A 143396-nucleotide genomic window follows, 5' to 3' on the forward strand; every position below is an offset into this window, starting at 1 on the left:
CCACAAACCACGAATTGAATCAGGTTACTTTTCATGACTTGGTACATGAAGTTTAATTGACAAACTGTTTGTAATACCTGTACAGACAAGGTCATTCCCACTCCAAGTTCCATTTTCTGTACATCTTCTAACTGTTGAACCAGACGCTTCAGATCCTTCATTACAAGAAAACCTACACACTGTGTCATATAACATCTCTGTTGTATTACATTCCAGTAGCTCTCCATTGGTCGGTGGTGATAACGTTGGACACGTGACAGCTACATAAAAAATAGAGCGAGTGGGTACGTGATAGTTAACACAAAACAATCTGGCAAAATGGCCGCCTTGATCCGACTACAAATCTCTGGAATCACCGTCCGGTCTCTAACCTGGAAATGTGTTTTAATAAAGAACATCTGATGAAAAGAAAAGTTAAAAGAGTGGGAAAATTTCCATAAAGCGATGCTTTCTTGACAAGAAAAAACATGAACGTTCTTTTACGTCAAAAACAAGCTTACCTTCGCATCGAGGCTGCGTGCCGGTCCATGATCCACTATTGTTGCACCGTCTAATGTCTGAACCAATCAGACCGTAGCCTCGTTTACAAGCGAATTCACATGCGTCACCTGGCAACCGGGTGCATGCTGCCTTCATTCTTATTTTTGGAGCAAGTTGAAGGGGTTCACATAGGATTCCTTTTAAAATAATAACAAAATAAATGACAAAAAAATGAAGTACCATATGTCACGTTCACAACATCAAGACCCAAAGCTCTGTCAAGCCTTCTGGCCTCAGTATGATCGATAAGAATGTCAATTCTTACACAATGTAGTATTTCTACAATTCTTTTTCTACGTACTTTCACAAGAAAACTCTCCTCCGTTCCAAATTCCATTCTCTTGACATCTCCGTACGCTTGAACCACTGGCTTTGTACCCTTCAATACACGAGAACCTACAGACTGTGTCATACGGGTACTCTGTTGCATTCCCAGTGCAGCCATGTCGCACGCTATTGGACGGTGAAGGCAGTGCGGGACAAGTGACAACTAAATCAGAAAAATAGTAATTAAACAACATAACTGTTTGCGTTTTGTTTTGAGTTTAATGAAACAGTCCAAACAGGTTTCAAACTGGAATGTCGCAAAGCCAAAAGCACAGTACAATTACTCCCTTGACGCGAACCAAAAAAACACGCGCAAAAAGGCGCTTTTGTAGAGGCAAACACCAGTGAATTAAGAAACTTCTTTGAATAACACTAGTTTATTTTTGTTTTTGGCGCCTTACTGCCCAACGCGAGAACATTACAACATGTTATTGTGGGGAGTTTCAAGTAGTAATTTGCATTTTGCCTTTCTTGAACATCAACGGACCACGAGGTCGAAGCTGTCCTTGCTCAAAACGCCGTTTTTCTGAAAAAGAAATTGCGCCAGATTTTCGTGCAAGCGATATGTTCGAAGGGATAGTCGAAGCGAAGGCCACTTTTGAGCGATAGAAAACCCTTGGTGACTTTATGTTATTGTGGGGAGTTTCAAGTAGTAATTTGCATTTTGCCTTTCTTGAACATCAACGGACCACGAGGTCGAAGCTGTCCTTGCTCAAAACGCCGTTTTTCTGAAAAAGAAATTGCGCCAGATTTTCGTGCAAGCGATATGTTCGAAGGGATAGTCGAAGCGAAGGCCACTTTTGAGCGATAGAAAACCCTTGGTGACTTTAAGAAGAGGACCACATGTAAAAAATACCATGAATGTTAGCTAAAATATTTCAGTTGTGAATGAAGAAGAGAAAGGATTCTTGTGGAATACGATAAGAAGAAAAAGGTTGGTTGTTTTAGTTTACCTTCACATGTGGGTATTGTGTTGTTCCACATTCCAGGATGTTGGCTACCAGAGACAACGCAAGTCACTGCTGACGAGCCGTTCAAACGATAACCAATCGTACAAGAAAAGTTACATTTTGAGCCATAATTTTTGTTACAGCTGCTCATGCGCAGTGGACCGGCGGGATCTACCTTCAGCGATGTACAATTGATAACTGTTGGTGAAAATAATTCAGAATAAGTTAGTTAACAGTACAGGTAAAGCAAAAGCTATAACAATGGTTTTATATGAAAAAAGTTTTACAATCTTGCACAAAAGACCTACCTTTAAGGAAGATAATGGAATTTTATAGCCACAATAAAATAACAATGGGAAAACCTAGCCAGGGCAGCCCGCTCAACAATTTCCCCGCCAAGTGCTGACATCACACCACTCTGAACAAAATATGTTTTCCCAAGTTCGTCAACGCCAACACCCAAAGTGATAGTTGATTCCGCCTTCGGCCTCATCAACTACCTCAAAGAAATTGAGAGCTTAAAATCTAATTGTTCAATAATGAACAACACTGAATTACAAAAGTACCTACTTTGGCAGGTGAAATCTTGTCCACTCCAAGTTCCATTGTGTTGACATCTTCTTTCCTGAGAACCAGACCCTATATAGCCATTATTACACGAGAACTGACAGACTGTATCATTATACATTGTTGCATTTCCTGGGCATCCAATTCTTGTTCCATTGTACGGTGCAGGTAACGGTGGACACGTGATCACTACAAGATAAATCCCGAAAAATGAAACTAATTAAGGGAAGAACGTTACTTTTATGGGTTTTTTAAACTTATTTCATGTTATAGTTTTCCCTTATGTAAATTTCTTTTCAGAGGACGAAGTAGCACAACACTGTTCTTATGGTTTGGCTTTGTAAAGTCGATTAGAAAATATTCTGCCTTATGTGTAAACAAGCTTGATACTCCTGCATAGATAGAGTGCATTTGGTATCCGTTTTCGTTTGAAACGCACCTTATTCTTTGCCGTTGATCTTCCATCCACAAGTATCCGGTGAAAATAGTGCAGCAATCAATATGCAGCATTGATACACCCTGTCTATCAGTAGAGTACTACGCTTCCGGAGTGAGAAGCCCTAAAAAAGGCCGTTTTCTTTTTTGTGTGTGTGGACGGTGAAAAGGGAATCTTTTGAAAATGATGACATCAAAGTATCTGAACTTGCGCCGGATAAGAATGTTTGACTGCAATCTTTTCTTTAAGACTTAAAGTATAACTTATGTTATGACTTCATTTTAGTTAAACTTTTTAAGCTGTTCTTTTTTTTTCGGATACGACTTTTAAGTAGTAAAAAAATCAGTAGCCATAGGCATTTTTACTTCTTGTCTCGAAAATCGAAGCCTTTAAGAGGCTCCGACTGAGAATATGAAGAATCGTTGGACAGGCTGGGAAAATCGAAAATCTTGAAACTTTGCCTGAATAACACCTTTGCGGAACTATGTTCGAAAATATTATTCTCATCTTCTAGGAATTTGTGGTTTTCGAGAAATTAAGAAAAAACGAAAATAACGGTTTTTAGCTCATTAAATATGCCAAAAATATGCGTAAAAATGGCAAAGTTCTCGATATTCCTATAAGAGCAATTTTCAATGCCTTGAATTGAAATAAACTTAGAATAATAGCTTGACCTTTCTTCTTTCATGCAACAGAAACTTTCAATTTGTTCCGGCCATTTTGAGGTTTCCTTCGCCTTTTAAAATATTGCTTTATCAAGCACTTCGGGAAAGGGCAAAAATTGAGAAACTTTGGAGGCTGAAAAAGCACCTTGATATGTCCGATATCGAGTCAAAATAAACACTGTGCAAAAGCTCGATGTTTCTTCTATTACAATATCAAATAAAAAATCTGGGTACTCAAGATTCACACAAATAAGAAACGAAAGTTTACGACCTACTCGTGTCTAATTTGCATAAAGCTAATTTTTGAATTCGTCCTCCGCTAAGTGATCTGGTCCGCTAAATTTACATTTGGGAGCTATGATTTACATAAAGAAAGCAATTTTAAACTTTATTTGCTTTGGTTGACGTCTTATGTCGATACACTGGTTATATAGACGCGAAGAAAGAAAAAAAAAAACCAGTAAAATCATCGACTGAGCTACCCATTGCGTGACCTGCGTCACGTTATGAATTTTCTTGTCAATAATTGAATTAAAAAGATCGGAGGAAAGAGTTGTTTGTTAGGGCCCTTACATTTGAAATTTAAGGTTAAAGATTGAGATAATAATATCATTCACTTACCTGAAATTGGGAATGATTTGTATCTTTTATTTACTCGCGTAACTTACGACAAAAATATAAATCGTGTAGTTCTAATTAATTTGGAAGTTTACTTTTTTGTGAACATAAACGTACATAATTATTAAAACTATGATGAACATATATCGCTGTTAGCTTCCGTTCAGTTGTCATAAATGGAAATAAAATAGCAAAAGTTTCTCATCTTGTTTTAAAACAACAATATAAAAGGTTTCGATCGTGCAAAATCCATTCATTCATTCATTCAGATGTACATCACAAAATTAAATTAAAGAGACCGAACATGTACACAGCGACAGGTCCCGGCGCCAAGACATTTAACACAAACCACGAAATTATTCGGCTGAAATTTAAAAATAGAATGACCCTTTACAGTTGTGCCTCTCTTGTTGGTGGGGCTTGAAAGCCCAAGAAATCCAGAATTTGTCCAGTTTGTAAATTATCATGCAAAAGCAAACTTCAAATTTTGTTACATCTTGTATGACAGATACTGAAAGCATCGATAGTTGCCCGTGCAGGTAAGGTAAAATATATTTTTTTCTTTGAACCACATTTGTGTGTAGGTAACTGAATTAATACAAGCTTAACTATCCAATACCCTGGGATTTTTGTAGCGCAAGAATGCCAAGAACATACCGTTAAATTCCAGATATAAGCGTTGGGCTTCTACAACCTTGTAAGGTGGGCTTATAAGCAGAGAGGCTTATATCTGGGAGGACTTATAAGCGGAATCAAAAAAACGTTTCGAAACGAGCCACAGGAGTGTTGATCGAAATACCTTTTTTAGTTAAAAACGCATAATAAAGCAACATTCAGCCCTGTTTAGTACTGTCATCCGGCAGAGGGGGGCTTATATCCGGGGGGGGGGGGTTATAATTGGAGGTATTTTTTGTTTCCAGATAGATGGGCCTATAACCGGGGGGGTTATAAGCGGGAGGGCTTATAACCGGAATTTTACGGTATGACAGTTTGCCATAAATACAAGAACACGCTCGGTATTCGCTGGCGGACAGAAGAAGCACGATGTTCTATACCAATGGAAATTGCGGGCCATATTCCTTCTTTTACACGGGAGGATCGCGGAACAGCAAGCAATCCTGCTCTGTTTTACAAGAGACGGGTATGCTTGTTTCAGTTAGTTCACATAAGCATTAACTTTCTGTTACTTAATTTTGTTTTAAGCCCACAGTAACAACTTCCAAGAAAAAATTTGGTGAATAATAGCCTCATGATTACTATAGTATTTCCGAGACTTCTAAGTTTAAACACTTTTCTTTAATATTGTAAAAATCGCTTTTGGTTTTAAGTTATAAAATGACAGTTGACCTTACCCTACTAGCCTTCAGAACAAGCGGTGTTGGTGTTGCAAGGGATAAAAAACGTATGTGAACGCGCGAGCAGGCGAGTGCAAACACAAGAGCGCGCTCGCGATTGTAAAGTGGTACAGTTGTTTATCCGCTTGATCCTTCGCGCTGCGCTAAACCACTCGTTCTGTAGACTAACACCTCGCCGTAACAGGATTGCAAAGCAGGGGTGCTTGGTGTCTTTTCCACGATACCCCCAGGGTGAAATTCTAAAAGAAAACTTGTGGCCCGCAATTTCCCTTAGTATTTCTTAGTAGGTCTTCTTCTGAAGGCTAGTCGAAACACATGCGTCCTCCACCCCTTTAGCAACACTGTTTGTTCGGAAGGCTAACACATTGAACATACGTTTTATTTTTGACGTAAGTTACGCGATTAAATAAAATATATAAATCATTTCCAATTTCAGGTTGGTGAATGAAATTATGATTAGTCAATAGTTTTTAGCATTTTACCCGTTTCTTAGTTTATATATGGTAGGTTTATATTAATTTAAGTGTCCCCAATTAGCAGAGGGTGTTCCCCTTGCACTTTTTCGACATGTTAATAAAGTCTTTGATTGATTGATTGATTGATTGATTGATTGATTGATTGATTGATTGATTGATTGATTGATTGATTGATTGATTGATTGATTGATTGATAGTAGGAATGGATATAGTCAAATGGCATTTTATAAAAAAAAAAAAAGCGATGTTTACAATATCGAGGAAAAGTGTTAAAAGTTAATACCGGTCTTTCCTTATGTCGTTATGCTTATGTCATTATGTTCCAACTATGTCGTTATGTTAGGCGGTTGTTTACACTGGTGACATAAAACATCAACTTGAGGTGTTTTTTACATTTGCGTGACCTTGCCGTTATGCCGTTATGTCGCTAATGTGAACCAGGCCTTATAACTGAATTGATACAAGTTAAACTATCCCATGCCTTCGGATTTTTGAAGCGCTAGAATGCCAAGAAAACATGACAGTTTGCCCGAAATACAGGAACACCTCGGTATAAACTTTTAACACTTTTCCTCGATATTGTAAACATCGCTTTTGTTTTTTTTATAAAATGCCATTTGACTATATCCATTCCTACTATCAATCAATCAATCAATGAATCAATCAATCAAAGACTTTATTAACATGTCGAAAAAGTGCAAGGGGAAACACCCTCTGCTAATTGGGGACACTTAAATTAATATAAACCTACCATATATAAACTAAGAAACGGGTAAAATGCTAAAAACTATTGACTAATCATAATTTCATTCACCAACCTGAAATTGGAAATGATTTATATATTTTATTTAATCGCGTAACTTACGTCAAAAATAAAACGTATGTTCAATGTGTTAGCCTTCCGAACAAACAGTGTTGCTAAAGGGGTGGAGGACGCATGTGTTTCGACTAGCCTTCAGAAGAAGACCTACTAAGAAATACTAAGGGAAATTGCGGGCCACAAGTTTTCTTTTAGAATTTCACCCTGGGGGTATCGTGGAAAAGACACCAAGCACCCCTGCTTTGCAATCCTGTTACGGCGAGGTGTTAGTCTACAGAACGAGTGGTTTAGCGCAGCGCGAAGGATCAAGCGGATAAATAACTGTACCACTTTACAATCGCGTGCGCGCTCTTGTGTTTGCACTCGCCTGCTCGCGCGTTCACATACGTTTTTTATCCCTTGCAACACCAACACCGCTTGTTCTGAAGGCTAGTAGGGTAAGGTCAACTGTCATTTTATAACTTAAAACCAAAAGCGATTTTTACAATATTAAAGAAAAGTGTTTAAACTTAGAAGTCTCGGAAATACTATAGTAATCATGAGGCTATTATTCACCAAATTTTTTCTTGGAAGTTGTTACTGTGGGCTTAAAACAAAATTAAGTAACAGAAAGTTAATGCTTATGTGAACTAACTGAAACAAGCATACCCGTCTCTTGTAAAACAGAGCAGGATTGCTTGCTGTTCCGCGATCCTCCCGTGTAAAAGAAGGATTATGGCCCGCAATTTCCATTGGTATAGAACATCGTGCTTCTTCTGTCCGCCAGCGAATACCGAGCGTGTTCTTGTATTTATGGCAAACTGTCATACCGTAAAATTCCGGTTATAAGCCCTCCGCTTATAACTCCCCCCCCCCGGTTATAGGCCCATCTATCTGGAAACAAAAAATACCTCCAATTATAACCCCCCCCCCCGGATATAAGCCCCCCTCTGCCGGATGACAGTACTAAACAGGGCTAAATGTTGCTTTATTATGCGTTTTTAACTTAAAAAGGTATTTCGATCAACACTCCTGTGGCTCGTTTCGAAACGTTTTTTTTTGATTCCGCTTATAAGTCCTCCCAGATATAAGCCCCTCTGCTTATAAGCCCACCTTACAAGGTTGTAGAAGCCCAACGCTTATATCTGGAATTTTACGGTATGTTCTTGGCATTCTTGCGCTACAAAAATCCCAGGGTATTGGATAGTTAAGCTTGTATTAATTCAGTTACCTACACACAAATGTGGTTCAAAGAAAAAAATATATTTTACCTTACTTGCACGAGCAACTAAAGATGCTTTCAGTATCTGTCATACAAGATGTAACAAAATTTGAAGTTTGCTTTTGCATGGTAATTTACAAACTGGACAAATTCTGGATTTCTTGGGCTTTCAAGCCCACCAACAAGAGAGGCACAACTGTAAAGGGTCATTCTATTTTTAAATTTCAGCCGAATAATTTCGTGGTTTGTGTTAAATGTCTTGGCGCCGGGTCCTGTCGCTGTGTACATGTTCGGTCTCTTTAATTTAATTTTGTGATGTACATCTGAATGAATGAATGAATGGATTTTGCACGATCGAAACCTTTTATATTGTTGTTTTAAAACAAGATGAGAAACTTTTGCTATTTTATTTCCATTTATGACAACTGAACGGAAGCTAACAGCGATATATGTTCATCATAGTTTTAATAATTATGTACGTTTATGTTCACAAAAAAGTAAACTTCCAAATTAATTAGAACTACACGATTTATATTTTTGTCGTAAGTTACGCGAGTAAATAAAAGATACAAATCATTCCCAATTTCAGGTAAGTGAATGATATTATTATCTCAATCTTTAACCTTAAATTTCAAATGTAAGGGCCCTAACAAACAACTCTTTCCTCCGATCTTTTTAATTCAATTATTGACAAGAAAATTCATAACGTGACGCAGGTCACGCAATGGTCAGCTCAGTCGATGATTTTACTGGTTTTTTTTTTTCTTTCTTCGCGTCTATATAACCAGTGTATCGGCATAAGACGTCAACCAAAGCAAATAAAGTTTAAAATTGCTTTTTTGTGTAAATCATAGCTCCCAAATGTAAATTTAGCGGACCAGATCACTTAGCGGAGGACGAATTCAAAAATTAGCTTTATGCAAATTAGACACGAGTAGGTCGTAAACTTTCGTTTCTTATTTGTGTGAATCTTGAGTACCCAGATTTTTTATTTGATATTGTAATAGAAGAAACATCGAGCTTTTGCACAGTGTTTATTTTGACTCGATATCGGACATATCAAGGTGCTTTTTCGGCCTCCAAAGTTTCTCAATTTTTGCCCTTTCCCGAAGTGCTTGATAAAGCAATATTTTAAAAGGCGAAGGAAACCTCAAAATGGCCGGAACAAATTGAAAGTTTCTGTTGCATGAAAGAAGAAAGGTCAAGCTATTATTCTAAGTTTATTTCAATTCAAGGCATTGAAAATTGCTCTTATAGGAATATCGAGAACTTTGCCATTTTTACGCATATTTTTGGCATATTTAATGAGCTAAAAACCGTTATTTTCGTTTTTTCTTAATTTCTCGAAAACCACAAATTCCTAGAAGATGAGAATAATATTTTCGAACATAGTTCCGCAAAGGTGTTATTCAGGCAAAGTTTCAAGATTTTCGATTTTCCCAGCCTGTCCAACGATTCTTCATATTCTCAGTCGGAGCCTCTTAACAACTCAACATGAAAAAGGTCCACAAGCAAGACCGCGGGGGTTCTACGTTAGACAAGCAAGCAGAGGTCGTTGGTGGTAGTCATTTCTAGCCAAGCATTGATTTCAGACTAAAAGAGGGAGAAATTGAGACTGATGACTCAAGACCAGTCTAAAAAAAACGAATTCTTATAGACGGGGCCTAGTTGTAAAACCATATTGGACAGCAAAGAAGAAAAGGTTGTTACGAAAAACGTATTTTTTTACTGAAACGTATACACCAGATTTTCGTTTCACAATGTTTTGGAGAAATAGAGTCAATAATAAGTCCAATATCGAGCAAGAAATACGTTTTCTACCTTACAATTAAAGAACGCGAACTGTTGCGGCAAAAGTACAGCGATTTGCATCAATAATTAAACCCGGACACAAACAAAACTGACTGTTTCCAGCACCTAATCACTGCGATGAGTTATAAACTTAATTATCAAACCTTACTCCCTCAAGGTCAAGTGCCTGGCTCTGCATTCGGGAGGGGGCAGGTTTTTCCCCAAAGACGGTTTTTTTTTCCTCGGGTTTATTCTTGAGATATATTTCTTAAAAAATCGCAAATTTCAGCCTCGATATTGTTACAAACTGGGTGTAATTTATAGTTAATCAATCGATTCTCACTTGTTTTTGTTATTTTTATCTTAAGGCTGCTAGGACAGCGTTAAGCTTTCCAAAAGGTTCAGACATAAGGCTGCTTTTTGGCAAGCATTTTTCTGCTTGTTCATTTCGTTCTCTCGTACAGTGCAATGCTCACCATTGTGGTTCAGACAAGTGGCTGCCACTTTGTATACATTGCACTTTTGATTTCGTAATATCATCAGCCACGGGCTGCTGTTGTTTTCACCCTTTAACGCGAGCTTTGCCTTTTTTTTGTTGTGGGGCTTGTGCCACAGTTGTGTGGCTCGTGGCGTTTTTTGGCGCCCCACGTTTACATTATCGTTTAATCTGTTCAGATCTTCTATATTTTGTTATGACTTAGAGATAATTGATTTAATTAAAACTGCCACATGCGTGGCCAATTTTCTCCAAGTCATTTGTATTATTGAGTCCTAACCTTCTCAACCCTTCGAAGTATCTTATTCAAGCAAAGCTCGCGTCAAAGGTCGTTTATCCTAGGAACGTGCATCGATATAAAACCAAACATTATGTCTAGACATAATGTTGTTTATGTCGAGGCATGTTCATTTGATAACCCGTTGTGAGGTTCCGTACCAGGTGCGAAGATGAACCAATAACATTTTTGGGCGTAGTTTGCTATGTAAAAGCAGAAACAATCGCTTAATTCGTCCTTTTATTCCTCGCCATTGAAGTGTCGAGAGCTCAAGAAAATATTTCCCTCCACCACCCCTTATCGCCGACCAACGGGTTTTCCCTGCTATCAGCCGTTTTTCCGAATGTTTATTCATTTCTGTTCGTTTTATTGTTGTGGTGGCGTTTTTTGGCGCCCCACGTTTACATTATCGTTTAATCTGTTCAGATCTTCTATATTTTATTATGACTTAGAGATAATTGATTTAATTAAAACTGCCACATGCGTGGCCAATTTTCTCCAAGTCATTTTTATTATTGAGTCCTAACCTTCTCAACCCTTCGAAGTATCTTATTCAAGCAAAGCTCGCGTCAAAGGTCGTTTATCATAGGAACGTGCATCGATATAAAGGTTTTTCTAAATTAAACATGTGAGAATTTTTTTGGACATCGGAGATTGTCTGTAATAGAGAGGTAGCCGTATTAGGAAGTTGTCCGTAAAAAGAGGTTCGACTGTATATAGATGTTTCTTATATCGTCAAAAATAACAGATAATTATCGTTTCTTTCTAAAACAAGAGAAAAAAATTAAAGAGATCATTTGCGCAAACTCTGATTTGGGGGCTCTTTTCAAAGCGGTTGAACCGTTGCCACGGCGACTTCTATGACTTCGTGATCTCCCTTACGTTCTTTAACAGTTGTCTGTAAGCTTCGTTGTACTTAGTTTTCAATCTTTTATTATGTCGGAGACGTTACTGAAAGTACTGGAACTCTTTCGAGCCTCCTAAAGAGCGACTTTCACGAAAAACTAAGCATTATGTGGCAGAGATTGAAAAATCGATTTTCTCCTATTTTCATTAATTGCTTTTATGAGGATAAGAAACCTGATGTAGTTTCTCTGATGTAGTTTTCCCCTCAGAAGTATTTTAATTTCAAGCAAAAAAAAGAAAATCAGTTTTCGTGGACAGAGTCTAAAAATGGCTCACTTTTTAGCCCGAAACTCGCTATCGCAACTAGACTCTCCTTGGGTTCGCAAACAAAGTCGCAGGAGAAGTTTGGATGCTTTCTGTCAACAGAAAGCTATTTTTCTTTCTCTACAATAAAATTTCACGGCTTGATCAAAATTCTTCGAACTGAAATAATTCAAAAAATGTGGAATACTTTTCACGATAACAAAAAGTTGAATTTAATAGTAATTTTTCAATGAAATTATTCAACTGGTGGTATAACTCCATATTTCCTCAATCCTCGTTTAAACACGCATATCGATATTTATCTTAGACGTACCAGAGAATATACCATGGACCACAAATATGGTAGGTGTACGCGTGAGTGAGAATTGCCGGGGAGTTCAAATATTGCAATTCACTGGGTGATTTAATAAAACAAGAGTAAATTCCATTGCGCTTGTTAGACATGAGATAGTATAATAGCCAACTCGGCCCTATGTGCCTCGTTGGATATCTACTATTTCATATTAAACGTGCGTTTATGTAATAATTGTTAATAATTCATAAGACTGCGGCAGAATCGCAGAATCTGATTATTTCTGCTTCTCTGCTGTTAGGAAAACGCAAAGGCACAACATAAAAGATTGGCGCTTTTTCCTTAACAACCTCAAACTAATGTTCAGTGCATGGTGCTTGAACGAAACATTTTAAGAAGCAAAGCAACTTACCTCCACAGTACCGACGGTTACATCCAGGCGTCTTTGTTAACTCATACACGTAGAAAGCACCACAGTTCCTGACTTTAATGTTGTTACTCACATAACAGCAGCTGTCGTAATCGTGATAACAGACTTTACGAATCACCACACCTTCGTTAACTTTCGGGTGACTTCCATTTATCCAACCTGGAGCGTCAGTACCGCAGCGTCTCTTGGGAACACATTTGTCCGGCATCCGATCCCCAGCAGCCCCTTGGAAACGGTACCAACCCGTTACCAGGTCTCCATCGCACAAGTCGGCCAGCACTGTGTTTCCTTCAGTGCGGTCTGCTTCACTAAGCACTGTGTAGTTTTTGCACCCATCCGCTTAAAGTAAAAAACATACCAGTCAGTTACAAGGTTGTGAAGTCTGGCGTTCTACTGCTGACGTCTGGTCGCGTTTAAGTTCTTCGTAGGTTTGTTTGTCGTTAACAGGTGCGTCTATTTCATCATAGTAGTCAGCTTTTCCAAAACAACAGTAACACACCCTTTGTTGGCTGGTAGTAAAACATTGACTTGGTCGTTTTTCAGTCATTTCAGTGCTTGTTGGTGGTCTTTATTCAAATTGCCGTCAGGTACAGAGCCTGAATGTATCCTGGAAGAAATTCTGCACCTAATGTTATCCTTGACTGGCTCTGCTAACTTAAGAATCGCGCGTTGATCAGACAGAACCGCTTCAACACTGGATACAATAATTTCAGTCGTTTAGGCGTTACTGAGTGTTCCACACCGTCGTATCTGAGTCTCAGTTTTACCTAGAGGACGGGAAGAGATATTCCTGACCGACTTGTCGTTAGTTTTCTGTCGCTTTTTATCTTTGTTGCGTTGAAGTCACGTCGGTTTTCGTTTATGTCCATAACAGGGTCAGCTGTTTTTTCGTTGTCAAGTAAATCAGACGGTAACAGTTGCTCAAGTTTGTAAAGTTGTTGCTGTTGTTTGTTGTTGTAGTAGTTGAGTCCACCCTGAGAGACATTTATTAGCGCATTGACTTGTTTTCAAAGCCCATTGTGTGTCCAACAGCGACTTAGGTTGGCTGTAGGGTATCTCAGTCATCTTTTGTTGTGTTTAAGCTAGTTTCTTTTCGAATGCAACTCACCAGTGCCAGCGTTACCACAATACCGAGAACTGCAACAGGGCGGCTTATGTAGCTCATACACGTTATAGGAACTGCAGTTTTTTACTTTAATGTTGTTACTCCAATAGCAGCAGCTGTTGTAATCACTGTAACAGACTTTACGAGTCACAACACCCTCAGCGACTGTCGGATGCGCACCAGAAATCCAACCTGGATACGCAGTACCGCATCGTAATGCAAGGACACATTCGTCTGGCATCCGATCCCCGGCAGCTCCTTGAAAACGGTACCAACCCGTTACGAGATTATTATCGTTTAAGTTGGCCAGCTCTGTGTTTCCTTGAGCGCGGTCGGCTTCACTTAGCACTGTGTAGTTTTTGCACCCATCCACTTAAAGTGAAAGCATTCCAGTTAGCTACAGTGATGACAGTACTTACAGGTACTTACTGTAGGCAGGAGCCCATTATTAGTAATGGTCTCCTCGGCTGTAGGGTATATCAATCCCATCTCTCTTTGTGTTCAGGCTTGCCATTTCGGATTACTCTTCTTTTCTGTTTTCTTTTAGGGGCGGGCAAAACAGCAAGCAATGAGAAAAATGTCGCTCGTATTTATGTTAAACCTTCGAATAAGGGATTTATTATTCCACTATTTTTCCCACTAAGTTTGGGTCCGTATTCTGTAAGTTTGAACGTCCGTATTTTTGCCCTGTTCTACAGTGTAATAACGTGGTTTATACCATGCCATAGAAAATACAGCCAAGCAGAATACAGGAAAGCCGTTGTATATTCGACGGTATTCAACCCAACATTCCCATAGTGCGCTGCGACTGTATTCTCGACGAAATTTAGTAAGCGTATTTTCTATGGCATGGTATAAAATAGTTACACAACACTTTCTCGTGGTATACTATGGAATATCCCAGTTGTCACTTGTATTTTCTTGGCATACACACTCGCCTAAAGGCTCGTGTGTATACCGAGAAAATACAAGTGACTCGTGGGATATTCCATAGTATACCACTCGAAAGCGTTGCATAACTAGTATATACATGTATTTTACGCGTTCTTTTGCCCCAATATGGTAAAATGACGCAATACTGGAATAATAACATTCTTTATTGTGTCACTTCACTAAAGTTGTTTTATATTCCTCAGATTTCAAATACAACCTACCAGTGCCGGCGTTACCACAATATCGACAATTGCAGCAACGTGTCCTCTGTAACTGATACACGTAATACGAACTGCAGTTCTTCACTTTAATGTTGTTACTCTGTTGACAGCAGCTGAAGAAATTACTAAAACAGCCTTTACGCATCACAACACCTTCAGCGACTGTTGGGTGTCCACCAGAAAGCCAAACTGGGACGTGAGTACCGCAGCGAAACAAAAGAACACATTTTTCCGGCATCCGATCCCCGGCTTCTCCTTGGAAACGGTACCAACCCGTTTTGAGGGCCCCATCGCACAAGGTATTCCTCACTGCGTTTCCTTGAGCGCGGTCTGCTTCACTTAGCACTGTGTAGTTTTTACATCCATCCACTAAAAGTAAACACATACTAGTTATCTAGATTAATAACAAGATAACATTTCCTTCCTGTGGAGAGTCCCACTTTTTTTAGTTTAGGCTGGCCATTTCGTCTTTCATTTTTATTTTTTCTTTCAGACAATTTTAGATTTTTTCAGGTCTGCTTCACTAAGGTCTGTGCAACTTGTATCCATCCACTTTTTTATTACATCAGTTTTGAATATTTTGTTTAAGATCACTCAGATTTGGATGCAACTTACCTGCGGAGTTACCACAATACCGAAGTTTGCAACCAGGCGGCTTCTGTAACTCATACACGTAATATGAACTACAGTTTTTCACTTTAATGTTGTTACTCCATTCGCAGCAGCTGTTAGTATCACTATAACAGACTTTACGAGTTACCACACCTTCAGCGACTGTTGGGTGTGCGCCAGAAAGCCAACCCGGACGGGAAGTACCGCAGTGATTTTCAAAGACACATTGGTCTGGCATCCGATCCCCAGCAGCCCCTTGGAAACGGTACCAACCAGTTACCAGGTCCCCATCGCACAAGTTGGCAGGCACTGCGTTTCCTTCAGCGCGATCTGCTTCACTAAGCACTACGTAATTTGTGCACCCATCCACTAGAAGCAAGAGAAAATATTATTATCTCTTGCTAGAAGTTAAAACATACCAGTTTGCTATAGTTATTACAAAACTTGCATTTACTTATTGAAGCGTGTCTCATCCTCGCTGTGTTCAAGCTTGCAATTTTGGCTAACTGTTTCTATTTTTCTGTCAGACTCCCTAGGTTTAATTTACGGATCTCTTTCGTTAAAGACTGTGTGATGTTAAAATCAATCCACCTCCTTACGGTATCAATTTATTGTATTTTGTTTAAGTCACTCAGATTTCAAATGCAACTTACCAGCGCCAGCGTTCCCACAATATCGAAGTTTGCAACCAGGCGGCTTCTGTAACTCATACACGTAATATGAACTACAGTTTTTCACTTTAATGTTGTTACTCCATTGGCAGCAGTTGTAGTTATCACCATAACAGACTTTACGAGTCACCACACCTTCAGCGACTGACGGATGTACACCAGGAAGCCAGCCTGGATTTTCAGCACCGCAGCGATACATAAGAACGCATTTGTCCGGCATCCGATCCCCAGCAGCACCTTGGAAACGGTACCAACCCGCTACCAGGTTTCCATCGCAAAAAAGTTCTGCACTGCGTTCCCTTGAGCACGGTCTGCTTCACTTAGTACTGTATAATTTTTGCACTCATCCGCTAAAGTAAAAATAAACCAGTTAACTACAGTTGTTACAGAACTTACCTTTACTTTTAAAAAGTTCGACTTCCTTTCTGTTCCATTGTTTTGTCTCACATTTGTTTGTTTTTCAAGGCTTGCAATTTAAATTTTCCTTTCTTGTTAATTTTCTTACCTTCTTACCTTACCTTACCTTACCTTACCTTACCTTACCTTGCCCTACCTTCTTGTTTCCTGAAGCTCATTTTTTTACGTCGTCTATCCAAACATTGGCAGTTGTAACTTAGAATAGTGTCTTTTTTAAAAAATTTAACCAATTTATGTTTTGTGCAGTAGGATTTAAGAATAAACATGCATCTATTGACGAATGACAAAAACGGCGACACGTTCAGAGGGTTCACTAATGTAAGATACAGATATTTTGTGGATTAATTACTAATACGTAGCGTTCGCAAATTTTTCTATTTTTTATGTACAGGCACTTTTTAAGAAAGCGAACAAAACCTGAATAATGAAAGCAAGCAAAAATAGCTTAACCCTTTTCAGACAGGGCTTCTTTGGACCTTCTCTGACCGGGGGGACTTCAGAAGCCCCCCTAAGTAACTTCCAGAATATTTAAGCAATCATAATGAAACTTATAGGATATATAGTATGTTCGAACATCTTTCTTTTGGTATATTTCACGTGGGGTTATGACGTCACATCACTTGACAATTACATCATGATGTCAAAACAGCCGCCATCTTGGATCCGCCATCTTGGATTTCAAAATTTTTCCAAAATGTCAGAAAACCGCCCAAAATTACTGCAAAGTACACAAAATCAATAAAATTGTGCTTAAAAACCGTAAAAAGGTAAAAATAATTGCATTGAAGTTAATTTTCATTAAAAGAAACACGGAAATTACAAATTTGGGAAAACATGCCTATCAAAATGCCGTTCAGGCCATGGTGATGTCAAGTTCCTGACACAATATCCTATCCTACCAAATTATTCCCAGATAAATTTAAGATAAACTCAGAAAGTTTGGCAAGGTTTAGTTGAATCTTGAAAAAGTTATAAGCGTTCAAAGTCAGCGCGGGCCTAAAAGCCCCCCCCCCCCCCCGGTCTGAATAGGGTTAATGTTACCAACATTGTACTGCCAGCTACAAAGACAGTTAACATTTCGATATTTAGCCTTTTATCCGTTTTATCGCTAATACCGTCTGTAATGTTTTTTCGGCAATTTTTTTGCCGGGGGAACCCTGGAGTGGAAAAGCATCTCAAATAATGGGGAAGTAGGAATACTGCTTGACACTTAAAATGCTACAACAACCGGGATACGTATTGGCCTGGGTTACTCGTCTCCAATACAGACTTAACATCATTTTACCATTATATATTATCTATTACGATGGTTTTCTGTTTATCTAATCGACTTGACAACGTTCCAACCAAGGAAGTTTGTATTTATCAATGCGTTTGATAATTTACGATTTATGGCCGAGACACATTAGGCGACAAGTCGCAGCAACAGGCCTCTGCGACAAGTCGCTCTGTGTGTACTTCTTCCAAACAAGTTGCTGCAACAAGACGCTTGTTCGATGCACACGCAGCGAATTCATAGTAGCTTTAACCCCGGAGCGGGGGGGGGGCGCATATGAAGAGGGCAGGGATGCTCGTCGTCTTACTTAGGGTGTTCCTGGTAAAACGCCAAGGGCTGTAAATTAACGAAAAAATACCGTAGAATTCCGGTTATAAGCCCTGGGCTTATACAACTTCGTAAGGGTTTTTGGGTGGGCTTATAAGCGGAGGGGCTTATATTCGGGAGGGCTTTCGATTGTTTAAACCCTTTAATGTACATTAAACGTTTGAAGTTTTGCAAATATATTTTTTTAGCCTTTATTTATTTTGACAATACCTCAAAAATATTTTGGATGGCGTATCAATGATGAAGAACTTGGAAAATACCATCGCTTTTACTTGTCTCGTGTTATTCAAGTTGTTTAATTGCTTTTCTTCCAAACTAACCTTTTCTTTTAAAAGTATCATTGTTGTATTTTTTTAATTATCTTTACGTACATATTCAGTTGCATCAATCGTTATTCTACTTGCATTGTGGAAAACTGTAAGCGTGCAACAAATTATCGTGATTCAGTCTTCGTTTATCAAAGTTATCTTAAACAAATTAAACTCTTTGTCGTCGTTTAACAGGTGATTTCAATATAGGAATTTGTGACTTTTGCCAAGCTCTTAATAAAATAATACTTTCGCAAATTTAGAAACGTCGACAGTCGATGTAACCTTGTTTCTAATAGTGGTTTTGTTCTCAACTATTCAAGCTGACGTAAGCTGTAAGCTCCGCGTGACTGCCCCAAAGCTTTTTATAAGAAACCGCACATCATCTGTTGGTTGTTTGAATGAACTGAAGGTTCACTTGTTTAAGAAGCCGCTTTTATAGTGACATTATAGTGATGTTTGTTCATTCACATTTTTCACATCAAGGCGATTTTTTCTGCATTTAGATTTAGATTTATAGTATATTGTAATGTCTGTAGAATTTTGTTTTTTATCATTGATTGTTGTTATTTTCTAGAATATGCTAACGCGCTGAGTTCGGGAGACATCAAAGCAAGCTCAGTCGGTGTCGTATGTTCACTGACAAAAAATATAAAGTTCTTTGTAGCGAACCCAAGGTTTTGTTCCCACTTTCCTTGAAGGCGGAGACTAACTGGACATTACATATCACATTATAAAAAAAATATATTCAAGTAAAAATAAACAAGGTTGCGAGATCAAACAATGTTCATGAGAAAGCAAGCGTATCATGAACAATGTACTAGAATAACTGAATTGAATCTTTCTGAATTCATTAAATTTAAAGACCCCCGAATAATGACAGCAATGAATTGTACAAACTTAAATTGTAGCGATGGAGACAGCGGTGCTAACTAAAGTTAAGACCTAAAAACTACCACCATAGATAAAATCAAAAACGTTTAGCAGCCAAGTTAGATGCTCTGTTAGGACACAGAATCTTGAACATTCTTGACATTTTAGACGCTTCACTTATTCCTGCATAATTGTTCTGGTTTGTCATTTTTCAACACAGATTACGAAATAAGAAGAAATATATAATAAAAGGGATTTTATAAAGCTTACATTGTGTGTAAACATAATTTCCCTAGTTTAAAATAAAATTGTTGATCCAACGATTAGAGCAAATCGCCGAATGCATAACCAATCACTAAGCCATGGAAAATTCGATCGACTCTGTGAATAAACTAAAACTATAACATACCTTCGACAAGCCAAAGCGAGACACACAAAACAAGAAAGGCCTTCATCTGTCTCTTAACTCTTATGGGTAAAATCGTGCTAAGAACACAACGTTCGAACGGTGCTGCCAAATTGGAGTCACGCTCAAGCCGAGTTATTCTTGTGAAACGATTAAAGCGTGACGAATACAATAAAAAGGCGGTGTTTGTTTACTTGATTGTCAAATTTAACCAAACTAACTGTCCGTTCCGCCAACCCTAACCGAATTGTGCCGGGGATTACAACCCCTCACCCCCCCCCCCCCCCCAGTCTTCACTTAATATCTTTTTAATCCATCAAATATTTTTCGCGCGCGCGATTGGTTCAAACACGTCACGTGATGCAGCCAAACCTGACGAGTACCAGATATCTCTAAGTGATATTCCCCAGTTTTCGAATTTTGCAAATTGGGTTTGCACGTTAATCCTATTCAGACCGGGCTGTTTTGGATCTTTTCAGACCGAGGGGGGGAGATTCCGCCCCCCCTCCCACCCTCCTCGTAACTTCTAGATTATTTAAGCAATCACAATGAAACTTAGAGCATATATAGTATGTCCAAAACTCTATCTTGTGATACTTGTCACGTGGGATGATGACGTCACATCACGTGACAGTTACATCATGATGAAAACAGCCGCAATCTTGGATCAAAATTTTTCTAAAACGTCAGAAAACCGCCCAAAATTACTGAAAAGTACTCAAAACCCATAAAACAGTGCTATAAAACTCTAAAAAGGTGAAAATAATTGCATTAAGGTAAACTTTTCATTAAAAGGAACACAAAAATTACAAATTTGGAAAAACATGCCTGTCAAAATGCCGTTGCCATGGTAACGACAAAATCCCGACATAACAACCTTTCCTACCAAATTCTTTCCAGATAAATTTTAGATCAACTCGTTAAGTTTGGCAGCGTTCCCCCCCCCCCCCCGGTCTGGATAGGGTTAAGTTTTCATCCCGAGTAAACTGTTAAATTGTATAGAACTGGACATTTTTAATGAACAGACAAACGAAATGAATGACCTTCTGTTGAAGAATAATAAACACAATAACCTCCATTTGGCTTTACAAATATGCACCGATATTTTTCCTTGAACATTATCTGTTCCTCGAAGATTTGTTCGCTTATCGGAACACTGGTAATGTCCGCAGACAAATATCAGTGCACATTTTCACGCCAAATGGAGGTTATTGTTTATATTCATCATAGCCACAGCACAAGTGACCTTGCCTGAAGCGTCTACTCAAGCTGCGTCCCTTTGTTAGTCTGTCTTAAATGATTTAATAAATATACTTGCAACATGTCTTTCTCTAATTTTATATCCGATCAAGAAAGACCGGCCGGATCGCCAATACAAAGAAACGTCGCAAAGACACGCTAAAAAAAACGGTGCAAATGTCATATAATGTAGTCAGCTTAATATGCAACGAATTGTTCCAACATGTGGAATTGTTATTATATCGTCTCCTTCTTAGTCGATTCTTAGATTCATGGTCAGCTAACGAACATTGTGCACTTGCAGAGCCTCCTCCGTCAAAGGATGGTCTGTGGAGGTACTGTTTGCTTGCAATGTAGTGGATCTATAAGAGAGTAAGAACAGCAGACTCTAGTGGAGGACCTTTTCTGGCTGAAGACATCACATCCGTAGGTATCGAATCACGTGGAAAGAAGAAGCCGAGAAAGCTAAAGATGATGTAGGGTGATCCACGTCTTCCAACTGTTGTAGACGGAACAGTGTATCGTCGATATACTGGTAGCTCTATCGGCAGGAACAACGTCAGGGAAGGACTCCGCAGGAAATGACGCCTCGTTTCCCTAACTGAAGTATGGAATTCTGGAGACTTCTCCAAATCGTCGAGTTGAAAACTTCTGAAAAAGAAAAACATACAAACCATCGGTACAAACAACAACATGATGCATATACTAAAAGCAAAGAAAGAAACAACAAATGGCAGCATATTTTCCTGTTTAGTTTTCATAGCTTTTTTTATAGGCGTTAAGCTTACTTCTTATCATTTGCAGCACACAGTTTATTGTTGGAAGATTGCACCGCTGCCACTTACCTTTTTCCTCGCCTCGTATTGATATGATACGATTACCGTGGTAACATCTCCGATTGGCATCTTGCATTACTTACCACCAGGTGTTGCCATTTTCACTCCACGTGATCTGGAGTAGGAACTAACTGTAGACGTGTCTCCTTCGATGGAGCTGATTTATGTCACAGTAAGGTTGATGCTAGGTTAAGCTAAATGTCACTGCAAAATTATCTTTGAAATACAGTCAGTACATGCATCTTTACAGCTAAACACGGTAATATAGCGCACTGGTCACCTTGCACGTATAGATTGATGATTCTTTTGTAGAATGTGCATTGTAACCCTCACAATACCAATAAGAAAGTTTTTGCAAGAACAAGTCCACACATTTCTAGTAATCAAAACAGAGGGAGGCCTAGTACCAATCCATTGAAATAAACAATCTCATACCCACGACTTTCTTAGTAAGCAGAATTACTAACTGAATATGAACATCTATTAGTTGAAGCAATGCATCGACACAAAATTTGTCACAAACAGTTGTTACCTTTTAATATCAATGTCATTGATAAAACGAGGCAATAACAGTAAATTTAACGTTACTGTGTCTCATTTCGGAGAACACCGCGAAATAGAGATCCAGTGACGATTTATTATTTGAAGAGACGATCGTACATCGATTAGACATCTTTCTACGATCTAAAATCTATCGATTCATGCCTCTCTATGATGCAAAAGATCGACCGTGTAGCCACAAAGAATGATGCAACGATTTTAGATCGACTATCGCGATCTGAAATCGGGACAAAAGAGAAAATATATTGACGATCTTTTATCTATTAAATAATGATCCAAGATCATCAAACGGTATGAGGTGACTGGGTGTGTCAATTTATCAACGGTTCAAAGCCAGAAAAGTACTAGCAATCATCAATTATCGAAACGGAGACATCCCATTGACATACGAGTCATCAAAAATGTAAGTCCAGTAGTTATTTTGAAGGCATTAAATATCTCGTTACCTACCACAAACCACGAATTGAATCAGGTTACTTTTCATGACCAGGTACATGAAGTTTAATTGACAAACTGTTTGTAATACCTGTACAGACAAGGTAATATCGACATACGATTCGTCCAAAATGTAGAATGCACAGAAAATTTTTTTAAGGTCATAAAAGGATAAAAAAAATCCAAAAAAGCATCCATTATTTACCTTGCAGGCATCGGAAAATAACTTTATCTACCCATAACACTAGCAATAAATTAGGTTAATTTTCATGACCTGGTACATGAGGGTTATTGATAAACTGTAATACCTGTACAGACAAGGTCATTTCCACTCCAAGTTCCATTTTCTGTACATCTTCTAACTGTTGAACCAGACGCTTCTGATCCTTCCTTACAAGAAAACCTGCACACTGTGTCATATAACATCTCTGTTGTATTACATTCCAGTAGCTCTCCATTGGTCGGTGGTGATAACGTTGGACACGTGACGGCTACATAAAAAATAGAGCGAGTGGTTACGTGACAGTTAACACGAAACAATCTGGAAAAATGGCCGCCTTGATCCGGCTACAAATCTCTGGAATCACCGTCCGGTCTCTAACCTGGAAATGTGTTTTAATAAAGAACATCTGATAAAAAGAAAAGTTAAAGAGTGGGAAAATTTTCAAAAAGCGATGCTTTCTTGACAAAAAAAAACATTAACGTTCTTTTACGTCAAAAACAAGCTTACCTTCGCATCGAGGCTGCGTGCCGGTCCATGATCCATTACTGTTGCAGCGTCTTATGTCTGAACCAATCAGATCGTAGCCTCGTTTACAGGCGAATTCACATGCGTCACCTGGCAACCGGGTGCATGCTGCCTTCATTCTTATATTTGGAGCAAGTTGAAGGGGTTCACATAGGACTCCTTTTAAAATAATAACAAAATAAATAACAAAAAAATGAAGTACCATATGTCATGTTCACAACATCAAGCTAGACCCAAATCTCTGTCAAGCCTTCTGGCCTCAGTATGATCGATAAGAATGTCAAATCTTACACAATGTAGTATTTTTACAATTCTTTTTCTACGTACTTTCACAAGAAAACTCTCCTCCGCTCCATTGTCCATTCTCTTGACATCTTCGTACGCTTGAACCACTGACTTTATAGCCTTCAATACATGAGAACCTACAGACTGTGCTATACGGGTACTTTGTTGCATTCCCAGTGCAGCCATGTCGCACGCTGTCGGACGGTGAAGGCAGTGCTGGACAAGTGACAACTAAAAAACAAATATAGAATTAAACAACTTAACTGTTAGGCGTTTGAGTTTTAATAAAACTTGCTGGGAGTAATCAGTTAGAGAGGTATTTCTAGCTGGACTGTCGAAAAGCCGAAGGAAATTAAAGTAATCACGTCCGTTACCAATCAGAACACGGCAAAATAACGCAAAAACGGATACACCAACAATTATAGTACATTTCATAAAGGTTCTTTTCAAAGGGCAAATCCAGTGAATTGAAAACTGAACTTCTTTGAAGTAATATATCAAACACGAGCGACAGTATTTCATCGGAATATCCAAACACCGAGAAGAGAGTTGAAAATACGACGCGCAGCGGAGTATTTTTGACGAAATTCGAGTGTTTGCTGACTGACTAAAGAACATTCCAACCTGTTACGCGTGGAGAGGTGTGAAATGTTTGCATTGTGAGCGTTTTATCTTGTAATTTGCATTTTGTCATTCTCAATACAAAATCAATGGACCACGAGGTCGAAGTTTTGACCAGTTTTCCTCTCGCAAAACACCGTTTAATAGAAAAGATTTGCGCCAGATTTTCGTTCACGTGATATGTTTGGAGATGTCGGCAAAAAGACCACTTTTGAGCGAGAGAATACCCTTGGTGACCTTAAAATTAGGACGGCAAGTGGTAGGTAACCCTGAATGATAGCAGAAACATTTCATTTGTAAATAACAGAGAAAAAGAGAAGAGGAAGGATTCCTTTCGAATACGGTAGGAAGAAAAAAACTTCTTCTCTTTATGACCGTGCTTTAAAATAAAACGGCATTTGCAGCGTTTAGAGGGAATACAAAGAAGATTAATTAAAATTCTGATTGATTATTCGGCTTTGCTTGAGCAACTCAGTAGGGATTTAGTATACGAGCTGTTTAGGTTCTGCTTACTCATACGTAGCATTTGACAGAACGCTGTACAGGGGATCGAACAGTATATATCGCATTATGTTAAAGATCGTACTTTGGCAAGTGAAATTTTGTCCACTCCAAGTTCCATTGTGCTGACATCTTCTTACTTGAGAACCAGACCCTATGTAGCCATTATTACACGAGAACTGACACACTGTATCATAATACATTGTTGCATTCCCTGAGCATCCAAGCCTTGTTCCATTGGACGGTGCAGGAAACTTTTGACACGTGATCACTTCAATGTAAAACCAAAACAAAGTCATAACATTAGAAATCCCAGTTACTAAAAACAAAACATAATTGACCTAAAAAGAATAACGGCTAAATGTTCGGTAAAGAGACATAAATAACATTTCAGCTAACATCGAAAGCCGTTTTCCATGTAATAACACTGTCTTAACTTGAATTCTTCCTGTTTCCGGCCTCAAGAGTCCTCGTGGGCCCAAGTAGGATAAGTAAGTAACTTGAATTCTTCCTGTTTACCTTCACATGTGGGTATTGTGTTGTTCCACACTCCAGGTTGTTGGTTTCCAGTGGCAACGCACGTGACTGATGACGAGCCATTTAAACGATAACCAATCGCACAAGAAAAGTTACATTCTGCTCCATAATGATTATCACAACTGCTCATGCGCAGTGGACTGCTTGGATCAACTGTCAGCGACGTGCAGTTGATAACTGTTGGTGGAAATAATTTAATAAATAAATAATACAAGACAAAAATTACAACAACAGGTTTTCTGTAAAGGAAATAGTTTCTGTCTTTGCAAGCCGGGCACGTATCCTTTGTAACAGATATTGGCAAACTTACAAGCGACAGTAGCACCTGCTTTCAAAAACTATAAGCGCTTTCCATTCGATCAAAAATTCTGGTTTGAGTTTCCAGAAAATTCCAGTGGCAAATGGCGTTTTCCAACTTTTCCGGTTGACTGCACATAAGGCAAAACAAAATTTGCATATGATCAGGTAGTGCGTCCAATATGGAAATTTCTACGGTTCATTAAAATAATGCACTGCGGCCGGTTTCCTGCACATATAACTCGATATTTTTGCAAATAAAAAGCATTCTGAGCACTGAAAATAAACGCCATGAATGACATCGTGGCCACAAATACAGGGACCTTTAAAAAGGCACACTACAAGCAACAAAAACGTCGCCAACCCAAAAAGTTTAATGAGCAAAACAATGGCGTAGCCTACACGCGCGTTATAAATATTTGTACATTTCTTTGCTGCCGCCTGCAAATCATCAACGAAAAACAACCGAGTTTACCTGAATTTTTTTGTTTGGAGTTTCAAGAATGCTTCCTTAACACATGTAACTGCTTTCAGCTGTACAAATCGCTAAATTTTCTGCCGAAGGAACTTAGGCTGAGTGTAAAATGGTAGCTTTTTCCAAAATTTCCGGAAAAGAGGACAACATCGCAAGGTAGACCCAAATTTTCGAAAACAATTTTCGGGAACTTTCACTTCCATTTGATTTTGCTTCTGGAATTTCCGGGGTTTTCAGTTGAATGGTTCCGTTTCGGAAAGTCAACATTTTCCGGATTTTCTGGAAACTTTCCCGGAAAATTTCTGTACCATTCGTCCTTGTTCCGAAATTTCCGGAATTTTTGGTCGAATGGAAAGCGCCCTATGCTTCCCCAAGGTCGTTAAGGCATGCCAGGGGTGTTTAGTTTTCTCCGTCAGAAAAAAAAAAACCAGTAAATTACATTTTAGATTTCACACGAATCGAAAAATCTCTTTATGCAAGCTCACGTCAATTACAAGAATTGAAAGAACGCTTTACAGAGTGTTGAAGTGTTACAAATCGTACTTTGGCAAGTAAAATCTTGTCCACTCCAGGTTCCATTGTGTTGGCATCTTCTTACTTGAGAACCAGACCCAATATAGTCATTATTACACGAGAACTGGCAGCTTGTATTATAATACATTGTTGCATTCCCTGGGCATCCGAGTCTTGTTCCATTGGACGGTGCAGGTAACGTTGGACACGTGATCGCTACAATGTAAATCCAACGCCATAACATTAGATATCCCTGTTACTAAGTACAAAAGTAATGACCTAAAAATGAATAAAAGGCTTAATATTCAGTTGCTAAGTGATATAAACAATATTCCAGCTATCATTGAAAGCCGTTTTTCCGTGAAATTACATTGTTTGAACTTGACGTTTTTCCATTTTACCTCTACATGTGGGTACTGTGTTGTTCCACACTCCAGAATTTTGGTTACCAGGGGCAACGCACGTGACAGCTGACGAGCCATTCAAACGATAACCAATCGTACAAGAAAAGTTACATTTTGCTCCATATTGATTATCACAACTGCTTATGCGCAGTGGACCTGCGGGATCTACCGTCAGCGACGTACAATTGATAACTGTTGGTAAAAATAATTCAGAGTAAGTCAACAGTAGAAATACAGGTAGAGCAATAACTCTAACAATTTTTTATATCCTTGCACAAAAGACCTTTCCTTTAAGGTAGAAACTGGTATTTCATAGCCACAGTGAAATAACATTGGGGAAACCTAACCAGGGCAGCGCGCTTAACAATATTCCCACCAAATGATGATATCACACCACGCTGCACAAAATATGCTTTCCCAAGTTCGTCAAGGCAAACACCCAAAGTGATACTATCACCTCATAGAAATATTGAGAGCTCAAAATCTAATTGTTCAATGATGAATTAAAATTAATTAATGAATTAGATCAGAAAAGATCGTACTTTGGCAAGTGAAATCTTGTCCACTCCAAGTTCCATTGTGTTGACATCTTCTTGCTTGAGAACCAGACCCTATATAGCCATTATTACACGAGAACTGACAGGTTGTATTATAATACATTGTTGCATTCCCTGGGCATCCAAGTCTTGTTCCTTTTGACGGTGCAGGTAACGCTGGACACGTGATCACTGAAATGTAAAACCAAAAAAGCATAAAATAAAAATAAATTATGACCTTAAAGGGCGTAGAGACATAAATATCATTTTAAAAAAAAACGTGTTTAAGTTGTGAACTTTCCAGTTTACCTTCGCATGTGGGTATTGTGTTGTTCCATATCCCAAGATGTTGGTTACCAGGGGCAACGCACGTGACTGTTGATGAGCCGTTCAAACGATTACCAATCGTACAAGAAAAGTTACATTTTGAGCCATAATGATTATCACAACTGCTCATGCGCAGTGGACCTCCTGGATCTACTTTCAGCGACGTGCAATTGATGACTGTTGGTAAAAATAATTTAGATTGGTAGAATTCTACCAGTATACAATGTAAATGCAACAATCTAATTGGTTGAGTGATCAGTCATTGTCTGTATTTTAATTTACGTAAGGCCTACTCTGGGACCCAAAATCGCCCAAAGTCTCCCAAAATCGCCTAAAGTCGCCCAAAGTCGCCTAAAGTCGCTTTAAGTATAGATATTTTCTGTACCAATGCTTTATGGTGTACCAGGATGAATTCCCATGTACATGTATACAACAACTGTACTTAGGTCGGTCACCTCAAAGGTCACCTAAAATTGCCTAAAGTCGCTCAAAATCGCCCAAAAAGTCTCCCAAAATCGCCTAAAGTCGCTTAAAGTATAGATATTTTCTGTAACAATGCTTTATGGTGTACCAGGATGATTCCCATGTACATGTATACAACAACTGTACTTAGGTCGGTCACCTCAAAGGTCACCTAAAATTGCCTAAAGTCGCTCAAAATCGCCCAAAGTCGCCTAAAGTCGCCCAAAATCGCCTTAAAGCCCCCGTAATTTTGGACAAAATGAGCTAAAATCGCCTAAAGTCGCCTTAAGTCGCCCAAAGTTACGGCGACTTTGGGTCCCAGAGTAGGCCTTACGTACTGCATCTTAAGTTTTTTTTTATAGTTCACATAAACGTTGTTGTTGTTGTTATTGTTGTCGAGCTACTAATATACCATCACCCGTTAGTGTAAGTGGTCGCGCGAGCTATGAATGTCCAGGATTACATTATAGTTTTATAATACAAAAATAATTAGAAACCGTTCAGTTGGACATACATTAGTGACAACTTTACTAAAACAATTGGATAATTCGCTATTAATTTCTTTAAGAAACTGTATCACAGATTTAAGCTTAATTTAGGAATGGGGAATGACCATCAAATTCGTTGAAATATTAAAATAACCTCTTACAACAGTGAAGAAACATTTTAATAACACAGAAAATACGAAAGAAGGTACGGATGGCCAAACGCGACGAAGATTGAAACAGATTGCGATAATATTATGCGTTATTTAAATATTGTTGGGCTGACAGATTTCAAAGTTAATATTGTTTTCTTGTAACTTTAAATCATAACGCTCGGAAGACACATTTGGTTGCAATGAAGCTTTGGTTTTGTCATTTAGATCCATAGAAGTGATTTCTTTGCATAGCGTGTATTTGGAAAAACTTAATCAAATAAACTTAACTCAGCCATGACACAGTTCGGCCTCAAGCCACATCAACAATCACCTCACAGAAATCTAGAGCTCAAGTAATGAACAGTACTGGACTCAAAAAGAAGAATCTACTTTAGTTGCGCATCCACGCTTGAAACAAATTTTGAAACGTTGCAAATCAAGCCGATTTGCAGCTATCGCAAAGATTTAGTAACGTACTTTGGCAAGTAAAATCTTTTCCACTCCAAGTTCCATTGTGTTGACATCTTCTTGCTTGAGAACCAGACCCTATATAGCCATTATTACACGAGAACTGACAGGTTGTATTATAATACATTGTTGCATTCCCTGGGCATCCAAGCCTTGTTCCATTGGACGATGCAGGCAACGCCGGACACGTGATCGCTACAATGTAAACCCAAAACAAAGTCATAACATTAGAAATCCCAGTAACTAAGTACAAAATAATATTGATCTAAAAAGAATCAAGGCTAAATGTTCGGTGTAGAGACATAAATAACATTTCAGCTAACATTGGAAGATGTTTTCCATGTAATAGCATTGTCTTAACTTGAAATCTTCCTGTTTACCTTCACATGTGGGTATTGTGTTATTCCACACTCCAGGATGTTGGTTACCAGGGGCAACGCACGTGACTGATGACGAGCCATTTAAACGATGACCAATCGTACAAGAAAAGTTACACTTTGAGCCATAATGATTGCTACAGCTGCTCATGCGCAATGGACCGCTTGGATCTACTGTCAGCGACGTGCAATTAATAACTGTTGGTGGAAATAATTTAATAAATAAATAATACAAGACAAAAATTACAACAACAGGTTTTCTGTAAAGGAAATGATTTCTGTCTTTGCTTGCGGCACATATGCTCTGTAACAGATATTGGCAAATCATATCCAAATTGCACGTTAGGGCAAACTTATAAACGACAGTAGCACCTGCTTCGAAGACTATGCTTTCCCAAGATCGTTAAGGCATGCTAGGTGTGCTTAGTTTTCTTCGTCAAAAAAACACTAAATTACATTTTAGATTTCACACGAATCGAAAAATCTCTTAACGTTCTGTCATGTCAATAACAAGAATTGAAAAAACGCTTTACAGGGTGTTACAGTGTTAAAGATCGTACTTTGGCAAGTGAAATTTTGTCCACTCCAAGTTCCATTGTGTTGACATCTCCTAATTTGAGAACCAGACCCTATATAGGCATTATTACACGAGAACTGGCAGGTTGTATTAAAATACATTGTTGCATTCTCTGGGCACCCAAGTTTCGTTCCATTGGACGGTGCAGGTAACGCTGGGCACGTGATCACTACAATGTAAAACCAAAAAAGCTTAACATAAAAATTAACATTTATAGAAATTGTGATCATAAAATAAGAAACGGCTAATTGTTTGTTGTAGAGGCATAAATAGTATTTTAGCTATCTCTGACTGATCTTTAACTTTCCAACTCAGTTTACCTTCACATGTGGGTATTGTGTTGTTCCACACTCCAGGATGTTGGTTACCAGGGGCAACGCACGTGACTGTTGACGAGCCGTTCAAACGATAACCAATGGTACAAGAAAAGTTACATTTTGACCCATAATGATTATCACAACTGCTCATGCGCAATGGACCTCCTGGATTCACCATCAGTGATGTGCAGTTGATAACTGTTGGTGAAAAAAACACAGAGTTAATGAACAGTAATAGTAAGGCAAAAAATATGACAACGGTTTTCTGTGTAAAAAAATATTTATTCTTGCTCATAAGGCACAATCCTTGTGACAGATATTTGTAAATCATACAACAACAACATTAATAGTTGGGTCAAACTAGCAAGGGCAGAGAATATTTTTACCAAATTTCGTCTTCTCATGTCAAACTCGTCATTGCAAGCTTTGGGCGTTTTAATTTCTCCGTCAGCGGAAACTACCCTACATAAACATCATGATGAAAGCTTTGAGAAAGGAAATCCAATTTCCATTGGGTTGACATCTTCTTACTTGAGAACCAGACCCTATTAAGTCGATTCGCCAAATTTCAATGTTTGGGGCAAACTTAAAAGCGACAAAAGCAACATCTTGAAAAACTATGCTTTCCCATGTTTGACCAGGCATGGTAGGGGTGTTAAGTTTTCTCCGTTAAGAAAAAGCACTAAATTACAATTTAGATTTCACACTTATCGAAAAATCTGTTAAAGTACTGTCGCCATATTGTAAGAATTGAAATACCGTCGTTAAAGTGTGTTAAAGTATTAAAGATCGTACTTTGGCAAGTGAATTCTTGTCCACTCCAAGTTCCATTGTGTTGACATCTTCTTTTTTGAGAACCAGATCCTATATAGCCATTATTACACGAGAACTGACAGACTGTATCATAATACATTGTTGCATTCCCTGGGCATCCAAGTCTTGTTCCATTGGACGGTGCAGGTAACGCTGGACACGTGTTCACTACAGTTTGAAGTGACAAAAAATATTAAGAAGACGATAATAATATATTTTCAAGATACAGTACTTTATTGTTGTTAAGTGAACAAGTGATTTTACGCTGGGTGTAATTTGACACAGAGTGTGACTTGACGTGGCGTGTGATATTGGCGTGGAAAGTGACTGGACATGGCGCTTTATTTGGCACGGTAATTGCCATAACGCGGCACGTGATTTGGCGTGGTAACGTGACACTAAATATCGCCGCTTGTCAGACAGTTGTATTTCATCTAATTTTAAGCGAAAAGAGCTTAAAGAAGCTGGTTACCTTGCTTTTTTGAGCATATAAAAGGTAATAGTATATAATCGGAGTGTGGTGATTAAGGTGGCCCGAACCTATTTATTTACGTGATGGTTGCATTTTTGAATCGCGCTTTTTAGCAGGAAAGATTTCACCGATTTCTTCGAAATTTTGCGTCCTAAATGAAAAATGTTCGAATTTACGGAAAACCATTGCGCTGTCTGCATTTGCCGTAGGTTTCTAATTACTCACGATCTTTTTGATAAGGTTTTAGGGATCATTATCCTTGCGGATGACCGACAGTTTGGTTTCACTGCTCCGCTATTTGTGCGTCAGTTGACATGAATGCATTAGCGTAGCATTTTTAGATAAAATTTTACCAGTATTTTGTGCAGCGAATTGCATGGTCAGGATTGTCATGAAACTTCCTGATACAAAACTTGAGAGCTCTGAGGCTTATTTGCTAAAGTTTAGGAGAAATCTGTCGTCGGGTTTTTATTGACATTTTTGGTAAAAACTAGATTTTAAAAAATATGTTCAAATCTCAAAAGATTTTATTCCGACTAAAAATCGAATGCAATTTTCCGAACATTTTTCATTCAGGACGCAAAAATTCGAAGAAATCGGTGAAATCTTTCCTGCCAAAAAGCGCGATTCAAAAATGCAACTATCACGTAAATAAATAGGTTCGGGCCACCTTAAACGGTTTTTTAAAGTGCATCTTTACAAGGTAAATACGCACAATGTAGTTCGTTATTTTACAGCATGATTAATAATTCTGTAAGGGATGGACCGTTATTTTCCTGGATGGGGGGGGGGGGGGGGGGGTGTAAAATTTCTCTCTGCAAACACCTGGGTTTTTTTTAACTTATGCGCCTCAGCAAACAGTTTTTTCAAAATACAAACATTTTTTAAAAACATACCGTGTTTGCAAGTAATTTATTTTCGTCTTTTAGGTCCAGCAGACGTTTTTTTTTTTTCAATATTTTTACCTCTCCCCCCCCCCCCCCCCCAGTAAAATAATGGTCCGTCCCTTAGCTTGGCCGACAGTTCCCGCCGGAAAGGTTGAAAGTTTCTCAATCTGATTACTGTGCAAATAAGCGAGCTTTGTTGTTACTGTGTGTGTGATCCTTCGTCGCCATTTTCTGTTTCCTAACTTTGTTTACTCGACTAGCGGGGTACAATAGAGCGACCTTGGATTACAAAGGACAGGCAATTCAAGGAACCAATCAAATCTTAAAGCAAATAACTGTTCCTTGCTTGAAACGCGGGAAAACGCGAAGGAGCGAGTCACGATTGGTTTTGGTTTTACTTCTGATTGGTAGAGAAGGTGGCGCGAGTTTTTAAAACCAATTACTAAGCATAGTATTGAAAAAGCAAAGCAAATGCGAATTAGGCCCCGTCCACATTAACCCGGGTAAATTTGAAAACGGAGAAATTTGAAAACGCCGTGTAAAGTGTTTTCCGTCCATATTAACCCGGGTAAATTTTAAAACGATACGCTTCATCGCACGTTGAGTTACAACGCACACACAGAACTAATGCAAAGCCAATTAAATCTTTTGTTTTGATTTCAACACATGACTATTTGACGTCAGCGTTTTCAAAAAGTCCCGGTTTCGCCCGTTTACGCCATCCACACTACACCACCTAGCCAGCTTTTTTTTAAATTTACCCACTTTGGAGAGCGTTTTTGAAAAGTACCGTTTTTGGTGACCGAAAACGCCGTTTCAGTGTGGACGGTTGGCCTATCCGCGTAAAAAGGGATGCGTTTTCAAATAAACCGGGGTCAGCGTGGACGGGGCCTTAATTTTGACGCTCAACTGAAATTGCTTTTTCGCGATGTTTGGTTTGAACTGAGTTATCACAAACCTGCACGCTGCGATGAACTGTCGTAAGGTACGAGTGCCATTAGTTTATCAATGCCACTGAAGTACACACTTCCTATAACTGCCCCACTCGATGCGTTCAATTTGAAAACTCCTTTAAGTGTCCATTCCGAGACGAACAAATATGGAGATAAGAAAGTCACACCAAAGTAGTGGTTACCACTTTGGTGCGAAATAAGCGTTCTGTTGTTGCCATGGTAATCTATAGATTCTACTCTGTTCATTCCTGCATCCACCCAGAAGACAAGTCTGTTCTGTCTATCAACAGTGATACCATTTGGCCATTGAAGATCTGACGTTGCCAAGGTAACGCGCTGGGTTCCTTCTAATGTTGATTTCTCTATTTTTGGAGTAGCTCCCCAGTCCGTCTAGAACATCAAGCTGTTGATGAAAAAAAAGATGAGCTTTGAAATAATATGCAAGAAATGGTTCCTTCTGCTTTCTGCAGGAGAAACTAGCAAGCAAGAGGCCTTTATATGTGAAGGTAAAGGTAAAGTCTGCGTCGAGCCTAGTGGCCCATACAGGCCGGAGCTTATTCCGATTTCTGATCATGAAGCGACTAGGAGTATGGAAGGCGTGGTGGCCTAATGGTTAGCGCGCTGGACTCCTGATCGAGCGGTCCGTGTTCTAGCCTGTTCATTATGTTGTGTTCTTGGGCAAGACACTTTACTTTCATAGTGCCTCTCTTCACCCAGCTGCGGTATAAATGGGTACCGGCGAACTAATGCTGGGGGGTAACCCTGCCATGGACTAACATCCCATCCAGGGGGGGAGGAGTAGAAATATTCCTTAGAGGTATGGTTAAACAATTAAATCAACTTTTTTCACAGGCGGGAAAGATGCCTGAGAAACGACCCGGAAAATTCCATACTGATGACGTAGCTCTTCAGTGATTTGAGCAGTGTCTCTGATTGGTTGTTACTTGCGCGCGAACATTCAAAATCGAGAAACAACCTTAGGGGACTCTAGAGGGATCATTGTAGTGCTACGTCGTCACTGTGGAATTTCTTCGGATCATGCACGTTTCTCGAGGAAAGAAAAAATTAAGCTCCCGAAGGGACTCCTTTGTTCACAAGCGCTATCTGTTTCTTGTAGAGGACATGGAACGGAGTCTTGCTGTAAGGTGTATTGGAAGCGCTGTTAAGGCGATTGGCAATGAATTTACTAGTGTCTCTTTATGCAAATAAACTCTCTTGCGAGCTTCAGCCGGACTCTCTCACGGGCACATACATTATCAGAGTATGAAAATAAAAAATGGTATCGACCAGGTAATAAGTTAGCAGTCAATGAATAATTTTTATTATTTTTAATTTACCACTATTTTTTTACCTTACCTTTGTTCCGGATCAAGAACAATCCCTCTTGGTTCGTCAAGACTAGCAGAAACTATAACACGTGTGTTATTGCCCTCCAAGTCTGATACCGATATGGTATTATTTGTTGTATCAGTCCAGTACAGTTGTGATGTCTTCCATTCCACAGCCAGTCCGTCACAAACTCCAGCGTTTTCGTTTATAACTGTAATATTCGTCCCATCAATACAGGATCGTTTAATTTTATGCTCTGTGACGTCACTCCAGAAAATATAGCCCAACCTGAAATGGACATCTATCGCCACGGCTCGCGGTGTGCTCGTAATAAGCGGACGGCTTGTGACGTTGTCAAAATCTAATGCCACAATCTCTGTCGAGGCTGATATTAAAAGACACGGAGGGTTGCACTGGAATGGTAAAACTATAGAAAAAAAAAGAGAATACGTCCAATATAGCGTAAAAACTCTTTTAAACCCCTGTAGGCTTTATTCTTTTCAAGACGATTCGATGGCTGTGGAACGAGATAATTGCCAGTATTGGAAACAGCGTGATAAAACTAGTGACTTATTTTTACCCCATTGATGTCTAAGTGTAAATTTGTAGAGCGGTTTTTAAGGTAATTCCTGGGGGAAAAAAAAATGCTCATAGATCTTCAATCAAACTTTGCCTGTTGGTTGTTTACCTACAGGAAACCTAAATTTTAAAATAAAAAAGGGGGGTCATTGTATTCGTTTAGGGACAGGAAGACCTTGTATATACACATAATTCCTTAATAATTCCTTTGCGAGTACTGGCAAAGTACACGTTTCCGGTGATAATTTATTTTTCTGCAATAGAAATGGATCTGTACTCATTATATAGAAAGAATTTGATCTTTCACGCAAACTAAGGAGAAAAAAAGATAGGTCACCGTGCTTGTTTACAAGAAAACAATGATTTATCTCTCGCGCGAGCCAAGCCGGATAGAAAAAGCGTCCATTTTGTTTGTGCGCGCTTATTGCGCGTAAAATTCTGCGCAGTAAGGATGCGCAATGCAACACTTAGGAGTCACCTCCATTCTTACAAAAAGTTGACATTGGATTATTTTCAATAATGCCTAAATTCCAAACTTAAGGGAGGAATAATATTTAATAGCAACAAAAAGTGGAAAAGATTATTGCTTTTAAATTTCCCACGCGACTCGATTTTGGATTTTATGACGTGAAAAAGCGATAATCTTTTCCACTTTTTGTTGCTATTCGGAATTCAGGAATTATTTCAAACAATGTAACGTGAACTTGTCGTCAGAGTGGAGGTTCCCTTAAAAGGCGGCGGTCTCAGTTTGGCAATTTTGATTTCTGACATACATTTTTACGTGTCAGAAATTGCACTGGACCCAGTGTGAACACCGAGTAAATGGGAAGGACTGGACACGAGGTTAGTCACGTGGTTTCAAGTCGGCTTCTTGTGTTACTGAGACTTTTACGCGCCATGCGTGACACCCACACTGCGTTACACTTGTTTGCATTATTTGTTTTCCATATCGATTTCATACTCAAATGACCTCGTATAATCACATTATAGACTACCGAGTTGTTAAGGACAATTGATGTTCATTAGAACCCGGAAAATTCATCAAATCTATAAAGTTTCACTTTTTCGTTATATCTTGTTTGCAGCCTCTTTCTTACTGTCCAGATGAATTTAATATCTCTATATAGCCCTTTTTTGTTGCTGCAATTTTACTTTATAGTCTCACCGTTCGATGTGGTTCTATCATCTGGTTTATTTGGGCATTCTACAAGAACTGAATTCTTGACAGCTTATGGAAAAATTGAATTCTGGACATTTTTCCCCGCGAACCACGTCAATCATGCGGAAAAAATATAGACAGCTACATCCTTCAGACTCGACAAATAAAAACTTTGCCAAGCATCTTAACTTTACAATTCATAAGTTGTTCAGAATTCAATTTTTATAGAAGATAATTGTCGTCGGATTCCCATACAAACACTATAATTTCTACCCGCTTTGCCTACTCGTCAAGATGGCGTCGAAAACCGTGAGAAGGTCCATTATATACTTACTCCACACTTACACTGCCGTGCACATTGTGTTACATTTCGGCATGGCGGGTGACTGCAGGCGGCATGTCAGATATGCAGTGATTATTTAAATTTTTTACACTCAAATCCCGTAAAATATGCAAGTCGCATTTCAAAACCGACGCCGACATGTATACTGTAAGTGCTATTTCTTAGTTTGCATTCAAAAGATGCAATTTTACCCGAAGTAAACCAATAAAAGGTATCGATTGTTTCATTGACTCTTGCAATCAGAGCAACAAAGCAATGAGTACTTAGACATAAGTATCCGAAGCGAGTTACACGCTTCGACACGTTTCTCGTTCAAACTTGTTCGGTTTTTCGCGAAACTTAGTCCAAAGTGGTTTAGGAAAGCAATTACCATTCGTTTTGGGGAAATATCTATGAATTTATCTCTCTCTTTTCGTGACGCATGCAAGAAAGATATCAGGCTTGCTTGCAATACCAACAAATTTGGTTTGTTAACTAAGCGTGACAAGTTTAGTTACAAACGAGTTTACGTTAATAACCAGCAAATAAAGGCAGTATAAACATACCTCCACATGAAATAACTGTGTGTCTTTCTCTGGGAAGACTTGAAATAAAAATTGCGAATACTAACAGTAAAACAGTTCCGTTTGTTTTCATGTTTGCTTCCTCATCTGAATATCTCTTGTTCAGTGGACGACGCACTGACAACGAAGCCACGGGTCAATGAGCCAATCCGGAAATACGCTATTATTTACAAGATGTCGGGGGGGGGGGCTGGGGTTGTGGCGGGGGGCTGTGTGGGGTAGGTTTGGGGAATCAAAAGGCGGAAATTACTGGCTTTAATAGAGTGTAGCGAAACTATCGATGATAAGATCGAGATACCTTAAGGTTACTATTGTTAGTGGCTACTAATTTTAGCGATTTTAGCGAGTTAGGCCAAAATCGCTAAATTCAGTTCTTGCTAAAATTTGTCTCGGTCAAATTTAATACGCGTTAAATCAATACCCCCGCCCGCCAGAGGAATACAAAGTTATATATAGTGGCCCTGTTCAACTATTTGACAACGGCAGAAGGTCGGGCAACAATTAAGAAGGGTTGGGAGAGAGCTTGGATCGCCGGCATCGTGGAGAATATGACTGATTTTACTGACGAGGATCCATTTTCTGACATTTGCAATTCACATTGTTCTTTTTAACAACGATAATGTTCGTTCAATTTTAAGTGACTTTGTTCTAGTACTGAACACTTATTTCCATCTTAGCTATATATATTTTTTAATTTTCGGAAAATCGCTAAATTTAATCGTCGCTAAATCTTGCTCATAAAAAATCGCTAAAATTAGTAATAATAATAATATTAATAATAATAATAATAAACGAATATTTTTAACAGGATTAACCCATCAGTACTATCAGTAGTAGTCGCTAAAAATAGCAACCTTAAAGTACACTAGCAAATGTGACCAGTCAGTCAGTCTCAACAAAATGAGCTCTCCACAAGGGATGAAATAATTGATAGAACATTTAACAACTGGATTATGAGTTCGAGATTTTTATGAGGTGACAGGAGCCCATAACCAGGAGGTGATAGTTGATGAGGCCGTTTCAGAGAAACGGGTTCTAGAAAACGTGTTAAACACATCCAAGCTCTTTTAAAAGATATGTCTTGATTTTACTCTCAAAACTAAAGAATGAGGAAGTAAACCTTATTTCTCTAGAAATAGAGTTCCACATAGGAAGCATCGTTCGATAAAGCCCTTCAGCCAGATGTTGTAATTTATACGTTAGCCAGTAACCAGTTCTTTTCAATTTGAGAACCGCACGTTGCGTCTGGGTGCGCCTGATATGTGATTAATGAAATATTTACCGAGTTAGCTTGCTTATTCTCTCTTTCGCATCCTTCATTTGTTTCGTCACGCATGCAGCAACTGTCCTTGTTGCGTGACGATTCAAATAACGGCTTGGAACAGTGCAAGTGGCTCGATAGTGAAAGAAACCAAAAACCAATTTCATCCGAGTAGAATTTTGTGAGTGATGGCTGTCGGCGTATATGTACATAGATGCACAGAACTTTGTCCGCTATCTTGCCGGGATAACTGAAACAAAACTAAAATCGCTGATAGCGAATAAAAATCTCTGTACCGTGCAACTCTATTTATTACTGATTTAACGCAGACCCTGATTGGCCCCTATGAACACGGGTCAGATTATATACGTATGCAATTTGTCACGCATAGACGATGTTGAATGTTGAATGTCATAAAATTATTGGTAAACAGAACAATAACCCCCCAAATTACATCCCACATCTGTGTTGCGGTAAAACGGTCCTGGGGTATATTTTCGTCCGTGTTATTACTGGAAAGTAAAGCTACCGAAAAATTCATTTAAATCTCTCCCTTCTCTATTAATTAAGCCCTTCAATTTAGTTTTCTTATAACATTTTCTCTCCCCCATCTATTAACCCTTCTTCCTCCCTGGATGGTAAATTATGACAATATCGTGAACAAGAAATCAAATACTTGACGTTAGATTCTCAAACTCATTAATAATTCATCAAGTTAAAACAAAGAACTTCATAACCGTGAAGGAGGCTTGGATACCCGGTCTTAATTAGCATAGATTTTTTATGATTTCATTTCTCCGTAGTTTTTTTTTTTCCATTAGAGTGAATTCGTGTAACCCGTTTTTTATATGCAAATGCGCCGTGTAATATTTTAATGAGCTGTACAGGAAAACAGAAAATTGCGGACAAATCGTAATTATTTGCATGTGGAAGTCAGGTTAAAATTCAAGCATTTACCAATATGTAAAAACCAAAACAGATAACGGGGCTTAAAATTTATCATGCCTTGAATTGTCTTGCGATTTTAGACAAACATTTTATATTAAACATCCCGTAAAGAAAAACAAATTAAACTTGACTGTAACACAATTCTGCGCGAGCAATCCAATGGGGAGCTTTAGCAAATCACGATGACAAACAACTTTTGTTTAGCAAACAAATGGTTTAATGAGCAGGAAAATAGCTGTGCACGTGTTCTATTACTCTTGGCAAATTTCTTTCCCATCTTCTGAAAAACAACAATGTGAAATGACTAAATCCTGCGTGATTTGAACCAGACCGCTAATTTTCGATTTAGGTTGAACATGTTCTTGAAGTGCTTAAAGAAAGACACGTCCTGTTTATACTTATTTTCTGTATAACTATTAAAGTGATTTCTTTGAGGTTTGCTGACCACTCGTGTATTGTTTTATTGTACACAAACATTAGAATATTATACGACTCATTAACATATAAAAAAACGAGTTACACGATTTCACTCTATTGAAAAGATATATCAAACACTCGAGCCAGTGTTTCATCCCAACACCTCGAATCGAATTTCGTCAAAAATACTCCGCTCCGCGTCGTATATATTTTTAACTCTCTTCTCGGAGTTTGGATATCCCGATAAAACTCTCGATCGATACATTTTTCGCATGAACTTTGAATTTCTTAGGCTCGTGTATGTTACCTAAAAAATATACATTGCATGGACTCAAATTTCTAGCCATCCCTTATAAATTAGTTTTGTAGCTTGTTTAGGGACTGAAGCACTTATGCTAATTAGTTAATTATTGTGAGCAATGATTCGCCTTTATGCCCTCTTGCAGAGGATAAATTTAATTTCAGTGAAAGCCCTATAAAGCCTAAGGGGTACAGTACGATCGGACTTATTTCTTTTTAAACGTCTCTTTTTTAGGGGAGAGGGGCTAAATTGAAAGGTTTTTTTTTTTTTTCAAAATATAAATCACTAAGAGCAAAGGATATCACATTGACATGACATTTACATATCTCCAAAAAAAAAATAGTGAAAGCCAATATCGCCTTCAATATTTCATACAAAGAGCTAAACATTTCGGAGGCAAAATGTAAACATTGATGCCAGGAGAGATTCGCCTATTGACTCTTTTCGGTTTCGTACAATTTGGACACTTCAAAGTTATCCTTTTTCTTAGAAAATGCATGTTTGAAACCTCGTTGCTTCTTATCTTAGAACGGTCCGGCGGAAGGTTCGTCCCAAGAAAACATAGACACTTAACGCACCCGGTCACTGAGGCATGTTTTCCGTTCCATTTTATACGTCAACAGAAAAAAAAAACAAAAGTTGAATGATAAAACATTTTTTCCAAAAATTGTGGACAACGAATTTAATCGAAATAAGCTTTTTTATTTTATTTTCTTTAACATGATTATGAAAACAACCTTCCGGTCTTTAACTTCCATTTTGTGCGGAAATTAAAACGTGATGACTGGAAAACTTAAAGAAAATGATAAATTAAAATATTGACTGCAATTTTCTCATTCAAATGAAAATTACTGGACGAAAACTTGTTTACGATATTTAACAATTAGTGCCTATTTTGCGCAGATCAAACCAGATAAAAAATCATAGGGGGGGGAACAATTACTGATGTCCCAGTAGTTTATATTGTTATCCAGATAAATAAATAGAATAGGATGTGATAATTATATTGGGTAGAAAGAAATGTTGTCCATTTCACTGAATTACGAGTGAAAACGTGTTTACGATCTTTAACAATTAATGCCTACCGGTAATTTTTTGCGCAAACCAAACCAGATAAAAACAATCATAGGGGGGAAAACAATTACTGATGTCCCAATAGTTTATATTGTGACCCAGAAAAATAATAAAATAGGATATGATAATTATATTGGGTTGAAAGAAATGTTGTCCATTTCACTGAATTACAAGTGTTTTCTTATCACCAGATGGGTAAACAAATACCTTATAAATATTAAACATACATTTTAAGTCCTTTCTCTATCGAAAAAAAAAACGAGCTGCGGCAACGATCTGCGAAGCCAACGAACCAATTATTTGCCTTACTTAGCAAGAATATCTTTGATTCTATCGAACTTCTTCTAAATCAGTTAAGTATTCTCAAATATGATGGAAAACTTGACGACAAACTTCACCAACTCAGATGGACCAAGCTATAAAACAATACAACGAATAGCTTGTACACCTTCCATACACGGAGAATATTATTTCTATTCGTTAACAGCTGTCAATATTCTTCTCGCCATCACCGCTTCACTGGGAAACGCTCTTATCCTTGTTGCTCTTCAAAAGGAGTCTTCTCTTCATCCGCCGTCTAAACTAATGTACCAATGTCTAGCAGTCACAGATCTTTGCGTTGGTGTTTTCGCACAACCTCTCTTTGTCATTCAGCTGATGTCTGCAGCACATCGACGAATTCAACTTTGCTTTACCGTTCTAAGCATCAACGATGTGACAGGTGCAATTTTCAGTGGAGTGTCCTTGCTCACAATCACTGCAATAAGTGTGGACAGACTTGTCGCTCTCTCTTTGGCACTGAGATACAGACAAGTCGGCCAAGTTATAACTTTGAGGCGAACACGCATTGTGGTGGTTTTCATTTGGGTTTTTAACATTTCCACCAACAGTTTAAGAAGCTTTTGGAGCTACTTTTTAATCTCAAGAGTAATTTCTGTTGTCATTTATTCTTCTCTAGCAATCTCAGCACTCTCTTACTTGAAGATCTATGTGTCACTTCGTCAACATAACAATGCAATGCAAGACATTGTTCGGCAAGGACGTTCGAACAGAGAGGGAAATTCACCGTACATTGGACGGTACAAAAAGACAGTGTCCACAGCATTATGTGTTCAGTTAACAATGATAGCTTGTTATGTTCCTTATGCAATAGTTGTCGCTATGGCACGCCACTCTACCGCGCTTAACCTTGCTGTTCGACTGGCAATAACATTTGTATTTTTAAACTCATCTCTGAACCCAATTCTTTACTGTTGGAAAATTGACGGAGTCAGACAAGCAGTGAAGGACATAATTAAACAGTTGTGTAAGTCCTCGAGTTCGGATCTGCAATCATTTCCTAAAGTTGACGTTAACAGAAATGCTGGAGAAATAAACCTTTTACACTTTAACTCACTTTAGAAGCCATAGTAACTGAGATATGTAACGTTTGTGAGAACTGATTTTGTGCAAGAGCTATAAGAGTAACAGTAGTTTTCTTTTTTCATGAAACATTTCGGGATTCACATTAGACCTCATTTTATCAGTTTTGCATCGAAATACAGTAATATATATTCTGTTATCGTAAATCTAGGTGTAGGTTTTGTTTCAATGAAGCGGCTTTTAGGGCAGCAATACAATGTGCACAGCATGATAAACAGCACTACATGAAAGTACTGCTCAATAACCTTCATTTGAATGGTCACACACTAGGTTTAATCAACGTAACCACCTTGTACAGTAAAATAAACAATATCATATGAAAGTATGAGAAATCAATTCGTTAATAATTTTCAATATCAATAATAGGTTTTTAATAGTTTGTTAACAGAAATCCAGGGAAGATAAATTTAATAAAATTAATGCTTTGGGAGCTAATATAATTATAGCTGCTGGACTAAAGCTAGTTGGATATATATTTTTTATTTTGCATCTGCTCTAACAGGACCAATGAACTATTTCAGAGTTTCCAATATTTGCTTAGTTGTACAAAATTTTAACTGAGTTGTCCAGATACTATTATAAATAATTTTTACCTTTTAGTAATAATAATGATAATGGTGATGATAACTATGAGCTTTGTTATGATGGCACAATTAAAAAAATGTGCTTACAACTTCGTAGATTGTATACTTATTATTATAGCTCGACAAAATAAGAGATTTTATTTTAAAGGTCATTGACTTTTTAATACAGCTCAGAAATTATTTTATTTGTATTCACTGGTAAAATATACGGTACCACACAATGAAGCCCCACCTTGTACAACACAATTATAATACTACGTGAAAGTATTAACCTCTTATTAACCGAGCGCGACGGCCGTACTGGGGAATATTGGCCCGAGGTTGTGGCAGTACGGACAAAAACGACCGAGGGCCAATATTCCCCAGTATGGCTCGAGCAAGCTAGGTTAGTAAGTAGTTTATTATATGGCACTCGAGCCATGATTGTTTATTTTTCTGTCAAAAAGCACTTCCGGTCACTTGGATTCAAAGGGCTTCCTCCGTAAAGTGCAGTATGATGACGCGAGCAACTCAGAAAGAACAAGCTTCCACGAATTTGAAAACAAATTTATTGATCGTGACGAAGAAGACGAATATTCACCAAGCAGATTTTATTATTCTAAAGATCGGGAAAGTTCTGATGTAGAAACTGAAACAGGCATTACTGAAAGCCAGAAGGCCGCTCGGCTAACCAAACTGAGGTTTCTTGGCCATCATTCTGCGTTGAAGTTGAACGTCTCAGCTCCCCAGCGTAACTTTCGGCTTTCGTCTCTGGCTCGTAACCGAAGTGTAAGGGTAAATTTAAAAAAAACCAAGACAGTTGTATGAAGTGCCCACTGGATTGGAGTCGCTTAATTCTCTCGCTTCAAAAAGAGCATCTTTCCTTCGCCGTACTTCGCCATTCACAAACTTGAAATTAAGGGACAACTATTTAATTTTTGAGGGGAGGCTGCACCATCCATGTTTTCCAGGTGGGGCTTGCTTGAATTTTTTACCCGTGCTCTTTTGCACGATTTTTTTCTCGCACTTTTCTTATGCAAGAGGTTTTTCTTAATTGCCACGCCCCACCGCCCCACTCCCGTCGAAATTTAAATGGTCCGTTCCTAAAAACACATGAATTGGTTTGACTCGGGTAGTGAAAGGGTTAACATGCAATCTAAGACTGCGATGTGTTGATCATGCGGCAGAACCCTCTAAGCTCATGCGCAAGGGTACTTTTTAAAAGCATGGGGATACCACTAATCGTAGTGCACTTCTGAGCTCTTCATTACGTATTAAATAAAGAAAAGGATTTATAGATGAATTGAGATAAGTCATCGTAAATGCCCAGGGATAGAGAACATCATAGATTTTGGGAAACGACGATTGTAAAATCAACTTTATCACCAGCATTGGCCCAAGGCAAGCCACCAGGACCACAACAACAATGGCCATGTCTACAGCTACCTTCTTTTCCCGCCTAAATATGACTGAGAGCTGCTGCGCGTCAACTTGGCCGACTATTTGGTTGTTATGGCGACGGATTGCGAGGAACATCCTGATGTGATTGATCACCGGAAGTAAGATGAACAGCATAGCGGAGGTCAACTGTAGAATGTACCCGAGGTTTCCAGGAAGGATGAAGTGTATTAAAATCGTCAGCAAAAGCCAAGCTGTTCCAGTGATAATTGTGGCCTTGGCAGCATCTGTTGAGGAAAATTTAAGCGTTATCTTCGGCTAACTTATCATTCTCCTTGTTAAAAGAAAGAAAAAGAACGTATAATGTGATTTCCGTTTTAGAACACTTTTCAACAAAGAAGTCACCCAATATAAAAAGTAAAATGTGATAGGATGACAAAGCCGGGTTTACACAGGCAATTTTTATGTGACAAATATATTTGATCGTGTAGATGACACAACAATTATTTGTCTGCAGTCCAAAGTTTAGTGCGCCATTAATGACATTGGACAGCAGAGATACACACAGAGATACGCGCGCACAGTACCATTGGAAGATTGTGGATCACACATGCTGTCGCAAAATTTGCCACATTTTATGTAACGAGTCGTCTTCACGAGCAATTTTCCTATGTGGCAACTTTTATTTGTCACATAAAAGCTAACACGCCAGCTTGTCAACAAATATAATTTTCACATACAAATTGACAAATTTCTCTCATCTTTACGAGAAAATAAATGTTGTCACATAAATATTGTTTGTGTAAACTCGCCTTAACTCCAGATGCATATAGGCGTCACAAATTGAGTTCTAGAGGGGTGGCAAGTAAATATACCTTTAGCTCCAGTCATAAAATATATGAGATCAGTGTCGCGACAAAAAGCTTTGTAGTTACCAGAGTATAAAGAACAGAAATAACAACAGATCAGGCTAACGTACGCGCAATCACGTGGATCGTTTACAATCAACCGTGTCCGCAACATTGTGTCCTCTTTTGCCATCACCTTTAAAGGGACAGTGTCACCGTGATATTTAGTACTACTTGAAAATGCTATTTTGTTATTAATTCCAAAATAGATTAAAATTTATAACGTTTCACATTCACCTATTTCGCCCGCGGATTCTTTTTCCCCCGTCCACTAGCCCCAGAGTTTCCTAGATGAATATAATTTTCAACCGTCACATTTCGTAACTAATTTGAACGATTTCGGTCAAAGTTCGGTTTGAAAATAGGGTCAGTTTCATGAGCAAATTAGGATTTATAAAAAAGGAAAGCAGGTTTCAAATCTTTCACCCTTTCAAAATCGACACGTGTTTATTGCGTCCCCACTTTCGCCTTATGCATAAGCCTCGTACGATCTGGAATTAGCTAACTGTTATGCACGTTCATCGGGTAAGTACGTAAGTTATGCGAGCATGTTTGTCTTAATACGATAACAAAAAATTGAAAAGCATTTTTTTTCTGTCTAGCATGTTTTTTTTTTAGATAGCTTCGACCCGTTCGTGCCATAAGAAGTTAAACGGATGTAAAAGTTACAAACGAAGGCTGGTTTGGGAAGCGTGTCTTATCGCACGCGTGCGTGCCATATCGCACGCGTGTCCTTTCGCACGCGTGTCATATCGCTCGTTAAGCGTGCCAAATAGCACACTTCTCTTAAATAAAAGCTTTAGCGTGCGAAACAATATCAACCGTGCCATTCTTTGTTTTACTTATTAAATATGCGCATATCCGTGCGATGTGTGACACGCTTAGCGTGCCGTGCCATGACACGCGTGCCCGTGCGTTCACCTTTTTCACTGTTTTCCCGTGGAGGGTCACAAATAATCTACTCATAGTGGCCTGGCATTGCTAAAATGTACTGTACTAGTCATGAAAAGTGTCCAAAGGTGGTTTGACTACGAACGAATAGGACAGTAGTGGCCTAAAACTTTAAAAATTAAATTTGACAATGTTACTTGCAAGAAAACTACTTTTAAACCCTTGATTATATTTATTCACACCTTGTAAAATGAATTTGTTCAAAGGTTATTTTGTTGATCACTGAGTGCACCCTAAAAATTCTGTCATAGGTAACACAAAAAGTTATAAGAATTCTCGTGATACCGCCCCTTTGAGCTCCCAAATTATCTTTTAACAGTCGCGATCGGCGCCTTTTTGCTAACAAGGTATCTACCTACGCATGCTCCATTTCTGTCAAAATGGCTACCATAATCGGTCTATTTGTAACCTAGCAACCAACATACCTTTTTTACTGACTTGTGCACGATACGCCATGGGATTGGCCAGTGCACGCGCTCGATCGAAGCTAATAAGCGTCAAGATAGCAAAGGACCCTCCTGTGGTGAAGGTGTTAAACACATATCGCGATTCGAACAGCTCAATTTGGAAGTCACATGACTGGCGGGCGCGATGCAGCATAAGACGCCATATGAAAAATAGCGGTTGTGACGTCATGGCTGTCAAGCAGTCAGCCGCAGCCAGGCTACAGAGGAAAACATGGCTGGGTCTTTGAAGGGTCGGAGTTTTGACTATTGTGACGATGATGGCGAGGTTGCTAAGGAACGCGAAAATACTCAGAGGTACGTTTGCAGCAACGGCAAGAGCATCGTTCATGTAGGATGCGCTGTTGTTGGCAGGAAACGCCACCCAGACTGGCAGTCCGCATACGGTGGTGGCGTTGGGCTGGTTGGTCATTCTAATAAAATTAATATTAATGATAATCATCATCATCATAACCATCATTATTATCATCATCATCATCATCATCATCATTATCATTGTCAACATCATAGTTTTTCTGAAACTTTTACTTTTCATCGTGAAAACACTCAATTAAAATTTTTTTGGTCTAGAGGGGACTTCTTTTATTAAAGGCGACGTTTCTAATAGTTTTGCTATTCTTTAGTTCTTGTAACCAAAAAAGTCTATAATTGAATAATAAAATATGCGATATAAAAGATGGTACAAAACTTCCAGCCCTGCACGAGAATGAAATTGCCAAAAAAATGTTAAGATGTTTTAGTACTTGTGTATGCTCAAACTTGAAACTTTGGCTATGTTATCCATTCTTTCGTATCTATGAATGTGTTAAGAATTTTCTTAAGAGTACAAAGTACGGTTCGATGTTAATAATAATGAACCAACAGTAGACATTCAAGGAACAAAACTGGTCCAAAAAGTAATTGCTGTAAAATACGACGCACAACTTAAAGTGGGAAGAACCACAAAATCCAGTTAGAGATTCACGGATTCGTGAATTTTTAAAACGGGTGTTACCTTCCTTTACCAAAATTTTCGTAAATGGATTGTGAATCCAAAAAATTTACGCTTCAGCTTAATTTAATCGATTGAATCTAAATCCGGATCTTAAAGATTCAGATCATGGTGTTTCTTTAGGAAAGGATTCGAAAGAGTGCTTTTGCCAGCGGTCTACGCTGTGAAAATCCGCTAGTTGTTAAGGGACGTATTTTTTAACAATTAATTAAGGGTAATAAAAGGTCGTTGTAGCTTATAGCTTCAGTGTAATCTATATTATTATTTTCCGTTATCGCGGTCGTTCATCACTGAATACAATGATATAGAAACAAGGGCGAAGAAATTGTGATCGCAGTTTTGATATTTTTATTGTTCAGGGATGTTTAATTTTGTTTTCTCTCCTTGCCCGTGTGTCGCTAAATATTTTTGCGTATACAGTGTAATTTAGATTCACGAAACTAATTTCCCTATGTTTTAAATATAGTATGAATTGGATCAGACTAATAAACATTTACAGGCTAGAATGATAAAAAATGGTCTAAATAAATTTACGTCTAATACCAAGTGGCCGTGTTAAGATCAATAACTTAATAATGGTATTAAAAAAATCAATAAAAGGGAAGATACCGCAATGTGACTAAAATGCTATGAGATCAATGCTTCTATGAATTCCAATAATTGTATAAATTTTCTTATAGCATCTGATTTTAATTTGATTCGTATTTTTTAACTCTTTTTAGAAGTTGTCTGATCGTTTCTCGATACCGGATCACTCAATGTAAAAATCTAAATCTTAACAGATCGTCACAAAGCTATTAACTAGGAATGAAAAATTTCTTTTTTCCGGGCTGTCCACATGCAATTGACTCTAGTAAATTAAAATTCACCTTTCATTCTCAACAGAGAAAAACAGCCTTTTTCCAGTTATAGAAAATATAGGAATTTTTTAAATTGTCAATGAAAGCGAAAAAAAATCAGAAAAAAATGCTTCTCACCTCTGAATGTTAGTTGCTGCACCTTATTACGAGAGGAATCACTGTCTGTTTGTCAAACTGCAGAGCCACATTAAGTATAAGAATCACCCTGTTAGAAAGCACGCACTGCAAGCCGAACTTCTATAGCTCGATGGAAACACCGAACTAGCACGTGCTGTTGACGTAATTGATGACTAAAGCAAGGAGAATTTACATTTTGCTAATCTATATAAACGAATGGTCTTTTTCTCGCAGTATTTTGTAAAATAATTAGATTGCATTTTCCTTGTTTCTATCGAGTTAAAGAAACACTCGTGAAAGTTTGGGAGAGCTCGAAAAAGCTGTGGAAACACTCGCCTATACGGTTTGTTTTCCCAAATTTCTCATTCTCACAAACTTTCACTATATTTTCTATAACTCAAAAGAAACACGGAAATTGTTTTTCGGTTGTTTCTTAACAATTAACATGCCGTAATTAGAATTTGATTTCGTGAAACTTGCAACCGCCAAAGAGAAAGCCCTTAAAATCATTTCGGTGTTTGCGGCACTCTACGGAGTGCAAAAATAAGAAACAATGTTTTAAAAAATATATCGTAACTATCTTTAATGACAAAAGGGGGCCGGATTAATATTTAAATCGGCTTACTTACCGAAAGTCAAATTAATTTATCGACTAGTTTAATTAACTCTTTAGTTCATGAGTAGATAAGTTGATCAGCTGTGACCTTCCCATCTTCAATAGATCACGTACGTCGTAAAGGGATTGACTGTATTCAGAGTTTAACATTTAGCATCTAAACAATGAAACACAAGCAAATTATACTAATATAGTCATGTCCCCTACGACACAGTTTCTTCATTTAATTTTCAGCGAGGAAAAAGAAGCCAGGTGCTATTTTGACAGAAGCAACACATTATCGACGTAACGGGATTTCTTACTGATTATTCGCTCACTTTACCCTCTCTATACAGTATGTACAGTAAGGGGAGAAAACAATTTTTATTGTATAAAATTGCTGCCGCAAATATAAACAACTGTTTGGCTCGGCAGACAAAATTAATCCCAAGTTGTTCCCATAACTAAGTAATAAATTTTAATTGTATCCCTCGGAGCTTTTGCGGCAAGGTAGCGGTTACCTTTTTTGGTTTTGCTACACGTCATTAACTCATTATACGGTCTTTTTTATTACTAGCGGCTGCGTTAAGAATAAACTAAGCGTAAAACCGATAAATGTTTGTCATGGCATATGGTCAAGTTCACGCGCACAAATTGGATAGGTTTTGGTTTTTTTTTTTTTTTTTTTTGGACAATTTGAGTGTCCGACAACCGACGAAAACCGATTTTGTTGTTTTTCTTCGGTGCAAACAAACTACATCGTGTTGCCATTCCACCTAACAGTTAGTTATAGAAGTTAGTGAGAAATGGATGTTTTAAACTTCTCCCTTGAAAACCATATTTTGCTGGAATAATTCCCGTCCGTCTCCAATAATATTTCAACTACAATTAATTCCGAAGAAAACACGACGTCTCGTACTTATTCATTGATAAAACATTTATGGAACTTTCTACCAAATTATAAAAAATCATTTTCTCGCTCGTCTTTTAAAGCTTTTCTAGCTTTAATCAATGATCTTTTAAACTGTTAGTCTAAATGATGATTGTATTTTTTATTTACAAGCCAGTAAAAGTTTACTGGCTTGCAAATAAAAAATAAAATCATCATTTAGACACCAAACATCATTAAAATGATGTTTGGTGTTGATTATATTATCGACCTTCGTATATAGTTACAATTAATTTTGGTTTCTTAGTGCGCCATAATAACACCGGAATAATTATCAACATTGCCTTATTATCATTATGGTGATTATCATAATAACACCAAAAAGCAGTTGTAATTAAAACTTTTAGACAATTTATTATTTTGACAGCTCAATTTCAATAATTTACGCAAAGCAAATATAAGAGAATTCTAATTGATATCACTTTTTATCGACGCCTTAAGAAATGATGTACTCATATCATCCTTCTGAAAGCTTAATTAATTTTATTTTGAGTGCAGATGCAATTAGCTTTAAGATTACAGAAGGTTTCGCTATTCAGTCCAACCTAAACTTCACCTATAAGCTTACACTCAAAACTGAAATCTTCCATACAATATTGTTACCCTTCGGATCCAACGGCTATTCCTTACGTTTCCTTGTAATGACTCTCCTAAAGTTCTAACTAAGCAAATTGCACAACTTACACACAAAACTGAAATCTTCCATACAATATTGTTACTCTTCGGATCCAACGGCCCTTTTTTCCCTAATAATTCTCCTAAAGCTCTAACTAAGGAAATTGCTCAACTGTTTCAATATGTCCTCCACTTTAAGATTACAGAAGATTTCGCTTTTCAATCAAACTTAAACGAATCAAACGCTAAACTGAAAACAAAAAAAATTGAAACAAAAACTTTTATATAAGCTTACACACAAAACTGAAATCTTCCGTACAGGACTGTTACATTCGGATCCAACAGCTCTATTCCTCCTAATTATTTCCCTAAAGCTCTAACTAAGGAAATTACTCAACTGTTTCAATATGTCCTGCACTGCACGCCTCACTCCATTGATTCTCCAACAGTAAAGAATCGGGTTCAAAGATGAGTTAACTGGGCCAAGAGTTCCTACTAAAAGAGTTGCGAGGTGAAGCGATGGAGAATAGCCCATGTCGTACTGCATACTGCTAATTATACCATAAGGTAGGTAACACGCTAACATAGCTAACTGAACACATATTGCTGTTGTTACTGTCTTTTTGTATCGTGCCATGTTCGGAGGATGCATCCCTCGTCCGTTCGGTTGTCTTTGCCGAAAAACGTCTTGTGTTGCATAGTGTTGACGAAGTGTTAGATAAATCTTCAGGTAGGAAAAAAATGAGATTGCTAAAGAAGAGTAGATGACCGCAGAGATTACCGTTGTTATTAAAACGTACTGCCAGAAAAACCTTAAAATGCTGACAGAAATGTTAAAAATCCAAAAGCAAATCAGCGTTGCTCGGATTCGCCTCAAAGTGACTGCCTGTCTGTATCGTAGTCCCAGTGATAGAGCGAGAAGTCTGTCCACGCTTATTGCAATCAATGTAAGCAATGCCACCCCAAAGAAGCTTCCACCAAGGGTTTCGATGATGCTCACAACGGTGTAACAGAGTTGTCGATGTTCATTTGCTGTAGAGAGCAATTGGATGACAAATAGAGGTTGTACAAAAACACCAACACAAAAATCCGTTACTGCCAGGCATTTAAACATTAGTTTTGTCGGCGGAAAAAGGGAAGTCTCCCTTTGAAGAGCAGCCAGGATCAAAGCGTTTCCCAGGGACGCAGTGATGGCGAGAAGAATATTTATAGCTGCTAGTAGATAGATATAATATTTCATGTGTGACAAACTTTTGCAAGTTACTGCTAGTATTTCTTCGTAGGTGAGCTCCTTCGTCGGTAACATTCGCCATTATGACTTTACTTGAAAGCGATTTCTCGATAATGCAGAATCTGTTCAATGTTTTACTGCTAAAGTAAAACACCTAACTGCTTCATCGGCTTCGAGATAGTTCTATTATTTTTTTCGGCAAGTGAAATAACTTTAAAAATATGTTTAATATTATGACTTTGGTATTTATTGACCCAGCTGGCGATGACGTATAGCGCACCTAAGTGATATAAACAATATTTCTCTTTCTCTAAACATATTAAGAACTGATAGATTTAAACTGAACCCTCGCTACAAAGCCTCTTTTCAAACAAGTAAGTTTAACCTGACCCAAAATGGTGTGATAAATAGTAAAAGAAAGTTCCTGTTGACCGTTTCTTGTCCTATTTGATTCTCATTCAAAGTAGAAAACAGAATTAAAATTTCTTTAATGAGTTTTGTCACAAACGGCGGATGTTTATCGTCTGTAATCCGTATTAATCTTCTTCAGTCGAAGGCACGTCACTTTCTTGTTTATTTTCGGTTTTGATTACCTCTTTGTTATTTCCTACCTTAGAAAAAAAACAATATATTTTTTAAGGTTTCCTTGAATTTAAAAGTAATTTTGCACATCAAAAAATTGTCTCCGACTGATGAAGACAAAGCTCCCTTAATGGCGATCTTGAGATAGAAATTTAACGGCAGGAAGGTTTTCTCTGCAAAAAAAATCAAAACTTGATTTAAATTAAATTTTTAATGGACAAAGTTTCTGGATTTGGCTCCACATGCAAAAAAATATGTTGCATGCTTTCCAATTTCTTGACGAAATGTGGAACGAAATATATTCAATATGAAAAACGCGCCTCAGGGATTGGATTCGATATTGAAGTCAGTGGTTCAATTCTAAGATGCGAGTTTCTGATCATCGTTTGAAAATTAAAGTCGTAATTGTTATTTATTTACGATGTCTCTAACATCTCCCAAGGAATAAATAACTGATAATAAGGAGTCCAAACTGTAGGGTATTGTTTTAATTGCTGATTTGGAAGGGTAAGCCAAACAAATTATGTTTAAAATATTTTCAAGTCATTCTTTTGCGGGGGTTTGATTTAATTTCATTTTATGTTAATAACTTACTAAACTGCTAAACGCGTCAAAGATGTAATCCTTGGAAAGAAAAGTAATTAATTAACTTTTGCATCCAACACAAATGTCAATTGTAATGAGGGAGTTTAATATTCTGTTCACCTTTGTATGACTTTCAGAATTCCACACAAGGTTCTTTCTTGACTCATCGCATATGGCAATTGGCTGTCAGTGGTCTTAACTTTCTTTGTTGTTCCCGCCAAGGTCGCGATAAAATGTTGTGCATTTATTAAATCTTTGTTTGCACAACGTTTCAGGCAAAACCAAGAAAACCACACTGTCACTTTTGCCCAAACCGGCAGGAAATATCATTTATCACGTTTTTTGTTGAAAAACATTTGATTGAAAGCTGTTTATAAACTATCCTTAAATGTTCATCAACGTCAAAATTGACGAAATATGGCTTAAGGTGATTCCACTGAAATAGAAGGAGTATTAAAAATTTTCTGAAACTTGGTCCAGGTTACAATTATGTTATGAGCATTAAAAAAATGAAATAAAAAATGGGGGTCACCGCGCTAGTTTTTGTGTAAAATGGATGGGCATTATAGCAAATATAAGACCCGCGAGATATATATTAGGAACCCTAGTAATCCAAATGGGGATCGCTATTGTTTCCAGAAAAAAACATTTTTGCATTAAAGAATTAGTCTAGTTCAACAAAATAGACTTTGATCTTATATTAAAAACCATTCTTATTGTACAGAAAGTAAGATAAGGAAAGAAATTTAAGATTTTGCTTCGTGCGCACGTTAACGGCACTACCTAAAAACGTGTTTTTTACAGCATTAAAATTAAAATATCTCAACGTAGAATTTTAAACTTTTTTTTAAATCGCGATATATTGTAGACAACAGTATGACATTTAAATAAATGCATTAAAAAATGGGGGTCACCGTGCTCGTTTAAGAGAAAATGACCATTTATTTCCTTACCGAGCTTAGCCTAAAGGGAATCTCGTAGTGTTCTGTCTGCGCGCGCGCTCGTGCGCGCGCTAAATGACGCGAAAACATATGCGCAGAAAGGATGCGCAATGCAATACCGTGGAATCACCTTAAAGGTAACATAAAGTTTCCAACTGTTGTCAGATAGGGTACAGATTAAGCACCGGACCTTTTCGGTATTTTTTAGTCTCTTTAGTCGCTAGATGTAATATCAGGACCTTTTAAACTCGCTAATCTAGAAAACAGCACGTCCCACTTTTTTTCTCACTGCTTATGGGTCCAACTAAATTTTCAGTTAAACAAAAAAGTTAAAAAAGAACCTGGGTGATACGTTAACTAATTCTTTTTCGATCGCGAGATATTAAAGGACTTCTACAACATCTTATTTTAAAAATGAAAACGGGAGTCATCTTCGTTTTAAGAAATTAGATTTTATCCAAGTAGATTACGCACAGCTGCCAACTTCACTTAATTTATCAATACATTTATGACGGACGATTTCACATAGAAAAGGTTAATTCAGTAATCACATGCAGGTTACATCATGTAAATAATCTGATAAACCAGTTTTTATTTGTTGATTATTGTATATTGCCGTAATAGACCTTCAGGAACCACAACATGTCCATGAAAACATAAAAATAATATAAGTAAAAGAACGAATATGAAATTTCCTTCTTTGTTTCATATAGGCAACTGTTAAGGAATACCATATCATTCTTTAAATGAAATGCAATTTTGTTTTAAACATATTCTTAAGATGGAAGTGCGACAGTTGATTTACGACATTGTAACCGAAAAGTCAGGAGTAAAGTCTTCCGAATGCACTTTACAATGATTGACCCGAGAGCTATTACTACTTTGACCCCAACACACATATTATAAAAACTTCATTTCAATGTACGATTACCAGCTAACTCTTTATATATACCAGTTTGCAATTTTTGTAATAAAGTTTAAAATTAAAGTCAACTGGATCTTGACTACAAAATCTGTTTCAACTACATTGGAAAATACCTCAGATTTTGTTACCATGATATGCTCGGAATTTTACTAAAACCATTTCAGCTAACACTGAAGAAAATTACATGGGTGTGTTATCATATTCTTCACTGCTTGTCTAACACCGTTAATCTTCCAACAGTAAAGAATCGGGTTAAGAGATGAGTTTAATAATACAAGAGTTATTGTAAGTCTAACTGCTAGATTAAACGATGGTACATATCCACCAGCAAGCGCTATAGCGACAATAATACCATAAGGAAGATAGCAAGCTACGAGTGCTAACTGGACATACAGTGCTGTGGATACTGTCTTTCTGTATCGTGCTATATTCAGAAGATTCGTTCTCCCTTGGTTGGGTTGTCTTTGTTGAAAAATGTCTTGCGTTGCATAGTGTTGGCGAAGTGTTACATAAATCTTTAAATAACAGAACGCCGAGATTGCTAGAGAAGAATAAATTACCACAGAAATTACCCTTGAAATTAGAAAGTAATGCCAAAACCTCCTTAAACTGTTGGTGGAAATGTTAAAAATCCAAATGAAAATCACCACAAAGCGTGTTCGTCTCAAAGTTACTGTTTGTCTGTATCTTAAGCCCAAACGAAGAGCAAGAAGTCTGTCCACGCTTATTGCAGTTAGTGTAAGTAAAGAAACTCCGCTAAAACTTGAACCAGCGATTTCGTTGATGCTTACAACGGTGTAACAAAGACGTGGTTGTTCATATGTTGTAGAGATTAGCTGAATGACAAATACTGGTTGAGCCAAAATTCCAACGAAAAGATCCGTGACTGCTAGGCACTGGAACATCAGTTTTGACGGCGGATGAAGGGAAGACGGCTTTCGAAGAGCAGCAAGGATAAGAACATTTCCTAGGGTTGCAGTTATGGCGAGAAGAATGTTAATGGCTGCTAGTGAGTGTATAAGGTGATTTCCATATTGGGACGGTGTGCAAGCTAATGCTTGTATTATTTCATAGATTTCATCCTTGGTGAAGTTATTCGACATTGTCATTGAGAGTAGAAAAACTTTTAAGGTGACCCAAACTTACGCTTTGCTTATTAACCAGATATTTGCTTCATCGACTTTGCCTTGTCTTCTTTTTGTTCCGAAAGTGATAAGAAAAAGATAATTATGCTAAATATTTGTGAGTTTCCTATTTATACAGCTGTCTTTATGAGTGATATGACGTTAAATTGTGAAATACGTAATCAGTACTCTCTACTCAAACAGACTATTAGTTTTTTCATAGCATTTTAACAACGAGTATATATCATGAATAAGGCCGAAAACGATCATTTAATGTAAAATAGAGTTCGCGGACAATTTTCTTTCACACTTAATTAGCGATTAAAATTTCAAAATTGAAGTTTAATTCGCATGTTAATTATGCCATTATCTTAAATCCGGTTTTGTCGATTTCTGATTTATGTTTAAAATGTAATCTGAATTTTGAAAGGTTCTTTTTTCAACTGTAAGCACGTCAAAAAAATTACATTCAAACTTATAATAATTTATTTTTTTGTCGATTTGTGCAATTGAGCCGCAAGTTCCAACTGAACTTAAAAATTTTTGAACCATTCTTCAATATTCGATAGATTTGCCTGACGGGATAATTTGGAAAAAAGGCTTATTGCACGCGATGTTGAAATAGAGATAGGTCAAAACAAATGTAAATTTCTACCCTTCCTAAAAGATATAACACCTTTGGCCTAACAAAAGATCATCTTAGGAGTTCTAATTCATCAGAGTGTTTCTCATATTTCCTAATGGCCTTTTAGGGAAGTCTTTATGTTAAGTTAATTTTCGTTAAGTCTTTTCCTCCAAAAAAAATGTCAACAATAGCTGTTCACCACGACGCAAATAAAGATTTTAATATTTCATCTGGTTACCTTGACGTGCGTTTTACTTTGAATACATGTTTCGCCGCACGACTGAATTCTCTAAGCTTGTTTTCACACTGCGTCATCAAAACTCTTAATTTAAACTTATGGATGCTGACAGGCTGTTGTTTTGGAAAATTCTTGACATCAGTTTCACTAGTTTATTGGAAGAGTTTTGCTTTAGCAGAGTGTTTTGAAATTTGAGATAGCCTTATGCAAAGTGATCTGAAATGTTACAGAAACCTATATTTTTGCAATTAAAATACTTTCAGTTATGCTTATTCCGAGTTAAAAATTATAACTAAAATTTCCCAACACAAAGTTTCATGTCAATGGTGACAAATAACTGTTTTATTATTGGGGCGGACCCATACTAAGTTCTGCAATTTTCCAACCATTTTGTTTTTTTCTACTTAAACTGTGCCACTTGAAACAAAATTAACCAAATAAAACGTTAATGCCCAATTCCCTCTATGGCGCGCCTGCAGAGAATCATGGTAATTGTATTCATCGTTGCTAAGTTCGATGCTAAGTCTCGCGCATGGTTTAATTTGTAATCATATCTCTGTTATTTTATTATTTTTCTTAATAAGGGACTTGCTACTAACTTTTATTTCAAGGATATTTAATTAAATGTGATATAAAGTTAAAAAAAATCAAAAATGGCGAACTCAAGATGGCGGCTCTTTCAATATTAAAGACGTCATAATGACGTCAGTATTGTTATTGTTGGTTTTGACAACAAAAGATTAATATTTTTAGACACAAGAATCTTATGATACACGAGCCCGTTAAAAGGTTGTGGATATTCATTCAATCATAATGGAAATATCGTTAAATACTAGTTCAGCCAAATAAAATCATAAATGACGTCATATTACGTAAAAATGGCACCAAAGCAACTAGAGTTGTAAGAATTACTGTCTTCGTCATCTTATGTAAATTTGTTAACCATAGAATCGACTCTTTTAAAGTTACAGAGAGAAGAAAGCTTCTGAAGCCCTCCGGGCCCAGAATAATAAAAAGTCGCGGATTGGATTGGATTAATTGCTTCTTTGACCATTGTACACATCCCGGGGGTACTCCATATAGTGGTCTATACAGGGAGGCTCCGCCCGAAAGAGGTTCCTTTTTCAGGTTGCAGGTATATAAAAAGGTGATGCATTCACTTTAACGAATCAAACGCTAAACTGAAAAAAAATTGAAACAAAAACGTTTCTATAAGCTTACACACAAAAATGAAACCTTCCATACAGGACTGTTACATTCGAATTCAACAGCTCTATTCCTCCTAACTATTTCCCTAAAGCTCTAACTAAGAAAATTGCACAACTGTGCCAAGTATGTCCTTCACTGCACGCCTCACACCATTGATTCTCCAGCAGTAAAGAGTCGGGTTTAAAGATGAGTTTACTGGGCCAAGAGTTCCTACTAAAAGAGTTGCGAGGTTGAGGGATGGAGAATAGCCCATGTCGTACTGCATACTGCTAATTATACCATAAGGTAGGTAACACGCTAACATAGCTAACTGAACACATATTGCTGTTGTTACTGTCTTTTTGTATCGTGCTATGTTTAGAGGATGCATCCCTCCTCCGTTCGGTTGTCTTTGCCGAAAAACGTCTTGTGTTGCATAGTGTTGCATAGTGTTGACGAAGTGTTAGATAAATCTTCAGGTACGAAAAACATGAGATTGCTAAAGAAGAATAGATGACCGCAGAAATTACCGTTGTTATTAAAACGTACTGCCAGAAAAACCTTAAAATGCTGACAGAAATGTTAAAAATCCAAAAGCAAATCAACGTTGCTCATATCCGCTTCAAAGTGACTGTCTGTCTGTATCGTAGTCCCAGTGATAGAGCGAGAAGTCTGTCCACGCTTATTGCAATCAAAGTGAGCAATGCCACTCCGAAGAAGCTTCCACCACCGATTTCAATGATGCTGACAACGTTATAACAGAGTTGTCGATGTTCATTTGCTGTAGAGATCAACTGGGTGACAAATAGAGGTTGTACAAAAACACCAACGCAAAAATCCGTCACTGCCAGGCATTTAAACATGAGTTTTGTCGGTGGATAAAGCGATGACTTCCTTTGAAGAGCAGCCAGGATCAAAGCGTTTCCCAGAGACGCAGTGATGGCGAGAAGAATATTTATAGCTGTTAGTAGATAGATATAATATTTCGCGTATGGCAAACTTGTACAAGTTACTGCTAGTATTTCTTCGTAGGTGAGTCCTTCGTCGGTAACATTCGCCATAATGATTTTACTTGAAAGCGGTTTCTAGATAATGCAGAATCTGCTCAATGTTTTACTTCTAAAGTTAGACACCTAACGGCTTCATCGGCTTCAAGATAGTTCTATTATTTTTTCGGCAAGTGAAATAACTTTAAAAATATGTTTAATATTATGACTTTGGTATTTATTGAATCAGCTGGCGATGACTAATAGCGCCCCTAAGTGATATCATAAACAATATTTCTCTCTCTTTCCCTAAACATATTAAGAACTGAAAGATTTAAATCGAATCCTCGCTACAAAGCCTGTTTACAAATAAGTAATTTAGTGTGACCCAAAATGGTCTAATAAATTGTACAAGAAAGTTTATGCTGTTATGTTTTGTCCACCTGCTTCTCATTCACAGTAGAAAACAGAAATAAAATTTCTTTAATGAGTTTTGTCACGAACGGCGGATGTTTATCGTCTGTAATCCTTATCAATCTTCTTAAGTCGTAATCACGCTTCCATGCTTATTTTTGGTTTGTCATCATTTCTTTGTTATTTTTCTGCCTTAAGTACAATGTATTTTAATAATGATAGATTTCTAGGTTTCCTTCAAATTTGAACGCAATTTCGAGCATCAAAAGTTATTTCAGTTGTCAAAGCATTGCCCTTCACTGGCGATCTTGGAATAGAAATTTAACGGCAGAAAGTTTTTTCCTCGAAAATATAACTTAATTTTAATTATATTTTTTATCGAAATCAGTATCTGGATTTGGCTCCACGTTTCCATTTAAAAATGTTGAATGCTTTTTAATTTTCACTGCTGACAAAATGTGGAACGGAATAAATTCAATATGAAAAACGCCTCAGGGATTGGATCGATATTGAAGTCAGTGGCCGTTTGTCGATACTAAGATGCGACTTTCTGTTAACCATTTGAAAATTAAAGTCGTAATTGTTATTTATTTACGATGTCTCTAAGATCTCCCAAGGAATAAATTACTGATAATAAGGTGTTCAAACTGTAGGGTATTGTTTTAATTACTGATTTGGAATGGTAAGCCAAACAAATTATGTTTAAAATATTTTCGAGTCATTCTTTTGCGGGGGTTTGATTAAATTTCATTTTATGTTAAAAACTTTCAAAACTGCTAAACGCGCCAAAGAGGTAATCCTTGGAAAAAAAAGTAATTAATTAACTTTTGCATCCAACACAAATGTCAATTGTAATGAGGGAGTTTAATATTCTGTTTTCCTTTGTATGACCTTCAGAATTTCACACAAGGTTCTTTCTTGACTCATTGCATATGGTAATTGGCTATCAGTGGTCTTAACTTTCTTTCTTGTTCCCGCCAAGGTCACGATAAAATGTTGTGCATTTATTAAATCTTTGTTTGCACAACGTTTCAGGCAAAACCAAGGAAACCACACTGTCAAGTCGTGTAAAGCTTGCTAAAATGAAGGCAGAATCCATTTAATAAGGGTATCACGTTTTCTGTTGAAAAACATTTGACTGAAAGCTGTTTATAAACTTTCCGGCCTTTAATGTTCTTCAACGTCAACTTAATTGTTTTCTACCTCAAGTTGATGCATATGACTAGTTTAAGAGCTTCTTAAATAGTTATATTAAAGGATAACGAGATATACAGCTTTTGCCCAAGCCGATAGGAAATATCATTTATCACGTTTTTTGTTGAAAAACATTTGATTGAAAGCTGTTCATAAACTATCCTTAAATGTTCATCAACGTCAAAATTACACTGTTAATTCAAAAGATCTGTTTTAGCCCCAAAGTGCCGATTTAGCCCCAATAGGCCAGGAGCTAATTTGGCCCCTCTGAGGGCTATTTTGAAAATTTGGCGCAAAATGGCCCCTGCGAAAACCAATTCGTCCCCATATAAAACCAATTTAGCCTTCACTGTAAAGCGATTCAGCCCTCAAGTCCATTACAGCCCTAGTCATCAGAGTTGTTTTGACCCTAAATATTAGAGTCACTTCCCTTACAAATCTGAGCTGCCCCAGTTAAAGGGTCAATTTGGCACTGGTCCGGTACTGATTTAGACCTTATCTTTTGGGTCGTTTTGAGTATTTTAATTATGGACAGAAAAAGTCGAATTTTCACATGCTAAGTAGCTGTGGATATCGCAATCTTTTAACAATACATTGTATTGCAGTGAAAATTGAGAAAAAAGGCATTTTGTTTGCATCATGTTTTTGTGATATCCCCGCGCAATAATGCGCAATTTAAAATTTAAGATACAAGTCCAGTTCCAGTCGACTTATAATGTGTATGGATGTCAGGGATGTACTCATGATTTTTGAATCGATCCCCTTTAATCCTTTGAATATGATTGTATCGAAAAATGTTTTGTTTTTTCATGATTTTCTGTTGTTTGATAGATGCCGTTGTTACGATTTTTTTCTCTTTGCGCACGTTGCGTGCCTTTTTTGCGCTGGCCGAGAGGCTCTGGACCGAATATGCGCTATGTAAGTTCTTCCCGGCGTCCCTTTCGGTACTTTTGGCGCTTGATTCTGAACTCGCAACGGTTTCGAAGGTCGCTTCTCATCACTGGAGTTAATTTTTATGCACGAAATAGACCGTTTTCATCTCGTAAAGCGCAGTTCTAAGAGCCGAGAAGCTGTATGGAGCCTTCTTGCATCGGATCTCAGATTTTTACGCCTGTGTCGACCGTTCTTGTTGACCAAGCGAAGGTAATCTCGATTGTGTCCATGTGCTGCCTGATTCTAGTGATTCCTAGATTGTCGACTGTGAAGGTGAGAATTCCTCAAGTTTTGAGATGCTAAATGATATAGTATGAAGAAACATCCTCGTTAATGTACATGTTAAACGTGGGAAAATGGTTGATCGTTTCTGGGCTGAAATGAACTTTACACGTTTCACTAACTAATAATGTGCCAGGGTCACTAGGAAGAACAGTTTTACTGATTATGTGCCCTGTGTGAATAATAAACCCTAAGACTAATCGATTATAAAGCAGTAATCGTATGATCTACATTGAATATGTCTGTTATTGTTTGCTAAGACATTGCATTGGCTGATACTATAATTATTTGGCAGACTTTTTCGTTTGGTGCAATGCTGCTTTATGGTGTGATTTAGGTTTATGCCAGGGTGGTGTTTAGCTTTATATGCTAAGGTATCCTATCCTGTTAGGTATTGTTAAATCACACTGTTTAGTGCCATGCACCTTGACTATTATGATGACAATAATTTTTATCCTGAGCCCTTTACCTTTGGTGCAGTGCTGCTTTACATGTTCGGTGTGATTAAGGTTTATGTCAGGTTGGTGTTTAGCTTTATGCTAAGGTGTCCTACTATAAGGCATTGATAAATCACACTGAACTGCACTACACTGCACAGTAGCTGTGTGTAAAGGCCATAACACATGTACATGTATTTCTCCAAGGAAATAATAATAAAAAGGTTCTTATTGCGCATTTAAAATTCTCGATGCCCTTACAATTGCATATGATTAAAAGGATAAAATACAGAAATTCAGTACTAAGATAAAGAGTAAAAAAAGAATCTAACTAAAACATGCAAGGTCCATTTATATGTGCAGTGCAGCTTGATTTACAGAACATGTTTAACAAAAAAGGATCGTCTTTGTATTATAATGTTTCATTGATTTATTTGTGATAATATCTTGAGCACTAACCATTTAAAAATTTTGTTCCATATGGTTTATACAGAGTGAGACAAAATTAAACAGCTTTAGACAAAAACCTAGATTTGCCATTATTATTGTCTAAATTGATTTTCTCCATTTTTTTGTATATTGAAATGTCTTGGCAGTTGAGTGGAACATGATAAAATTGCTAATACCTTTATGTTGTTATTTTCAGATGGAAATTAATGTTGGGATGTCCAAAGGTACGTCAAATCCCAGATTTTATCAACTACACTGTATTTTAAAACTAGCTGCCTGGTTCCTTTTATTATATTTTTTAGGTTTAATTCTGCACAAAATAGTAATTGTCATATAGTTCAATTCTCATTTTTTTTAAAATTTAAATTGCTCAGAATTAAAAATGATTAGGTTATTGGGATTCACAACTACTGCTGTAGTTTCTCAATAACAGCTTTTTGTCAACAATTTTTCTGAGCCCCTTTTTGTTTGGAATGGTGATAATTGATATAGTACAGTGTATTCTACCTTGTTAGGCATTGACAAATCACAAGGTTGGCCGCAATATGTCATCATGCACTAGCTTGCCTATTAATACCAAGTTCTTCAAAATCTAATTCAGCATTGATTAATCAGTACATTTACTGTAGATGCAGAGTCCTAATTCTTCACACATTGGCTTTATGCAAAAGCCCAAAGGGTTACCGTACTTGGTATTTGAATAACAGCCATTTGCATATTATTCCTTTTTGTGACCTAAAGAAAATGTTATTTCTGGCATATGAATGAATGAAGTACTGTAGTCATAAATTAATATTCTAAAGGCACAATTGAGAGGTTCACAGGTTTTATGGGATGTATATACATTGTAGGTTTTTGGCCAGGAATTTGGTAGGTCATTGTAGGTCAGTCAGTCCTTGTAAAAACTTGCCTTTCTTTTTTCTTTAATGTGTTTTTGTGTTTTCTTTTTTGTGTGTTTTCTTTAAAGTGTTTTCTTTTTTCTTTAAAGTGTTTTTGAATAGCTTATTTAAGCATGTTTACATGACAGATAAAATCGGTCTGGACCTGACCACATTTGCAGAGAAACAGTCAACTTTACACAGGGCCATAGGTGCCTATTGTGATGCTAATAATTATTTATTAATAATATTTGTATTGAAATTCACTGTGGCGTACAGTGCAGTTGCATTACAAAGTTTCATCCCATCAAGTCTGAAAAATGGATTTACATGTACAACATGTGCTGGTAGTTCAATGATGTTTATTCTAATGTCTACAGTTGTAATTAAAATTAATTGTTTTGTTAGCCAAAACATGTCTAAGTCATTTATTGAATTTTTTTTTCATACAGTGTAGAACCATACAGTACCTTGATGCAAGGAAAGCTACTGTTAGTGAAGAAGACACAAATCCTACAGGTAAGTGAAGAGGAAGGATAGCCAGAGTAGTCAGTACAGTCTACTCCCACCTTATGGGCATCTTGCTATTATGGAAATCCTGTTGTTACAGATACATTGTACATGTAGGAGTTGAAGTCCCAGAGAATGAAAACTGCAACGACCCCTGCTAAGCCTATTGCAGAATTTTTGTCATTGCAGGGACCAAACTTTAGTCCACAAGGTGTCCATTATAGTGGAAGTTGACTGTACAGTGTAGTACCTTACACATAAAATGTGTGACAACTTAAAACTGTTTAGCTAACAATAATATTATTTTCAATAAAAGCTCATTTTGTAAATCTGCAGTGTACAGGTTTTTAATTTTTTTTAATTTTTGATACAATGCATCTGCTAAAGGTCTCCGCACATGTGAGGACAAGACACAGGGACATGTTTCAGCAATATGTAGCAGCGGCAAATAGCAGGGACCTGTTGTGGGGACATGTAGGCAGTAGCAGCAACAAAATAAAATGTGTACACACAGGTAACTGTAGCGGGGACATACTTCAGGGACATGTCACAGTGACACGTTCCCTCATGTGTGCTGAAAGCTTTTGGCATGTGCAACACAAATTCCTGCAACATGTTGTATGAAGTTTAACAAGTTGAATTCCGTGCAACATGTCCCAGGGACAAAACAGCTGCAAAGTACATGTATGTGTTGTCCATGCCAAAAATTATCAGCACACACGAGGGGGCCTGTCTCTGGAACATGTCCCGCTACATTTCCTTGCGTGTGTGCACAATGTGATTTTGTTGCTGCTACATGTCCCCGCTTCACGTCCCCTCAGTGTGAACAATACATTATTATGTCGCTGCTACATGTCGCTGCAACTTGTTCCTGCGACATGTCCCCATGTGTGCAGAGACCTTAAAACTAATGTATTGCCAGTTTTCTGGTACTGGTAATCCCTCTTGCATTTTTTTTTTTCTGTGGTTAGCTTTTACTCAGGTTTGCTTGCAGTTACATGAAGCTTCCACTCTGGTTTGCTCGCAGTTATATTTATTTGCTTTTTGGGGCAATACTATATATAGAAATTCACTGTACATAATTTGCTGTAGTGTAAAAATACTTAAATATCGTAACAACAGGGACTTCTACATGTACACACTGTTCAGAGACTAAGTTCTGGCATATTTGACTACCGTAAATGATCTAATAAACGCCCTCTCTCAAATAAATGCCTCGTATCTAATAAACGCTCCCCCTAAGGTATAAAGTTTGTATTAGACGCCTCTCTCTAATAAACGCCCCGTGTCTAATAGATGCCCCCTCCAAAGATCGCCTCAGAAACCAAGGTAACGCTCCATAGAGTAAAATCACGCAATTTATTTAGGTTTTTGCTTGATTCGAACATCGAAGAGGCCCACGAGACCAACATGGTTGACCCCGATGTCGGTGAAAACATCGATATCGAATATGAACGGCATCTCCAAGCTTTGTATTAGCGCAGAATAGATAAGACTCCTACTCACAAACTCTGTTTTCTGTTTTACTCCGCGCCGGCAAACTTCGTGTCTTATTTGTTTTGTAGACGTTGTTTCAGTTAATTTGAAATAAACGTCTCATATCTATTTAACGCCCCCTGTAGGACACCTAAAATTTAATAGACGCCCCGGGCGTTTATTAGATCATTTACGGTATATTAAATTTTTGTTTAGTAAGTTTATCTTGTTATTACATGTACTACATGTAAGCGGTTTACATTTAGTTTAATTTGGTCAATTGTATATAGTAAGGGGACTTATCTTTTGTTTTGTTTGTTGTTGTTTTTTACAGAGAGCTGCTTCAATTGATGATGTTCTTGCCATTTTTGTGCAACCACAAATTGTTGCCATTGGAAGTTTTGACTTGGACAAATTCTTTCTTGTGTGCAAAGGAGTGGTATACAGCATTTTAAACCAGAGCATTGTGTGATTCAAGCCAAAGCAAATAAAAACAATATTGCATTTTACAAAGAAACATGTAGTATGCTTGCAGTGAGTAAAGCCTTTCAACAGCTCTAGTATCATGTAATAAAAAGTACAAAGCTGCAATGATTGTGTGCAAGTAAAATACCACAATGACTCCTATCTTGAAGACCTGTGCTTAGTACATGAGTGGTCACTACAATTTATAGACAGGAAAATAAAACCTTTAGGACTGATTTGGTCACAAAAAGTGTGCTATTTTTGTCCCTAGCTATTAGTTGGAATTGGCTCCTGTAAGAGTTACTATGGTGACTTTAGTGGTCATTATGACAGCCATTTCAGCATGCACATTCATAACCATCGACTATGATAGCAAGTACCATTGCAGCTACTGCTGGTGCTGATTCAGATCTGACGGTAAGATGTGTTCAAGCTAAGCATGAGCCAAAACTACTACAAAATGAGTGTCATTTTAACTGCTTTCTGTGGGTTAGAAACGGCTCCTATGAGGGCTATTTAAGAATAGCAGTATTCGTTTCGGCCCCTAAGTTAGGGCCAATTCAGATCTTTTAAAGTCCAAAATAGCACCACAGTTTTCCAAAATGGCCCTTCTTTTGGGTCATTTAAACTCCGCAAAAAGGGCCGCTTCAGCCCTTTGTAATTGGTCCAAAAAAGCTCTGTTATAAAAGGGCTAAAAGAGCCCTAAAAAAGGTACCGTATTTTACTCACCGTTTCGGCCCTATTTTTGGGGCCGAAACAGATCTTTTGAATTAACAGTGTAATTGTTTTCTACCTCAAGTTGTTGCATATGACTAGTTTAAAAGCTTCTTAAATAGTAATATTAATTAAAGGAAAACGAGATATACAGCTTTTGCCCAAACCGGTAGGAAATATCATTTATCTATTTTGAGCCTGTTTCGCAACCTTCTCTTTTTGGCAAAAATTTAGGAAATAAAAAAAATGGAAAAGGAAAATTAAATGCACCTTTTTTTACATCACACCTTAGTAATAAGTTAAGACGGATAATACGGATGCAGCGCCATCACTCTAAGAGAATAAAGCTTTCACAATAAAGCTTTGATAGTATATAATTCGTGCAAAACTGTTTCCCTTGAGGTCAGCAAGATTTATTACGATGTGGAATTGACGTCATGATCCGCCAAATAAGATTTCTTAATTTCTCACTTTTTAGAACCACCAAAACAGTAGTCAAAAAAGTAGTAAAAAAGGCTAAAATGATCTAAAATATGTTAAAGTAACCACAAGAAGGGTAAAATTTGCATTACAAACAGGAAAATGCCAAACTCTGAGAGATAAAAACAGCGCCTGTCGAAAACATGGCTTCAAGGTAACATCAAGTTCCGAATTGTTGTCAGATAGGGTTCAGATTAAGCAACGGAACTTTCCGGTATTTTTTAGTCGCTAGATGTAATATCAGGACCTTTTAAACACGCAATACTTAATCTAGAAAACGGCACGTCCCAATTTTTTTCTCACTGCTTATGGGTCCAACTAAATTTTCAGTCACACAAAAACGTTAAAAAGAACCTGGGTGATACGTTAACTAAATATTTTTCGATCCCGAGCTATAAAGGACTTCTACGACATATAATTTTTAAATTGAAGACGGGAGTCGTCTTCGTTTTAAGGAATTAGATTTCATCCAAGTAGATTACGCACAGACTCGTCTTTTGTTTCTTTTGTATTATGATTTTGCTGCCAACTTCACTTAATTTATCAACACATTTATGACGGACGATTTCACATAGAAAAGATTAATTAATTACGTGCAGGTTACATAATGTAAATAATCTGATAAACCAGATTTAATTTGTTGCTTACTGTATATTGCCGTAATAGGCCTTCAGAAACCACGACATGTCCATGAAAACATAAAACATAAGTAAAAAACGAAATGAAATGTCCTTCTTTGTTTCATATAAGATTTTTTTTTGGAATATCAGATCATTCTTTAAATAAAACGTAATTTTGTTTTAAAATATTCTTAAGATGGAAGTACGACAGTTAATTCACGAAATTATTAAAGAAAAGTCAGGAATGAAGTCTTGTAAATGCACTTTGAAAATCGCTGACCCAAGAGCTATTACTGTACTACTTGACCCCTACATACATAATATGTGTGTATTTCGATGTAAGATTACCTGCTAACTCTCTATATATACCTGTTTGCAATTTTTGTAATAAAGTTTAATAATAAAGTGAACTGGATTTTGACTAAATCTGTTTAAACTGTGTTTGCTAACACTAGAAAATACCTCAGATTTTGTTACAATGATATGCTTGGAATTTTTCCCAAAAACTATGTCAACTGCTACTAAAGAAACTACATGGGTGTGTTACCATATCCCTCACTGCTTGTCTTACACCGTTTATCTTCCAACAGTAAAGAATCGGGTTAAGAGATGAGTTTAATAATACAAGAGTTATTGTAAGTCTAACTGCAAGATTAAACGATGGTAAATATCCACCAGCAAGCGCTATAGCGACAACGACGCCATAAGGAAGATAGCAAGCTACGAGTGCAAACTGGACGTACAATGCTGTGGAAACTGTCCTTCTGTATCGTGCTATATTCAGAGGATTCGTTCTCCCTTGGTTGGATTGTCCTTGTTGAACAATGTCTTGCACTGCATAGTGTTGGCGAAGTGTTACATAAATCTTTAAATAACAGAACGCCGAGATTGCTAGAGAAGAATAAATTACCACAGAAATTACCCTTGAAATTAGAAAGTAATGCCAAAACCTCCTTAAACTGTTGGTGGAAATGTTAAAAATCCAAATGAAAATCACCACAAAGCGTGTTCGTCTCAAAGTCACTGTTTGTCTGTATCTTAATCCTAAACGAAGAGCAAGAAGTCTGTCCACGCTTATTGCCGTTAGCGTAAGCAAGGATACTCCGCTAAAACTTGAACCAGCGATTTCGTTGATGCTTACAACAGCGAAACAAAGATGTGGTTGTTCATATGTTGTAGAGATTAGCTGAATGACAAATACAGGTTGTGCCAAAACTCCTACACAAAGATCCGTGACTGCTAGGCACTGGAACATGAGCTTTGACGGCGGATGAAGGGAAGACGACTTTCGAAGAGCAGCAAGGATCAGAGCGTTTCCTAGAGTTGCTGTAATGGCGAGAATAATGTTAATTGCTGCTAGTGAGTGTATAAAGTGATTTCCATATTGGGACGGTGTGCAAGCTAATGCTTGTATTATTTCATAGATTTCATCCTTGGTGAAGTTAGTCGACATTGTCACTGAGAGTAGAAAAACTTTTAAGGTGACCCAAACTTACGCTTTGCTTATTAACCAGATATTTGCTTCATCGACTTTGCTTTGTCTTCTTTTTGTTCCGAACGTGATAAGAAAAAGATAATTATGCTAAATATTTGTGAGTTTCCTATTTATACAGCTGTCTTTATGAGTGATATGACGTTTAATTGTGAAATACGTAATCAGTACTCTCTACTCAAACAGACTATTAGTTTTTTCATAGCATTTTAACAACGAGTATATATCATGAATAAGGCCGAAAACGATAATTTAATGTAAAATAGAGTTCGCGGACAACTTTCTTTCTCACTCAATAGCAATTAAAATTGGAATTCAATTCGCATGTTAAGTAGGCAATTATTTTAAATCCGGTTTTGGTTGATCTTATTTTGTGATTTGTACTGAAAATATAATCTGAATTTTGAAAGGTTATTTTTTTCAACTGTTATCACGCCAAAAAAATTCTTTCAAACTTATAATAGTTTATTTTTTTGTCGATCTGTGCGATTGAGCCGCCAGTTCCAACTGAACTTAAAAACTGTTGAACCATTCTTTAATTTTCGATAGATTTGCCTGACGGGATAATTTGGGAAAAAAGGCTTATTGCACGCGATGTTGAAATAGAGATAGGTCAAAACAAATGTAAATTTTTACCCTTCCTAAAAGATATAACACCTTTGGCCTAACAAAAGATCATCTTAGGAGTCTTAATCCATCAGAGTGTTTCTCATATTTCCTAATGGCCTTTTAGGGAAGTCTTTATGTTAAGTTAATTTTCGTTTTTTCCTCCGAAAGAAAATGTCAACAATAGCTGTTCACCACGACGCAAATAAAGATTTTAATATTTCATCTGGTTACCTTGACGTGAGTTTTACTTTGAATACATGTTTCGCCGCACGACTGAATTCTCTAAGCTTGTTTTCACACAGCGTCATCAAAACTCTTAATTTAAACTTATGGATCCTGACAGGCTGTTGCTTTGGAATATTCTCGACATCAGTTTCACTAGTTTATTGGAAGAGTTTTGCTTTAGCAGAGTGTTTTGAAATTTGAGATAGCCTTATGCGAAGTGATCTGAAAAGTTACAGAAACCTATATTTTTGCAATTAAAATACTTTCAGTTATGCTTATTCCGAGTTAAAAATTATAACTAAAATTTCCCAACACAATGTTTCATGTCAATGGTGGCAAATTACTGTCTTATTATTGGGGCGGACCCATACTAAGTTCTGCAATTTTCCAACCATTTTGTTTTTTCCACTTAAACTGGGCCACTTGAAACAAAATTAACCAAATAAAACGTTAATGTCCAATTCCCTCTATGGCGCGCCTGCAGAGAATCATGGTAATTGTATTCATCGTTGCTAAGTTCGATGCTAAGTCTCGCGCATGGTTTGATAAATAAGCTACCATGATTCCCTGCAGGCGCACGCCATGGAGGGATTCGGACATTAAGAAAAAAGTATAGTGACTTTTTCCATAAAACGAACCAATATCGTTAAAGAATACAAACAATAGTTCTGAAATAAAATTTGAAAACCCAACGTAGTTGAGGAGGATGCGGACCTCTTGAGAAACTTTGTAACGTTTTGATTGGTTGGCTTCGATCTTAACTTTTGTGCAGTTTTCGACTGTTCTGCTTTTACAATCGAAATTTTTTTCGAGTAAAAAAAATAATTATGATACTTTAGCGCCAAGGATGAGATCTATAGCGGGTATACAGTGTAGTGGAGTCGAAAGTGTACAAATTCAAAATCAGTAAAACAGACTTTCCATCTCCAAATTTGAAGAAGTGTAACTTCAAAACGATTAAAGCTATAATAATCAAACGTAGAGACTTTTCCTAAAACTATTCTCAAAATTTTGACGCTAGTTTCATGTTTAATCATAAGTAGTTCTATGTTTTGTTATGACATTTGTATTAATTTTACACTTAACTTAGAAACATTTTATCATATTGGACGTACCGGATATTTAATACCAATTTGAGTTTAATGCAAAATTCCAAGAAGGCAAATTTTTAATTTGTAATCATATCTCTGTTATTTTATTATTTTTCTTAATAAGGGACTTGCTACTAACTTTTATTTCAAGGATATTTAATCAAATGTAATATAAAGTTTAAAAAAATCAAAAATGGCGAACTCAAGATGGCGGCTCTTTCAATATTAACGACGTCATAATGACGTCAGTATTGTTATTGTTGGTTTTGACAACAAAAGATTAATATTTTTTAGACACAAGAATCTTATGATACAAGAGCCCGTTAAAGGGTTGTGGATATTCATTCAATCATAATGGAAATATCGGTGAATACTAGTTCAGCCAAATAAAATCATAAATGACGTCATATTACGTAAAAATGGCACCAAAGCATCTAGAGTTGTAAGAATTACTGTCTTCATCATCTTATGTAAATTTGGTGACCATAGAATCAACTCTTTTAAAGTTACAGAGAGAAGAAAGCTTCAGAAGCCCTCCGGGCCCAGAATGATAAAAAGTCGCGGATTGGATTGGATTAATTACTTCTTTGACCATTGTACACATCCCGGGGGTACTCCATATAGTGGTCTATACAGGGAGGCTCCGCCCAAAAGGGGTTCCATTTTCAGGTTGCAGGTATATAGAGGATATTACATGTGGGGAAAAATTTATCTTCGAGTATCAAATCGATATCTCACGAGTGAGGTGAGAGTGGATATTGAACACGAGAAGATATCCATATCTCCAAAATATTTTTTTATTATATAATTACTAATTACGATTTTTTGACGATTTTCCGAAGATTTCCGACCATTTTTAATCGAAATTTTCAAAATGTTGTCCGAAGGTGTACGATGTTCCGAACATTCCGACTACCGATCGAAATTGCAGAGGAAGATCCGACGATGTTCGACTTAATATCGATTTTTTGCAGCGTTGCAGGAGAAATGTTCCGAATGATATCTTAGTGTAAATGTTATTTTCACTGTGAAGATATGATTTTTTCGTGCGAAAGATTTCCTGGTATTTCACTGATGTTTATATAATAAATAAAAAGGTGATGTATTCACAAGTTGGAGTATAGAAAAGGATAGGGAAGACTGACAGTTAACTATTTTAAAAAACTTCTCAGAATATCTCGAACAGACCCGTCGGACGTATCTCGAACAGTATCCCTACTGAAGGTATGTCACGGCTGTGTCATTTTCACTCGAAGGTATATGACAAGGTTAACTTACTTTTAGTATCAGTATCAATAATGGTTAAAAAAAAGGTAATGGTTTGGACTTCGAAGCGAAGTCTATCCGTATAAAATGTTTTTGAGTAACTCACCCCCCGGCCGGTGGTACACATTAGAAAAAAATCAAGTTCAATTCAAGGCAATCTGCTACTTTATATATAGCAGCTTACAATGAATTTCTTTAAATAGTTCGAGGGAATTAACTGGATTTTTACAGAAAAACTGTTTTAACTTTGCTTAAATACTGGAAAATACATTAAAAAGAGTTTTGCTATGACCCACATGCAATGAAATGACTTCACCTGTTTAACATTTCTCAAATAACATAACCTAGACTCTTTAAAATGCATAATGCTACGAAATATATTTTCGGTATTTTTTGAATTCAAAATGATGTCAGCTACAATTACAGTAAATACAACACTGTCTTATTGTGTCCTTCACTGCTTGTCTTACACCTCTGATCTTCCAACAGTAAAGAATCGGGTTCAAAGATGAGTTAAAGAATACAAAAGTTATTGTTAGTCTAACTGCAAAGTTAAACGATGGAGAGTAGCCACTGGCGTGCGCCATAGCGACAACTACAGCATAAGGAAGATAACAAGCTACGAGTGCTAACTGGACGTACAGCGCTGTGGATACTGTTTTTCTATATCGTGCTATGTTAAGAGGATTATTCCCTGAGGTCTGGTGGGCTTTGCTTGACAATACCTTGCATTGCATTGTGATGACGACGAAGTGCCAGATAGATCTTTAAGTAAGAGAAAGCTGATATTGCCAGAGAAGAATAAATTAACACAGAAACCACATTGGAAATTAAAACGTGCTTCCAAAACCGCCTCATGCTACAAATGGCAATGTTTAGAACCCAGAACAAAATCAGTAATAAACGAGTTCGCCTCAAAGTTATTGTTTGTTTGTAACGTAATCCCAAAAGCAAAGCAAGAAGTCTGTCCACGCTTATTGCAGTTAAAGTGAACAGAGACACTCCGCTGAAACTCCCACCAGCGACTTCGTTGATGCTCACAACAGTATAACAAAGTTGTACTCTTTTTTGTGTTATGGACATCAGCTGAATGACAAATACAGGTTGTGCTAAAACACCAACGCATAGATCCGTGACTGCTAGGCACTGGAACATGAGCTTTGACGGCGGATGAAGTGAAGACTCCTTTCGAAGAGCAGCAAGGATAAGAGCATTTCCTATAGTTGAAGTAATGGCAAAAAGAATATTTACAGCTGTTAGTGTGTGAATAAAGTTATTTCCGTACAGGGACGATGTACAAGCTACTGCTTGTATTGCTTCGTAGATTCCATCCTTGGTAAAGTTCTGCATTGTTCTTGAAAGTATAGAACTTTAGGGTAACCCGGATCGATGTCCTTATAAACAAGATATGTGCTTCATAGGTTTTGCCTCATCGGTTTGTTTACAAAGAGAAAAGGCCAATATTGCAAACGACATGCTTAATATATGTAAGATTAATATCTGTTTACAAAACTGTCACCATGACTGACAATGGTGTTTAATTGAAAAATAGAAAATTGCTCTTTACATAAACATACCATTGAGTTTTTTTTTAACTTTTCACAAACAAGTCTATATAAAATACGGCCAAAATGATAATTAAATGTTAATTTCAGTTTTTTATTTCACAATACGATAGCAATTCGGCCTCGTGACGCAGAAATGGCGAGAAAAACTTTTAAGGCTGCGAGTGAGCATGTAAAGTGATTTCCCTACAGGCACGATGTGAAAGCTTATGCTTAAACTGTTTCGTATATTCTGTCCTTGGTAACGCTCGCCATTGTTGTTGAACGTATAAAACTGTATAGAAACCCAGATCGATGTCCTTATGAACATAATGTTTGCTTCGTCGGTTTTGCCTCGTCATCGTTTTATTTACAAAGAGAAAAGACCTGTATTACAAACGATATGCTTAATATTCATTATTTGTGAGTTATCTGTTTACCCAACCGTCACGTAAATAACAATTGTGTTTAATTAAAAAATACAAAATTACTCCGCTTTATTCAAACAAACAATTTAGTTTGTTTCATAACTTTTCAAAAATAAGTCTATAATTAATAACGCCGAAGATGATCATTAGAGTGTTCGCGGAATTTCCTTTCACAATACGATAGTTTTCTAGAGACGCACTAATGACAAAAAGAACGTTTGGCTGCTTGTGAACGTGTGAAGTGATTTCCCTATAGGCACGATGTACAAGCTATTATGCTTTAGTTATTTCGTAGACTCCATTCTTGGTAAGTTGGCAAAGTTGTTGAAATTATAAAACTTCAGGGTAGTCCAGAACGATTTACTTATTTACCAGATATTTGCTTCATCGTTTTTACCTCGTCATCGTTGTGTTCCGAAAGAGAAAAGATCAACTGTATTGAGTAATTCATATATTTACTCAGCTGCATCGATGATTGACATGACGTTTAATTGAAAATTACGAATGTATTCTATACTTAAAGCTTTTAAAGAATAAGTACATATCATGAATAAGGTCTAAGATAACCATTAAATGTAAAAAAAGGAATCGCCAGCAATTTTCTTTCACAATATGATAGCAACATAAATTAGAGTTTAATTGGCATTTTAATTTTGCAATTTTCTTTAAATATGGTTTGTTGTTTTCTGATTTTTGCTGAAATGTAAGCTTAATGTTTGAAGGTTCTTTATTATTCTGTAAACACGTCAAAAAAAACTAAACCCCAACCTTATTATTGTTTAATTTTGCCTACATGTATTATTGAGTTTAGTTCTAATTGAAAATGAAAATTGTTGAACCTTTTTTTTTTGTTTTTTTCGATAGAGTTGGCCGGAGAGATTAGAAAAAAGGGCTTACTACTCGCAATATTAAAATAGAGATACGTCGAAAGATATGTAATTTTCTAACCATCCTATACAAGACATACACCTCTGACCTAGCAAAACATACGTTTAGGAGTCTTGACCGATTAAACTAATATTCTTAAATGGCTTTTTTGTTATGTTTGTTATGTTAATGTTAAGTCATTTCTTCCGAAAGACAAGGTCCATATTGGCTGTTTTCCACGAAACAATTTTAAGATTTAGATGTTTTTTATATTTCTTCTGTTTCGCTAATTCGAAAATTTTAGTTTCAACTCATGTTTTGCCTTAAGAATTCTCTACAGATCGTTTACACGTGACGTCATCAAAATCCTAAATTAAAAAAAATTGATCTTGTTGTTCCTTTTGTATGCTCTCGACATTCGTGTCACGGGAAAAAGGAAATTTGTCGATTTAAGAATGAAGTGTTCAAAATGACACACCTCAGTGAGACAACAACAAAACTTTATAGCGAGTTAGCATGAAAACCGCTTTACAAAATGTCTCCCTCGTGCCACGAGGCCGAGCTCGTCGCGTGACTAGTTTATCACGTGATAACGGTCACGCTGTCACGTCACACACTTGGTAGAATGTGAAATATGGAGAAAAAAAAAAGAGAATGTTGATGGGCAAAAAGGGAAACATTTGTTTGCCATGGGGAGCTGATTTAGCACAAGCGCTAATATAAAGGGGCGAGCATTCAAACAGTATCAACAACAGGGAGTCAGGATGACAAATGAAGCCAAGTCTCAATCAAATAATGTTAGTCACTGGGTTCCTTGTAATAATTGAGAAACATCCTTGCAAATTGAAGTGGAACAGAGGTTCATAGCAATCTGAGTTTTAATTTTTGCGATGACTTGTCCCAATACGTTTATCTATAGATCTGTTTTTTTTTTTATTTGTTGCTTACCTCTGAAGTGCATTACGTTCGCCGATCCCGTCACGTTTATAAAAGTACTGTATTGCGCGTGAGCCGAACGGCTTCTACCGCATGTTCATCACATTACAGGCTCATGTGGCATGTTAACTCTTAAACTCTTTATTTTCATAGTCATATCTAAATCCTAATTCTACAAGTCTGTTTATAAAACTCTAGAGTGTGAACGTTAAAATGAAAGCAATTGAACGATACTTCCGGTTTTTCTGTTGCAGATGACACTCTTTTCTGTAAATATAAATAAATAAATTTGAAGCTAAAAGTTGCAAAAACCGAAGCCATTCATTCACCTAGTGCTCTTTATCTTATACAAAGTAAATCTAACTTTTCAAATTTGCAGTAAAAACCCTAGTCTAGTTTGTGAAGCCGTGAGGTTCAAATGAAAGCTATTGAGCAGGGTTTTTTTGAATTAAGTGCTGTTTCTTATGTATATGCTATAAAAAATGTATTTATTAAGTCCACTGATGAAACCCAAGCCGGTGTGTGATCATCGATCTATTAAATAAATTGCCACTGTTTGGTGGAGCAGTACATGCATTTGGTATTGTTTTTTTTTACTGTACAAGGTAGCTCAAACCTTGCGTGTGGGTGAAATCCTTGTGTGTGACCATTAAAATGAAAGCTGTTAAGTTGTAATTTCACGCAGTGCTCTATGCTGTGCATATTCGATGGTGAAAGGTTTCATCGGGTAAGAGCAGCAAAAAACCGTACAGCTTAGATTTATGATCACAAAACATTGCCGTTTTACAAAATAAAATCAATTCTGCTTAATCCCGAAAATGTTCCAAAAAACAGAAAAAAACTTGTTACTCCGTCTTAGCTTTTGAACAGGAGCGATTCTTCCAAACGTAATACAAATTTGCTTTTACTATAGCTCACCTAAACTGTTTATTAAAACTTCTTACTTCTGGATTTGTGTCAGATATAATTTAAGACATTTTTGAAGGTTTCTTTTATTTATTTCCGCTTTCAACCCGAACAATTACCCAACTGTCTAATTATGTCCTTTACTGCTTGTTTTACTCCGTTAATTTTCCAACAGTAAAGAATCGGGTTCAGAGATGAGTTTAAGAATACAAGAGTAATTGCCAGTCGAACAGCAAGATTAAGCGAAGTAGAGTGGCGGGCCATAGCGACAACTATAGCATAAGGAAGATAACATGCTATCATTGTTATCTGCACCCACAGTGTTGTGGACACTGACTTTCTGTACCGTGCTATATTTGGAGAATTTCTTCCTCTGTTCGGTTGTCCCTGCATTGCATTGCGATGACAACGGAGTGTCAGATAGATAATAAAGTAAGAAAACGCTGAGATTGCCAGAGAGGAATAAATAAAGACAGAAATCACCCTGGATATGAGAACGTACTTCCAAAACCATCGTAAACTGCAAGTGGCAATGTTAAGAATCCAAATGAAAACCACTATTGCGCGTGTTCGCCCCAAAGTTACTGTTTGTCTGTATCTTAATCCCAAACGAAGAGCAAGAAGTCTATCTACGCTTATTGCCGTTATTGTTAGCAAAGATATTCCCCCTAAACTTGCACCAGCGATTTTGTTGATGGTTTCAACAGTGTAACAGAGTTGTACTCTTTTGTGTGTTATAGACATCAACTGAATGACAAATACAGGTTGTGCCAAAACACCAACACAAAGATCCGTCACTGCTAGGTACTGGAACATCAGTTTTGACGGCGGATGAAGGGAAGACAGCTTTCGAAGAGCAACAAAGATAAAAGCATTTCCCAAAGATGCTGTTACGGCGAGAAGAACGTTAAATGCTGCTAGCGAATGTATAAAGTGATTTCCGTGAAAGGACGACGTGCAAGCTATCGTTTGTAATGTTTCGTAGATTCCATCCTTGGTAAAGTTCGACATTGCTTCGTTATCTTATTGTTCCGAAAGCAAAAAGAACAGTATTGAAAAAGATAATTATGCTTAATATTTATGCGTTATATATTTTTCCAGCTGTCTCGAAGACTGACAGAAAATACGAATTTACTCTTTACTCCAACAGTATTAGGTTTTTGTTCATAGCTTTTTAAAAATATATCTATGGATAATATGGCCGAAATTGATCCTAAAATTGAAGAGTGTTCGAGGGTAATTTTCATTCACGATAATTACGAAAAAAATATATAATTGAAGCTCTAACCGTACGTTAATCATGAATTTTTTATTTGGATTTGTTGTTTTGATTTGTGCTTAAAATGTAAACCGAATGATGAGAGGATTTCTTTATTACGTCAAAAACTTAAAATCCAAATTTATTAGCAATATATTTGTCTCTTGTAATATATTATTGATTTTGTTGGACCATTTTTTTTTTTTCAATTAAATAAAACGGAATAAATTGAAAAAGGATTGCTTTCTGGGCGCAATATTCGGGATGTAGAAAACTTAATAGCGAAAGCCTTAAGGTGTCACCTTAAAGAAAATTTCGTGACCATCATATGAGATAAAACGCTTTTAACAAAAGATCAATTAGGACTTCACCGATCAGAGTTTTTCTAATACATCCTAATTGGTTTTTTTCGCAAAGTCTTTATGCTATTTAATTTTCTTTCCCTCCAAAAGACGAGGTCAACAGTAGTTGTTGGCCACATCGCAAATTTATTTCATCTGTTTACTTTAAGGTGACGTTTTACTTTCGACACGTTTCGCAGCACAAATTCTTTGGAGATCGTTTTCACGCGACTTCCTCAAAATTCTAAATTCAAAACTATTGACCCACAAGTGAATTTCGGCCACCGAGCGAAAGTATTACGTCAGTACGTTTTAATTTAAGCAACGTTAAATTAAGTTTTAGCTTTAATTATCCTTTTTCACAAAGTACCGAAACTGAAATCCCACTCAAAAACTGCATAGGAAATTTAGGAAAGGCCTCAAGGGGACTACGGAAGCAAAGCCTGAATCAAGAAAAAGGTCATACGATAATAAAAGAGCTCTATAAAAGCTAAATTAAAAAAAGAATATGAGTTTTAACAACAGTTTTAAAGCGTCAAGTGTTTTAATATTACCTCCCACGCGCGCCTTCGAGCGGAGCATCCATACCTAAGCGAAATTAGTAAATCGATGAAGCCGAAACATTTTTGGGGCCGCCGCCCCAAAAAGGAGTGAATGGCCGCCGCCCCAGTAGGCCTAGGGACGAGATTTCCCAACGATTTCCCGTGTCGGGAAGGGAAACGCGGAAATTGAAGGAAACTACAAACTGCAAACAGACCGCAGGGCAAGTCAAAATATAGACAGTGAGTGTATTAAACCCAGTGCGTAATTTGGTGTTCACGCAAAAAAAAGAAAAGAACTGTCGCTCTCTGGTCGCATTTTGCGTAACTCTAAAAGGGATGAGGCCCAGGTTGCAAGTTAACCCATTGTCGGCTAGAGTAGCTTAATATTAATCCTATTTCCAGGTTTGAAGTCTGTGGATGATATTTCTCATTTACAGCTAGACAGGTAACTAACTTTGGGTTCTTTGGATGAAGCCCAGTTTGTGAAAATTAAAACGTTTTTATCTTTAACTTCCGAGAACACAATTACACAACTGTCTAATTATGACATTCACTGCTTGTCTTACACTGTTAATCTTCCAACAGTAAAGAATCGGGTTAAGAGATGAGTTTAAGAATACAAAAGTTATAGCTATTCGAGCAGCAAGGTTAAGCGCGGTAGAGTGGCGCGCCATAGCGACAACTATAGCATAAGGAAGGTAGCAAGCTATCAATGCTAACTGAACACATAGTGCTGTGGACACTGTCTTTCTGTATCGTGCTATGTTCAGAGAATTTCCTCCTTTGTTCTCTTGTCCCTGCATTGCATTTTGATGTCGACGAAGTTTCAGATAGATAATTAAGTAAGAGAGTGCTGAGATTGCCAGAGAGGAGTGAATTGAGACAGAAATCACCCTGGAAATTACAACGGGCTTCCAAAACCGTCGCAAACTGCAAGTGGCAATATTAAGAATCCAAATGATGATCACCATTGTGCGTGCTCGTCTCAAAGTCACTGTTTGTCTGTATCTTAATCCCAAAAGCAGAGCAAGAAGTCTGTCCACGCTTATTGCTGTTAGTGTAAGCAAAGACACTCCGCCTAAAGTTGCACCGGTTATTTTGTTAATGCTTTCGACAGTGTGACAAAGCTGTACTCTTTTGTGTGTTAAAGACATCAACTGAATGACAAATAGCGGTTGAGCCAAAACACCAACACATAGATCCGTCACTGCTAGGCACTGGAACATCAGTTTTGACGGCGGATAAAGGGACGACTCCATTCGAAGAGCAGCAAGGATCAGAGTGTTTCCTAGAGTTGCTGTAATGGCAAGAAGAACCTTTAAAGCTGCAAGTGAGTATATAAAGTGTTTCCCATGAAGAGACGATGTGCAAGCTACCGCTTGTAACGATTCGTAGATTCCATTCTTAGTAAAGTTTGACATCGCCTCGTTATCTTTGAGCTTCGAAGAGAAAAGACCAGTATTGAAAACATAATGTTCTTAAAATTTATGAGTTAGCTATTTGTACAGCCGTTTCGTTGACTGACACGGAGTTTAATTAAAAAATACAAATATTACTCTTTACTCGAACAAATTGTTAAGGTTTTTATTATAGCTTTTCACAAAATAATCTACATGTAATAAGGTCAAAAATTGATCATTAATCACAGCCAATTTTATAATTTTCTTTCATAATATGATATCAATTATAATTAATGCTCTGGTTCGTGTGAAATTGTGGCATTTTCCCATATCTGGAATTTTCTTGTTTTGATTTGTGCATAAAATATAAACTGTATTGATAGAAGGACTTTTCATTTTTTTCCGTATTCACGTCCAAGCCTTAACCCTTTGACCCCCACATTTTCCTCAAAAAACGCGTTTTTTTAGCCGCTAAACTGAAATTTTGGTGCTATGGTCTGGAATTTACCTCAACTTTGCTAAAGAAGCACTTTTTCACACTTCAGCAACATTTTCATAAAGATTCTGTGTAAAAATGTAGAATATTTTACTTTGGTGCATGCGCATAAGCCGAAATTTGGACTTTTTTTTTTTTTTTTTTTTTTTTGCTGAACCGTTCCAAATTGTTTTTTTTGCCCCTTTGCTTCCTTTTTTTCTCGCTTTCTTATTCTCGTTACCTTCTACTCTTCATATCCTATCTTTTGGCCAAAAAAGTTTTGACATTATCAATGGAAAACCCTGAAAAGGGGACCTTGACCAATTACAGGTGTACTGGCCTCTTTAACAACGATTTTGCACCAAAAATGGATTTTGTTTTTCTTTGATTAGCTCTGTCAGAATGCAACTGATATTCAAAATGAACAGTCCTGTAGAAAGGTCGATTCAAGCTCTATCAGATTCTTATCACGAAATTCCACTGACGTGCTAATTAATGACGTCACAAGTGAATCAATGACTGCACCTCCAAATAGCGCCTGAATGCGCGTTTAGGAGTGAAAGGGTTAATTTAATCTAAACTTATTAGCGATATATTTGGTGATGTGTGTCACCACTGACTTTGGTTCCAAATTTAATTTTTGTGGGACCATTTTTGGACGACTGGAAAAAAGTGAATAAATTGAAAAGAAGATGGCTTTCAAGCTGTAAAAAGAATCGAAAAGAAATAAATGGCAAAAGACGTGACCTAAAAGGCAATTTTCTGGCTATCCCATAAGTAAAACGCCTCCTAACAAAAGATCAATATAGGAGTCTTCACCGATGAGAGATTTTTAATAAATCATAACTGCTTCTTTTGTAAAGTCTTTATAGTTTTTCCTCCGAAAGAGGAAGGTCAGCATTACCTGTTGGCCACGTCACAAACTTATTATTCTGTTTACCTTAACTTAAGATTTCACATATGTTTCGCAACACGAATTTTTTGTAGATCGTTTTCACTTCGCGCGGCATCATCAAAATTCTAAAATCAAAACTAGATCTTGCAGCTGATCAATATAGATGATAAATCTGTCAAACTGCAATGTGAGGATTTGTCAAAAAAGTCAATTTTAATTTGGCGTATGGAATAAATCTTGCTTGTGTGTAAAACTCGCCTCACACATGAACAAAAAACAGAAGTATTTCTAATGTCAACTAAAAAAGTTAAACCCGACACAATTTTCGCTTATTAAATAAGCCCATAAAAAACCGCCATTTTTAATGCGCAAGCTTCGCGTGAAATAAGAATGCACACAATTCAATACTGGGGAATAACCTTGATTTAGGAAATGCACAATTTCAATGGTTTATAATTTAAACGATGCAAGTGCCTAAGAAATCTGACAAATGACGTATCCGTTTAATATCAACTTATTTGAAAGAGAGAATCCAAGAAAAGTTTAGGCCTTAAAATTTTTGTCAATATTTGCTACCGACTAACAGTCAATCACAACCAAAATGACGTCTGACACTTGATTATTTTAATAAGCGTATAATAACGCTTTAGCTTTAGGTCATTCCACCGCACTGAGATTCTTGTCAAACTTTGTCTATTGGCTGTCTATCTTGTAGAAAATTACATTTTGAAATAACACGGGGTTCCCCCCACTTGCTCAGGAGCAATAACACCTTGTTCTTTATAGCTAATTCGAGAAAGGTTGTCGGGAAAAAACACAAAAGTGCACGCGACAAGACCGAAAGGTGGTCTGGGTATTCACTTAAATTTTGCATATTGGCCTAGAAAAAATGTACAAGTTTGTATTTTTGCACGTGAAGATTTTGTTTTTCCTCTCAGGAGGCCTTTTTCTGTAGCTTTCCTTTTCTGTCGCATGCCTTTGAGTTTTGAAAATTCTTCTAAAATTCAGCGTGGCTAAAAGTTCCTTGTTTCCACATGTCTAAAGAGAAAAAAAAACAGGAAAATTCGCGTTTGTCATGTTGCAATCTTATTAGTATTAGTATTTTACTTCTACCCAAACTACCTTTCGGTCTTGTCGCGTGCACTCTTGTGCTTTTTCCGACCTTTCTCGAATTAGCTGTTTACAAAATAATTCAGTTATTATTATAATCACGGGGGCTTAGTTAAATCGCGTTTCTGACGATTGCTTGTTATTCTACACTAGTCTGTATTTATTACTTTACAGAAAGACAGTCATTGCTAAATTTAAAACAAGAGAAAAGGACGATGGGTCACCATACTCGCTCACGAAAAAATGACGATTTACATCTTTGGCCCATAAAAAAGCCGCCATTTTTTAAGCCCACGCTTCGCGTGAAATTAGAATGCACACAATTGAATACTGGGGAATAACCTTGATTTAGGAAATGCATAAAAGCAGTTTTCACTTGAGTGTCAAAAGTAATTGGTTTTTGCATTGGTTTTGCATTACTACGCTCTGGATTGGTTTAAAACTTCCGCGGCACTTTCTCAGCCAATCAGAAGTAAAACCAAAACCAATCGGGACTCGCTCGCGCACTTTTTCCCGCGCTTCGTGTCGGCAGCATGCATTTGCTTCGAGTATTGATTGGTTTACTGGATTGTCTGTGCTCTTTGTAATTAGCTAGAGTGATAACTTTGGTTTTGCTTTTACGAAACTCAATTGAAAACTGCTCTAAGGCAAGTACCGTAAATTTCCGGGTTTAAGCCCCCCGCTTTTACGTCCCTCCGGTTATAGGCCCATCTACCTGGAAACAAAAAATGCATCCGATTATAACCCCCCCCAACCCCCGATATAAGCCCCCCTCTGTTGGATGACAGTACTAAACAGGGCTAAATGTTGCTTTATTATGTGTTTTATCTTAAAAGCGTATTTCGATCAACACTCCCGTGGCTCGTTTCGAAATGTTTTTTCTTTTATTCCGCTTATAAGCCCTCCCGGATATAAGCCCCTCCGTTTATAATCCCACACAAAACCCCTTACGACGTTGTATAAGCCCAGGGCTTATAACTGGAATTTTATGGTATTGAACCAAATCCTTAATCACGTTATTTAAGTCATTGGGTCTCTTTTATTAATATGAATCGGAGTTGTTACTCGAGAACATAATGTGATTTGCGCGATGCAGTCGTTGTGTCACCCACATATGACCACTGCTCACCATTAGAGTTCTCAGTAGCTCAGTGGTTAGAGCGTCCGACTAGTGTACGGAAGGTCGTGGGTTCGAGTCCCATCTGTGAACTCGGAATCTTTTTCTGAGTTCTTTCTCTCCGCACATCAATCCATTATTACTCGAGAAACGTCCATTATAAAATGAAGTCAAACAAAGATTTATAACAATCCAAGTTTTATTGGCTTCTCTTGTACAATCAGTGCAATTTTTGGGGAACTTTGATTTCCTTTTTGTTCACGTGACTTAGAAGTCACCTGACCCAGACCCAGATCCCCCATCGGTTGCCACGCACCTTCCCCAGTAAATGTTGCTTGTCGTCTGTTCGCAGAGGGAGCCAGATACACAAGGACATGCTTGTAAAGATTGCTGCGAAGTAAGATGAGAGTATTACTTAAAGAAAACATGTTTTTTATAAGGCAATTGTAAATTAATGTAGCAACAATGGAAATAGAGCGAGACAGATTACTGATCTTTGCCCGGGAGACACCATTTTGACGGAAAAGGCAACCCTTTATTTTTTTATGGCACAGAAATACATATATTTTTTTATCTTTCACATACCCACACAAAAGAAACCAGGGGCACCTCATCTCTACTTCACTGGTCTGTGGGTTTATTAGAAAATGAATTGAAAGGTTCTTTATAAAGAAATCTAAATAACAGTTTTTCCTTTCCTTTTCTATACTTCAACTCGTAAAGTTCCTATCCTTTTATATAACTGCAGCATGAAGAAGATCACCCTTTCATATGAAACCTTCCCGTATGGTCCACTGTAGGGAGTGCCCCCTTGCCCCCCCACGGGATCTTAGCGATCTTTGTCGAAACTGGCCAGCAAGACCGATATATTCGAGAACAGAATTCCGCTGTTAGTCAGATTTGTCCTGTCAAATTAGTCAATGTATAAATTTTAGACACTGTTGCGGTGAATTCGTGAGAAAATCTCGTGGTAAAGGCCAGACCGACCGGCTAGTTCTGACTGATGAAAAGCGCTCTTAGTTAATCTTTCAGTAGTAGTTTCCGATTTTTTTTTTACCTGTAATGGGCACCATCCACGGCCTGGCTTACTCATTGGCTTACAAAGACCATGTTCATTGTTTCCCACCTTAGCACAGCACTCGTCGTTGTTACATTCTCCGTTATTCATGCAGAATCCTGGTCGTGGTTTGCAAAATCCGTCAACACAGTGGTCACCAAGCTTACAGTCATGGATATAGTTGCATTCTCGTTTTTTGCATTTTTCTACAAGAAGACAGCAAATACCATATATTTTATTAAATAGACAACTTAGTCCCCAAAGAGCTTTTTAGTAACTTTTTACCTCATTAGTGAACTAACTGTGTAACAATGAAATCTCAAATCTTTGAAATACACTTGTGTCTATGGCGAAGGGCTTTTTCGTTTACAATTAGGCCTGTATATCGGCATTTAGCGTGGAATTAGAATTAAGGGAAACGCCGATATTAATTTAATTTTTAAAGCGAGCAGCAAGTAGTATTTTTATAAAAAGTTTGAACTTATTTAATTATCTTAAAGGCCTAATTTTCCACTCGACGTAAAAAAATAAATAAATCACTTCATTGAAGTGTTAACGTATTTAGCACTGCTGTGCTAATTGAAGGCACCAGGCACTGTAAATAAATGGACAAATATTGTAAATCGAACAGAGACTTGTTAAATACCCCCAATTGGCAGGATGCCGACCAGTTGGCCGCTTACAAAGCGTGGAGGAGTTGAATTTGGGACCACCGAACACAGTCCATCTAGTGGCAGGGAGGAGGATTTGAACCCGGAACAAGTCCAGCGCCCTAACCACGAGACCACGCTGCTTCTAACATATAAGAGCCATCTGAGATGGCCTTGAAAAAGGGCCAGGTTCTAATTTACTGTACAAACCGACACTCACTATCAATGCAAGCGTAGCCAGCTTTACAGTAGCCGTGATATCCGTCATAGCAGTAAGATTCGTATTCCATGCAGTACCCCGGAGGGTATTCGCAAGCCTGGTTCCCAGGACACTCCGTGTGTTTGATACACTCGCGCTTTTGACAGATGCCACCTTTGCACATATTCCTAGAGCCACATTCAGCTTGGTGGTAGCATCTTCTTACACCCTTTCTGCAAGCCTGTCGGTATGTGTCGCAGTACTGGTCTTTGGGGCAATGTGCGTGATGTGAACATGATCGCTTTACACGGCAATCGCCATTGAGGCAGTAGAATCCATCATAACAGTAACGGTTGCCGCATTTTATCTGAAAGAAAGACAACAAAGTCAGGTAGAAACGTGAACCACAGCCCAGTCGTAGCACTTATTTATTCTGTTCTCAACGTTGTAAAGCTTAAACTGGATTAATCACATGGGATCAATTTCTTTCCCAGAACGCAGCGCGCGCTCTCGAGTTCCAGGCTTTTGAGGACAAGATCAGATGAGTTTATCCGTCCTCATGTGAATAGCGAAGGGCGTAAGTGACGTCCCGACTCTGACAAGACTCAGACAAACAAACCGAAATTGCGGACGATTTTCCTAAAACACTTTCTAAGGCAGCTGGTATTCCTAAAACACTTTCATAAAACGAAAACTTCGCCAAGATTCCTTCTATTTCTCTCAGAACACGCTGATGGTTTTTTAAGCCTCGTCCCGGTTATATTCATTTGCATCCTATTTTAAGACCCTGCGCGCTTTGCTATTCAAGACGATTTATCCGACTTAGACTGATGTTCCGTCCTCAAAATTCGTCTAAAAAAAGGAAAATCGGACGGATAAAATTATCCTTCTACAATGAATACCGTCCTGTTTTCACACACTAAGACGGATTATCTGTGTTGAACGGATAATCCGTCTAAGACGGATTATTCGTCTCTAGTGTGAAAACGGCCCATGTGTTTTTGAGGTTCGGTGATATTCAAAAACTAAATCAATATACAAAACACTTAATTTAAAGCTTTAAGGGAACAGGCTACGTCATTTTAAGTAATCCTGTTTATTTCCTTTTATTACATGTATTGGCAAAATCAAGCAACCACATCACAAACAAGAATGATTTCCAAATCAATATCAAAAAAACCTGAGGCTGAGATTGCGAAAATAAATACAGTTGTGCGTTAAATACAATACAGGTACTGTTTTCAGCTAAACAGTACAAAATTCGTCCTTTTTCTACATGGCAAAACTAGCCAAGAAACAACAAAGGCAGCAAAACCCGAATGTTTGATACTAATATCATTTCTGAAAGAAGTTATACACCCAAGACATTCTAAAACGGAAATGTCGTACGTTATAAAATAAGAATATTAACAAGAAATTTTTCCGACTTAAGAGCATGGGACGGAAAAACAATACTCTTGTAGAAAAATAATGTAAATAGCGACTTACATATCCTCGAGCTAATCCATGGTCTTCTTCTATTTTGATGTCTCCAAAAATAACAACAGCTAAAGATATTAACGTTAAAAATCCTAGAAGAAACTGCATCTTAAGAGAGCACGTGTCAAGAAGCCTTTAGTACTTTGTAACAATAGCACGCCAAGACCCGCATTTTATACGATTTGTTGCCACGTAGGATTTCTCAGCGCATTGCGAATCGTAAAACAATCTTTACTTTGAACAAACGTCTCTAAAACAGGTTAGCAGCTGAAGTTTTTTATTTGATCAAGAGCTTTACACGCTCTTCTTTTCTTTCTTTCTGATCGCGTGAAGTGTTTTTCATAGTGTCAAGGGCTTTGAAAGCGGTGACCTTTCACTGATATGAACATTGCATTTGACTTTATTCAGTTTTCAGCACGTATATTCAACAAAGAAAAACATGTTTAAAAGAAGTACAAATGTCAAATCAGCTGCCCGGACAAGTTTCGTACGTGATTCTTAACTTGAGCTTTTTCAATTACCCCATTACAAGAAATTTCTGCAATGTTAAGTTTTTGTGTTTCTCACGATTTAAAATTCCGGCGAAAAAATTTTCTCCTGACGGTCGCCGGTTTAATATCGAGAGAAAGAAGAAAAAATTCCCGGACACTACGTTGACGAACTGAATATATATAATTTTAAGGACTTAACAAATCCCACTTCCCTTATTCCCATAATATTTAAATCAACGCACTCAAAAGAACATTTTATATTATATAAGGTAAAATTGTCATGTTAACAAAAACCAAAAACTTTCAAAGGAATAATATGAAAAACAAGCCACACAAAAAAAGAAATAAATGGAGAAAAGTTTTTGATTTAAGTAAACACTACATTTGCAATAATAAGAAATTTTCCGTCGTGCGTTTGTGTTGAATAGCGAAGCGCGCGAGAATGAAATGCAAATGAATATAACCATCACAAGGCTTAAAAAACATCAGCGTGTTCTTTGACAAATACATAGAAGGAATCTAGGCGAAGTTTTCGTTTATTGAAAGTGTTTTAGGAATACCGGCTGCTTCAGAAAGTGTTTTAGAAAAATCGTCCGCCATTTCGGTTTGTTTGTCTGTGTCTTGTCTGAGTCGTGACGTCACTCACGCGAAATTGTACAGATTTGTGTGTCAGATGAAAAATTGTATTTGAATTAGGTTCAAATGATTGGATAAACAATTAATATAAACCAAATCGTCATTTAAAAATTACATTTGCCAGACTGTAGCGTTTTGGTAATTCTAGCAAACCACGTTTGAACTCCAGAATTCTGTTTTTCTTTTCATGATTTTGAAGCCGCATTTGAATTTAGCGTCTGTCGTTAGGATCAAGGCGGTACAAACGAAAATCGAAAGTGTAGAAAGATTAGTTCGTCGCTTTTAAAACCTTAACATCACTTCTTTAACAGTCGAGTATTGGAACAAGTGAACACTTTGAGTCTTGAAAATTTTAACGGTGGACCGCGTGGATGCGATTTTGCTTATTAATACCGATTCTATGGGTTAAAGGAACTATGTGAGGGAACCTAAGCTTACAAGCCCCGTGGTTTTTTATTAGGTTCCCTCGCCATTTTGTTTCTAATCTTATATTATATTGTAGTGTTGTAAATTAATTATTATCTTGTATATTGATTTTGTATTATCTATATTTTCATAATTATATTTTTTGTTAGTGTGGCAAAATAAATAAATGTCGCGGGAATTTCGCAGTTTTTTGGTCTAAACTGTTCTGAAATAAGTGGTAGGCAACTTTATCCATGAAAAACTTTATCTTTGAACATTTAACGGAAGATATAACCTTTATTTGGGGATAGAAATCAAACATCGGCTATGAATGTCGATTTTTTTGAAGGTGCGCGGAAACAACTTGAAAACGTTGGCAAACGTTTTAAATTGCAATCCATTTCCATCCGAGCCATCGTGTCGATAAAATTTATATCACATTAAACAGAGTAATATAAAAAATGTTTAGATAAGGACTATCTAAAATAAACATTTAATCAGTCTGGTATATACAGTTGAATCCCGATATCTCGAACCTTTAAGAGAAATCGTAAAAGGTTCGAGTTATCGGGGAGAACATTAGTAAGAAAATGACCTGAAGGGGAATTGAAAAAGGTTTGAGTTGGCGAGGGGTTTGAGTTATTGAGGGTTCGAGTTGTCGGGATTCAACTGTAGCTGGTTGTACCTGTTATTTCCACTGTTTGTCTCTCATAACAATACAAATTATTTTTCAGGTCACTTCTTTTATACTTATGGAGGTTCTATACTTTCGAAATGAAAGGTCGTTATTTTCGGGCATTGCTTTCGAAATGTCGGGATTCGCTGCGTTATTTTCTGGATTTGTCTCGTTACTCTCGGCATTTGCCGCGCTTTTTTTCGGGTTTTGCTGCGTTACACTCGGGAATTGCCGCGTTATTTTCGGCATTTGCCGCGCTTTTTTTCGGGTTTTGCTGCGTTACACTCGGGAATTGCCGCGTTATTTTCGGGATTTGTGGCGTTACTTTCGGGATTTGCCGCGTCACTTTCGGGAACTGTAATGTAATGTAATGTAAAACTTTATTTAAACACGGAAAATCATCAGTTACAATAATTTAAGTATTTAAAAAACTAAAACTAAAACTGCTTTACATGATTGCCGTGTGGGAATCCGATACGTCAGCTACCTTCTTGATAATTTTCTTAAAATTATTAACTGATACGGCATTTTTAAGACATTTGGGCATGTTATTCCAGAGCATAGCGCCGCAGTAAGAAAAGCTTCGTTTTAAATAGTTGGTATTTGGTTTGGGTAGCGTCAGCTTTCCCTCAGAGTCTCTCAAGTTATAAACAGAGTGACGCTGAGAGAAAAGGTTTTGTAGGTAATCTGGGGTAAGTCCATTCATGGTTTTAAACATTATTAAGGCTTTCTGTTTCTTTCTTCTAGAAAATAGCCTCTCCCAGTCGAGTGTGGAAAGGAGGTGGTTTGAACTCGTATCAAAAGGTGATTTAGTTATAACTCTGGCTGCACGGTTCTGTAATTTTTTGAGGTTGTCACTCAAATAACCACTCATACAGTCCCAAACGGGGCTGCTATAATCGAAATGTGGCATATTAAAGCGTTATAAATTTGAATTGCAGTTCCTTTCGATATAAAGGGACGCACTCGTTTAAGGGCGCCTATAGCCGAGGACACTTTTTTGCAAATCTGCCGTGTTACTTCAGGCATTTTCCGCGCGTGAAATTTTATCGCTATTTTCAGCGGATTTTTACGTTCGGAACATTACGGTAGTCAGAAAAAAGGATACACAAACGCACTTTCCATTGACTTTGATTTCTTTACAGAAATTTCTTTTTTTCCTTTAGAACCTCTCGAGTAGTCACTTAAAAAACGTCCTCCGGCAGTCGAGGAAATAAGTGCTAGTTTTGGACAGTCTTCGTTGAAGCACTCGGAAAAAAACTAGCGCGAGCGCTCACGAGAACTACGAGAACTACTGTTTAGCAACTTTTGGGTCAAAACCGCGGGCTGAGCCAATTCTCGGAGAAGTAATGTCGCCAAAATAAAGTAACACAAAAATAAAGTAACACAAAGAATCATGAATTTTTTATTTTACTTGTTCATTAAAGTCTAAGTCGTGTTAGCTTTTCTTTAAACGAGCAACAAGCGTTCTTCGGGACATTGTTTTTCCTCTCGATCACGTGACTTAGAAGTCACCTGACCCGGACCCAGATCCCCCTTCAGTTTCCATGCACTTTCCCCAGGTACTGTATGCTGATTTCTTCTCGCAGGCGTAACCGGAAACACAGGGGCATTCTTGTGCATGCGCAGATGGCTGTAAAATAACAATTAAAATAACAGTTTAATGAAAAATGATAAGAATAACAAAAATGGCTAGGTTGACGTCTGTAGAGGCGCGGTGGCCTAAAGGCTAGCGCACTGGACCCCGGATCGTTCGGTCCGGGCTTGGCCCTGGCTGGGGCAATTGTGTTGTGTTCTTGAGCAAGAAAATTTTCTCTCATAGTGCTTCTCTCCACCCAGGCATAAAAATGGTGCCGGAAAATTTGATACTGCATGGGGAAGGGGGTTATCCTGCGATAGACTAGCATCCCTTCCAGTGTGGAATAGAAATACTCCTAGTCACTAAATGACGGAACCAAGATAAGCCCTTTACGGGATGGGCCACTTGGTTTGAACGCAGACTTTACCCAATTTTATATGAAACCCCCCTATGTCGCGCATTTTTTAAGTAATTTCAACGCTAACTAACTGGTCATAGAATTGACTGAAAATCACAATAACGGTTCAAAACAGTACGATAACTCAAAAGAAACACAGAAAGGCCAAAAAGGAGCATGGATGGTAAAAATTCGAAAAGATTGAAACGGATTGTTTTCGGGTAAATGTGAAAAACACCCGCCTTTTTTCAAGTTTATCTCAACTCGTGTGAAAGTGTCATTTTACAATGCTCGAAAATCGTCCTTTCTTGTTATGTGGCCACTCGAAGACTTTTTGTTTAACTAAATAGCATGAACAAAAAGCTAGTTAGTAACATGTCATGTTTTATTTGTTTGCGTACCTTCAATAGGCACCATTGCCCAGGCTGGCGCATGGGCTTGCACAATCCGCTCTTTCCCGCCACCATTGCACAGCACTCGCCTTTGTCGCAATCTCCCTCACTCGTGCAGAAGCCTGGGATTGGCTTACAAAGCCCGTGCACACATTGGTCGCCAAGTTTGCACTCATAGTCGCGGTTACATTCCCTCTTTTTGCATTTCCCTACAAGATGACAACAAAAAATAGATTCTTTCTCAGTCTCACTATTTTAACATTAATAATAAATAGAAGGGCTTTAACCAATGCGTCTCAGGTTAATAGGCCTTATCACGGTTAAATTAATTTATTTTCTAATTTCAATTAATTTCTTTATTTTTAAACTATATCAGTTTCTGTAAAAAAATTTGCGGCGCTAAGGTCAGAATTCAATTAACTCATCACAAAACCGAAAATGTTGTTGCGTGTGTCATTACGTGTTTGAAGCATTTGCGCACAAATTCAGGGCCGTAACCAGGCAAGAACTTTCTTTTAGTAGGAAGTTCTGGGGACATGCTCTATAGAAAATTTGGAGAACAAGAAGCTCTGAAACTCTTTCATAAGCATTTTTCAAAAAGGAATTTCTTGAAAAAATCAATCTTGTTTAACTAAGAATTATGTTTCAAACTAAACGTATTTTGAATGTGATAAATGAATCATTTCATATACATTACATCACTAAACGTATTTTGTTTTTAATTTTGGATTCTAATCAAGACGAGGCAAGTGCCTCGTCTTGCCTCTTGCTAGTTACGCCCCTGAAACTCTTCGTGTTTCCAAATATGGTACTCGGCGAAAGTTAATATTCAAACGCTGTGAACGCGTGTTACACGTTTCACCCCTTAAGCTTCAGCCAAATGCACGCAACATTTCAACGCCACATATCCCAACATTGTTGCGCACAGCATGTTGCAATCGTTGGTCGCCCTGTTGCAACATGTTGGACCAAGTTTGAAAATGGTCACATTTTCTCCCAACATCTCGCAACATTGTTGGATGTTGCATGATGGACTCGTTCGGCCACGTTCGTGCAACATTGTTGAGCTGGAGCATTCGCACTAGTTCGATTTGCGCCATCCAACAAACATATCGCAACAGGGTGGCCAAACGTTTGCAACATGTTGTGCACAACAATGTTGGGATATGTTGCGTTGAAATGTTGCGTGCGTTTGGCCGGGCCTTTATGAGTTTCTGATATATAAAAACAAACACCAATACTCACTTTCAACACACACGTATCCCACTTTACAGTAGTTGTCGGCATAGCAATAAGCTACATAATCCTTACAGTACCCTGGGTAATGACAAGCATCATTTCCTGGACAGTCGCTGTGTTTGACACACTCTCGTTTTTGACAGAGCCCATCCTTGCACATATTCCCTCGGCTACACTGGTTTTGACCGTAGCACCTTCTCACGCCCTTTCTACAAGCATGTCGGTATAGGTCGCAGTACTGGTCTTTGGGGCAATGTGCGTGATGCGTACATGGTCTTTTTGCTTTGCATTGATAATCATAGTTTGTGCAGTAGAAGCCATCGACGCAATAACTGTTACCACATTGTATCTGAAAGAGAGACAGAGTCAAATTGAAACATGCCTCGCAGTGGGTGTAGCTTATATTGGTCGTCACTGAGTATAATCGAAACGAATTTTAAGCTAAAACCAAATAAACAAGTAAGCTGTATCCTTTGCCTTTCAAATATCAATTAACACTGAACGTAACCGAAGAAAACTATTTTAAACCGTGTTTAAACTAAAGAGCTTTTAAAAAGACTATTTTACAAAATGGCTACACGTGAGATTTTTCCTATTGTTAACATGTTTCTTGTGAGGTTTGAAATTCATTTTCTCGGGCTCTGATAAGAAAGTGTTGTTGGCCTTACCATGGATAATTACTTATAACTTTTCCTTTTAAAAAGGTTACAAAATGACATACTAGGATCTAAGTTATTGCGATACTCGATTTTTGGCCAACTCAAATTAATATTACTCGATTTCCTGATGGATTCCGTCTTATTCTTCTACTCTTTGAAGCAAATACTTACATAATCTTGATCGTCTTCTAATTTGACCTCTCCGTAAATAAGAACAGCTAACGAAATCAGCGTTGTAAAGCCAAGAAGAAACTGCATCTTGAATTTACTCGCGCCAAGAAGCCTACGATCCTTTGTAACGATAGAAGGAGAAACCTCGCATCTTATACAATTTGATGCCACGTAAGAAAATCCCCACACATTGTGAGCCAAAAAAAGTCTGTACTCTGAACAAATGTTTGTGAGACATGTTAACAGCTTAATATTTTTATTTGCCTAAACGTTTTACACGATTTCTTTTTAATCGCGTGAAATGTTTGTTATGGCGCTAAAGGCTTTGAAAGCGGTACCCTTTCACTGACACAAACATTTCATTCGACTTTATTCAGTTTTCGGCAAGTTTATTTAACAAAAGGGAGCATGTCTAGAAAAAATGAAAAGATATTATATCAGCTGTCAGGTTTGGTACTTGAGTCGCAAGGAGAGTCTTTTAAAGTAGCTTATCACAGAAATTTTTGCGACGTCAAATTTCGCGTTCATGTTTTTGCGAGATCCTTTTCAAATCGAATAAATTTAATGGCCCGAGAAAATGATGCTGCAAAAATGAGTAAGCTTAAAAATAATATGACGATATTGAAAATGAATATGTCAATGTTAAAGAGATAATAACCGTTTATAATGAGTTTCTTCTTATAACTCTATTCTTTAATTACATCTTTCATGAAGTAGTTCTTAAAGGGACTGTGTCATGGCTGATTGAAGTTTATTTTGTTTAGTTTTGCCAAATACTCGCTATGAATCCTAATGTTTGCAAAGGAATTACTTCTAGGGATCTAAAGGACAAAACCATAGCTTCATTAAAACCAAATTTGTCTCTCGGGCGATAAAATTTAAAGTTATAAGCAAACGAGATTAACTTTGAAAACTGTTCAGCCCAACAATATTTCCAAAAAAAAAACATATCGCAATCTGTTTCAATCTTCGTCACTTTTGGCCATTCGTACCTTCTTTTGTCTTTTTTGTGTTATCCAAATGTCCCTTCACTGTTTTAAGAGGTTATTTTTTTATATTTCCACCAGCTATAAGTAAATTTTGCAGATCATAAATCTCAGCTATAAGAAAAAACCTCATCTAGACCCACTAACTGATAGCTTTTATAACTTGCATGAGACACTATTTGTTTTGGGGATTTTTAACTCGCTTTTCAGTCTTTTCACGTTTGGAATGTTTGATCAAAACGCCGATAAAAAATTAATGATGAAAATAAAACTAAATGGAGAAAAATTTTTGCAAAGTCGCGAAGCTTCAGTGTAGCAAAATATCGTCTGTCCAAAATCGTGAAATTCAGCTTTCACGGCAGTTTGTCTGTAATAAGATATTCGCTGTTCACTTAATTTCCACATTTAAATGCTTGCTATTTATTGAAGTCAGCTGCAAAAATAAATATATGGGCATTTGAACCATTCGACCCACGTATCAACTCGACGCTTATCTAGTACAGGCAAAAAGTTAGACATAGAAAGTAGGTAAAAGGGATACCGTAAAATTTCGGTAAAAAGCCCTGAGCTTATACAACTTCGTAAGGGGTTTTGTGTGGGTTTATAAGCGGAGGGGCTTATATCCGGGAGGGCATAAAAGCGGAATAAAAAAACGCATTGAAACGAGCCAGCAGTGTTGATCGAAATTCGTTTTTAAGTTAAAAACGCAAAATAAAGCAGCATTTAGCCCTGTTCAGTACAGTCATCCAGTAAAGGGGGGCTTATATCCGGGAGGGCTTATAATCGGATGTATTTTATTGTTTCCAGGTAGATGGGCCTATAACCGGGGGAAGCTTAAACCGGAATTTTACGGTATTTGTTTTAAATGACCTTTATTACGAATGCAATAAATTACTTTGTATAATGTAATACAAATTCTTCTCCATGATATTTGATATATATTTTTTAAGTATGCAAAACCTTAATTTCAATGTCAAAGGAATAAGTTTCAGCGAAACTAATAAACTAAACTGATGAATGTTTTTAAGGTCATTGCCCCGAAATAGAATTGAACAAAGATTTTCAACCAAATTTTGCCAAGTGTTGATTAAAAAAATAAAATAAAAAGTGGGGTCTCCATATTCTTTTAGGAGCAGGAAGACCTTGTATATACCACATAATTCCTTAACAATTCCCTTGCGAGTACTGCAAAGTATACATTTCCAGTGATAATTTATTTTTCAAACATAGGAATTCATCTGTTTTCGTTTTACAGAAAGAACTTTATCGCTACACCCAAAATCTGAGAAAAATTGAGAGGTCACCGAACTCATTTACGAGAAAGAGACGAATTATTTTTCTTGCGGACTAAGCCGCATAGAAAAAAAGCCGCCATTTTGTTTATGTGCGCGCGCTAATTACTCGTAAATTTCTGCGCAGTAAGGATGCGCAATGCAATACAGGACAATGACCTTAAGGAAAGAGTCGCGAAAAAAAGAGTAAGGCAAAATTTCATCACAATCTATGTTTATTGATTTTTCTTTCACAAGAGGTACGCTATATTCTAGAACATTGTGTTTTCTTTTGTTCACGTGACTCAGAAGTCATCCAATCCGGAGCCAGACCCAGATCCCCCATCGGTTGCTATGCATTTACCCCAGTAGTAGCTGCTTGTCGTCATCTGGCAAACATATCCAGACACGCAAGGACAGGCCATTATAGATTGCTGCGAAACAAGATAAAAACACTATTGAAGAAAATGTGATGGATATTTCTAACTAAAAGTTGCCTCGGGAAAAAACACAATGCCGCGTGAGAGCTTGAATCTGACCTCCCAAAGTCAGATACAGCCAAACCTCTACTTACAGATACCTCACGGGCAGTTTACGTCGTTCCAGAGATGACAGAATTCATATAACAGGCTCCTGAAGGGGTGTTTAATCCCATTTTTTCCCAGCCAAAATTTTGCCCGAATCCCATTTCCCACTCTATTGATTTCCCAAATGTTCCCATATCCATAGATTCTTGGTTTTAGGCCATCGTAACTTGATTAAAAATATGAAACAAAATTAAGGAGACTTAATACTGCTGAAGATCAATTGTCTCAGTCTAGGTTCCAGACCCCTTTCATAACAATATATAAATAGTTGTCTAAAATTTGTAACGGTCATACTTTTGAATATGTATGTAGCTTAGAATACGAAACGACAAGTTAGTAAAATGCGATTTTTCATAATTTTTATTACCGCTGTTTGTTTCATTTTTTCCCAAATCCATGTCCCAGTTCTATTGTTTTTGTTTGTGGTTCCCAGTCCAAGTGATACAAAACTCATTTTCCCAGTGAAAATTTGCGCAAAACACAGTTCCCATTTCACCCCTGCAGGCCCCTCGTATAATCTTTGCCTCTATAATACGGACCCCTCTATGGCACCGACACTTTACTTCAAACCAAAAGAGGAGTTCTGAGTCGCGAGTGATGAAATGTAAAGGCTCGTTGTATATTCATCGCATGTCGAGATTCCCTTACCTTTAATGGACACCAGTCGTCCCCAGGCTTGCTCATATTCTTGCACAGTCCATGTGGGTTGTGTCCAGCCTTGGCACAGCACTGGTCTTTGTCGCAGTCCTTGTCATTTGAGCAGAATCCAGGTATAGGCTTGCAGAATCCATTTACACATTTGTCACCAAGTTTGCAGTTGTGGTCGCCGTTGCATTCTCGTTTTTTGCACCGTTCTACAAACAAACAAATAAGGTACATTCTCAGCAAAAGGATTGTCGCCGAGTTGTTGTGTATCTATGATACACAAAGCTATGAATACAACGACTGGAGTCTAATCAGTGGCAGCTCCAGACCTTCAGGTAAGTTAGAGGCCCGATCATCCAGACCCTGGAAATAGGGGGAAGGGGGGGGGGGCTCTCAAAAATAATTTTTCTCGACCCTTTGGGCCTTAGTTTGGCTTAAAAATAAGGTGGGGCCCGGGGGCGCAGCCCCCCCCCACCCCCCCAAATAATCCTAGCAGGGTTACAGCTGTAGGACATGTTAAAGGGTAGAGGTCAAACAAAGAGTGGTCATCTGCTTCTCCAGGTTGGAGGGTGACATATAGCAACTTAAACTCCATAGATTTAAATATATAATAATAAGCAACCATGTATTGTTTTGTTTTGTTTTTTAGAGATGGGTAAGTACATGAGTGCGTTTAGTTACCGTACAAGTCCATTCATTTATCAATGACACAAAAATAAAGAAGATTTTTTCAGTTTTGTAGTTTCGTACAAAAGACCAACGATTGGTATTATCCCATAATGGCCCCAATGCCTAAATCGTATTGGTGCAATACAATATAATATTCTGAATTAACGACTTTACAATTACTGGACTTCTCGGCTTTTCGGCTCAGTTGCTGTGACAACTTCGAGTCCAACTTTTCTGTGAGCGAATAGTCCACTCTGAATACTGAATGCTATGTTTACCCTCGGATTTCTTGAGTAGCTTCAATCAGCTAAGGTCTCCGAGCACTCCCCATCCAACCTAAACAGTACATCAGGTAAAGACCAGACCACAACACAAGAAATTCTGTGTCCTACTCATTACGATAAGTGTGTGGGTCCTTTAACTCCGGATCCTTTGCTGACCTAACACTGAAGATGTTACTAGAGACGAGGTCAACGGTATATCGTCTTCTAATCATTTGCAGATCTCATTGCATTGACGTCTCGCTCAAAAAAAATACTCAGGCTTTTAGTCTAAATGTTAAGACGGATTCCGCTGAAAGTTCAAGCAATGCATGAGTGCAAAAAAAAAGTACCAAAAACCTACGCAAAGTATGGTAACATTTTGTATACTATTTGAAACATCTTACTGAAATTCGTTTGCCTAATTAAGTGACCCGTGATTAAACTCTAAAGCATTCTCGAGAAAATTAAAATCAAACCTCTCAAAAATCTTTAAAACGCGCCATTTTGTGAAACGTCCCTTTTACCTGAAATGTAGATCATTTCAAATCCATTTTTCTTCGCGGGTTCAGCTTGAGAACTAAAGTTTTGGTAGGTTTTTGATAGCTGTACTCAAACTGTTAACATGCTATGAGATCTCTGTGGTAACTTTATTTTTGCTTGTATTGCTCGAATGTTCAGCGGAAACAATCTTAAATACTTAACTTGATATTGTCAGAATAAAAACACTCACTATCGACACAGATGTAGCCATTTTTGCAGTAGCTGTCATAGCGGCAGTAAGGTTCGTAGTCCTCGCAGATCCCAGGGGGATATTTGCAGGCCTGGTTACCGGGACACTCCGTGTGTCTGGTACACTCACTCTTCTGACAGATCCCTTCCTTGCAACCCAAGTTTCTGGACCCACAATCCCAATGGGAATGGCATTTTCTTACACCCTCCTTACAGACTCCCAGGCTCGTGTCGCAGTACTGTTCTTCTTGGCAGTGTGCATGGTGGTTACAGAGTTGCTACAATAAATAAATACAGTAAAAACCCGAGAGTAAAACCTTATTTTTTCCAGGTTAGCCTAAACAGGTTCTTATATAAATGGTAGTTAACATAAATTTAGGCTATTTAGGTTCTTAATAGGTTCTTATTTTCTGAAGAAAATTTACATTGATGGTAAAAGAACTTTTAGTGGTATTCGGCCTATTCCTTGTATAAAATTTTCATATCACATACAATGTAAGTGCTTATGCAAAAATGAAGCACTATTCGTTTAGAATATGACATTATATACATGCACAGTAATGCTTTGTCCAAACTTATTACCCAGTTGTAAACATTTTCAATCAATTTTAGAAAATAAAAACCTGTTTCCAAACTGATTTGAGGCTAAATAGGTGTTTATAAAAATGGAGTCTAATTTTCAAATTTTAGCCTAACAGGTTCTTAAATCTTAGTTTCTTACCCGCGGGTTTTTACTGTGCAATAAATATAGAATAACAAGCAACCATGTATTATTATTTTGTTTGTTTTTTTATAAACATACTAATAACAGAGTTTTTGACGGTTTTCCGAATGTTGTCCGAAGGTTATACGATCCTTTTTTGAACATTATCTGAAAATTTCCAAAGATTGCTGAAGATTGCCGAAGATCACCGAAGTTTTCCGAAGGCTTACGAGGAGGTTTCCAAGATGTTTCGACTTTACAACAACAAATTTGAGTAGAAAGGGAAAAGCATGGTATCAAACATAATTAAAGTCATCGATGTTACCAAAGTGAAAATATAGAAATTTTAAGTGTGTTCAATAACAGTTCTTCACAGGGCTGGAAATCATTGTACAACACTGCAGTTTATACAATAATGCAATTTAAAGACCCAGAACGAACCACTATGCATTGCGCGCGTTAATTGGCGTTCGCCATATTTTGTGCGAGTCGATAAGTCCACAATCGTCGACAGTGATGAGAAATCCGTTTCCATCGGCCTTACTTTCGGCTTCTAGAACACTTAGAATTATTTCTTGCATTTGGTTGTCGTTATTCCATATCTGGCTGGCATTTTTATCGAATTGGTACCTTCATTAAGGAGAAATACATAGTCTATTCTACAGTTGTTGAGATCGTTTAATACGGCCATTGGCCAGGTTCTGATATCAATTTTTCTGATTTTTAGCTTAAAAGAACAAAAATTGTAAGTTTTGGACTGTAATATTTTAGAGTTTCTACTGAAACAGTGAGATTGTGCGCGACAGAAAACTATCTCATAGAAAACTCAAGCTTGTAGAATATAATTTTTTAATAGTACCTAGTAATATCACATTTTCACTTAGAGCCAAAAATTCGTCGAAAATTTTGCCACAAATATCCCAATAAGCGTTTAACAGCTCTCTGGTTTTGGGTTTTTTCGACAATCGTCACATTTGCTCAAGGAAGAAAGTTGCCTTGCGTGTTGTCATGGTTAATACTCTCATCGACCATAGCTCTCGACTCGGATGAGCGTGAGAAAATTCTTTGTTAACAATTGTCAAAATTAAAAAGGCAGCCTTTTCAAACGAACAAGTCGTGCGACAACTTATCGTGGTTACAATAAGTTAAATTGATTGTTAAGCCCACAATTAAAAAAACGATTATTATAAACAATAAATTCTAACTAAGACTTCTAGTTACTCTATTATCCTTCTCTTTGTTACCTTTCCGTAGATAACAGCAGTTAATGTTGTCAGCATTAAAAATCCTAAAAGAGTCTGCATCGTGGATGCCTGTGCCAAAAAGCCTTCTGTTTTTTGTAACGATGGAACGAACTACCTGGAAACTTATACGATTTGTTTCTACGTGGGACGTTCCCAAGTATTGTGAAACATAAAACAGTCTGTAGTCTGAATAAATGTTTGTGAAACGTGTTAGCGGCTGAAGAATCTTATTTGGTTTAGAGCTTTATACACTTTCTTTCTAATCTGGTTAAATATTTGTACTGGCGTAAAGGGTTTTTGAAAGCGGTATGTTTTCACCAAGATTGACATTACATTCGACTTTATTCAGTTTGTTAAGGAGTGTACTTAATAAAAGATAAATGTTTAAAAACGAGTACGAATGTTTCATCAGCTGCCCGGGTCAGCTTTGTACGTGAGGGTGAAAGAAGATTTTTAGCTACTCTATTACAAAAGGTATCACACAATTTTTCGCGACCTTTTGTTGTTGAATTCGCAGAAAAATTATGCTGTAAAAAGTAATTTGCGTGAAAATAAAATGTTAGTGGTTAAAATCTCTTAAATATTATAATAAGTGTATATTTTCTTCGAGTGGTCATTAATTTCTTCGTCACATCTTTAGTAGCCATGAAATTGTCAAATACCTTGGCTGGCTATGTTAAATCTGTCACTAAATAGCGTGCTCAACACAAATGGAGCTAAAAACAATTTGTTTGTTTCCTATTTTTTAAATTGCTTTTCTTGTTTGGAATCTTTTATCTGCACGATACATTTACGGAAATGGAATGGCCTAGTTTCAAAAATTATGCAAAATCACGAAAGTAGATTCACAGACAAAAGCTTGCTCCTGTGTTTATAAAAGTCGATTGAACTATTATTGGTTTTTCCGCTGCCGTAGAAATGTTTAATATGAATTTCATATAGCTATATCTCAAAAGCTAAGCAAATACAGACCTTTTAAGTATTCAAAAATACTTTAAAAAGAACGCAGATAAAAGAAAATTGTATTAGTTATTGTGTAAACGTCGTTTTATAGTTCATTTTTATCAAACATAGCTTGTTAAATATTTACGGTTATTTAAAAAGTGCTTCAAGTTTTAACCCAGAGACGATTTCGAGCAAAACCGTTCTTTGTTAATGAACAAATTTTGCTTCATTCTTTTTATGGCATTGCTGTTTCACTCAACCATATAATCCATAAAGCGCTGTTTTGTGGGCAGAACAGCATGTTTTTACCGCGGTAAACTAAAAATACTAGTAGGAACCTAGCCAAACATTTGTCAACGTGGTTCAACATTTCAATATGTTGCGACACGTCGAGTTGGTTTGGCCACAAATGACCGGCCACTGAGGACATGGCATCCGAGAATTCAGTTCGTTGGTCTGTTCAAGTTGTTTCTTGCATGTTGTGATCGAGTATTTGAATATCTTCCTTCAAATGTCAAGTTTGACCTCTTATTTCCGCGAAATAGATAAAGTTGTAATAACATGTATTAATTTGCCTGATTGCATGAATTGGTGCTCTAGTATAAACATAGCCTGTCTGCACTAAAACTCTTTATATCGATGCAAGTTCCTAGGATAAAGACCTTTGACGCGAGCTTTGCTTGAATATGCTCTAAAACGTCTTTTGAAAGCAACAGGTGAGTAAACAAACCCCTTTAAACAATTGCCAATACGCTTATACACTTCAAATAGCTTATCAATAAAGAAAATGACTGACGAACGTTTTTCAATTCATATCTGGAGATATGAATTGCATTTGGAGTTGGTAAGCAATACTTGACATCGTCAGGGCTCTGGGAGATGAAAAATGTCAAGTGTTGCACATCTTCCACGCCTTTACAGGCTGTGATCAGCCATCTACATTCTAAGGACGAGGGAAGAGCACAGCATGGGCCACATGGATGTCCTATGGAGAAGCCACAAAATCACCTCCCCTGGCTGGGGTCCATAGCTAATATTGTTCAGCAACTTTAATACTATCACCATGCCAAATTTGGTGCTTTTACCCCAAAGTGCACAATTCCAGTATTTTTTAGCACCATATGGCTGGACTAGTAGTATGGGTAGAAGTAGAAAGCTGTTGAATATATTATAGCGACATGCAAATGTAATTTTGTTTCCTTTATGTGAAAACATGGTACTTTTAGCCACACCAAATTTTAGAAGAATTTTAAAAACTCAAAGCCATGTAACAGTAGAAGAAGAACTGCAGAAAAAAGTTCATGGGAGAAAAAACAAAATACTAACGTGCAAAAATACAAATCTGTAGATTTACTTTACACCGATATGCAAGAAAATTCATTGAACACCCAGACCACCATAAGTTTTTGTTGCGTAGACGCACATTCATCCGACATCGTTAAATGAAATAGCTGTATTCGCCGATTTTATCGAAGTAACAGCTTTATAAGGCTTTTGGCATCAAGAAGCAACAATAAGATTGGCAAGTATGTAAACACATTGAGTTCGTTTATATTTTTCTTATGTCATTCTAATTCAAGTTCGCCGCAATTTTAACATTTCTGACGAAATGCCGTCACTATCTATCTGCCGTAACACGTTAACCCTTTGCGTACAAAGAATTGTTTCTCTAGTTTAACAAATTCTTTCAGTTAGTGCTACAACAAAATACATTGAGCGACCATTGGGGACCAGGTTTTGGACTAAAATCCTTTAGAGTGACCATCAAAACAATAAGAACACTCCCCTTGTTTTCTATAAGCGAATCAACTCAGTTGTCCCTTGTTGACTGTCAAGGTTATAGTTGTTGTTATTGTTGTTCTCGTGAGATATCGATTTGAACACTCGAAGATAAATTTCATATTTCCGCGCAACCATGTATTTTCTCTATTGCAGTGGTAAAGCGAATGGTAGCAAATCGATAAAAATGGTATCACACATCAGTGTGGATAAAAATGATATCCACACATGTCTGATATCAATTTTGACCAATCAGCTCGCAGAGTTTGCTAGCAAAACCAGCTTAAATAAACAGTAAAGACTTAAGACTACAATTTGGTTAAATGTGTTTTATTATCCCCTTTTCATTCAAAGTATCTCATTGTTACAGCAATGCAGTAAGTTGCGCGAATTTTCATTTATCGCAGGCTCAGCACAGCAATTAGACTCGCCATGAACACGAGGCTATTCCCCGACCCCAGACCCAGGCTCCTCGGTTGGTGGCACAACCTTCTCGCATGTTCCCCAGTAGCTACTGTCCCCATATTGCTTGCAGAAATATCCCTCAATGCAGCCACAGTTATATATGTCAGCCTACAAAAAAACAAATTAATCAGTAAATTATTTAAAATAGGGAGCTATATTCGGGATGGTTTCTCCATGTCGTATAGTAGATGTGTTATTTTCAATCTCGTCTCTAGAGCCCGCGTAACTCGTATTCAGCGGAACATCCAGACCACTGATCATGGGTACCAGATTGTACTATTTATTTAAGCAAGCGCCATTCTCGTCCTCTTAGCCGGCTGAGCCTGTGCACGAAAACCAGGGAACACAAGACTTGATTGGTTAGATTTTAACAAAGGGAGTTTCAAACCTAGCCAATCAAATCAACCGTTTCAAAATCTCGTATTACAAAGGGAGCAAATTAAGTCATGTGTCCCCAGAGCCACTTGTTACTCATGCACAGGCTCAGCCAGCCAGCTTATGGTGGATTTCCACTGACGCATAATTTTTTACGTGCATTTACTTACGTGAGAAAATTTAGAGACAATGTATTAACGACTTGCGTAAACGTGTACGCAAGTCGTTCGTGCATTGTCCGTAATTTTTTCACGCACGTAAACGCACGTAAAAAATTACCCGTCAGAGGAAACCCACCTTTAGAGGGACTAGCGGCTCTGGCGACGAGAATAACCAAGCGCGTGTCTGAATGAATTAAAGTTGCTCCGTGGACCCCTTAGCTCTATTTAAAATTATTTTTCTTGTCCTTTTTCTCTGCTTTTTGTATATATTCTGTAAGATTATGTACACATTAAAAAGCAGTACCCCCTTATGCGGACAGAACTCCTTGGCCTTCTTGCGTGGTTTGCATTTTCCACCGGAGCAGCAGTGTGTTTTCTGACAGCTGTCGTCGCTGGAACAAGGCGGCGGAGGCTTCTTCTTACACTGTCCCCAGTAGTAATTGTTTTGGTATCTCTTACACTCATAACCCTCTGTGCAGCCGCAATGGTATCCGTCGGGCTGTAGAGATAGCAACAAAAATTTAAGGGACTATGTCACGGATTTTAGCCAAATTTTAGCATGGTAAATGGCCAAGAAATTCGGTGAAATACAAAAATAACCGCTTAAAACAGTGAAGTAACATTTCAATAACACAGTAAACACAAAAGAAGGTAGGGATGGCCAAAAGTGACGAAGATTGAAACGGATTGCAATATGGGTTTTTGAAATACTGTTGGGCTGAACAGCTTGGAAAGTTAATCTTGTTTCCTTGTAACTTTAAATTATATCGACCAGGAAACATATTTGGTTGCAATGAAGCTATGGTTTTGTATTTTAGATCCATAGAAGTAATTTGTTTGCAAACATTAAGTTTCATAGCGAGTATTTGAGAAAACTTAATAAAATAAACATAACTCAGCCATGAAAAAATTTCCAAAAGGTCTTGATAGCAACATGGAAGAAAAGATTTTAAAGAATGCGACAAAACTTTTAAGTTAACAAAGTATGTTTTAACAGAAACCTCTGTCATATACAAAGCGTTGAAAGTTGAATTATAAGTAGACATGCAAAATGCTAGTTACGATAAATAGTGAAAGCAGAACGTGACAATGTGAGAATTAAAAGGATAATATTAGATTTACATGGTGCAATTGTTGATTAAGACATCGTGGTTTTCTTTGAATATGAAAGGCCTACTAAATCTTGACTTGAAAACTGGTAGAAGGGTGATCTAAAATATAGAAGCAAATTATTGAACACAAGACTAGAAGCGACAATGTTCAGAATTCTGTAGATGTTTGAAAATGCGAGGCCTTATCACGTGAGTACTAAGCTGCTTATCTCATAGTGACATTTCTGCTATGAGATAAAAAGGTGATAACCATAAAATACGAAGGAGCAAAGATCCGTGGGGGATCTAATGGTCGGGAGGCAGGGGAGATTGCTCCCCCTCCCCCTATTAGAGCAAGAAAGGGACCTATTTTTCGAACACTGAAGCGCTCATCTTCAATCCGAATCCCAGTAGTGTAGCAGCTCTCACAAGCTTGGGATTTTTACTGGTCCAATAGTGTAGCAGTTGCTACTGTTTTTGGCGCTAGAAGCATAGCCCTGTTGTTTTTCTATTGTTCTCTAGAAAGGTAGCTAGCTAGCAGACACCAAATTCCCCACGCCACGTTCCCACTGCCTTCCGTGATAAAAACGGTTCTATTTCTTTCTCCAATTCCGCCCCTCCCTCTTTAAATCTCCCAACGGGAATAGTTAAGATTGGGAGAGATAAAGAATACCTCCTAGCACTATTCACCAGGAAGCTCGCGCCCTCAAGTTTTAAACCTGTGGCTATAGTCGGTTCAAATCAAATCAAATTTTATTTATACACGTAACACCTAAAAGTACATAAAGTTCTCGTTAGAACGTGTACGTGCGTCTAAAAGTAAAAAAAAAAATACTAAAAAGGGAAAAAAAAGAAATTATACAAGGATAGCAGAAAAAAGAATGATGTTTTCTTACACTGATCAAAGAGATAGGTAAATTACGACCTGTAAGTGAAGCTAAAATTTACCATCTTTATTATTTACAATAGTACCTTCATTGGGCAAAACTCGTTTGGCTTCTTGAGCTCCCTGCATCTTCCATGCGTCTGCTGCGAATGATACTTTGAACAGCACTGTGTGTCTTTGCAGCTGCTATCTGAAGTACACGCCCCTGGTAACGCTTTGCATATCCCCGAGGCACAATAGTATCCTTGCTTACATTGGTTGTGATAATAGCATTCCCTTTTCCGGCACTTGCCATCCACGCACACCTCATTACGTGAGCAGTGGTACGGATGGCTGCACCGGCGTTCGCCCACCTTGCATACACGCGCGCTGTAATCACAGTACCACCCCTGAGGACAGTGTGCATGGTGACTGCAGCTTCGTTGGTTGTTAGGTCGGCAGCATCGGTAGTAATCGCAGTAATATCCACTTTGACAGTATCTGCCATAACTGCAACGTATCTGTGAGATTAAAACAAGATAACCCGTTTGAACCAGATTGCTTTCTACGAGTTTGCCTGTCTCATTTACTAAAAAACACAATCTTTCAAACCTTATTTGTTATCTTGTTTGATGAAATATGCTGATCCGTTAAGCCTGGTTTTCACTCGCGACGCAAGCACAAGCACAAAAGCAAGGATAACAGCTCTCATTTCACTGTTAATACGGCTTCGACGCAAGCAAAAGCACAAACACAATGAATTTTGATGCCTATTCTTGAACTTGTGTCAAGCACAAGCACAAGGGTAATTTTTTTTCCTGATCGCGTTTGTGCTTGCGCTTGTGCTTCCGTCGCTAGTGAAAACCAGGCTTTACCTTTTAAACAGAAAGGCCATTAGTCAAACATAAGCCTGGTTTTCATTAGTGACGCAAGCACAAGCGCAAGCGCAAACTTGTGTGTTACTGTTTCAAATATCTTATCAAAAGAAATCATTTCTAACAACAGCAAACATGGAAAACAAATTTTACCCATAGTTTACATGGTTCTTGTGAACTTTGAAATCAATTTTCTCAGGCTCTGATAAGAAACTGTTGTTGGTGTTATCACGGATAATTACTTACATCTTTAGCTTTTGAAAAGGGTAAAAAATAACGCAATAGGATTTAAATTATTCTGATACTCGAATTTTGTTCACTAAATTTAATATTACTCGATTTCCTGATGGATTCCGTCTTAATTTAGTGGAGTTTTTTTCGGTTGTCTTCAAAAGTACTATGTATGTGTACGTCTTAAGTGTAATACTCCATAATTTTCGAGCTTTTTTAAAAGTTCGCGGACACCGTACCTCACCGATTTCGCTGAAATTTGGCATGCAGTCTTGTTTTAGGGTCCTAACTACCAAATGGATATTAAAAAGTTTCAATTCTTTTTATTTTGGAAAATATCGAGAAGGCCGATTTGAAGCGTCCGTGACGGCCCGCCAACATGGCGGATCGAAGGTGTTCTTGTTAGTTCGACACTGAACCTGCCGTCACAGTTTCTCGATCATACTTGGCATAGTTATAAAGAACTATCTTTCTTCTTTCTATATATCAAAATAGATTTGGCAAATGTTGAGTTTGGATGATCAACGGCTAAGAAGTTCGAAGGTATGTTAACGATGTTTTGAACAGTCTCAAATTTACTACAAAATGAAAGGCTTATAACTCCACTGTTATCTCGATTTAGAACAAGCCATTTACCATGAACAAAGCTTGTTCATTGGTGAATTGATTCCATTAATAAAAAAATTGGGGAAATGTAACCGTTAAGAATAAAAAATTATGGAACCTCTAGTAAATTGGCCATTTCAGCGCCAATTCAGCGGATCAGCTCATTTAACAGCAAATAATCGGGAGAAACATGAAAGGGTTACAGTCGTTTATAATAAGCAGTTTTCAGGTATTCTTTGCTTATCTTAAACAAATACATAATCTTTGCCAAAGATATGGCGATTTTTGGGCGTACGATCGTTTCTCCAAATTTTTATGTCGGCAACTTTATTTTATTTGTTGTCGAGATTATACGCTGTTGTTATTCAAGTATTCGTTTCACAAGAACTTCTGTTGCTCGCATTTCCCAAATCACTGTGGTTAAGAAATTGCCCATTCCGTAACAGGGTCATTCTTACTTTTTCTTTAAAAATTACTAGGAAAGCAAGAATGCCATAGAACGGTTTTATACTAGTGAAAATACCTGTCAGACATAACTTCAACTGTTTGTGTTATCTGGCTGTTTTCACAAATATGCAAATTTAGGAGTTCTTAAAGACATTTAAAGTGCCTATCTTTAACTATTTCACGCTTAAAGATTCCTCTAAATCTTTTCGCCTACCTTTAGGACAAACGAAGTTTTGTGTCTCCAAGCAGAATGCTCGTTATCAGCAATGAAAGTCGAAGAGATACAGAAGCTCGAGTAAAATTCTAACTGCTGTGAAATGAACATCGTTTGAGCTTGACGTGTATTTATAGATCGCTCATTTAACTGTTGTTATTCAAATATTCGTTTCACAAGAACTTCTGTTGCTCGCATTTCGCAAATCACTGTTTAAGAAATTGCCCATTCCGTAACAGGGTCATTCTTACTTTTTCTTTAAAAATTACTAGGAAAGCAAGAATGCCATAGAACGGTTTTATACTAGTGAAAATACCTGTCAGACATAACTTCAACTGTTTGTGTTATCTGGCTGTTTTCACAAATATGCAAATTTAGGAATTCTTAAAGTGCCTATCTTTAACTATTTCACGCTTAAAGATTCCTCTAAATCTTTTCGCCTACCTTTTGGCCAAACGAAGTTTTGTGTCTCCAGGCAGAATGCTCGTTATCAGCAATGAAAGTCGAAGAGATACAGAAGCTCGAGTAAAATTCTAACTGCTGTGAAATGAACATCGTTTGAGCTTGACGTGTATTTATAGATTGCGCTCGAGCTCCGTTAATTAAGTTTATTCATTTGGCGATCAGATAAAAATCAATGAATGATCAGAGTTATTAAAGTCCATTTCTAAGCACGAGAGACACGGAAGTTTGTTTCATAAGCATTTATTAATAGAAATACCGGTTTATTTTTGAGCGGGAAATCTGCATTTATAATAGTTGGGAGTTTGGGGTGTTTTTTTGGTGTTGTTTTTTTTTGAGGGGGCTCGGGGGGGGGAGGGGGAGGGGGGTGTGGAAGTGGTGCCTTCGTATCCTCTTTTGTTCTTTTACACAGTGGCCTGAATTTGGAACCGTTCGGGGAATTGATTATCAATTACTCTTCGTTATGCCATGTCACCCCTTAATGTGGGAGCGCCGTGCCTCAATTTACGATAAAAAAAATTTATGGCCGCCCGGTCCATTTATGTAGTTCTCCGCCAGGTCTCTCAATAGGCAGGTTACGAGCCTAGTGGCCCATCCAGCCGGAGCTCATACCGGTTTCCGCAACGTGAAACGACAACGAGTATTTTTTACTCCACCCGGATGGGATGCTATTCCATCGCAGGGTTACCTCCCTTCCCGAAAAGCTAAAGATTGACTGGTAATCATTTTTTAACCTGGGTAAGGAAAGGGACTCTGGGAGTTGAGAGGCTTTCCAAAGAACTTAACGCATTGTCCCCCAAAAGCTCTATCCAGGACTGTTTGGTCCAGAGTCCAGCGCAGTGACCATTGTTAGGCCATCACGCTCCCCAACCGTGTAAGAAAGTGCAAAAATCTGCTTGTATAAGCCCTGGGGTTGTACAGTTTGGTACGAAATGTGGGCTTTTAAATGTGGTAGGTCTTATATCCGTGGTTGGGGTGCGGTGGCTTAAAGCGAAATTAAAAAAACTTCTTGTTTTCTGAAAAACGTTTTTATAAACTGATTTGAATTACATTAATGAATTAAAGGGACAGTGTCACCAAGATTAATACAATTTAAAACTCTCAAGACGGTAACCTGGTAGGAAAAAAGTGGCCTTAAACTTTGACAGTTGACTTGGAAGAAATATATGGGCCTTGAATTGGGAGGGCTTATGAGAGAAAAGGATAAAAAGGGGAATTTCACAGAATCTGCTCAACAGCGTACTCTCGAACAGCTTTCATTTATCTGCCCACTGTCTTTTCTCTCTCCAGGTTTTAGTAAGGCCAGACCGCTATGAGTGGATTTACAATTCATATTAACACTTTTTTGAGATTTTTAAATCCCGGTTCGATTTTTGGGGGGATATTGCGTTGAGTTCTTCGGAAAGCCTCTGTACTATCATACCGTATCTACTCGAATAAGCGCTGCCCCCGAATAAGCGCCGCCCTCGAATAAGCGCCGCCCCCGGCGCCGCAGTCCCGATGCGGCGCTTATTCAAGGAAATCTGCATGTTTAACTAGAAACAGAACTACAAAGCAACTCTTAAACAAACTTGGACATTTCTTTCCATCAAAAGCGACGTTCTGCAGTTCAAAGTGCTTGTTTTACCGCTCAGTTTTTCTATTGAACATTCTTCAGTACAATCTTCAGCAAGAGACGACTTTTGGCAATCAGGGGACCCTATTTTAATAAATGTAAAGGATTAGATTCTTTGTGGCGTCAAACTTTTTAATAAGCGCCGCCCTCGAATAAGCGCCGCACTGGAGGCGTGAAAAATTTAATAAGCGCCGCGGCGCTTATTCGAGTAATTACGGTAGTCCCGGCCCTTTCTTCACCTAGCTAGGTCGGCGATAAGGACATACGTGATGTAAGTCATGACGCATCACGAGAGGTGTCCTTATGGAGCTCGAGAGGTTCGACTTTAATAAAAAAAAGTCCGAGAGAACAAAAACAGCCAAGTTCTCGCCTGCTTTTTTTTGTAAAAATCTGGACGAAAAACATTTGTATCTTTTAACTTTCCCCAAAAAGGAATTGATTCGAAATTCATTTCAAATCAATGAGGAAAACGTGTTAGCTTCACTGTCATGTTGTTCTTGCCGCGAGTAAGCCACGCCTTCTTCGAACACGATAATTACTGATGACACAAACGTAAAGTCATGTTCATTTCAAAATCAGCTCGCATTATGCTTATTAACAGATGAGCTCTTTTGTTCAACATTCAGACCACTGTGTCAGAGATCTAAAGAGGATTCGGAGGCACCACTTCCACCCCCTCCCCCCGCCTTCCTACAACAACACCAAGTATTTTTTAACCGCGTCAGTCAATAATAAACCGGTATTTCTATGCATAAATGCTTCTGAAACAAACTTCCGTGTCTCTCGTGCTTAGAAATGGACTTTAATAACTCTGATCATTCATTTATTTTTATCTGATCGCCAAATGAATAAACTTAATTAACACATTTAAAAGCCCACATTTTGTACCAAACTGTACAACCCCAGGGCTTATACAAGCAGATTTTTGCACTTTCTTTCACGGTTGGGGAGCGTGATGGCCTAATAATTGTCACTGCGCTGGACTCTGGACCAAACAGTCCTGGATAGAGCTTTTGGGGGACAATGCGTTAAGTTCTTTGGAAAGCCTCTCAACTCCCAGAGTCCCTTTCCTTACCCAGGTTAAAAAAAGATTGCCAGTCAATCTTTAGCTTTTCGGGAAGGGAGGTAACCCTGCGATGGAATAGCATCCCATCCGGGTGGAGTAAAAAATACTCGTTGTCGCTTCACGTTGCGGAAACCGGTATGAGCTCCGGCCGGATGGGCCACTAGGCTCGTAACCTGCCTATTGAGAGACCTGGCGGAGAACTACATAAATGGACCGGGCGGCCATAAATTTTTTATCGTGAATTGAGGCGCGGCGCTCCCACATTAAGGGGTGACATGGCATAACGAAGAGTAATTGATAATCCATTCCCCGAACGGTTCCAAATTCAGGCCAATGTGTAAAAGAACAAAAGAGGATACCAAGGCACCACTTCCACACCCCCTCCCCTCCCCCCCCCCCACCCCGAGCCCCTCAAAAAAAAAAAAAAACAACACCAAAAAACACCCCAAACTCCCAGCTATTATAAATGCAGATTTACCTCTCAAAAATAAACCGGTATTTCTATGCATAAATGCTTCTGAAACAAACTTCCGTGTCTCTCGTGCTTAGAAATGGACTTTAATAACTCTGATCATTCATTGATTTTATCTGATCGCCAAATGAATAAACTTAATTACAATAACGGAGCTCGAGCGCAATCTATAAATACACGTCAAGCTCAAACGATGTTCATTTCACAGCAGTTAGAATTTTACTCGAGCTTCTGTATCTCTTCGACTTTCATTGCTGATAACGAGCATTCTGCCTGGAGACACAAAACTTCGTTTGGCCAAAAGGTAGGCGAAAAGATTTAGAGGAATCTTTAAGCGTGAAATAGTTAAAGATAGGCACTTTAAGAATTCCTAAATTTGCATATTTGTGAAAACAGCCAGATAACACAAACAGTTGAAGTTATGTCTGACAGGTATTTTCACTAGTATAAAACCGTTCTATGGCATTCTTGCTTTCCAAGTAATTTTTAAAGAAAAAGTAAAAATGACCCTGTTACGGAATGGGCAATTTCTTAAACAGTGATTTGGGAAATGCGAGCAACAGAAGTTCTTGTGAAACGAATACTTGAATAACAACAGCGTATAATCTCGACAACAAATAAAATAAAGTTGCCGACATAAAAATTTGGAGAAACGATCGTTCGCTCAAAAATCGCCATATCTTTGGCAAAGATCACGTATCTGTTTAAGATAAGCAAAGAATACCTGAAAACTGCTTATTATAAACGACTGTAACCCTTTCATGTTTCTCCCGATTATTTGCTGTTAAATGAGCAATCTATAAATACACGTCAAGCTCAAACGATGTTCATTTCACAGCAGTTAGAATTTTACTCGAGCTTCTGTATCTCTTCGACTTTCATTGCTGATAACGAGCATTCTGCTTGGAGACACAAAACTTCGTTTGTCCTAAAAGTAGGCGAAAAGATTTAGAGGAATCTTAAAGCGTGAAATAGTTAAAGATAGGCACTTTAAGAATTCCTAAATTTGCATATTTGTGAAAACAGCCAGATAACACAAACAGTTGAATTTTTGTCTGACAGGTATTTTTACTAGTATAAAACCGTTCTATGACATTCATGCTTTCCTAGTAATTTTTAAAGAAAAAGTAAGAATGACCCTGTTACGGAATGGGCAATTTCTTAAACAGTGATTTGGGAAATGCGAGCAACAGAAGTTCTTGTGAAACGAATATTGAATAACAACAGCGTATAATCTCGACAACAAATAAAATAAAGTTGCCGACATAAAAATTTGGAGAAACGATCGTACGCTCAAAAATCGCCATATCTTTGGCAAAGATCATGTATTTGTTTCAGATAAGCAAAGAATACATGGAAACTGCTTATTATAAACGACTGTAACCCTTTCATGTTTCTCCCGATTATTTGCTGTTAAATGAGCTGATCCGCTGAATTGGCGCTGAAATGGCCAATTTACTAGAGGTTCCATAATTTTTTATTCTTAACGGTTACATTTCCCCAATTTTTTTATTAATGGAATCAATTCACCAATGAACAAGCTTTGTTCATGGTAAATGGCTACTTCTAAATCGAGATAACAGTGGAGTTATTAGCCTTTCATTTTGTAGTAAATTTGAGACTGTTCAAAACATCGTTAACATACCTTCGAACTTCTTGGCCGTTGATCATCCAAACTCAACATTTGCCAAATCTATTTTGATATATAGAAAGAAGAAAGATAGTTCTTTATAACTATACCAAGTATGATCGAGAAACTGTGACGGCAGGTTCAGTGTCGAACTAACAAGAACACCTTCGATCCGCCATGTTGGCGAGCCGTCACGGACGCTTCAAATCGGCCTTTTCGATATTTTCCAAAATAAAAAGAATTGAAACTTTTTAATATCCATTTGGTAGTTAGGACCCTAAAACAAGACTGCATGCCAAATTTCAGCGAAATCGGTGAGGTACGGTGTCCGACCAAAGTTCGAATCTTATAGAATATGACAATTAAATTCTATTTCATTTCCAATAAAATTGAAATGCATTTCTATCGTTTATTTAGTACTAACAAAACAAAGACTTCTTCTTGTTTTCAATTTGTACGTTTTGCCTAAGTTCCGGGTAAATAATGATGATATTTAACCCGCCAACAATAACTTTACTTATGCCGCTAGCTTGTAAAGTAAATACAGGGTTTTTGGTAACCATGACAACTAATAGCAGTAGAGAGCTCCTTTTGTAACAATGTCATAAGCAGTGTGTTACCTTGACACGTTTTCCCATGCGAACTTGCATGTTAAATTCAACAAAACGTCAATCCTTGTGAATTTTTTAAAATCATTTTTTCGTGTTTCACAATTTTTTTCGATAACTGAAATTGCATTTCGAGAGTGGTAAAGGGCAATTAGGTTAACCGTTAATGGCATTTTTCTGGTGCGAAATGTAAAACGACTGTTTTTTCCCTTCGTGATACGTGATCTGGTGAATAGCCGTGATTTACCGCGATTCGGGTTTCTTGCAAACGACGATCAATTTTTAAGTTAGCCGTGAACTGTGATTTTGCGCTGTCGAATTACCGTTGAAACATCGTTAACTGGACAAACCGTAGAATCCGCTTTATTTTCCGTGTATATACTATTCTTCAAAAGTTTCAATTTGTTTGTTTATTCAGTATTGCCGTCTTACTTAATTTGTTTCAAATCTCCTTCGCGGATCTTTTTCAGTGGATGAAACAGTCGGATATCAAAGGAAAGCCCAGAAGATAATCATGCGATATAAAGCTTATCAAAAATTAAATCTGATGTAATCGTAATGTAATTTGAAGCTAAAGCATCACATAATTGACTTCGATTTTTTTTTTATTTCAGCATTTCTATCTACCGCGACTTTGCTAGAAGTTCGCTTACCTAAGTAAAAAAGAAAGATTTAAAAAAAGACTTTTAGGAGGACTGGTGAATAAGTTGTGCTAAACAACAGCTTTTCATCGATATTTTTTTCTTTCATAAATAATTTGTTGCGGTTAGCTGCAAGCAGGACAGAAAATGATATAGAATCTTTGAATGCTGAGATTCAATCTTGAGTTGATTATGAAGCTTGTTCGAAGGATGTTCGTAAAATATTCGAATATTTACTTTCTTTGTTGTCACCGGAAAATCTCGATGAACTGACAGAACACAGATTTCAATATTCAATCGCAGCGGTTTTCTTACTAAAATCATCTTAGCTGACTGATTCTGCTAGTTCGCGTACTTTTGAATGACATGATCTTAGTAGGTATATCAGATTGAGGTCAAAAGTGTCAATGCGTAGTTTTATAAACTGGCGAAGTTCAAACTTCTGATATAGTAACTCATCTCTGTTACTTCATCATTTGTTCCAAAAAATCGAAAAATTAGGGAACGGCACGAATCTATACGAGTTAAAATGTGTTCCCCTGCAAATCATGTAGAGCAGTGACGGCTTGTGGGAAATAAATCAAAACGTAAGCCCGAAAAATGAAAAAAAAAAACGAAAGAGCGCGCCGAGATTATTAAATTTAACATATACAGTACCATTTTGTTAGTGGCTTGCCTCGCTAAAAAAATTAACCATCGACCAACATTAGCAACTAGTTTTAACACTTGTTCCGTTACGTTTAGAATTAAAGCAGTCCGTTAATGCCGAAAAGGGTATTCGCACAAGGCAACGATAAGACCTCTTGGCTATCAGAGTTTATCAAAACAGAATTTCCAAATTTAGCCAAGTTGAAATGTTCAGAGTCTGAAAGTACACATTACTTTACCAGCTCCACAGAAATCCTAGTTTGCTCAAAAGTCTATACTAACAATGTATCTAATTTAGATTTTTACAGTTGTGAAATACCAGTTTATACCCTCAAAATTATTGTATGGATATTTTAACCCGTTCAGAAGTATATACCAGTTGATACGGGGCACGATATTTATGATATTCTTACCGAACAGTACTATCGTTTCACATTCGTGAATTCGGGCGCGTTTTCTTTCATTGAAGGATCTTGTGCCTCGATGAAAGGGTCTGCATATACAGTCGCGAAGAAAGCGAAAAACAGCACCGATATTACCATCGTGAAGGATTTAGCCGGGACAACTAACGAAGTACACAATAATGTGCTGATACCGGCTTTATAACGGCATGGAGCATCATGAAATAACTACTTGTTTACTTTGTAAGCTGTCACAAGAAAATGAAAAAGTCATGTTGTGGAAATGACGTCCCTTGCTATTGTAAACTCTTTCTACTGTCAACATATTAGATAAACTACTTGTTTAATTTAAAAGTGAAATATGAATTGAAAAGTTTAAATAAGGACCTTTATAAATTTAATGATGTACGGAACACTTTAAATGCGCGTCACGATGGTTTCAACTTTGTGTATCTTTCGTCAACATTGCGGTGAATTTAACAGTTCAGCGTGTGGTTTTCTGTATAACTTTATCCCTAGTTTCCTAAAGGTGATCAAAATCTAAGTACTCTGTAAGCCGTGTTCTATCAGAAATGCGCGAATCTGACTGGTTCTCTCATTGTTTTCCGTTCGCTGATAGAACACGCTCGCGCGCGTGTTGCCCTTAAAAAGGAAAATTAGCCTTGATGTTTAGCTAAAAATATACATAAAGTTGTAGGTTTTGGACTGCAATCCTTTAGAGTGCCTACAGTTAGACTACGAGCCCGAGTTTTCTATAAGTGGTAGACCGACAGCTGCGCCTTGTTGACTATTCGCTCATGTAAAACTCGGGCTCGTAGTGTAATTGTTATATAAAGAATGAATTAATTAGTTTTTGGTTTTTTTTTTTAAAATCCGTTAAACGGTAGAGTCCATTTCTATAGATAGGAGAAGCCAGATAGGTCATCAATGCCACTGCATGCTCTACGCTTTTTTCTGCAAAATGAAACCAACGGAACGCTTATCCACCGCTGGCCCCCACCTTCTCCTCTCCCTCCCCCCCCTCCCAGTCTGCGTCCCGCTACGGCATTTGTCAAGCTACCTAACAGGTTTTCCTCGGCTAACATTTAGTCCTAGATGAAGAAAGAAAGCTGTGATAAAGTGTCTTGTTCAAGAACACAACACAGTGCCCCGGCCTAGCCTGTATACAGCCGTCCCGCTTCGTTCAAAAAAAAGTCCCCTCCGCGATTTTTTTGAGCGGAGCGGGACGGCGTACACAGGCTAGCCCGGCCAGGCCAGGACATGTGGCAATAAATAAAGATGATTTTTATTTTAATTTTACAAGAGTAAACAACAACAAGCAAGGGGGAAGAAATTTTGAAACTATTGTCCGTAGCATCAGCTGTATAAATAATTAAACTGCCAAATGTCAAACTTGTGTTGTAAAAGCTATTAGTTCCACTTTACGTAAATTTACAAAGTTTTTCAAACACCGGAAGAAAGAAACATTTAACTCACCAAAGAGCTACAAAACTGACAGAAAGCCATTAAAAAAAAAATTGTTGTGTTGTTGCAATCATTTGACAAAAGAATCAGTCATTTCAAGTGGAAACTCGAAATTTTGTCGAAGAAAACAAGGCCAAAATCTCAAGAATATGCTTAGCCTGAATGTATTGCAAGGCTGAAATTCTTGTAACAACTTTCTTTACCATCGGTTGTAAAAAATGACAAACAGAAAAAAATTGATGCATTGATCTTTTTTGAAAATAAACAAACTTGAATTAACATTCTCAGCAAATGACAGTAACATAAATGCGTACATATGTTACATGAATGTGTTTAAAATTAATATATATTCACTGCAACGTATTATACGGCCACTGTTTCCTAATTTGAAAAACACTTATAATTTAACAACATTTTTAAGCTCATGGTTTCTAACAATAAAAAATTCTCAGTTTCAGCCTTCAAAGCTACGTTCTTGGAAATAAAAAAAAATTGTACTGTATGTGATCTGAAGTTCAGATGCTGTTTTTGAGGTATTTTACTTGTATAATCACTCGTATATAGGGGAGTCGCGGTGGCCTTAAGGTTTGCGCGTTGGACTGCGGATCGAGCGATCCGGGTTGGTTCGAGCCCCGGCTGGGGTCACTAGGTTGCTCTAGGTTGTGTTCTTGGGCAAGACACTTTACTCTCATAGTCCCTCTCTCCACCCAGGGTGTATTAATGGGTACTGGCGAAATAATGCTGGGGAGTACCTTGCAATGGTGGACTAGCATACCATTTAGGGGGAGTAGAAATATTTTTAGCCGTTAAATGATATAGATACTAGTTATGCAACGTTTTCGAGTGGTATATTATGTATTTTCCCTTTTTTTTTTTTTTTTTCTCCTTATACACCGGTTTTGGGAGAGTGTATAAAAAAAAAAAAAAAAAAGAAAGTGGGATATTTCATATTTTATAACAAAAAATTTTTTTTTTTTTTTTTTATATACTATAAAAAAAATATTTTATTTTTCAATATTCCACCCCCGGAGGGAAGGGTTTTCTTTTTTTTGTTTATATAAAAAAACCGGGATAAGCTCCGCAGTCTGGGCCACTGGGCTCGAGGCTTCTCTTTTACTGTTTTATGATCACTCGTTAATAGATGAGTTATTAACTCACGGGGGTTTACTTAATTACCAAGTACAGAAGATGAATGTGGCTTACCCTCTTCAAACTATAAATAAAAAACTGAAAGCACCATTAACAGCACAAATTAGTGTGATTTTATAGGTAAATTCTCAGTCAGATCGACTAAATGAAACTCTTCCATCACACAGAAAAAAAATTACAGGATGGTTAAGAAATAAAGTTATTTTAATAATTGATCAATATTTGTTTAATCTGTTTGAATTTGTGGGGACTTATGTTCTTGTAAATATCAGCCTATTGAAATCATTAACTGTACATATTGTTTCTCATCAGGACTCCTCTTAATTTTCCCGTTCGAAAATCTGAAAACGTCCAAAGTTCCATTGACAAAAGTTCCAAAAAAACTACGACAAAACAATTATGGCGTAAAGCCCGGGCCAAGCGAGGATGAGAGTTGATGAGAGTTCAAACTCTCACTCTCGTTTAGCATGGAACTCTCATGCACTTTCATCAACTCTCATGCGCATTCGTCGACTTTGAAAATGTTCAAATTTTCCATGAGAGTTGATGAGAGTTTTCTCTCGTTTGGCCCGAGTTGATGATAGCCGATGAGAGTTGACGGAAGCTCTTATGAGAGCCAACTACCATCAATTCTCGTCCTCGTTTGGCCCGGGCTAAAGTGTGCTCCCCTAAATTAAATTAAGGGACTTTTATTTGAAACTCTCACTTTTAACATGTCAATCAGTCCGCGCGCGCGCGACATAACTTCTGGTGAGTTAAATTTTTGGTTTGCTCTACAAAAAACTTATTTTATAGAAACTGGTTAAAAAAAATAATGGACACCCTTCGAATATGAATGACACTAGTCCCTCGACTGCCAAGAACATTACTAACCCTTGACTATTGTCAAGCTCAGGAGTTACTGTTTCACTGTTTTTTTTTTTCTGTAAAAGATACAAAAAGGTCATACACTGCAAAATGAATTTGTTTTTTAAAAAATCCTTGCGCAGGGGAGACAATTAGGTGTTCGCATCTCTTTTGTAAAAGTCTTCAAGAGAGAAAGATAGGAGGACTTTGCACATATCAACATTTAAATTTACAAGTAGCCAATCAGAAGCGCGATCTTCTGTCCTGATATCCTACGATATCAAGTCACTGACCTGATATGCCACCATATCACGGTCACTTTGAAGTAAAGTAGTGTTACCGTACGATGAATTGAAAAGAGGTTTTACCAATAAAACAGAACTTCGTAATTCAAATTTAGCTGGTGTTTACCAGTCGTGAAAGGAGAAAAACTTTCCCGCAAAAACTAAACTTGAGCGCGCTTGCCAATTGCGCGATGTTTTCCGACGATTACTGAAACATTCAGACTGAATCGAAACACTGGAGTCGGAGTTTTCGACCTAAATTTTGATTTTAAAAATTTAGAGAATGAAACTCCAAACAAACGAGTAAAAAATGTCAGAAGAGTTACTTGATTTAGTGTTAAATACAAAAAAGTTTCAACACACAAGTAGGCCAACACAATTTGCACTACGAACGTGGCAAGCATGACTTCAACAGAGCGATTGATATTACCTGATTTCTGGCTGAATTTGGGTACGGTAAATACCAATCGTACCTTTTTGGTACGCTTCGGCGGCATATCAGGCTCGTTTGGTCTTGCCATGGGTATTTTGGCTCGACCAAACGAGCCTGACATGCCGCCGAAGCGTGCCAAAAAGGTACGATTAGGTACAAATATCACTGCAACACTGATTAACGTCATGAAAAGGGAGAAAATTAAAATTAAATTAAATCATTTTAAGTGTCAAATGTATTTAGCATTGCTCTGCTAACTGCGAACACCAAAAATAAACAAACAAATATTGTATATTGAGCAGAAACTTGTTAAATACCCCACCTGGTTTGAGGTTTATATTACCAGTATTTAAAAAAAGTTGGGACATGGAGGAGTTAAAGTCGGATCCTCCAACAAATCCATCTAGTGGCAGGGAGGAGGATTTGAATTCGGGACGTCTGGATTATAATTCCAGTGCTACCAGCCTCGTCCCCAGTCGTCCCCGGCGAATTTGAATGTGACGTCACCCGCCAAGCTTGTCGGGAAAGTTCGCTCGGTTCCAGCCCCCCCCCCCCCACCCCCATAGCGCGGTGGGCCGGGGGGCGGGGCCGCGGCCTCTTAGTCCCCCCATCGTCCACCGGGCTGCCACAATTTAAGGAAATTAGTTGCACTCCACGCAATCTATCTTGCACAAAAATATTTATTTCTACTACTGGTAACATAAACTATACAAAAATTTACTCTCTTACATTTGAAGGGAAAATAATTTACTCTGAAAAGCGACTTCGGAGCGGACTTGAGCCTCCCCGTATAAAAGTCCCCCCCCCCCCTTTCCCCCTGCAGGCCAGCCCGGGTCCGAATCGACCACGGTCAAACGACAAAAATACGCGAAAAACAAGAAAACTACTTCAAAGATAAGTTTTAAATTTTTACAGTACAAAGAGTGGTACATTACCTGTATCCTGACGATTTACTAAGGGGTTTTTTTGGAGCTTTACTAAGAAACGTTCTATGTGTTTAAAAATAGTGACATGCGGACTTGTCGGCGCCATTTTGTCAAAGCACTTTGGTTCGGATGCGGAACATTTAAAAAGTACAAACACTCGTTTACCTGAGGAAATGGGAGTATTTCTACACTCAGCAACTATTTTATCGATCCTTGCTCATATTAAAACTTCAATATGAACAAAATTCCCCGAAATAGAAAGAAAAGCTGCCTGAGACGTTTGACCGCGGTGAAGGGTCCGGAACGTGTCATGATGCCATGAAGATACGTCATGATTCTTAGTAACCTCAGTGACAAGCTATCTCGGGTTCAGTATTTCGACAGCCCTGAGCCCAAAGTTTTCATGAGCGGTGCTACTTAGTGCTGATTGATGAGTTATCTTTCGGATTAATTGTCTGTTTGTGTTTAGACGATAAGTCATGATGGGAGCCTTCAACTGGGATTTTCCGAACTCAGCAGTTGTTCTCCGGAGAGCTTTGGGAGTCTTTTCAGTAATTCTACCACTGGGAAGGCGCCTGAATATATTAAGACCTCCGCAGCACTAGGAAGGTAGTTTCGATCTCTTGTTTTCAGCCCAAAACATAAACGTAAAAGCTCTCTGGTGACTTCCATAGCTCCAGAAGGGATGTTATCCTCTAGCTTGCAAGAATTCTGCCTTTGAAGACTTCCTTCCTAAAAAGAGAAAGAATTAATTGCAATCTTTTCTGTTCTCAATGCGTGACGAGCCCAAAGGTCGTCTGTTAGGAGCTGGGTACTAGCTTTATGAATACTCTTTAGTTTTGTTCCTGTTAAACGATATATCAATAAAATACTTAATCACCACTTACGTCTATAAAAAGAGGAGGTCTTTCCCCATTTAACATCTCCAGAAGCAGACATGCGATTTTCCAGATATCGATAGAGAAGCTTGCATCCTATTGTCCAGGGAAAATAGTATGCCTTAAGAATAAAGTCAGTCAATTTGTTATATTTTTTTCTTTGCCGTCGACAGTGTATTTCTTTGTTTTCTCGATTTGTTGTTATGATGTTTCGTTGTGTCACTCGATTGACTCGGGTAAGCTGATGTACGTCATTTTAAGGACACAAAGGAGTATATCACAAATAAAGGATTATATGACCGTATTTTTATATAAAGGTTATCCATCAATCCATCCATTCATCCATTAGATTATTTAGATGTATACTCTCTGAGTAAAGTGTTGTTTTGTTTTCTGCTTAGCTTACATTGCAACTCTCTGCTGATCCAAAGTCTGTCAGTTTCGCGCGCAGGCGAGGTCTGTCTAAAAGTACGTTTGCTCCTAAAGAAAGCATGAGAAGCTAATGTCATACACATATACATCCCCCGCTTTTACAGAAAGGTTCAAAAAACGCGATTAAGGTAAACAAATGCGGTTATTACATTACCTTTGATATCTCTGTGCACAATTCCTTTGCTATGTAAGAACTTCACAGCCTTCAGAACATCTTCTAAAAAACCAAGACTGTCCGTTTCCGATATAATTGGCCAATGAGCGTTACCACTTCCCTTTATTTCTTGAATAAGGTCCGCTATAGTTCCACCTGTAATCGAAAAGAGAAGCAACAGAGAGTTCGCACAGGACGAGCTGAGGCAGGCGACATAAAACTGAAGCAACAATTCAAAGACCATATATTGGCCCGATGCCTCAATTTCATGCTTGCTTTCTCTCACGAACCCGAGGAGGCCGGGGGGGGGGGGGGAGGGGAAATCCTAGAAATTTTAGACGGGGTGTGCGGCGCTCTTCCTAAACCCTTACCCTATTTCAGGCCAGAATGGTCAAAATCGTTACTCTGTTTCAGAACAAAACGGCTCGGAAGCCATACCGTTAAAGGCTCACATATCTATATAGCTTATATGAGGGTGTTCCCACAGGCACATGAACGCCAATAGTAAATAAAAAAATATGGGGAATTTTAAGCTTGGTAGTAACTGGTAAATGACCTTGCTCACCATGAGTCTCTCCGTAGCTCAGTGAATAGAGCGTCCACCCAGTGTCTGGGAGGCCATGGGTTCGATTCCCGTCGGGGACTCAGATTTTCTCTTTGATCCATGCTCGTGTCATGTTGAACACTATATCTTTTTTGTGTTATCATCAGTCACCAAAAGAAATAGCCTGCGCACATGTCAATCAGCGCGAAGCGTTAGCTAGGAGAGAAGGAAGCTTGTAGAAAAAGGAATGGTACATCTTTTCTTCTCAATTCCCTTTCTAACTGCTCTTACACATAGAGCGGTTTTCATTTAAGTGTAACCAAAGTGAGTATTCCGGCCAATCCTAGATGACACAGACATTCTTTGCAACCAATCAAAACTCATTGTAAATACATTTAGCCGGCGCTAAGTGCGAAAACTGAGAAACTGGCGCGAACGTAATTAGCCCTGATTGGTTTTTAATTAATTTACTTCTGATTGGATGAGGAAGTAAACCGGAAGATTTTGACACTCAATCGAAAACCGCTCTAAAAACCTGAACACTTAGTTGTCATTACCTGTCATTAACTCCATAAATATGTAAGCGTTTATGCCTTTAATTTTTGCACCGTAGAACTCAACGATTTCAGCAATATTGTCCTTCTTTGCCAGTTGTAAAGCCAAGAGTTCGTTGTACCTGTATTGACACTTAAAGTGGAGTGAATAAAAAAGGAGATTAAGTACCATTTGTTATTATAGGCAAAATATTTATTAATGAGAGGTTATTACGGGGTGACCAGACTTTAAATACTGTCTGATTAAAACGTTATTTCCCAAATCGCAAATTTGTCTAGCTTGTGACATGCCCATAACCGAAAACTATTTTGACAACTAACGAAGTCACATATCCGACGATTTTTCATACCTAATCGTTTCTTTTTTGGTTCGCTTCGGTGGCGAGGCGAGATTGGTCGAACGGATCGAGCCAAAATACCTAGCAATTGGGAACGTAATACCCCCGCCAAAGCATACTTAAAAGGTACGAATCTTAACGAACCCAAATTCGGCCATAAATCCAGGGATATCAGGTCAGTAGCCCGGGGGGGAGGGGCTACTCAAAAACGTTTTGTACGGGGGAGGCTCCGCCCCGAGGTCCAATCCCTTTACCCTTTTATATATCATTTTGACAAAAAATGCACCCCTTTCCTATACCTTTTTTGTGAAAAAAGGTAACCCTTTCATATACCTAAAAGACGTGGCATAGGCCTAAAACAGGAAGTATGGATGCCATTTTTATGTAGCGTTTCATAAATTTAAATGATACAGCCATAAGGTGCGTCTGTTCGAAATAGTTTAATTGAAGGCCCTTTAGACTGTAAATGACCGATATCCCTACCCTTTCAATATACCTACACTTGTGAAATCCCTACCCTTTTATATACCTGAAGCATTAAAAAGGTACCCCTTTCGGGCGGGGCCTCCCCGTACAGGCCATTATAGGGAGTACCCCCCCCCCGGGGTCAGTCAGCTTGCCTTGCAAGAAATCAGAGGACTGTAGATAAACCTTCTGATTGGCTAATTGCGAATTTGGGTACAGACAAGACAAACTTACCATTTTAACACAAAATTCTCTTCCCTCACTTGCCGCATCATCTGCTGGAACTTGTTTGGCATAAAAGCATTTTCCGAACGCGCCACGTCCAGTATTTGAAATAATCACATATTGATCATTCTCATCAAATTTATCAGTGACAGAGAATTCATCCTGCAGTCAAGCAGATGATAACATTTTAGCAAAATTGCAACATTCTTTCTGAAAAACAACGAAGAGCGTCTATCAGTATTCTAACGGTGGCATAATTTATGCGTGAAGTGTTGACTGATTTGCATTAGTTAAAAGAAACCATTGTCTGTGTTTGACAGCAATACAAATGAAAACAATAATTAGTTATTCACCAAAGAGAGAGTTGAAAAACTCGCCGAATAAACAGCTGAGAACGTATAAAATGACTGAAATGGCCGGGTTAATGTTAACTGACCTTAACTTAGCAATTCCATTTCAATTTTCATGCCATTCGTGTTGGAGCTCGCGTGACATATACCGGCCATGGCCAATTCAAGCAGAATTCAAACAAAAGTAGTAAATTTGGTAACACCAATGTTTGCGACTGGACTACAGAAATCTACCTGAAGAGGCCAAATAAGTTTTTCTTCGTCATCGCGCAGATTCCAAGATGGCAGATCTGAATCTGCTGAACTCCATAAAAAACTCTTAAGACTTGAGCTCGATTTCGATGAAATGGAATCGACTACTCCGGTCGAAACAGCCGAGACTGGATCACAATTACCTTTGTCTGGAGAGTCAGCCGGAGGCGAAGGAAGTTTAACGCTGCCTGTCGAGTCCGCGTGCTTGACTTCAGTTGCCTCAGAAAATGAGTTTAAGTCTTGCGTCGTGGCATCAGGCACATTGTCCAACAAACTATTGCTTCTATCATGATCGGCTGAGTTATCAGCCGAGCCGTTCGTTCTCAAACAAGCAAACTGCATTTGTAACATGTCCACATTGTACATTTGTGCTACACCTTCGTCGCTACTGATGCAGGCGTAACGTCTGTCACAAAAATCGCATGTCGCCTTATCGATGTTGGACATTTCCCGTAGATTTAGACGGTCACTCTCCTCTTCCATTTCACAAGTTATCGAGACCTCGTGCTTATCCAAACATGAGCGTTGATCTATGACCTATTTAAATTGAACGTAATCAATGCCGGGGGTGTGGACATCGTTATTCGCCCCAGCCGGCTTTCATTCGGTCATCTCATCTTCCCACGCCGAGCCGGTGCCTTCTCCGTCGATAACTTTTAAGCATCGTCCAGGTCGAAACGGTAAAATGTTTGCCTCAATAATTTATTGACCTCTAAAAGCCATACAAGCAGTAAATTTTCGTTTTTCTTGAGTCCACTTGCCAGCCGAGTGACTATTAAATTACAATAAACAGTCCAGAATGTACGTGTGACGTAATGAAACCATTGTTGTTAATAGATCAAAACATTCGCGTTACGTGACAAAGCGACTCGCACTTAAGTAAAATCACAGATAAAATGATCGGAAATTATCAAATGTTTATTGTTTTGACAATCTTCTTATATTAAATATTCATGTAAGCTCTGTTCTACGAGTAAATATAAACATAATAGTCTGGGAGCAATGGTGTTCCCGTGGGATTTTCGTGAAGATTTTTGCCGACTAGTTTAGAAGTGTTAAGGGGGACCTAAGGAACACGATAAATGTTGTTGGCAATCTTGTAACCCGTGCAAAGGCCTTCAGAAGGGGAATTTAAAAACATCGTTTATTTGGCTTAGCATGAAAACGAGGCTGAATGATGAACTTCACAAAAATGTGGTATTTTAGAATAACTATTAGCAGTTTCGATAGACTGAGATGTCCAAAAGAATATTTTAACTGATATGGATAGTCTCAATCACGTGACCATGAAATCGAGGCGGCATTTTCTTGTGGTTCATTGAACCTGGAACGGACCTGGGACCATAGTGCCTCCCGTCCCCTCGCCAAACAGTTTCCAAGATATGTCAGTAGGAATCAATGAATATCCCGGCGTTGGGCAATTTAACGAAATTAAAAGGCTTTGTATGGTCTAGTGACGCTAGTAAAAACCGTCTTTTCAATATATGTAATATGTCTACAGACCCTCCCATTCCCCCTCTCAGATTGTAGCAAGTTTTGTGGGTGAACGTTCTACGCATCGCTACAGTCGTCCATTCCTCCTCCCTAATTTTTCCAGCCGTAACCACCTGACTGTGGTAACATACTCTGTCGTTGTTTAAAGCGATGATCTGGTTTTGGGTACAGAGAATTGCTTCATAAAGTGCACCCTGCGTAGGTGGTCTGAAGGCTTTTCAGCACCAGGAGCCCGCAGGAAAAACTTCCAGTTATGTTAGCCGCCTGCGCAAACGCCTGTTAACTTCCAGTTATGTTAGCCGCCTCTCATTCGCTCCCGCTACGGTAGCGGGAGCGAATGAGAGGCGGCTGTATTCGCAGGCTACGCATATTGCTGCAATTTTAGCACTGCCAAGAGCGCTAGCAATCGACCCAAGTTCAATTACATGGTGGTTCTGGCCAGTGTCAGTGACTATGAACAGTCTTTGATACCGTCTGACCTATCAAGGTACTGCAGTTCTGCCATAGCGTCAACAGCAGGGACTCGAAGTTGCAGTTAAGGCTCCGCGTCCACATTTATTGTGTCATCTTCGTTATTCTGAGTAGCCGTGTTCGTTCTCTGCTGCGATTCACCTCCATGCTTGTAAAGAATTATCATTAACGAGCTCTTTGCGGAACAATGGAGCATCATACCGTCGGGTGCAAACCTAGATTTCGGGACCACAGTGGATTCATTTAATAGTCGTGAAACTCGACCACTTTATCCATGCAAGATACTTTGATACCTTTCCGCTGTCTTTCCAAGGAAGAAGTTTGCGTTTATTTGTTCTGGGACCAGCGGTTCACTATGTTCGAGTGAATTCTGTCTTTAGCAAAGATCTTACAAAGTGCCCTATCTCTCTCACTTTTATGGCAAGGATCACTCTTCATTGCTTCAGGCATGATCATGACTACTTTGGCTACTACAATTTTTAAGTTCTTTACTCTTTTCTTTAAACGGGGTAGCAAAGTTCCGCATTGTGGTCAACAACCAATCAATAACTCTGTCTTCGCGTTATGAAAAGCTGCATCACTGAAGACATCGCAGCCTTTTGCTTTGCCTTAGGAAAAACTTTGCTCTAGCACTTAGGTTTAGAGTGATCCCAATAAGTCCTCCTGCAACCTTCATGCAGCGGTTGATATGATCGAGAGTGGTATCCCATCCTATCGCGGTTTCTTGTTCACTTCCCTGTTGCCATGAAAAAATTTCTATAGACCTCAAGGCTTCTTAAAGTAATAACAACGGTTTTTTTCTACCATTAATTTTCACCCGGTTTTCACTACGTAGACATAGAAGCAGTCTAGTTTTGAAACACATAAGAAACAAAAGTTCAATAAATGATTGATTTTCCTCTTTGTCCACGTTGAGAGCCGAAAGACTCGCACTTCATTCTATAAGGACATTTTGCAAAATAATGGGCATCTTTGACCTCTTATAGTTCACACCCAATAGGTTTCTGTTGCTGCAGTTATTGTTAATTTTAAACTTAACATGTCGAGGTTTTAACAGTTTTAAACAATATACGAAAGTAATTGATATCTAAGAATCTTGATTTGATATTGGAAGTAATCAGTTGTTTTAAAGCTTGCCATTCAGGGCAGCTTTTTTTTGAAAAAAAAAAACGTAGCTCGGCCCTTCAGACCGGGCTTTTTTTGGACCTTCTTGGACCGAGGGAACCCCCGCACCCCACCACCACGTAGCTTCTAGAATAACTTTCGGCAATCACAATAAAGCTAATAGGATGTATATATGTCTGAACATCTATCTTTTTGTATACGTTACGAGGGATGACTACGTAACATCACGTGCAATTCAAGTACATCACAATGTCAAAACAGCCGCCATATTGGATCCGCCATCTTGGATTTCAAAAATTTTCCTAAACGCAAGAAAACCACCCAAAAGTACTGCAAAGTACTTAAAATCAATAAAACTGTGCTTACGAACCGTAAAAAGGTGAAAATATTTGCATTTAAGTTAATTTTCATTAACAGAAACACGAAAATTACAAATTTGGAAAAACATGCCAGTCAAAATGCCGTTGCCGTGGTGATGTCAAGTTCCTGAAACAACAATCTATCCTACGAAATTATTCTCCGATAAATTTTAGATAATCTCGCAAAGTTTGGCAGCGTTTGGTTAAACCTTGAAAAAGTTATAAGCGTTCAAAGTCAGCGCAGGCGTGAAAAGCCCCCTCCCCCCGGGTCTCAATAAGGCTAAGACCTGTGACCAGTATAATTAGTGCAAACATAGTATTTTCATTTCACAATTTTGAGGACTAGGAAAATTTCATCCTAAAATACAAAAAACGGCAATATTTCAACCAAATTAGAGCTTGCGCGAAGCAATTTAGAACTTCAGCCTCGTTTTCATGCTGAGCCACACAGGGCACATTTAAACGCCCCCATAGAAACCGTCTGCACGGGTTACAAAAGTGCCAACAACATTTATCGGGTCTCTTAGGCCCTCCACAACACTTTTACACTGGTGGGCAAAAATCTTCACGAAATTCCCACGGAACTTTTTTTCAGCGACATTTGCTCCTGGACTATAATGTGCTAATTCTTAGATTGCTCTCAACTGAATCAGCTGTAGAATGGCGACCCGTGTTCATTAATCATAATGAGCTGTAATTCTCAAAGTTTGCCATGTTCCCCTCAAAACGCTTTAAATTCAAAGGTACCCAATATTACATCTTTAATTTTCCCCGTAAAAAACGACAATATTCTATTGGTAAACCTCTACGAACCATCCGCGCCCGACCACAAATGTCACTTTGTAAGGGAGGTGTATGGAATGTCACGTGCGACATATTTACCCGTCATTTCGCTGTGTTCTAATTCCCTGACGGGTAGTAAAATCAAATCAATTAATCAATCAAATCAACAACTTTATTAATGTGTGAGCACAATTCTAGCCGAGAGTGAAAACACTCTCTACTATTAAATAGGGGACACATAAAATAAATAAAACTAAAAATAATGACCGGACGATGCCGTGGCGACTCGAATCTTAGTATTTCATAAGCTGTCGTTTGTATGCTGGGATATTCAATAAAACTTGTCAGTTTAAAACCGTATTTGTATTGCAAAAAGTGAATTTCAACCTTGCTGATGGTTTCAAATTAAAGATAAACTTGCAGAGTCCAAACACCTGAAATCCGCTGTCGGAGAGTGATGTCATTCTTGGTGAAACATGAGTGCAGACGATCTCATGAACAGAGGCTTTGCTAAAGATCTTTCTCCGAGCAGTGCACTGGTTGTAAGCGAGTTGTACGGAAGAATAGGAAACAAGCGAACAAGACGATTCAGTTAAATTTAACAAGTATCGTCTTTCATTGTGAACTATTTGGAATTTACAGTGATTAAACGTATTTCTTGCATTCCAAACAAACTCATATAATTTTTCCGAGACTATAATATATGCAAAAAAGGAACAGGGCTCATACAGACACCTTGGGCTAGCTGTGGTGCAGCTCAGATTTCTGCTTACAACCCGAAACAAAACAATAATATTAGGCTGCACAGTTGATTTTGAACTCAGTAATCTTAAAATTAACCTACAAAACGGTCTAATGCTCCATTCAACAGAGGAGAGCTTCAGAACTCGTGTAATTTTAACATTTTTTCTTGTAACAAGAAAAGATATACTTTCTCATCCCTAGAGCCGCTTGTTTCTCTTAGCCGGCTGAGCCTGGGGCACGAGGAACAAATTGTGACACTCGAAGTCTACTCAATGTAACATTCACAAGCATAAGTGAGTGTTAAATTGTTACATGTGTTACCGATATAACGCAAGTGGCTCTGGAGACACGTGATTTGATTGGCTAGATCTTCAACAAAGAGAATTTAAATCTTACCAGTAAAATCGAATCAACCGTAGTAAAATCCATTACAACAAAAGGATTTTACTACGGTTGATCTGATTTGCTAAATTTAAATTTCCTTTGTTGAGGATCTAGCCCATCAAATCACGTGTCTCCAGGGACAGAAAAAGAAAGAGAAAAAATTATTGCCCTTTCAATGTATCATTCTAGTCACATGTACTAAAGCAAACACCAATTGCAAGCCAACGATTAGCTATTCAGGTGCTGGGTCAATACGTAGGTATGTACACAGGCTTGTTTTTGTCAAGCAGTGGTGTATCTAGCGTCGGAAGTGTTCACCCTTGCATACATTAAGGTAAGAGTAAACTAAAATTAAAAATATCGGTTAAATAGGATTTAAATGCTTTCATTCTCGTTCCCAGAGCCTCCGTTTCTTTGGTCACGTGGTCGGCGAAACGAAGGGCTCTGTAACGACTACCGGATGTCGTAAAATCCACGACATCCGGAGCGCAGCCTCTGCATCGTCTGCGCCGCAGGGGTGGGGGAGAGAAGAAGAGTGAGTAGAGTGAGTATTTCTTACCGGCGAAAAGTTATTTACCTACCTTACTTTTTTAGTAGAGACGTTGAGCGCGCTGACTTCTAAAGCACTAGATGACCCAGTCTCTTCACCTTTTTCTCTCCCCGTACACATTTTTTTGAAGTCTATACATTTGGATGTGATGTATATTTATTTGTTTGTCGACCAAGACTGACGGAGAAGAAAAGGAAGAGGTTAGTTATGGAGTCGTGACATCAGCTGATACATCGAGTTTGCAGGAGGAGAACCAAGCCGGCGACGATATGAGAGCGCAATGTATCTTATTTGACTCTTTTTTTTTGTTGATGTGTTTGTTTGCTAGTACACCGAGTTACACTTCAGAGATTATTTTCATAACGAAGGTCTGCTTCGTGAATACGTTATTCCAACAAACTCCCAGTGTTTTCGTTTTTCCCGGTTTTTCAAACTTTCCGCTGCATCTTCAATGTTTGATGACCGGAAGTATACCATGCGTAGAGCGTTTGTTTTTTTACCTACGATGCAGTTTTTATAGCAATCAAAAAATAATTTTACGTTACAGGGCCACTCGCATGTCATTAAAATCGGTGGCCTGGGGAAGAGGATATGCTTTAGAACAGTCAAGAAACAACACAAAGACAACATATGATGTAAAATGTGAGTTACTAGCTGTTTTTATTTTTCTGATTTTTTGCTTAAAAGTTTCATACAAATCCTTTAATTTTGATGCCTCCTTTTGACCGAGTTGTCAAAGCGTGAGCCTGGGCGCCCCGTGGTATGTATGGTTCGAGCCCTGACCCGCAATCACTGTTTTGTGTTCTTGGGCAAGACACTTTACTCTCATAGTGCCTCTCTCCCCACACAGGTGTATAAATGGGTACCAGCGAAATAATGCAGGGGGGGGGGGGGGTTACATGTACCATGCGATGGACTAGCATCCCATCCAGGGGGGAGTAAAAAAATATCTCTAGCTGCTTAACGCTATCGAAACCGGGATTAAAGCTTGGCTCGATTAAAGCTTTGCTCTTTTTATCCATGATCTCAATCAAACGAACTGATGAGATGTTTTTATCCCGTTTTAAAGTTATGAATTGTTAAAGCCAACTCAGCAAAAATCTGAGACACCTTTTTCTGTAAATGTGCACTTTAATTTTAAGAATTTGAATAAATGTGCTAAAAGTTAATTTCTTATTTGTCTCTCTTGCTTTGCTCTTGCTGTGTTTCTAAGTCCTATAACCGGGGAGTTGTTGGGGCATTTTCGTTCAAAGGGTGAGGACAGAAGGATTGAGTACATTGTACAAAAATTACATTTCCTTCATGGAAAAGCACAAATCAAACGAAAATTGTAACTGAACACTATCCCCATCACGCACGAGGTTTTACAGCTAGCAATCACGTGGTATTAAAAACGCAATCTGTCACGTGGTGCTAAGAGGAACAATAGTCTCTGACACAGTAAACCTTTGGCTTGGAGTCTGCGAGCGCACAGCGGCTGGTGCTGTATGCGCAAAGGGCGTTGTCGAGGAAAAGCCTCCTGCATGTTCCCGTATTGGTTGTCTGATACCGACACCCGGTTTGCCGTGTTGCGACTCGTCGGGTTCATTCCAAGCAAGCAACGGAGCTGTCCGACGCTGCGACGGAGGAGCCGAAGATGCCCGAAGTTGTCTTCGTCTAAGTTCGAGGTTTGACCGCACATGGATCGGTTCAGTTTCGTTGAAACCGAAGCACGAAGATGGCCGAGACGCTGGATAATGAGCGCGGTAGGTCGATGTAGGGTCCGTTGATTCGTTTCCTCGCCATGTTATCAGATCTCGAGTACTCTTTGTGTGTTGTGTTTGGCCGGGTTGAACGTACTTGCGTTTGCCCATTCCCTGGAAAATAGTAAACAATAAAAAGTTTTAAAGACTCCCTTAAAATTACGCAGTTATCAATTTTTAGCTTGAGAGGGGAGGGGAGGGGAGGGGCAAGGCAGGGCATAGGCGGGGGATTTGAACTTAGTTCATATTTTCTGTTCAAATACCTCACCCCAGGCCATTTGTGGATGACCAAAAGAGTCACTTAATTTCAATAAAATATTTTAGAAAACCCCCTACTAGCCTAACCTGCGATCAGGTGTTATTTTTCTCCGGAGGAGGGGTCAATGGAAAAAATTTTCTCCTTCCCTCCACCGCGAAAAAAAGAAATTGGCCTGATCACAGGTTAACTATGCCCTGCCTTCCCCCTTGCGCCTCCCGGTTTAACACTGATAGTTGCGCTGGTGCATAGATTTCTTAGTTCGTTACTCGGTGTAGCAATAAATGAAGAGTATCTGATTGCAATAGAAACTGAGGGTTTGGGGGGGGTGGCGGGGGAGGGGGGTTGAACCTCCTGCTACCCTAATAATCCCGGTTGCCACCTCTTTATGCTATTTCTATTGCAAAATGTTACTAAATGTTGGAACATTTTTATCAATTTCTCCCAGTTCCTGTCACCTTGGAAATCCTACTCCCTACCCTCTCATTTCCTTAATCCTGTAACCCGCCTGCCCCCTATTATCTGAGCTTCAGCCCCCTGACCCCCTCCACTATGTTCTGATAGTTGGCTCCATTCTTGTCCCCATAGCCCTCTCGTTTCTCTTAGCCGGCTTGGCACGAGAAAACGAAGAGCTCTGGGGACATAGGATTTTTGAATTAATTCGAATTGTTTTGATTGGCTGTTTGGAACAAAGAATTCCTAAATGGAAGTCGTAAACGTAACGACTCTCTCATACATTCTTTTGAAACGTCACGACTGCATACATGAAGACCGGAAGTCCTAGAATCTAGGACTGGAAATCCTGTGTCCCCAGAGCCCTTCGTTTTCTCATGCCAAGGCCCAGCCAGCTAAGAGAGACGAAAGGGCTATGGGGACGAGAATGAGTTGCCTCCTGAAGGCACTATCAAAGACGAGAGAAGCCAAGAGTGAGCAGGCTATTGTTTAATCATAACCCAGTGGCTGTTCTATTAAACATTAAGAATATTATATCAATAAAACTGATATATTTGACAGTTTTGTTTAAAGTTTTTTCGGCCACAATCCCAGGCAACCTCTGAAAGCCCACTACAGTAAAATACCCAAAAATAAGGGGGGGCCCCAATAAAAACAAAAATAAATAAATCAATATTAAATATTAAGCCCCCCCCCAAATCTCAGATGCAAAAATTCTTTCAAAAATAAGCCCTGACAAATATTATACAAAATTAATACAACTTAAATTCCAATTAATATAAGTATCTACTGTTGAGCTTGTTAAATTGTACTTTACATGTATATTTTGATAAAAAATGCTACTAAGAGACCTATTATAATTTTGTAGGAATTGTTTTGGGTCTCATATTGTTTCATTATGAAGAATTTTACCTTGAGGTACTTTTCTTAAATACACCAAAAAATTTCAGACATAGTATCCAGGGTGGATCTAGGGGGAGGGTGCAGGGGGTGCGCACCCCCGCCCCAACCTGCAGCTTTCTAATAACAACTGGTATTCTGCCAAAAAATGTGCACCCCCTCGTAAAAAAAATCCTGCATCCACCCCTGGTATCCCATCCAAAAACAAACCCCAAAATTCATAAATTATGCAAATTTTCATCTGAAACTAAGCCCTACCCCCTCATCCTTGTATATAAACCATCCCTAAAAATAAGTCCACTTGAAAAGGACGATGAGAAAATATAAGCCCAGAGCTTAAAACTTTTAGAATTTTACAGTAGCCATCAATCAACAGTTACCTGAGTGACTCACGTATACAATAATTGAATTGGAAAGGCAAGCACAAGTTTAGGAAATCTTTGCCAACATTTTTGATCATTTAAAATTTGACTTAAAAAGAGCACATGTTAAAGAATTAGCGGTAGTGTTTTACTTTCCAAGCCGACAATATTTAACTCAAATTAACAGCTTACCATTCCAAAATACGTTTCAAGATCCCCCATATCACTGTGAGCATTTCTGTTGTCATGTCTTGAGAAAAGATGTCTATTGGATCGTTCCTGTTATGGGCAAAAAAAGTTGTAATTACACCAAAGATTATAAAATAGAATTGAGTGCTATTAATGTTTTTTTTTTTTTTTTTTTTTTTTTTAATTCTCGATCTCTTTATTGCTTCCCATTATTCCTATACTTACTTGTGAAATCCCATTACTCTCTTAAAAACCTCCAGCCAAAAGCAAGAGCCCCTTTTGGGTGGTGCTCCTTGTATAGTCCCTCCCCGCCCCCCCTTTCTTTCTCCCGAGAAAAAGTCGACGCTTTGAAATTCTCACAAATAATATTATGCTTTGATCGGAACGCAAGTCATGGCAAGTCATAGTGTGTATTGTAGTGTGTATTGTATTGATGAAATAAACTTAAAGTACTAACGAAAGTAGTAATTTAACCAGTTTGATTTTTTAAATTTTGTCGAAAAAAATTTAATACATGACGGTGAGCCGCCGACGTGAAAAATAAAAATCAAACTATAGTAGTTTAAAAAAATTTAAACCAAAGATAAAGTTTAACCACAACAAAATTATACATAAAAAATCCAAAACCAAACTATTAGATGATAAATGGAATGCCCGACTTGGATAAACTAAATAAACAAGTGTTCTCAAATCAAAATAACTAAGAAAAGAAAATTTCTGAGCTTCCAACAGGGGTTGAACCCATGACCTTTCAGGTACTGGTTGGACGCTCTAACCACTGAGCTATGGGAGACTCATGGTGAGCAAGGTCGTAAATTAGGTTTTTATGTGTGACACATGTCCTGCCATAAGGCCATTGCTCCCCACTCCACTGGGTATTCCACTATGCTCCCACATATATTTCACTTCAATTTACATATTAACCTAAGGACACATTCTTTTGGAACTATTCTGATTATTCTCATGAGTTTATGAATAACACAATACAAAAGAACGCAATTCTCAAAAGAAACCAAAATAATTTTTGAAAATGGAATACTTGTCGGAGGAGGTGACCTAAGAGCCCAGGGGAGGTACTCCGGCTTGTAAATGACGGGGATGATCGAAGGATTTTTTTGGGTTTGAAATTTTCAATTCCGGGATTTTTTGGATTGGAAAAAAAAAAAGTATTTTTTGGGGTGACTAGATTTAAACTAGGGGATTTTTTGGGGTATTAAAAACGAACTAAAGTGCCTTGGCGCGGCCTTGGCATATTTATGGTATGATGAATAAACAAACACGAGCGTTCAATTTTTTATGTTCTTTCTTTGTGTTATAATAATATTATTGCCCCTCCTGGCAATTTAGGGGTAATTTGACAGCCTCACATGAACAAACCAGCCCCAGGGATTTTTTTGGGTGTTATTTTTGGTCCAGGGATTTTTTACGGGGTAATTTTGGAAGACTTACAGGGTTTTTTTGGGTCCTGAGTTTTGCCCTCCATTCGATCAGCCCCGTAATTTACCAAGCGCGGAGTACATTTATTGTGAACTTAAAGATATATGAATGATTGTATTTTTTTTTTTTTTTTTTTTTTTTCCCCCTGGGCCTAAGAGCTATTGTATCTGTGCATGTGTGAGTTGCGAATGATCTGGGGTGGCTGGCGGCATATGACTTCCCACCGAAACTGTCCCACAAAGAACACACATATTGCCTATAATTTTACGAGTAAACCGTGTTCCATTCATTCCGTTCATTCTGCTCCCATAGCAGAAGCAGGGAAGGGAATAGTATTCCCAAAATAGGTCCCAAAGAACACCATCATTGTCTGTTCCATGTACCGGTATTCCCATTTCGGAATAGTCCTCAAAAGAATGTATTTTCGCCCAAAGACAATGTAGTGTCACAAGAGCAATCTAATGTAACATCACAAAGCCTAAACCCTGTTATAGATACACTATACAAATTCGGTTGCTCTATGTATAATGAACATGCACCTGGACCCTCCGTAAATGAAAACATAAAATCATATACTTTAGTCAGTAATGACATATTTATAATACATGGTGTATATTAGTCAGTCAAAAAATTGAGACAGTGGATAAACCTTATTCTTGGAAATAGTAGGAAGGTCTATTAATTAACTAGTTTTTGACATTTTTCTTCTTACCGAATTACCTTATGTTCTTTTCTTTTTATTTTGCCAACATGACAGAATGTTTTATTTTATTTTTGTTTCTCACTGCATAGAGACTCGACGCTAAAGCCCATTACTTGCTTTTAGCAGATGGTTTTTGTGAAATGGTGTTTATTAGTGATCATGAATTGTAATGTTTTTGAGTAATCTAAAGTTTGTGTCTCTCTGTCTATGATATTAGCCCACAACTAAGACCACAGCTGGACTATTGTTGAATGTTGTACAAGCTCGCTCGCTTGTTTACCATTGATAAATGACAATTATCACTGTAAGTAACAGATCTTTAAAGATCGAATTAACTTACCGTTGCATAATTCAGAAATTTTTCTGGCGGACACGGCTTCGCTCTGTGGCGGTAAGGAACGGTAAACTCTGAGCGAGATTTACTTCGAAAATGTCCGTGGAAACCTGTGGGAAACTAAAACAATTTCGACAAGTTTAGCGCGTTTTAGATCATTCATGGCCGCCCTATCGCTTGAAAACAAATCGAGGACAACAATGGAAGCTTTTACAGCAACTCAAATCTTACCCAGGTTCCACGAATATCATTCGTTTCGTATACACGGGTCATCCCAAACACATTGGGTAACGAATTAACCACAAAGTTCGACTTTTAACTCATAAAATTCAGAGAAATTCGTCATAAACTTCTGAAACTCGCTGATAAACTTCGTCTCATCTCGTATGAGTGTTGTTTTCGTTACCACGGAGCCCGTAATTGATGTTTTAATTGACAGTCCCTAGAGGAATTAACCAATTGAAGATCGTTTCGCTTCATTGCGCTTTTGTCACATATGATATCACAATGAAAACATCGCGCGATCGAAGTTAAAATAACCTCAAAAACATTTTCACGTTAGGGATTTCAAGACCTTTAAAGTATGCAACAGAAGTAAAACGTTTAACAAAGAAGAAATGTATATTTGGGCTTTTCTTTTTAATTGCTTTCTTGATTTCGCGCCCAACGACGCGCCCAGCTTTTGACATGATAGACAGCGCGCGCGGAGTCCGAACAATCACGCGCGTAGCGAGTTCCCGAGCGAGAAACCTCGTTACTTTTGGGGCTATGCAACTAATGCAAGTATGCATCACAAGGGGGAAAGCGAGTGAATTTTACACTAGTGTTTGTTATAAAAGATGTTTATAAACATTTCATTTTGATTCCCCTTCCGCTTTGCCGTTCTTTGTTTCACTTGTACTTGTATCTGACGTATCTCGAGACATCGAGACATCGCGACCTCTCCCTCCCCTCCCACACACACGAACACGCGCGAGCGAAAAAAAAGGCGGGAAGCTTGACGCGGCTACACATTTATCCAGACTTCGTCTCCGGTTTTTTTAAATTTTCAAGTGAAGTTGATGCATTTATAGGTTTTTGCTCACTTGAATTCCAAACGAAAGATAAAAGCTAATTTTTACTTACTCAGGCACCGAGGGATTAGAAAGAACTAAAAAATGATGAATTGACGAGGGAAACTTCTCAACATCAAGAAGACCAATTGATTTACGAAGGAGCTTGCTTTGCCGGGAAACCACACTTTGAATATTTTTACTACAATCGCACCGTGTGAAAGACCGGTATCTTTTTCTCCAAATGCAAAACGTTTTTCCTGCCCGTGAATTGTACAATTCAAATCCTTGGTGAGTATTGCAACTGTATTTTAACTTTAGTCGTAAACATAACAAAGATTTAATCGTTTATACGCGTGTCTTTAGAGAATCTTTGAGCAGTTGTCGTTTTTTGTTGTCAAGAACCTTTAGTGAAGATCATTAGCTGAATATCTGCTGAAAACTGGGTTTTTAAAAATACTTGTGCAAAATTTAATATAAGCGGCCCAAATTTGTTACTTTCGTTTTCTCAGCACAGTACTAAAAAAGTTTTACGTGTTCACTGAACCGAAATATGGTTTCCAAAGATTTCATCAACTAAACAATTCGAGAAAATTGTTGTAAAATAAGACGACACGATTTTGCTGTGGGCTTCTCATGTTTTTTAAGGGCTTAACTGTACTACAGTTGAACAGTTATCTGTCAGCTTTTAATATATTTTGATTGTTTTGTTCTTTAAACTTTTTTTTCAGCCGAGACATGTGGGATAGTGAGCAGTATAGTCAAGCGCCCATGTCATGTTCACAAGGCTCTCAAAACAGCTCGTCTGAAATGTTTTCGCAGTCCAAAATGAGCCAGCTTAAGGGTTTTAGCTCGTTTGATGTTTGGTCTCAGCCAACGAACTCACAGCAGATACCTGAGGTATGTTCCAGCTATAATTTTTTTTTAAAAAGAAAAACTTTGCAGTCCAAAGTCGAAGGTTCTAAGGGACGGACATCCTTCCTTGGAGGGGGGGGAATTCCCTGCAACAGTACCCTCACGAATCTAACTGTCAATCGTGGCAACAATATGTCTCAGGCCGTGCAAAACAATCAATATTTTTCATCCCCCCCTCCAAAAAAAAGGTCCGTCCCTAAGCACTGTTAAAAGTCAAACTTGAGGGCCTCACAGGGCGGGGAGGGGGAGGGGGTGGAGGGATCCATGTCCCCTTGTTCCCAAATATATTTCCCTTTGTTCCCTTGTTCCCGAGTCTTGTCGCCTGCCCGCCCACCGACGGTCCCCCGTCCCAGCTTTATTTCCTTTTGTTACCTTGTTCCCAATTATTTTATGGCCATATTCCATTCTTCCCTGAAACCCCTTGGGGAGCCCCTTAAATGAATATTCTGAAAATTTGGTGGTAAATCAAGCCGGCTAATGTACGCTTGTTTGTAATCGGAAAAAATATTCCAACTGAAAAGAAATGAGTGAATGCATGTGACAAACATTACATTGTTGCTGGCAAGTGTTGTCTTTAATGACTGCTATGCCCGGGCTGCTATGAATCCCTCTCTCCTATGGGAATTGTCATTCAGAATTTTAAGCCTTTTGTGATGAAATAAAGGTTTTCGAAAAATCATAGTTAGTACTACTAACTAACTTTGGAAAAATGCACTGATTTGTTTTGTAATGTGATGTGGTGTGATGTTATGTGTATAGTGGGATGGGATGTTGTGTGGTGAGATGTGGTGTAGTGCGTGTTGTGGTGTAGTGAGATGTGACGTGGTGTGTGTAGTGTGTGATGTGGTGTGATATATGTCATGCAATGTCGTGTAATGTCATGTTGTGTGTCACGAGGTCTGTCATGTTATGTTATGTTAAATATAAATAAACATAAAATTGTAGGTTTTAAACTCGTTGACTGTTTGTTCATAGAAAAACAGGCTCGTAGTCTAATTGTTAAATAGAAGTTCGGCTTTTAGCGCGCGCTTTACTAAAATACAACTTGTATAATGCAAACACCGAAGGCAACGCAGAGGGCGCCAAAAACAACAGGCGCAGAACGGAGAAACGGAGAGGGAGCAAAGCGGAGCACCAGAAAAACGGCAAAGAAGGCAGGGGGAGAAACCGGCGCCCAGGCACACAGGGAGGGCAGTAAGTAAGTAATAAAGCAATTTAATGCAATGCAGTGCAAAGCCTGGTCAGACCAAGGCGCAAGTAGTTGCAGGTTCAACTTAAATTAAATGGGTGGCCAAACAAATTCGCAAGTTTATTCGCAAGTGCACCCAAGTTGTCAAAAAGTCATTTTAATGCTATTGCAACTTGATTCAGTACTTGAAGTAAACAACAAGACTTGCGTTGACTTCTGTTGGTAGGCCAAACGGTGAAAAACTTTGCGTCAACTTGCGCGCAGATTTGATCCTGAACCAAAGTGAACGCAAGTCATCGCAAGTGCATGTCGCAAGTAGACACAAGTTTTCAGCTTGCGTCTACCTGTGACTCAATTTGGCCAGAACTTTATGTAATGTAAACGTAGTATGACTCAACTACATTCTCAATTTGAAAGTCCTTCTTTGTTTTTAATTTTAATTCTATAGGATGAGCCAGCAAAGCATTACATGAAATACATGACGAAGCCTCCGCTGTTTTCATCAGAG

At 38.0% G+C, this 143396-nt stretch overlaps 13 protein-coding genes, 2 long non-coding RNA genes and 2 pseudogenes across 18 annotated transcripts in view; 3 read left to right on the top strand and 14 right to left on the bottom strand.

Annotated features, from left to right (window-relative positions):
* LOC144628977 (uncharacterized) overlaps positions 1-20247 on the bottom strand; it is a 77655-nt gene extending 57408 nt beyond the window's left edge. The window contains exon 1 of the mRNA XM_078487114.1: positions 19564-20247. Within this exon, the coding sequence (XP_078343240.1) occupies positions 19564-19609 (46 nt within the window). The 5' untranslated portion in view covers positions 19610-20247. The remainder of the gene's footprint in view (positions 1-19563) is intronic.
* A 368-nt stretch (positions 20248-20615) lies between these two features.
* LOC144628985 (P-selectin-like) lies at positions 20616-37942 on the bottom strand (annotated as a pseudogene). The gene is made up of 15 exons (XR_013566304.1): positions 37797-37942; positions 35198-35597; positions 33847-34244; positions 31512-31697; positions 30720-30914; positions 30383-30568; positions 29826-30020; positions 29455-29640; positions 27858-28052; positions 27555-27740; positions 27010-27204; positions 26639-26824; positions 23362-23538; positions 22940-23122; positions 20616-22722 (listed from the first exon to the last, which is right to left on the bottom strand). The product of XR_013566304.1 is annotated as a P-selectin-like (transcript).
* Positions 37943-42184: 4242 nt separating this feature from the next.
* LOC144667308 (melanocyte-stimulating hormone receptor-like) lies at positions 42185-43216 on the top strand. Its single transcript, XM_078528698.1, has one exon. It carries the CDS (start codon positions 42185-42187, stop codon positions 43214-43216), a length of 1032 nt encoding a protein of 343 aa, XP_078384824.1.
* Positions 43217-44948: 1732 nt separating this feature from the next.
* LOC144628177 (uncharacterized) lies at positions 44949-52983 on the bottom strand. Its single transcript, XM_078486240.1, has 3 exons — positions 52047-52983; positions 47483-47934; positions 44949-45485 (listed from the first exon to the last, which is right to left on the bottom strand). Exons 1-3 carry the CDS (start codon positions 52952-52954, stop codon positions 45019-45021), a joined length of 1827 nt encoding a protein of 608 aa, XP_078342366.1. The 5' UTR covers positions 52955-52983; the 3' UTR covers positions 44949-45018.
* Positions 52984-55863: 2880 nt separating this feature from the next.
* LOC144628027 (melanocyte-stimulating hormone receptor-like) lies at positions 55864-57090 on the bottom strand. Its single transcript, XM_078486077.1, has one exon. It carries the CDS (start codon positions 57019-57021, stop codon positions 56077-56079), a length of 945 nt encoding a protein of 314 aa, XP_078342203.1. The 5' UTR covers positions 57022-57090; the 3' UTR covers positions 55864-56076.
* A 2608-nt stretch (positions 57091-59698) lies between these two features.
* On the bottom strand, positions 59699-60148 carry LOC144667309 (adenosine receptor A2b-like). The gene has a single exon (XM_078528699.1). It carries the CDS (start codon positions 60146-60148, stop codon positions 59699-59701), a length of 450 nt encoding a protein of 149 aa, XP_078384825.1.
* A 1799-nt stretch (positions 60149-61947) lies between these two features.
* Positions 61948-67444, top strand: LOC144628133 (uncharacterized). Of its 2 annotated transcripts, none has more exons than XR_013566210.1 (4): positions 61948-62887; positions 63980-64007; positions 65114-65180; positions 66982-67444. It is a non-coding gene; the product is annotated as an uncharacterized LOC144628133 (long non-coding RNA). The 2 variants fall into 2 exon arrangements; XR_013566209.1 differs by having other exon boundaries at positions 61953-62887.
* A 1392-nt stretch (positions 67445-68836) lies between these two features.
* LOC144628454 (adenosine receptor A3-like) lies at positions 68837-70426 on the bottom strand. Its single transcript, XM_078486549.1, has one exon. The coding sequence runs from the start codon at positions 70377-70379 to the stop codon at positions 69438-69440; it is 942 nt and encodes a 313-aa protein (XP_078342675.1). The 5' UTR covers positions 70380-70426; the 3' UTR covers positions 68837-69437.
* A 3870-nt stretch (positions 70427-74296) lies between these two features.
* LOC144667310 (5-hydroxytryptamine receptor 1D-like) lies at positions 74297-74959 on the bottom strand. Its single transcript, XM_078528701.1, has one exon. The coding sequence runs from the start codon at positions 74957-74959 to the stop codon at positions 74297-74299; it is 663 nt and encodes a 220-aa protein (XP_078384827.1).
* A 3433-nt stretch (positions 74960-78392) lies between these two features.
* LOC144667311 (adenosine receptor A2a-like) lies at positions 78393-79301 on the bottom strand. The gene has a single exon (XM_078528702.1). The coding sequence runs from the start codon at positions 79299-79301 to the stop codon at positions 78393-78395; it is 909 nt and encodes a 302-aa protein (XP_078384828.1).
* A 1636-nt stretch (positions 79302-80937) lies between these two features.
* LOC144667312 (adenosine receptor A2a-like) lies at positions 80938-81852 on the bottom strand. The gene has a single exon (XM_078528703.1). The coding sequence runs from the start codon at positions 81850-81852 to the stop codon at positions 80938-80940; it is 915 nt and encodes a 304-aa protein (XP_078384829.1).
* Positions 81853-92501: 10649 nt separating this feature from the next.
* On the bottom strand, positions 92502-93541 carry LOC144628175 (uncharacterized). The gene is made up of 2 exons (XR_013566218.1): positions 93399-93541; positions 92502-92654 (listed from the first exon to the last, which is right to left on the bottom strand). It is a non-coding gene; the product is annotated as an uncharacterized LOC144628175 (long non-coding RNA).
* Positions 93542-98020: 4479 nt separating this feature from the next.
* Positions 98021-102615, bottom strand: LOC144667313 (uncharacterized). The gene is made up of 4 exons (XM_078528704.1): positions 102556-102615; positions 100610-100886; positions 98951-99156; positions 98021-98149 (listed from the first exon to the last, which is right to left on the bottom strand). The coding sequence occupies exons 1-4, from the start codon at positions 102613-102615 to the stop codon at positions 98021-98023; spliced, it is 672 nt and encodes a 223-aa protein (XP_078384830.1).
* A 2978-nt stretch (positions 102616-105593) lies between these two features.
* Positions 105594-118354, bottom strand: LOC144627977 (uncharacterized; annotated as a pseudogene). The gene is made up of 4 exons (XR_013566187.1): positions 118165-118354; positions 108344-108757; positions 106585-106779; positions 105594-105852 (listed from the first exon to the last, which is right to left on the bottom strand). The product of XR_013566187.1 is annotated as an uncharacterized LOC144627977 (transcript).
* Positions 118355-123554: 5200 nt separating this feature from the next.
* On the bottom strand, positions 123555-127928 carry LOC144628205 (uncharacterized). Its single transcript, XM_078486269.1, has 7 exons — positions 127429-127928; positions 126854-127006; positions 125820-125949; positions 124719-124874; positions 124539-124612; positions 124142-124228; positions 123555-123986 (listed from the first exon to the last, which is right to left on the bottom strand). Exons 1-7 carry the CDS (start codon positions 127891-127893, stop codon positions 123747-123749), a joined length of 1305 nt encoding a protein of 434 aa, XP_078342395.1. The 5' UTR covers positions 127894-127928; the 3' UTR covers positions 123555-123746.
* A 6521-nt stretch (positions 127929-134449) lies between these two features.
* LOC144667394 (uncharacterized) lies at positions 134450-140169 on the bottom strand. Its single transcript, XM_078528789.1, has 4 exons — positions 139964-140169; positions 139739-139852; positions 137262-137348; positions 134450-135212 (listed from the first exon to the last, which is right to left on the bottom strand). Exons 1-4 carry the CDS (start codon positions 140003-140005, stop codon positions 134760-134762), a joined length of 696 nt encoding a protein of 231 aa, XP_078384915.1. The 5' UTR covers positions 140006-140169; the 3' UTR covers positions 134450-134759.
* Positions 140170-140769: 600 nt separating this feature from the next.
* The window catches only part of LOC144629010 (uncharacterized), a 10749-nt gene continuing 8122 nt past the window's right edge, over positions 140770-143396 (top strand). The window contains exons 1-3 of the mRNA XM_078487155.1: positions 140770-141075; positions 141516-141684; positions 143337-143396. The exon at positions 143337-143396 is cut by the window's right edge and continues 98 nt beyond it. Coding sequence (XP_078343281.1) covers positions 141029-141075; positions 141516-141684; positions 143337-143396 — 276 coding nt within the window. The 5' untranslated portion in view covers positions 140770-141028. The remainder of the gene's footprint in view (positions 141076-141515; positions 141685-143336) is intronic.

Source organism: Oculina patagonica, chromosome 10 (assembly GCF_052425735.1).
Source record: "Oculina patagonica isolate OP01 chromosome 10, crgOcupat, whole genome shotgun sequence".
Classification (NCBI taxonomy): Eukaryota; Metazoa; Cnidaria; class Anthozoa; order Scleractinia; family Oculinidae; genus Oculina; species Oculina patagonica.

Coding starts and splice junctions, on each gene's coding strand:
- LOC144667308 (XM_078528698.1), top strand. CDS start 42,185: ATGATGGAAAACTTGACGACAAACTTCACCAACTCAGATGGACCAAGC.
- LOC144628177 (XM_078486240.1), bottom strand. CDS start 52,954: ATGTTACCGACGAAGGAGCTCACCTACGAAGAAATACTAGCAGTAACT. Junction 47,935..52,046: donor GTGCAGGACATATTGAAACA/GTTGAGTAATTT, acceptor TAATTTTATTAG/AATGACCAACCAGCCCAACG. Junction 45,486..47,482: donor TGCACAAGTCAGTAAAAAAG/GTATGTTGGTTG, acceptor TTTCCTCAACAG/ATGCTGCCAAGGCCACAATT.
- LOC144628027 (XM_078486077.1), bottom strand. CDS start 57,021: ATGACAATGTCGAATAACTTCACCAAGGATGAAATCTATGAAATAATA.
- LOC144667309 (XM_078528699.1), bottom strand. CDS start 60,148: ATGGCGAATGTTACCGACGAAGGACTCACCTACGAAGAAATACTAGCA.
- LOC144628454 (XM_078486549.1), bottom strand. CDS start 70,379: ATGTCGACTAACTTCACCAAGGATGAAATCTATGAAATAATACAAGCA.
- LOC144667310 (XM_078528701.1), bottom strand. CDS start 74,959: ATGCAGAACTTTACCAAGGATGGAATCTACGAAGCAATACAAGCAGTA.
- LOC144667311 (XM_078528702.1), bottom strand. CDS start 79,301: ATGTCGAACTTTACCAAGGATGGAATCTACGAAACATTACAAACGATA.
- LOC144667312 (XM_078528703.1), bottom strand. CDS start 81,852: ATGTCAAACTTTACTAAGAATGGAATCTACGAATCGTTACAAGCGGTA.
- LOC144667313 (XM_078528704.1), bottom strand. CDS start 102,615: ATGCAGACTCTTTTAGGATTTTTAATGCTGACAACATTAACTGCTGTT. Junction 100,887..102,555: donor CTGCTGTTATCTACGGAAAG/GTAACAAAGAGA, acceptor TATTTATTGTAG/CAACTCTGTAACCACCATGC. Junction 98,150..98,950: donor ACGACTGGTGTCCATTAAAG/GTAAGGGAATCT, acceptor CTTGTTTCGCAG/CAATCTATAATGGCCTGTCC.
- LOC144628205 (XM_078486269.1), bottom strand. CDS start 127,893: ATGTCCAACATCGATAAGGCGACATGCGATTTTTGTGACAGACGTTAC. Junction 125,950..126,853: donor GAGAATTTTGTGTTAAAATG/GTAAGTTTGTCT, acceptor CTCCACTTTAAG/TGTCAATACAGGTACAACGA. Junction 123,987..124,141: donor GACCTCCTCTTTTTATAGAC/GTAAGTGGTGAT, acceptor TTCTCTTTTTAG/GAAGGAAGTCTTCAAAGGCA.
- LOC144667394 (XM_078528789.1), bottom strand. CDS start 140,005: ATGACCCGTGTATACGAAACGAATGATATTCGTGGAACCTGG. Junction 137,349..139,738: donor AATTTCTGAATTATGCAACG/GTAAGTTAATTC, acceptor TGCCCATAACAG/GAACGATCCAATAGACATCT. Junction 135,213..137,261: donor TTGAAACGTATTTTGGAATG/GTAAGCTGTTAA, acceptor ACTATTTTCCAG/GGAATGGGCAAACGCAAGTA.